Source organism: Amphiprion ocellaris, chromosome 10 (genome assembly GCF_022539595.1).
Source record: "Amphiprion ocellaris isolate individual 3 ecotype Okinawa chromosome 10, ASM2253959v1, whole genome shotgun sequence".
Taxonomy (NCBI): domain Eukaryota; kingdom Metazoa; phylum Chordata; class Actinopteri; family Pomacentridae; genus Amphiprion; species Amphiprion ocellaris.
In genome coordinates, this window is record NC_072775.1 from 2,162,367 (window position 1) to 2,284,262 (window position 121,896).

Below are 121,896 nucleotides of genomic sequence, written 5' to 3' on the forward strand. Positions count from 1 at the left end.
TTAAAACATGACTAAAAATGTTTCCAAAATGACTTTAAAATGTCTTCAAACTATTAAAATTTTCCTTAAAAAGTAGGAATTATTCAGTTACAGTTTTATAAACATTGGTGGTCCTCAGTGGTGGATTTGTAGTAGGATCACAATCATGTGATCATCAGCAGGCAGCTGACGTAGTGTTCACTTGTTGTCATGGTTACAGTGACGCCATGCTGCTATCTGGCAATGATAGAGAAACCTTTAACTAATCCGTGGATCCAGACTATAAGTCGCATCACTGCCAAAATCTAATCACTTGGTCTTTGTGTCATTTCTGACCTTCCCTGAAAATTTCATTCAAATCCATTACTCTCTTTTAGAGTAATGTTGCTGACAGACAGACAAACAAACCAATGCTGATTGTCACATCACTCCGCCAAGGCCCTGCCTCCTTGGTGGAGTAATGATGGTTTTATCATTAATCTAAAGCAGCATCAGAGTCATTTAGAGTCTTATTCTGTAAAAACCTGCTATGAACCCAGAGAAATGAAGGCACTATGTGTGCAGCTTTGGCACTTTGCAGAAGCAGAAACAAAACCTGCAACCAGTGTGGTTTTTTTCTATAAATAGCCAAAAATTGTGCGTCTTTCAGTTGACCAACGGTCTAAAACAGTAAAAAGAAACCTATGTGCAGCTTTGGAGCTTGCAGGAGCAGATTTGAACACAGTGCAGTGATGAAATGAAAATCTAGAGCCAGAAACACATCATCTGTGCATGCTGTACAGAATCACAGGAGTGCCATAATAAAAGAAAAATCTGTTTAAAAATAAGGAAATACATGTGTAAAGAGGAATAAATGAAAAAAATAAATGTTTAAAAATAAGGTAATAAATGTGTAATTATAAAGAGGAAAAACAAAAAGACTTTTTATTTATTTTTTTATTCCTCTTTATATTTACACATTTCCTTATATTTTTATTTAATCTGTTATTCCTTTTTATATTCACACATTTCCTTAATTTTAAAGATTTATTTTTTATTTATTCCTCTTAATATTTACACATTTCCTTATTTTTGTAAGATTTATTTTTTATTTATTCCTCTTTACATTTACACATTTCTTTATTTTTTAAACAGATTTATTTTTTATTTATTCTTTTTTATTTCTCTTTGTATTTACACATTTCCGTATATTTTTTAACAGATTGATTTTTTATTCTTTTTTATTCCTGTTTATACTTAGACAATTTCATTATTTTTGCAACATATTTTTTACAATTTTGTCCTCTTTATATTTACAAATGTCCTAATTTTTTAACAGACAATATTTTATTTCTTCCTCTTTACATTTACACATTTATTTCCTTATCTCGTAACAGATTTATCTTCTATTATGGCACTCCTGTGATTCCAGAGTGCAGCAGCTGCAGTCCTGCTTCTTCCTGCCGTTTTATTGTGAAATCCCACAGTGGGAGTGGAGTTTGCGTGTTGACGGATCAGACTGGATGTTTCTGTCGGTGAGCGGCTGTCTGCTGCTGAAAGCTGAGGACATTCTCAACTTTGCATCTCATATTTCTGCATCAACAGGGAGCCCGTCTTTATTTTTTTTATTGTATGTTTTTTACCATCAGCTTCACAGCTAACCTGCCATGAGGAGCATCGCACAGCTGGAGACCTGAACCCAGCGGGTCTGGAAGAGGAGAAGATGCCTCATGGACCGCTCCATCACCGCCAGTGCGCCACTTCAGGGCATCCCGAGCGCCGAATAACAAAGAAATGCCGCGGTTTAGCGTCAGATGGATGGTGGCGGTGCTGCTGATTGCGGTGGTCGGCGGCGCCTTCTTCTTCTGCGAGTATCTCATCTACTTCCCCACCATCCTCAAGTGCGCCTGGCCGAAGATCAGCCATGCTCGGGGGGGAGAGGGCATCGACGACCGGCCGGCGGACTCCGCGGTCCGCGCCATGGTGCTGTCGGACACGCACCTCCTGGGAGCCGTGGGGGGACACTGGTTCGACAAGCTAAGGAGGTAAGGTCGTGGTTTTTTATTCCATCTTCTCATGATTTCCAGCATTTCATCCGTGCGTCCTCTCTTGTAAACAAAAACAGCCGATAAGCCCAGACTTGTGTCCAAACGCGCAGGGAATGGCAGATGGAGAGGGCTTTCCAGACCGCTCTGTGGCTCCTCAGGCCCGAGGTGGTCTTCATTCTGGGGGACATCTTCGACGAAGGCAAGTGGAGCTCGCAGAAGGTAACGTAGAGCTCCCTGTTTCTGCATTGTCTGCAAAGCCACACAGCTTATGGGGGATGAGGATGATGAGGATGCAAGAACAGGTCACCATCATCATGTTGAGGCATCAGGGCCCGATAAGCTGCAGGTTTTTAAGGAAAAACAGCTGCATCCATCCTCCCAGTCCGTCCATCCATCCATCCATCCTGCTGTAAGGAACAAAACAAAAATCCCCGGGGAATTCTTAGAAATATGCGTCTGGATGGGATCTGTCATGTAAGATGTGCAGAACGAGGGTGAAACGTTGAGCAAAACAAAAGAAAGCCTCATTAAAAGAGGCAGCAGACGGTAAAATCTGCAGTAATGTTCCCCCACTCGCCTTCCTCCTTCGCTTTCACACTCGGCTGGCAACTCTTCTGATTTGTATTCCGTGGACTTTATTCAGGAAATGTCAGAATTTACAGACGGAGGGATGCTCCGATGATTATCTTCCTGACAAATCCATCCATCCTTTGGTTTGTTGTGTCAGAAAGAAGTGAGAAATTCCTGCCTGAGAGCCACGATGGCATCTGGAAATCACTCGTTCCAGTCAGGAAACACAAAGATATCGAATGTAAACAAAGAAACGCTGCAAATCCTCAAATAATAGAAGTGAGAACTGGAAAATATTTTGCTTTTTTGCTTAATCCATGACCGGCTTCAAGTTTATTTCTGATGAATTTGGAGCTTTTAGTTTGCTGATACTAAAAGTAGAGCTGCCAATAAGGACTGTTTTCTTTTTTTGGTTGATTGTTTGAAATAAAATTATCAAAAATTGTGCCTGTTTTGTTCAATCAACAGCCCAAAACCCAAACATCTTGAATTAAAATGGTATAAAACACTGACAAAGAAGTAAATCTTTACATTTTAGAAGCTAAAACCACCAAATCTTTGCCTCATTCATCCTGAAAATCAGCTACGTGGTAAGATGATTGATTGTTTTGGTTTTAGTCTGGAAATTCCTCACATTGGAAAAGCTGAAATGAGCATTTGGCATTTTTGATTGACATTAATGAATTCAGCACTAATCAAAGGCAGCATCGGGTCCTGAAGCAAAACTAAAGCTGTAACCATGAAGTTTTTTCTTTTTTGGTTGATTGTTTGACCTGTAAATGGTCAAAAATTGTGCCCGTTTTATTCAACCAACAGCCCAAAACCCAAATATTTTGAATTAAAATGGTATAACAGACCAAAAAAAGAAGTAAATCTTCACATTTTAGAAGCTAAAACCACTAAATCTTTGCCTCATACATTCTGTAAATCAACAAAGTGGAAAGATGATTCATTGTTTTGGTTTTAGGCTGGAAAATCCTCACTTTGGAGAAGCTAAAATGTGCAATTATTTGGCATTTTTGATTTCAGCATTAATCAAAGGCAACATCAGAGTCATGTAGGCGTCTAGAAACATGCTATAAACTCCCAGAACTCATGGAATTAAAGATCTCCTGTGTGTAGTAGAGCAAAACTAAAGCTGTAACCATTAAGTTTTTCTTTTTTGGTTGATTGTTTGACCTAGAAATAGTCAAAAAATTGTGCCTGTTTTGTTCAACCAACAGCCCAAAACTCAAATATCTTGAATTAAAAAGAAGTAATTCTTCACATTTTAGAAGCTAAAACCACCAAATGTTTGATGAAATGGTAGCAAAACTAAAGCTGCAACCATGGCATCTTTCTTTCTATGGTTAATTGACATGTATAGATCCTTACAGAAGATCTAGACATGTTCAAAAACTGTGGATTAATTGGCCAACAGTCCACCTCAGATCTCTTGGATTATAACATAAAAAGCATATTTGCCCGCTCGTTCATTCTGTCACTCAAATAATTCATTGGATGTTTAATAGTTTTGGTTTTAGGCTGGAAAATTGTCCCAAAGAAACTGAATTTACAACAATTTAAAATGCAAAAAAGTTGCAATTTCTCAAATTCGAGCATCTAAAACGAGCAGTTATCTGGCATTTTTGCTTGATGTTTCACTACAGCCAGGAACAGTTTGTTATGGTTGATTGATCTATTAATGTTAGAAAACTGTGCCTGGTTGAATTACCCAACGGTCCAAAACAATAAAAAAAAACCTCCTGCGTTTAGCTTTGGTGCCTGCAGAAGCACATTTTAATACGTTTTAATTAGCCAACACTCCAAACCCCAAATGATATAATGAATTAAAGCATTCTAAAGCATAAAAAAGAAGCAGACTGGCACATTTTTGACCAAATACTTCCCCATTCATTCATACATTAAAGCAAATAATTGAATAGATGATTAAATGTTTTGGTTTCGGGCTGGAAAATTGCCCAAAGCCAAAAAAAAATTCAATTTACAATGATTTAAAATGCAAAAAGGTCCAGTCTTTTAGCCTTTAGCAATTATCTGGCATTTTTGATGCTTGATGTGTCACTGCAGCTGTGAACGGTTTTTATTTTTGACCGATCTAGAAATGTTCAAAAACTGTGTCTGGTGTAATTGGCCTACACTTCAAAACCCCAAATCTCTTGGATTAAAACACTGAAAAACATTAAAAAGAAGCAAATTTGCACATTTTGGAAGCTAAAACCAGCAAAAGTTTAGCATTTTTGACCAAATACTTCCCCATTCATTGATTCTGCAGATCAACAATTCCATTAGATGATGGAAAACTGTCCCAAACCCACCCAAAAAAATAAATTCACAATGATTTAAAACACAAAAAGGCTCCAAATACTCATATTTGAGAATTTGGAATAAGTAAGTAAATAAATAAGTTCCATAACATATTTATCCTAGGCTACTGGTTCTTATTCCATTTCTTCTACCTCCCGTATTGTAAATATCTGGCCTCCTTTGCACACGTTGGCATTTTTTATATTGTTATACATGTACATTTGATTTTATTATTTAATGTTATTTTATTACTTATTGCTTGTTGTTATGCACCGTCCAGTGGAAGCTATCTATATATTCGTCATACCATATATGATGACAATAAAGCCACTCTAATTCTAATTATCTGGCATTTTTTTCATGTATTATTTCCAAAAAGAGCGCATGTTTTGATTGGCCAATGATCCAAAACACAAATATAGTCAATGAACATGTTATAAAAACATAAAAAATAAGCAAATTTGACACGTTCAGCAGCGAAAACCAGATGTTTAGCATTTTTGACCAAATACTTGCCCATTCATTCATTTTGTAGATGAACAAATTGCTTAGATGATGGAAAATCATCCTAAAACCTAAAAAAAACCATCCATTTAAAATAAAATGTTGGTCGGTGTCGGTTGAGCCGTTTAACAGCTTCAACATTGTTCGAGTCATTTTGAGTCTCGTCATATAAAAAAACATGCTATGAACCCGGAGAATGGAGCTAATTAAAGGTCTCCGGTGTGCAGCTGCAGAAACACGTTTGAATGTGAATCAAAGCCTGGGCCACCCATGGGGGCCGCCGGGCGACCCTCAGAGACCCCATTAACACTTCCTGGGGCAGTTATTCATATTAAAGGCCTGCTTTGTGTTGTTCTCTCTGCAGCACTGGGAGGACGACGTGCGGCGCTTTCACAGGATGTTCAGACACTCCACTGACACAGAACTGGTCGTACTGGTTGGAAATCACGACATCGGTTTCCATTATGAGTAAGAACGCTCTTTACACCTTTTGTTTTCATTGTACGCTTTTCCACCCGCACCGACTAGTCAATCCACTTTTACATGGCCTATGTTGAACCTGTGCAGAGTTCAGCAGACAGTCCTGATACATTAAGGCAGGGGTGTCCAACATGAGGCCCGTGGGCCAAAAGCGGCCCTCCAGAGGGTCCAATCCGGCCCTCAAAGTGGAAAAATTCTGGAGAATACATTAACTGCAGATTGTAAATTAGTAAAATTATAAATTTAAAATCATTTCCAGACCATGACAAGTTGTTTTGATCATGAAGTAAAATACTAGATTGTTCTTTTGTGTCGCGTTTTTGTGATATTTTTTCTTGTTTTTAGCGTTTTGTTTCTCATTTGTCATTTTGTATTTCCTTTTTGTGTCACTTGTGTTGTTTGTCACACTTTTGTCATTTTGTGTTTCGCTTTATTCATTGTTTTGTGTATTGTTTGTGTCATTTTGCATTTTTTGTCTTGCTTATGTTGTCTACTTTTTTTGTCATTTTGTTTCTCACTTTCATCATTTTCTGTCTCATTTTGCGTTTCATATTTGAAATATTTTGCCTTGTTTTTTGTCTTTTTTTTTTGTCTGACTTTTGTCATTTTGATCATAAAGTAAAATCCTCTCTGGTTCAGTTCCAGATGACTAAATGTTGTGTTCCTTTGTAGACACTCTGTGATCTGGAAGTTGAAATGTGGAAATTATATTTATCTGACACTGTCACAATGTACTTTTTTGCACTAAAACAAAGGAACCATTAGGAGTTGTGGTTATTTATCGGCCATTCTGCTGTGGTTTTATTGGTCCGGATCACTTCAGATTAAATTGGGCTGAATGTGGCCCCTGACTCCCCTGCATTAAGGCCTCTGATTTCACTATTTGTCACCAGTTGGACCTCAGATTGCCTCGGTGCAGTGACTCTTATAGTGCAACGGAAATATCTGACTTCTCAAAAAGTTTTCGGCTGCCCAAAATGTCAATAACAGTTTCATATTTCTACAGAGCCAGCAGTCAAAGGGAACAACGCCACTTTGTCCACATTACATAACCATGAAAAAATATTTGACGTGCGAGTCCATTTTATTCGGATAATATGGTGGCTGGATGCAGTAAATGCAGTCAGGACTGACACTGAGGTCGTGGTTCGGTGCCGGGGCTGCAGGGGGGCTTTTAAAGGACAAAGCCAGCAATGTATTTTAATTATTCCCAACAAATCCCATCAAAAGACAAAAGACTTCATAACAATGAACACGGGCACAGTGGTTTATTTGGCGTCCAACCCACATGCACGTCCTGTTAAGTATGTATTAATCCACAGCTGAAAATAGTCCTCAACAAATACACCATTTACTCACACTTGCTAAATGACTGCTGAAAACTGCAGCAGCCCATTTCAGATTACAGAGCTCTGTTTAAATGGTAATTACTGTATTTGTGTGGATGGATTTGCAGATTCACATTTTACATGTTAAAATAAAGACTAATGAACTGCTGGTTTTAGCTTTTCGTGGTATTTGTTGATGTAAAAAATATATATATTGACACGAGCATGTAGTTTAATGACTAGAGTCTACATCAGGAGTGTCAAACTCATCTTAGTCCAGGTTCCACATTCAGCCCAGTTTGATCGCCAGTGGACTGGACCAGTAAAACCACAGCATAATAACCTATAAATAACCACAACTCCTAATGGTTCCTTTGTTTTAGTGCAAAAAATGTACATTCTGAAAATGTTCTCATTTCAGGAATTATCTTTTTACAAACAGCCTGCAATTTCTTCAGAAAATTAAGTTCAATTTCAGCAACATGCAGCCTCAGTTTATCATTTCCACATTACAACTTCCAGATCACCGAGTGTCTACAAAGGAACACAACATTTAGTCATCTGGAACCAAATGATATAGCGTTTTATTTTATGATCAAAATGACAAAAAACAACAAAAACAAGACAAAATATTACAAAAACAAGACAAAATGACAAAAGTGGGAAACAAAATAACAAAAAAATTCGACAAACGATGTGAAACGCAACAAAAAAAGACAAAAAATTTGAGAAAAAGTTAAAGCGACAAAAAAAGGGACAAACGACAAATGAGACAAAAATAGCAGACAAAAAAATACAAAACAAGACAATATATTGCAAAAATGAGACACAAAATGACAAAAATTAAACAAATGATGCGAAACAAGACAAAAAATTAGACAAAATAGTTACAAAGCGACAAAAAATGGACACAAATGAGACAAAAAAGTAACAGAATTACAAAAAATAGACCAAAAAAAATCACAAAACGACCCAAACGATACACAAAACAAATAAAGCAAAACACAAAATGACAAAAATATCACAAAAAAACACGAGCATGACGACAAAAACATGACAAACGACAGAAGTCAGACCAAAAAATTACAAGAAAACAACAAAAAGACAAAATGACAAAAATGAGACAAAATGACAAAAGAACAATGAATAATCTAGTATTTTACTTGATAAACAACTTGACATGGTCTAGAAATTATTTTAGATTTATAATTTGATAAATTTACAATCTGCAGTTAATGTCTTCTCTGGAATTTTTCCACTTTGAGGGACATATTGGACCCTCTGGAGGGCCGCTTTTGGTCTGCATGTTGGACACTCCTGGTCTACATTCTACACTTGCATAAAGACTTCTGATATTTTTGAGACTCAGTATCCTTGAAGTGGAAATTATCAGAATAAATTCAAAGACTGGTGCAGACAGACCATTGTGCAGTCTTTTGGTCTGGCCATCTGAGGCCAATCTCTTCAACAGTCTATGCGTTAAACAATGATAAATTAATTATTAACGGCAAGTAATTGATTAATATTTAATCACCAGTGTCCCTAGTTGCTTGACATTCTATCATAATGCTTCACCTGTGGCTCTGTTGGTTGTCTGAGTGCCTCCACACATAGCTTCCTCCTCACATAGCTTCCTCCTCACATAGCTTCCTCCTCACATAGCTTCCTCCTCTCATAGCTTCCTCCTCACATAGCTTCCTCCTCTCATGTTGGAAGCCATTGTCTACTGAAAGCACCGAAAATAAACATTGCATTATAACAACATGCATTAAATTTTAAGTAACATTACAAGTTGTCATCTCACAAAAAAAGATGACTTGTAACTTCTAAGAAATTCCAATAATTCCTTTTATGTAAAAAAAAAAAAATCCCCAAAATTTGGCAAGAAAATTCTTGTAAATATTTTCAAAAAATGAGTAAAAATCTTCCAAAAAAAATCCTAAAAATATCTAAAGTGGTTCCATATATATCAGTAAAACTTCTAATATTTTCTTTAAGAACATTCACATAAAAATCAACCAAAATCCAATGAAATTTGCTGGATTTCGGTTGATTTTTATGTGAATATTCTTGAGAAACATTTTTAACATTTATTTTTTTCCACCAAAAAATGTTCAAAAACTTCCCAAAAATGTTGAAAATGTGGACATCAGAAGTTTCACTGTGAAAATATATATTTTTTCCTACATTTTCAAACTTTATAGCAGGTCAATTTTGACCCGCAGGACGACACAAGGGTTAAGAAACTGTCTTTCTGTGCAGACCACAGTTCAAAAACCACCACACTTATACCGACCTTTTCTGGACTAGTTTATTTCTGAGAGGCCACATATTCTTTAAAGCGGAGTTTCTGATTTGTAAAACCTATATTCTATTTGTTAAAAAGAATAACAGGGAGAATTTACTGTTTTTTTTCCCCTCATGTAGACCACATTAGCAGGTCCAGGTTAAAAACCACTCTGCTTTGACTGATCAAATCTGGACTAGACTATCCCTGAGATGCTAAATATTCTTTAAAGTACAGTTTCTGATTTGTGAAATCTTAATTCTATGTGTGAAAATGCAAAAATAGAGTTTTAACCACTTTATTCCCCATGCAGACTACATTAGACAATTCCAGATCTAAACCCACGATATATAGATAAGTCAAATTTGGACGAAATTAACTCGAAGGGGCTAATGATTGTTTAAAGCACAGTTTCTACATAATCTAGTCCACAGTTTACCACTATCCATGGAGTGGTTTATGGTCTGAGGATTTAGAGTGGTCCACAGGTGGACAAAAGCAGTGAATACATACATTTTTATTATTTTCACAAATTTGAAAGTGAGTTTCAGATAAAATTAAAATTACCTAAAATGTGTAATATGTCGAAGTGTCTGAAAAAAAGCTAACTTCCAGCTACATCTGCTTATTGACTAAAATTCACCACACCTAGCAGCTTATGTCGTAAAGTATAAAGAAGCTAACGTTAGCTTATTACATATTAGATGCTAATGTGAACACTAGCTTGTTTTAAGCTAATTCTTGCTTAAGCAGCTAACGTTAGCTTCTTTCACAAAGGTGTGTATACGTTAGCGGGTTGGTTGTTGGCTTCCATACGTGATAAGCTAATATTAGCTTCTTTCACAAAGCTCCCTATATGTTTGCCGGCTAATATATACGCAGCTAACGTTAGCTTCTTTCACAAAGCTGGCAATAATTTGCTCAACGTCCTGCGATATTGCCTTATAGTATGCTATACTTTAACCAGTCTCCGTCGGCTAAGTAGCTAGCTGAGAAAGAAGCAGTGAAAACATCCATTTTTAACATTTTCACAAATACACAAAGGTTTAACAAATTTGAAAGTGGGTTTCAGACAGAACTAAAATGACCTAAAATGTCTAATACGTCGAAGTGCTTGGGGGGAAAAACAGCTCAATTCCAGCTACATCTGCTTATTGGCTAAAAGTCATCACGGCTAGTAGCTTATGTTAAGTATGCAGAAGCTAACGTTAGCTTATTACATACTGGATGCTAATGTGAACGCTAGCTTCTTTTAAGCTAACTCCTGCTTAAGCAGCTAACGTTATTGCTCGTTTGTATATGATGTTCAATGTATTCACGGCAGTTGCACGTAAATTATCATTCAGTTCATACATTAAGTTTCCAACAAACCAAAAATACAACCTGAACACATCCACTTGCTTGACACGGCGTTTACGCACGGTCGAAAACTGTTTGGCTTATTCCCCAAACTACACACCTGCGTTCAGTCACTCATTAGCCGGTATATATGCGGTCCGTCCCCTACAGTGGAAAACCCCGTGGCTCCTAAAGCGACACCCACACAGATTCATGTCGACATTCACAATAATCAAAACAGAAATCATATTTTGGCACCAACACGTTAGCTTGCTAGTTGTTTGCTAGCTGACAAGCTTAGCTACCTTCTCAAAATGTTTAATAGACATAAATCATAAACAATTAGTGTTCTCATGAGAAAAAGCTACACTAAATAATCAAGACTATCTTTTTTTTCCTGAATTAATTGAGAATAATTGTGTCACCCTTTATATTCGACTGTTTGGAGGCTGTGAAGAGCTGCTTATTAAGCCTGTTACGTAAGGAGATCACATTGAAACATATTACCAGTGTTTTTTTTCCTTCAGAAGGAGAGCAGATTTAACTCGCAGAGTTTGTGAGACTACAGTGTCATTTTAATCAAAACATGACAGTAAAACTACATGGAAATGCTAAAAAGAATAATGCAGAAACAAACCATAGAAGTTTAGTGAGCTTAATTGAAAACAAAAAATAACAACAACATATAGTTTAATTTTTGCTTCATTAGTGCAGATTGAAAAAGTCACGTAAACAAATCAGTCAGAAAGCGGCTGCAGGCCTTAAAGAAGCACCTGAACAACATTGTCAGATGTCATGTGTTTGGTTTTTAATGAGAGGTCTTGATTCGTCTTCACCGTAATGTCTGAGCCAGTGTTTTTTGCTGTGTTCTTGGAATAGATTGCATATTATTGCAGAGATGTTGCATTTATTGCTGTATGTAACAGCCTTTTTTTGAAGGAGACAGTTTCCCCTTAATTTCTCTGGGGAAGGAACACAATGTGGTGCATAAAATCAGCCCACAGATTAGTATTTGATGATTCAGAAATGTGGGATCACGTCGCAGCTCATATGTGCTTTGATTGAACCTGTTCTGCAGGAAGTGAGGCGGCATCTCTTATGTAAGAAAGAGCACATGACAGACCCAGACGTGACAGACTGAGCAGCAGGTTTTTTATGCTTTTTTTCCTTTTTTTGGTGACAAACATGTTGTGTCCCCCTGCAGGATGGACTGGTTCAAGCTGCAGCGCTTCGAGAAGGTCTTCAATGCTTCCTCCACCAGGATCGTCACCAAGAAGGGAGTCAAGTGAGTGTCGGGAGGATGCAACACGACGCATGAAAACAAAAACATGTGATCCAGCCAGCCGGAAGGTCGTAGGTTTAATCCCCAGAGGCAGCGTGAGCCAAAGGAGAGATTTTAAACAAGAAAGCTGCCAGAAAAACTGTTCTAGAGGTCATACTTCTGTGCTGATGGGCAAGAAATGACAAATTGCGTTCCTGTTTTCACAATGTATGTTGAGAATGTACGGTATTGTCTAAAAATAAGCACATCCTATGGAAATGGGTGACTTTTTCCAACATATATGAACAAGAAAACACTTGACCCTCTTTAAGATATGGTCTACAGGTAGAGGTGATGTCCTCAAACATTTTGCAGAGTAAAAATCAATTAAGAATCATACATTTATTAAATACAGAAGGTCGCAGGTTTCATCCCCAGAGACGATTTTAAACAAGAAACCTGCCAGAAAAACTGTTTGAAAATTGCATTTTCACACGGTGTGCTTGAGAATGTGTAAAAACTAGCACATTGAACGGAAACTGTTGAGTTTTTTAGCATATTTGAACATATTTGTAGTCATATTTAGAGTTTAAATCAATAAAACAATATTTATCATGCCTTGAAATCAATAAAATTAGAATTAGAAGACAATGATAAGACCTCGTCTTATTTAAAGTTCTCACTTTGAGGGTCTGGTCTTCTGTTTGCTTTTTAACCCTCCTGTTGTCCTCATTTACTGGCACCAAAAAATATTGTTTTCTTCTCTGAAAAAAATCCAAATTTCTGAAAATTTGCAAAGCCTTCAGGAAGAAAATTCCAATAATTCCTTAAAAGTTTCCCTTAAAAGTTTTATTTAAAAAAAAAATCCCTCAAATTTGGCAAGAAAATTCTTGTAAATATTTTCAAAAAAATGAGTAAAAATCTTCCAAAAAAATCCTAAAAATATCTAAAGTGATTCCATATAGATCAGTAAAACTTCTAATATTTTCTTTAAGAACATTTTTCACATTTCTTTTTTTCACCAAAAAATGTTCAAAGATTTCCCAAAAATGTTGAAAATGTGGACATCAGAAGTTTCACTGTGAAAATATATTTTTTCCCACATTTTCAAACTTTTGAACGGGTCAATTTCACCCGCAGGACGACACGAGGGTGAAACTTATTTTGAGTTTTCTTGTAAAATACAACTCAAAACAAGATCATTGCAAGATTGTTTGACTCACTAAGATATTTAAGATGCACTGTCTTAAAACACGTCCCTCCATCTGCTGAAATGTCTCTTGTTAAGTGAATTTATCTTAAATCAAGTGGGATGAGACATTTTGACTAAAAATAAGACAAACAGACTTGGTAAGATTTTGAGTTTTTGCAGTGTTGAAGCTCTCAACAAGATAATGATCCTAAAAACACTAAAAAACCCTCTGAGGAGTTGAATCCTGTCGAAACACTGTGGTGGGATTTGAAAGAGACGAGACAAACCTTAAACTTCACACAAGTGAATTCATTTTGCAGGAAGATTTGATGATAAATCAGGAAATTGTTTCTGCTGAAGGGGGTAAAACCAGCTTCTGTTACTTTTATCTATTAATAGTTGTGTTTGAAGTATTGTTGTTTTTCTCTTGTAGTTTTGCTCCAATGTTGGCTTTTCAATGTCAAAAAAGACACAAGTTCTTTAGTTTTTTTTGCAAAAATCTCCTTCGCGTTCAGTTGTTTTTAGTTAAGGTGCCACAGTAGTAAGATTATTTTATGTTTCAAGTATTTTTTTTAGATTCTAGTGCCCTGTTCTTTATTATTTCACCATCAAGTTGTTTATTTTTGAAACAAGAGTTAATTTCCACACAAAACAGATAAAAATAGCAAATTTTTATACTAGTATTCTGAAAAAATACAGTTTGAATGCTCTAAAATACACAAAAACTACTTGAAAATGCAGAACTCTTCAGTGAGATTGATATTATAACAAAAAAAATAGCATGAAAGCTATAATTCTAAACAAATTTCGATAAAACAAAGGCACACAGGTCACCATTTAGTCTGTTTCAGTATTTGCCTTCTATTATGTTGTTTTTAAGGGATTTCTGTAAACTGAAATTTGTGTCAAACTGGTAAAATGAAAACATTTAGGATAGAAATTTTGGGAAAAATAAAGATATAGCTTGAAGTTTGCAGTACTAGTTACTATTTTCCAAAAATATATCTTAAATAAATGGAACAAAACTAAATATAAGATAGATGTAGGGTTTTAAATCCTTATATTTATCATAGAAAAAGTCACATATTTTCATAGAATTGTCCTCAAACATCTGCGATCTATTCATTTAAATATTTAGTAAATCCTAGTTTCCTGCTGCAAGGTTGAAACACATTTCTGCATTTTTTACGATGCATCCATGTGAGACAGACCGATTCTTAATTTTCTTCTAGTGTTCTAGTGTGATTTATTAGAAGATAGGACAGATAGTGCTGTTTGTGCTATTTTCTGCTTTTCCCACCTCTTTTACAGCCCTGATGGACGACACCCACAGAGGTTGGTGCAGCAGTGTTTTCCCTCCATGTAGGCTCGCTTTAAAGCAGCTGGAAGCAATTATTTTATAATAATGTATCAAAGGAAATGTGAAAACAATGTGGCAGTGTGGAAAGGGGAGAATTATCCTCTGTATCTGCAATTCCCTTTGGCTTTACAGGCTCGGTTCATTGCAATTTTACTGCTCTGTTTACTTTTTTTTTGGCGTAAAAGCCCCTAAAACTAAGTGTACACGTCGACCAAATGGCCGACAGGCTCAGTTAGAGGCGAGCTGCTGCACACAGAGCCACATATTTCCCTCAGGAGCTGGTAAAACCCAAAAACAGAGGCTGAATATTGGAGTTGTCAAGTGGCCTAAAACTGCAAATGAATGCAAATGTTGCTGCTGGATGAGCAACTGTTTGCCAAGATGTTCATCGTCTACTTAAAAGCCAGCGAGACGTCGGCGTTGTTTGTCTCTGCTGCAGCTCAAGAGGCTGGAAATCAGTTTCAGGACGTTTAAAGTGAAAAGACAGAATGAACACTCTCAAAACAAGAAAAAAAACTTATTTCAAGGAACTTTTACTTTGAAATAAGTGAAAAAAATCTGCCAGTAGAACAAGTGAAAAATGTCTTGGTAAGATTTCTTGAAATAAGATATGATATTTGGAATATTGAGATCTTAAAATTAGCTGGAAAAACTTATTTTAAGCTCTATTTTACCAGGATTGTCAAGCTTAGATGTCTTAAAATAAGCCAGATATGTTACTTAAAAAAACACAGTTTTTCACTCAAAAATAGATTTTTGCTTTGATTTTTTTGTGAATGTTCTTAAAGAAACATTTTTAAACATTTTTTTCCACCAAAAAATGTTCAAAGATTTCTCAAAAATGTTGAAAATGTGGACATCAGAAGTTTCACTGTGATTTTTTTTTTTTTTTTTTTTCCACATTTTCAAACTTTAAACCGGGTTAATTTGGCCCACAGGACGACACGAGGGTTAAACTTACTTTGAGTTTTCTTGTAAAATTCAACTCAAAACAAGATAATTTCCAGATTGTTTGACTTAACAAGATATTTAAGATGCATTGTCTTAAAACAAGTCCCTCCATCTGCTGAAATGTCTCTTGTTAAGTGATTTTATCTTAAATCAAGTGGGATGAGACATTTAGACTAAAAATAAGACAAATAGTCTTGGTAGGATTTGGAGTTTTTGCAGTGCATTGTGACTGCAGCTCTGCTCCGTGGTTTCAGCTTCCTGCTGGTGAACTCCGTGGCTCTGCACGGCGATGGCTGTCCCATCTGCCAGTCGGTGGAGAAGGAGCTGATCAAACTCTCCAGAGACCTCAACTGCTCTCTTCAGGTGGGAGGAATTCTCTGGAAAGTCACACTTACACACTGTCAGCACCTCCAACACGCTCTGCTGCCGCCTCTCATGAAGTGTGAAGAAATAGATCTCTATTTCAGGCGCTTCGTACCTGCGGCAGGTGTTTTGTTCTTTTTTGCACATGCATGGCACATTAAAAGCTCCGTCTGACAGTTGCTCCGTCTCCCTGCGAACACAAAACCGGTCGGAGCTGAGAGATGAAATGAAGGGAAATGTTGACTGATGTTTGAGGACAAGACGGATGATGAATTCTTTATGCTTTCTGTTCTGCAGAACTCACAGTCCGGCAGCGGAGTGATGGACAGCTGTGAAGGCTCGCAGCTGTATCCTCCTACACCTCCGATCATGTTACAGGTAAACCGTCCATCCATCCATCATCTGTACATCACTTAACCTCATTAGAGTCATGGGGGCTGGAGTCTATCCCAGCTGGACAGGTAACAGTCTATCACAGAGCTACACATAGAGACAAACAATCACACTCACATTCACACCTACGGACAATTTAGAATCACCATTTAACCTCAGCATGTTTTTGGACTGTGGGAGGAAGCTGGAGAACCTGGAGGAAACCCACACATGTACAGGAGAACATGGAGACTCCATGAGGAAGATCCCAGGAAGGCTGGGATGCAAACCAGCCTTCTAGCTGCAAGGTGACAGTGCTAACCACCAAGCCACTGTGCAGCTGAGTTCATTGTGGTGGCAGTATCATGATATAAAGCACGGTGGTGGCGGCATCATGACGTGAAGAACAGTGGTAGCAGCATCATGATGTGAAGCATGGTGGTGGCAGCATCATGCATGATGTAAAGCAAGGTGGTGGCGGCATCATAATGTGAAGCGCGGTGGTGGCGGCATCATGCATGATGTAAAGCATGGTGGTGGCAGCATCATGATGTGAAGCACGGTGGTGGCAGCATCATGATGTGAAGTACGGTGGTGGCGGCATCATGCATGATGTAAAGCATGGTGGTGGCGGCATCATGATGTGAAGCAAGGTGGTGGCACCATCATGATGTGAAGCATGGTGGTGGCAGCATCATGATGTGAAGCATGGTGGTGGCAGCATCATGATGTGAAGCATGGTGGTGGCAGCATCATGATGTGAAGCACGGTGGTGGCGGCATAATGCATGATGTAAAGCATGGTGGTGGCGGCATCATGATGTAAAGCACGGTGGTGGCAGCATCATGATGTGAAGCACGGTGGTGGCAGCATCATGATGAGAAGCACGGTGGTGGCAGCATCATGATGTGAAGCACAGTGGTGGCAGCATCATGCATGATGTGAAGCCAGTGGTGGCGGCATCATGATGTGAAGCATGGTGGTGGCAACATCATGATGTGAAGCACGGTGGTGGCAGCATCATGATGTGAAGCATGGTGGTGGCGGCATCATGACGTGAACCATGGTGGTGGCGGCATCATGATGTGAAGCATGGTGGTGGCAGCATCATGACGTGAAGCATGGTGGTGGCGGCATCATGACGTGAAGCATGGTGGTGGCAGCATCATGATGTACAGCATGGTGGTGGAAGCATCATGATGTACAGCATGGTGGTGGCAGCATCATGACGTGAAGCATGGTGGTGGCAGCATCATGACGTGAAGCATGGTGGTGGCAGCATCATGATGTACAGCATGGTGGTGGCAGCATCATGACATGAAGCATGGTGGTGGCAGCATCATGATGTGAAGCACGGTGGTGGCAGCATCATGACGTGAAGCACGGTGGTGGCGGCATCATGACGTGAAGCATGGTGGTGGCGGCATCATGACGTGAAGCATGGTGGTCGCAGCATCATAATGTACAGCATGGTGGTGGCAGCATCATGATGTAAAGCACGGTGGTGGCAGCATCATGACATGAAGCATGGTGGTGGCAGCATCATGATGTAAAGCACGGTGGTGGCAGCATCATGACGTGAAGCATGGTGGTGGCAGCATCATGATGTGTGTTAATTGAACAAATAATCTAATAAACTAAACTTTTGCTTTTCTTCCTTGTGATTTATGAGTGTGAGTTTCTCTGCTTCTAGTCCTGGTTGTTCTATTTCCACAGAGGTTCAGGACTTTATATCGCAGCGAAAAGTGAGCCCACAGTGAACAAAAAAAAATGTGACAGAAACTGCCTAAGGGTTAATGACTGCGAAAACTTTGGAAAGCCCCGAGTACAAGTGGAAGATGCCATCGCAGGCACTGATGTGGGAGAGGAAGGCGTTTCCAAGTCCTTGCCCTGACTCAGACTAAACATGTTGTCCAACCAAATACACTCAGTTTTATGATGTAAACGCAGAAACGCAGTGTAGTTTCACATTTAAGAAGCTTGAATCGATAAATATTTCATACCTCTCCCTTGATAAATGACCGTGTGACTTGTTTCCAAATGTTAAACTGATAAACTGTTCCAGTGGTCGCATTTAGTTTTTTAAACAGCTGTGGCTGCATGTTTATGGAATCACAGGAATAAAATAATAATAGATAAATCTGGCAAAAAAAATGAGAAAATAAATGTGTAAATATAAAGAGGAATGAAAAAAGAATAAATAAAAAACTGTTAAAAAATAAGGAAATAAATGTGTAAAGAGGAATAAATATTAGAATAAATAAAAATAAATCTGCTCAAATATACAGTAATAAATGTGCAAATATGAAGAAGAATAAAAAAAACAAAAATCTGTTAAAAATAAGGAAACAAATATGTAAATATATAGAGGAATAAATAAAAGAATAAAATAAAAAATAAATCTGATTATAAAAGGAAATAAATGTGTAAATGTAAATTAGAATAAATAAAAGAATAAATAAAAAATGTAAAAAAATAAGGAAATAAATGTACAAAATTTACCTTTATATTTCCATATAAATCTATTTTAATATATTAAATTATTTTTAAAAATGTATTCATCTTAATATTTACACATTTATTTCCTTATTTTTAAGCAATTCATTTAATTTTATTAATTCATCTTTATATTTAAACAATTATTTCCTGATTTTTTTACAGAAATCTGTTATTTATTTTTATTTATTCCTCTTTATATTTACATTTATTTTTTAATTTTTTTAAAAGATGTATTTTTTTATTTGTTCCTCTTCATATTTACACATTTATTTCCATATTTTTGTATAACAGACTTATAATTTTTTAAAAAATTGTCATTTATTATCTTTTATTATGGCTCTCCTGTGACTCCATATGTGTTTGCTTCTGAGAAATTATTTTATCCTCTTTGCTGCCCGCTTCCTCAGCCTGCTTCTATTCCTTCTACTGACAGCAGAAATAACGGATCGTGTTCTTCTTCCTGTCTGTCGGTTCTCCAGCACTATCCTCTGTTCAGAGTGAGCGACGCCGGCTGCAAAGGACAGGACGCTGCGCCGCCTCAAGAGCGCCACCTGCTGTTCAGAGAGAAGTACGACGTCTTGTCCAAGGAGGCCTCTCAGAGAGTGAGTACTCCGCAGTCTCATCACGCTCTGCCTTTCTTTGTTTATTCCTTCTCCTTCCCTCTCAAAGCACCGAGCTCCTCATCCAATTACAATACAGTCGGGCAGCCGGCTGTCAGGAGCAGTCTGGAGTGGAAGCAGCTCATGATGACGGTGGTGATGAAAGCGCTGATGTAAGGCGGCAGCAACCGGCCTCTGATCTGTGTTTGTTTCCTCAGCTGCTGCAGTGGTTTAAGCCCCGCCTCATCCTGAGTGGACACACCCACAGCGGATGCGAGGTTCTCCATGACAACAAGTACCCAGAAGTCAGCGTGCCATCCTTCAGCTGGAGGAACCGCAACAACCCCAGCTTCATCCTGGTGAGTGGAACACAAACACATCTGCAGCCGAGGAAAGTAGGGAAAGGATGGAGCACCATCCACCCATCCGTCCATCCATCCATCCGTCCATCCATCCACCCATCCATCCATCCATCATCTATCCATTAATCCATCCATCCATCCATCATCTATCCATCCATCCATCCATTAATCCATCCATTCATCCATCTTAATCATCATCAGGGTCATGGGGGGCTGGAGTCTATCCCAGCTGACTGAGGGTGAAGGTTCACCTGGACAGGTAACAGTCTATCACAGGTTCACCTGGACAGGTAACAGTCTATCACAGGTTCACCTGGACAGATAACAGTCTATCACAGGTTCACCTGGACAGATAACAGTCTATCACAGGTTCACCTGGACAGATAACAGTCTATCACAGGTTCACCTGGACAGGTAACAGTCTATCACAGGTTCACCTGGACAGGTAACAGTCTATCACAGGTTCACCTGGACAGATAACAGTCTATCACAGGTTCACCTGAACAGGTAACAGTCTATCACAGGGCTACATATAGAGACAAACATTCACATGTACGGACAATTTAGAATCACCAATTCACCTCAGCATGTACAGGAGAACATGGAGACTCCATGCAGAAAGATCCCAGGAAGGCTGGGATGCGAACCGGGGAATCTTCTGGCTGCAAGGTGACGGGAATAACCATTACGCCACTGTGCAGCTAGACAAAGATCCCATTTACAGTCTGAAGTTTGAATACATCCATTTAAAGAAAACAGCTCATTTGGAAATAAGAGGAAACTTTTATTTCAATTTGCAATCATAGATTCTTCTTCTTTGTCCAAAAGGGTTTCACAGAAACCGGTTCTGGACCCAACACTGACTCAACATCAGCTTCAAAGTTGAAATTACAAACTAGCTGCCTGATAGCTGCTTTATTTAGCTCAGTTGAGTTTGTCACCACCCGGGCAGAACTTCAATATTTGCCTTCTTTTAGCTCCGATTTTGGTCTCCACCATCTCCTAAAGGAAATATCTGCCACCTCAGCTGCTAAATGCTCCACTGTGTTCACCAGCTAGCTGCTAACTGGGCTGTTTAGTGCTGAGCATGGATGTTTTATTGGGTGTCTGCCAAATGTGGCCGACTACTGAGCACTGAGAATGAGCCAGAGCAGCTAAAACAATGAGAGGAAACTCGCTAGAAAGAGATTCCTGTTTTATTTCTCAGTGAGTTCATTTGATTTGTTGTCATTATCACCTCAGTCTCTTTTAGTTGTGGTGAGTTTTGATGCATTTTCAGAGAACATCCTCAATGTAGATCACATCAGCAGCTAAAGTGGCAGATATTTCCTCCAGGAGATAGTGGAGACCAAAAACAGAGCAACAAGTGTGTAAATATTGGACTTATATTCACAAGGTGGCTTCAGACACAACTCTAAATGAACGTCAATGTTTCTTCCTAACAGCTGGATATGAAAGTAAAGCTAAAACTACTAGTTTTTTTCAACTTTAATGTTGGTGATACTTATTGTAGGGTCCCTAACTTGTTTCCAGTGCTTCTAAATGGACAAAAAAAATGAGTAATTGCAAGTTTATTTAAACTCCTTCCAAATAAGCTGTTTGTTGAATCATTATTTATGTAAAGACAACGCATGTATCACTAGTGAGACGGATTTATTTGGGAGCCACATAAAGGAAGAAGCCCTGAAATCATCAAGTTTTTGGAACAATTTCCCTCTGATTTGCCTCAGATTTTTTACAGCATGAAATATGGATATTTATAACGATATCTGTGAAATTTTAAAAGATTAATTTTCTTCTAAAAGTTGCCCGTCAACCCACTTCCAGCCCATTTATTCAGTGAAATTAGTCGCCAAGTGTGCAGCTGTGTACGTCCATCTAGAAGTGTTTAAAAAGCTTCCATGGTGACAGAAAACAATGACGACTTTCCCACTCATTACCGTCTCGTTAGAGCTTCCAACACATCAACTACAAAACTAAATGGCTACTTAGTCTGTTTATTGGGCTGCTAAAATAGTTTCTCCAGAATAAATAAAGAATTATTATTGCCAAACTCAGTGGTGTTGATCCCCCAGATGCTATTTGTTATAATTCTATAGTTTATCCTGCATTAAATGTGCATCTTGTCCCAAATGTATAAATTTAAGTTACCATAGTGACCTAAATTCCCACACAGATCCACAGTTACGGTAAAATATGAGCCACATCATTTACTCCTGAACTCAAAAGACATTTGAGGAGCGTTTGACTACATCCCATGATTCCCATCAGCTCCTATCGACTCCATAGAGATTCTGTGATATAAATGAGAGCTCCAGGACATGTTTTAGTTGAAAAAAAAAAGGAAGAAACAAAATTGCATCTTTAAATGGTTAAATTAGGAGAAAGGTATGAAGAAAGAGTTCATATTTTTAATGTTAGGACGCCCCCTAGTGGCTGAAGGGCCCAATGCAGCCAGTATGCACGGCCGATAAACACAGGGTGGGCCATAAGTTTCCAGACAGGAAAATAAACACTTTATCTTGGACAACCGTTTTTATTTATATAATGTGATCTGTAAGATTACCACTGTTTGGAAAACACACATTAATACGTGTTTTCACTGTTGATGAACTTGCACACCGGAAAAAATGCCCCTCTGAAAACAAGAAAAAACAGCTTATTTCAAAGAACTTTTACTTTGAAATAAGTGAAAAAATCTGCCGATAGAACAAGTGAAAAATGTCTTGGTAAGATTTCTTGAAATAAGATATGATATTTAGAATATTAAGATCTTAAAATTAGCTGGGAAAACTTATTTTAAGCTCTATTTTACCAGGATTGTCAAGCTTAGGTGTCTTAAAATAAGCCAGATATGCTAAAAAAAAAAAAAACAAAAACAAAAAAACAAAAAAAAAAAAAACAATAATAATAACAATATTTAAGATGCATTGTCTTAAAACAAGTCCCTCCATCTGCTGAAATGTCACTTGTTAAGTGAATTCATCTTAAATCAAGTGGGATGAGACATTTAGACTAAAAATAAGACAAATAGACTTGGTAAGATTTTGAGTTTTTGTAGTGTTTGACACAAAAGAAGTTTTTTGGGGGGTAATTTCTTGTCAAAAAAGCCAAATTAAATGGACCACGATTCAAGGGAAAACCGTAAACCCTAATTAACCCCTCTAACCGACGGTGTTCCTCCCTGTTCCAGGCGTCGGTGTCGCCCGGCAGCTACAGCCTGTCCAAGTGTTTCCTACCGGAGGAGAGCACGGTGATCGGCGTCTACTGCTCGGCCGGAGCCTGCCTGCTGCTGCTGTTTCTGGCCCACTGCCTGTGGATGAAAGGCCTGCTGCAGTGCCTCAGCCTCTGCCTGCTGGGGAAGCACAAGTCCCTGTGAACTACGTTACCCAGCGTGCACCGCGTTCCAGGACTGAGCCACCGGAGCTGCTAATGTGAAGATTCCCTCCTCCCCGTGAGCGTGCCAAAAACCCCTCGATTTGTTCGTCCAAATGTTCTTGCGGCACTGTGAAGGACACAAATGTGTTTGAGATGTCTTTAACCCTCGTGTCGTCCTGCAGGTCAAAACTGACCCGTTTTAAAGTTTGAAAATGTGGAAAAATATATATTTTCACAGTGAAACTTCTGATGTCCACATTTTCAACATTTTTTTTGGTGGAAAAAAGAAATGTTAAAATGTTTCTGAAGAACATTCACATAAAAATCAACCAAAATCCAGTGAAATTCACTGGATTTTGGTTGATTTTTATGTGAATGTTCTTAAAGAAAATATTAGAAGTTTTACTGATAAATATGTAATCACTTTAGATATTTTTAGGATTTTTTTGGGAAGATTTTTACTCATTTTTTGGAAAATATTTACAAGAATTTTCTTGCCATATTTGGGGGATTTTTTAAATATAAAACTTTTAGGGGAAACTTTTAAGGAATTATTTAAATTTTCTTCCTGAAGGTTTTGCAAATTTTCAGAAATTTGGGGATTTTTTTTGCAGAATTTTTGGATTTTTTTCAGACAAGGAAACAATATTTTTTGGTGCCCGTAAATGAGGACAACAGGAGGGTTAAAGGACTTAAAGTTTATTACTGCTGATACTGACCGTGATGAAAGTGGCTTAGAGCCCGAGACGAGGACCAAAATGTTGTTACGAATCATCAGCAAGGTGTGTTTCTGACTAAACAGGTGGAAAACGAAGCATCAGGAAGTTTTCCAGTGTGACCAAAGCGCACACGAGGACGAATCAAAGCTGTAAATACTAACCCTCTGATCTACAGTGGTGAAGCTAGAGGTCCGTTGGTGCTTTCTGTCTCCCTCTGATGTTAACTGTGACCCGACGTGATCATCTCACTCCCAGCACCGTCCATTTCCTGTCGTTGATGTCACGTCACCCATCCAGGTTCCCGGTCGTTTTTATGACGCATATCGGAAGAAATATTTATCGCTGACTTTCTGTGCCAAATGTTTGTGAGGGTTTTTGCCAAATTGTTGAGATGTTTCTGAAGAACTGTACATAATAAATCAGAATCTTAAGACCCGTTTTTTTTGGAGTTTTTCTGCACAAATTGATCGAATCCAAAGTCGTATCGCTCCATGGATGAGATGTTCTGGGTCTGAAATAAAACTATGAGCAGAAACCATCAGGAGAGTCAGTTCAGAATGCACGTCTGAGTCGTTTTAAAGCTCAAAAAGATCATTTCTCTTCTTCAATCTGCATCTTCTGTCAGATCAGATATAAGGATAAGTTTGTTCTAAAGCCATTAAAGTTATTTCTTTTGATTAAACTGATATTTCTTGTATTTAATATCTAATATTTGTGAAGGAAAAATTACTCACTTTCTCACGACTGGGGTGGATCTAATTTATGACAGCCTAAATGCTGAGTCATCCCAGATGGTCACCCTTGACTCACGGTTCTCCTAGATAGAGGATGCAAACTTGCGTATGCGCTCTCTGTCCCCTAATATGACAGTTCGGTAAAGTTGGCAAGATATTCACAGATTCGGACTTCCGGCATCAATAACTCATGAGACATACGTTGTAAAAACATAAACAATGCCTCTTTCAAATCGCTGTAAGCTAGACAATGTGCTACGAGGCCAGTTTTATCAAAAGTCGCTGTCTTTCAAGTTGATCAGTAGGACCCTTTTGATGGTTGGATGGAGTTTATTTTTTCTGCAGTGTTTAAGAGTAAAGTAAGTGAATTTTATTTACTACAAAAATTCCTTAAAATTCTGATTTTTTATTTAATATCAAACCAAGAGTTGTAGTATGACAATCAGGAGCCAACTGATGGCTCCAGTGAATTTGATGACACTACAGTACATAAGAGTGAAGTTAATGAATTTTATTACCAATAAAAATTATTTTAAATTCAAATTTTGTACTTAATATCAAACCAAGTGTTGTAGTATGACCAGCAGAAGCCAATTGAAGGCTCCAGTGATTTAGGTGACACTACAGTAAACAAGAGTGAAGTTACTGAATTTTATTACTAATAAAATAATAATAAAATAATAAAAATTCCTTAAAATTCAGATTTTTTTTAATTTAGTGTCAAACCAAGAGTTGTAGTATGACCAGCAGGAGACAATTGATGGCTGCAGTAAATTTGGTGACACTACAGTGTATAAAAGTTAATTAATTGAATATTTGTCTCTCTTCGCTGTTGCAGCGGTTTTGCTATTTGCAGACGGTCCCTGTTCACTCGTTGCACAGCCGGCTGCTCATAGACATCAATGTTATTTCTGCAACTTGAAAGACAGCGACTTTTGATAAAACTGGCCTCGTAGCACATTGTCTAGCTTACAGCGATTTGAAAGAGGCATTGTTTATGTTTTTACAACGTATATCTCATGAGTTATTGATGCCGGAAGTCCGAATCTGTGAATATCTTGCCAACTTTACCGAACTTAATAAGACCCTGAGACAGACAGACGCCTGGTAAACATAACAAGGGATAAAAGACAACTATCTGGCTGACGACGTCAGAACAACAAGATTATATTGCTGTGTTCCTGTTCAGATGGATCCTGAACTAACAGTCCTGCCTCCACATTTAGAGTATAACATCAACATGGCACGCCTTCCAAACAGTATAAGTACCCAAGACCAGAGAGACTCCTCAGAACTGATGCTGCCAGTGCTCACGTCACTGTGTTACTCGCTGTATCATTTCTCCTGAATTCAGTAAACCTTATTCTCAACATAAGCCATCTGAGTCTCCAGAGTGTCCCTGAGTTTGCCTCCTGATTCCTCTTTTGACATCGCAGAATTCCCTAACAGATTGGCGTCACGAGAACAGGATCTCCACACAACAAAGACTGGTAAGTGCAAATTTTAACAAATTTTGCAAACTGCATGTCTGAGTTTGGTGAGATTATGTACCTGTTAAAACTTGGTTAAAAAAACTAAACTTTGAAAAATAAGTTCTATGATACTGAATCTGCGATTGTCTGATATTGAATTTGGACATTAAATGCCAGTCGGCTGCCTCAAGAGGCGAGTACGGCGCACTACGCATGTGGGTTTCAGTGTAGAGTCGGCGCTCGTCCACTGCTGGACAGAGGCAGTGTAGAGTACACGGATTGGGTAATGTACCTGGGTCGCCTCTTAAAGGAGGGTGACTCGACCTTAGGGGACAGCCTGTGGGTCCTTCCACCTTTGAGAACGAGGTTCTGGGCAAATTTAAGTGTTTGTCTGTGGAAGGCGAGATGAGCGTCCGCCCTTTGGTTCGGCGGGGTTTTAAGACTCTGTGGAATTTTGTCCCGGAGCTAGGTTATGCGCAAACCTATTGATTCAATACGTTGAATTTGGTACCCAGATCCACCAGACTGAAATCCCACGTTAAATTCGAGGAAACTCCTATTGGATTCTGGCACGAAATTCCCTATAAATTGTGTAAAAACAATTTTGAACTTCATCTAACAGATCAGACTGAAATTTTCCCTGATCACAATTGAAAATTGACACATAAGAGTTCAGATGCAGTTGAGAGTGATGGCTATGCGCCTGCTGTTTGTCTTCATTGCGGTTTTGTTTCTGTGTGTACATGAATGCCTGTTGTTGAGTGAAAGAAATTAACCATGGGTTGTCATCAGTCCAAATCAGGCGAGACTCATTGTTCAAATGTGAAATCAATTAATAATTCTCATAAAGCACAATCTGAATCTAACTCTGATGCATCCACAGCTAAAATTAAATCTGATGCATCTACGCTGGTCAGTGTAGCAGGAATCCAGTCATTAGCCAGAGCTAAGAACACAGATGAGAAACTTAAGATCATTGCTCTTCTTCAGGAAGAATTGACTAAGATAAAGACTAAAAAAGTTGAATCTGGACTCAACACAGAACCCGAGTCAGGATCAGGCTCAGTTTGAGGAAATGGTGATGTAGAAAAAGGACAGAGTAATGATGAGTTGATGAAAAAGGATAAACAGTCTGTACGTTCTTCACCTGTTTTTTCTTCAAAATGATAAGACAGAGGAGTCAGAGCTTTCTGAAACTAATCCAGCTTTCCCTAAATGCATGATCGTTAACACAGCTGTGTGTCAGGCTTGTAGCTCAGCAGAGACCAGAGATATAGTGTTTAGTGCACCAGATCCTTTCACTAGCTGATGAAACATCTTGATTGGTTGTGGGTTACAGCTACATTTTATAATGTTCTAGTTCCAGACATGAAGGTATTGTTGCATTGCACCTATGGCATAGAGTGGTCTGTGGTTGAGGAATCTTTTGATCTACCCCCCACTGAGAATGTCCAGTAACCTGACAACGTAGACATGCTGACATGGTTAACAGAGAAAGCTAAAAAGGCAGTGTTTAAACATGCACGCTGTACTGCTAAACCTTACAAGCTTAATGTTTGTGTGCAGGATGATGATGAGCCCCTGCCGACATTTATTGAACGGTTTGAGGAAATGTGGGAGTCAGCAATGGGTTGTGATATTAATGACAACAATGCAATGGCCCTTGGTATACTTGTAGAGAATGTACATCCTGAGATTCCTTACAGGTATAGAGTCTCAAATCAGTCATGGTGTAGTAGTATGTGGACAGACTCAATGCATGTGTTGATGGAAATGTACAAGGATGGTTGTTTCTCCACTGAATGATCTGCTAAGGTTAAATAAATGGTTCAGGTCACAGATCAGCCCCAGCGTCCTTCTTCTCAGAAGGCTGTTCCCCGAACAGAGCAGAAATGCAGACAATGCTGGAAATGTAGGAGAATGAGACACTGGGCCAGAGACTGCAGAGCACCTAGGAGCTAATCAGTAGAATGGAACGTTTTCAACTCTGTAAACACTAGAGTTTAACATCTAATATGATCAGTAGTAAAAAGGAAAGGGATCAATTCAAAATTATTTTTTAAAATAAAATGGATCTTTTCTCTGATATGACTTCAGCATCTAATGGTTTGGTGTTGCTGTGCTCAATACTGAGAAACTAAAATTCCATGTGTTGTGGATTTAAATTAATTATAATCTTAAAAGTTAACTATATTGAATAAATTAATGCCTCTGTAGCAAATAAAATAGTGTTAAACTTTTAACATCTCTAGTTTAATGAAATTATACAAATAAACTAATTTCTTTCTGGTTCATCATGAGAAAACCAGACTTTTACAGAGTAAATTGAGAGCAGGATAAACAGAACAAGAAGATCAATCAGTAAAATTAGTAAAATATAATACAGGCTGTGCCTATCAATATGTTTTTAAAATATCTTGTAAAATGCAGTGCATCATTATTTAATTAAATTGAAGATATTAATTGATAAAGGAGCTATATTTTCTGCTGTATGTTTCACTGATAATGTTTGCATTCCTAGTTCTAAACTAATCACTGTAGGCATTTCAGGCACCCCATAATTAAATTATTTTTTGAACAAGCTTATGTTTCAGAAGCAGGATCAGATGTGGAACATACTTTCTGATTCTTGCAGGAACACTTTTGAGTCTGATGGGAAGAGACCTTCTTTGTAAATTAAACACTGGTATTAATTGTACCTCAGATTACTTGTTTCTAGAAAATAATAAAATCTGTTCAGTGTTTGCAATCAGCTAATGATTTTCAATATTAGACTGTGGAAAGTTTTAATATGAAGGACATCTTTACTGCTGATCACATAAAAGTATTACAAAAACTTGGCCAGTTTGTGCGTTTGCTGTCTGCTATGAGGTCTGTGTTGCAGTGTTCATGTGTTGCTGCTGATAATCCATCCACTGAGTATCAAATTATAACTGTGACACTTACACTTTTACTTATGACAAAAATGATAAAATAATCTGAAAGGATTTTACTGGTTTATGGTCCAGATTGGGTGCATTTTAGCTATAGAACTAACAGATGCACAATAAGCTCTGTGCAAAGATCAGGTTGTTCTGCCTCACATCAAGGTCGTTGTGTTGACTGGGGCAGAAGTAAAACAACTGAATGTTTTCATAATAAGGTGCATCAGTCAGTGAGAGACTGTCTCCAGTCCACTGATTGCTGCCGCAAAACACTTGGGGATGATATGTCTTTCTTAAAACCTAATAAGATTATCACTCTTCCTTAAAAAAATGTTTGTTTTACAGGAAGCACCCTTTCATATTTTAAATGGACCCCCTCAAATTTATCTGAGGTCCCTAACAAACTATGGGCTAAACAAAAGAATCATGTGGGATGTGTGACAACTGTTTTATCTCATGCTGTTGAAGTTAAATCTAAAAAGTTACACTTAATGCTGTAGTTGCTAAGATTAATCAGTATAAGTTATTTTAAAGGGCAATCGTAGGCATAGAGGGCTTAATTCAGTCTCTCTTGGATCAAGGACTGTTAGTGGAGACCTTTAATAAAAACAGTCCATGTTACACTCACATTTTGCCAGTTCCTAAACATAATCATCCTGATGAATGGGGATTTGTTCAAGATTTGCAAGTAATTTATAACATTGTCGTGCCTTTGGCTCCAAGTTTACCAGACACTAATTCTAGTTTTTAGAATTTGCACCTGGCTGGGGGTAGCACTCCCCTTCTTCTCTTTCCTCCAAAAGAAGTCTGTCACATGGACTCTGTGCTTCTGTTAAAGAAACTGGCTGAAAGAGGTCACATCACCTCACTGTCGAAGCTACAGTACTGCAGTCGGAAGACCACCTATCTGGGTCATGTGTTGTCTGAAGGACAGCAGATGTTTTCTCCTAAAAGACTGACACTGCTCAATAGCATCAAGTTATTGTCATCACTGGATCTGTGATTATGCTGCTATGGACTGTGATGAGCTGCCACACTGCAGGAGGCTCCCCTGTAGTGGAATGGACAGAAAGCATGCATAAGGCCTTTGTGGATGTAAAGACTGCTCTGGTTTCAGCTCCAGCCCAGGGAGTGCCGGACTACATGCAACCTTTCCAGCTGTGCATCAGAGAGAGAGAGAGGGGTTTGCTGGCAGTGTGCTGGTGTGGAAACACTTGTCATACCATCGCTAGGTGGCATATTACTTATCGGGGCTCTGTACAGTAGTGCGTAGCATGCCTGGATGTTTAAGATCTATGGCTGCGGTTGCAGCCCTAGAAGAGAAATCTGCACCTCTGGTTTTATCTCATGACAGCGTTGTATATGTTACACGCTTAGTGATGTACATAATTAATATAGCTGCCATACTGAACATAATTAACCACATGTAGATCAAGTAATGACTCATTTTGTCCAGTCCACACATCATTCTGAAAAGAGCACCTGTTTTAAATTGCAAATTTCCCTGAATTAGAATCTGTTCTAAATTCTGCTATTCTTTCTCCTATTGCAGAATCAAGTGATAATCGAGGCTGTGAGATGGTTATAAGCTGTGGGACACCACCTAGACCTGACCTGACCAGAAGCAGAGAAGGATTCTAAATTGAAGTTTAATTTAATACACAGATGGTTCAACCAGCAGACCCTCTGACGTCACACATCATGCAGGTGATGGTGTAGTCACTGACTAGTAAATAGTGGAAGTGGGTTCTCTCCCCCCTGAGTAGCTCAGTACAGGCAGTTGAACTGTTTGCTGTTATTATCTCCAAGGACAAGGTCTCTATTTAGGGATATTATCGACCTGATATCGGCATAAAAATGTAATATCGGTCAATATCGTTGTCGTTTTTTTTGCCTATCATGAGAACTGATAAACTAATGCTTGGACTTACCGGCATTTACCGACTCAGAGGGAGTATTGTGTCTCGTTTTTGTCATTTGTGTCTGATTTTTGTCATTTTGTCTCGTTTTTGTCATTTAGTGTGTCGTTCTTGTCATTTTGTGTCTAAAACCCATGTTTCCCACCGTTCTCGGCGTTCAGCCACAAATCTGGACACAACTGGACACCAAGATGGAAATAAAGCAAAGTCCTCTAATGTGCCTCTTTATTTAAAGAAAATAAAAATGTCATTTAATCATCCTCCCAGGCCAAACAAGGTTTTTGCACCTCCAGTCAGTTGACTCTCTTTCGGGGATAGACGTGTACTGTAGCAGAAGAAAAGGCTGATGCTGTTTGTACAAGGAGAAGAGCTCATCTTGTTGGGTGCTGCTCACACATTCATAGTGCCTGTGCCATCGGGTATGGCTCCAGAGGACCAAACAATTACTAATATTGCACGCTCTCATTTATTCATCTCCATTCTAAACATGCTTTCCTATGTGTGTATGTATACATATTTACCGTATACATACATAGGTATGTACACCTAGGCACACACATAATTAAACATGTATAATTGTACATATATATTTATATAGACCTATAAATTTACATGTACATACATTTATAAAATTTTACACACAACACACACTTCGCCCTCACACACACACACACACACACACACACACACACACACACACACACACACACACACACACACACACACACACACACACACACACACACACACACACACACACACACACACACAATGCGTCTGTGAGTCTATGTTTGTTTTATGTACACATGCGCACAGGCACGCACGTCAGCACAGACCTCAGACACACTTCATATCGAAAAAAACGTTGGTTCCTATTAAAACAACACCAGGTTGCAATTTGGACACTTTCAATGGATTTCCAATGTTTGTTTAAAGCTGTGAAATTCAAAATAATATTAATATTAATATTAATAATGATAATAATAATAATAATAATAATAATAAAAGGAGGAAAAATAAAACAAAACAAAACCAAAAAAAAGAAAAAAAGGCATGGCGCTGCAACATCTGGTCTTCACTGCAGGTAAGTGGTTAATTTGCATAATGTATACAGGTTTTTACGATTTTTTCCCTATTTTTTATTTTTTACTAAACAGCATTTCCTTTTTTTTATAAACCAGAAAAAACTAAACTCTACAGAGAAAGTCCCCTACCCGCAGTCTTTCGCTGCCGATAGAGTTTGACATCAAGCTGTACAGCGCAGTCGAAAACATACTTACATCTGAGCTCATTTACAGGTACAGCCATAATCAAGGCACAAAGATCTACAAGTAGATTTGTTTTTCTTTCAATTAAGTTGTACAAAATAATATTACATTTTACAGTCTGTACAAGATAATTCAACCTTGCACAGTGTACAAGTTAACAAAAAAAAAGAACAATACGTTTTCTCTCCCTTCCCCCCACCCTCCTCCCCATCGCTTTCTCTACGCTAAAGGATGGTTTGTGTGGAAAAAAAACAAAATTAAACCAAAGCAGGAGGCAGGAGGCAGGTCCGAGTTGGTGGAGGCAGCAGGGCTAAGGTGCAGAGAGCTCAGTCCCTTTTCCTTCATGTAGAATCCGTCGTGTTTCCTGCCCCCCACCCTCGTCTCTCGGCTGCTCTGAAGCTGATGTGGTGGCGGAGTAATAAATATTGTGATGCTACATTGTGTGTTTGCTTCCTCTCAACAACGAAAAAAATAAAATCAAAAGTTGTTAAGGAGCCTGATGCAAAGTGCATTTATCTCTTCATCCACTTGGTTCCCCTCCAGGGTGGAGGCCTGGGGGGGGGGGGCTAAAATAAAGGTGATGGTGGTGAAACCGGCGTTAACCGGCGTCAGACATTCGCTCGCACGGATTCCTCCTCGTCTTCATGCACACTGAAAGCCGCATGTCACGAGATGTGTTTTTTCTGCATGTAAACGAACCGCATCTGAAAATCGTCTGCATGGTAGGTGGTCACTAGAGGTCACTAGAGGTCACTAGAGGTCACTAGAGGTCACATGACCCAGCTTTCAGATTGACCGTCCGGTAGACAGGTCGGATAAACACAGTGGTTCGGGCGCAAACTTTCTTTTTTATTTTGAAAACACTTCAGGGAAAATTATTTCTGAAAGCATTTGAGGCGAGAAATAATCTGGTTTTAGTTCACTGATGGCGAGTTTGTGGACAGTTTCAGGATGTGTCGGCTCTCCACACGCTGAAGTCGAGTCTACCTTACTGGATCACAGATGGAAACGCACCACATGTTGCATGGTGATCCGGCTACAGCGCGTTTCCAGCTGTGATTCGGTGGTTTTACCCGCAGCTCATTTATTTAACCCTCGTGTCGTCCTGCGGGTCAAATTAACCCGTTTTAAAGTTTGAAAATGTGGGGAAAAAAGTATATTTTCACAGTGAAACTTCTGATGTCCACATTTTCTGGGAAACCTTTGAACATTTTTTGGTGGAAAAAAGAAATGTTAAAAATGTTTCTTAAGAACATTTACATATAAATCAACCAAAATCCAGCAAATTTCGTTGGATTTTGGTTGATTTTTATATGAATGTTCTCAAAGAAAATACTAAAAGTTTTACTGATATATATGGAATCACTTTAGATATTTTTAAAATTTTTTTGGGAAGATTTTTACTCATTTTTTTGAAAATACAAGAATTTTCTTGCCAAATTTGTTTAAAAAAAAAAAAAAACTTTTAAGGGAAACTTTTAAGGAATTATTGGAATTTTCTTCCTGAAGGTTCTGCAAATTTTCAGAAATTTGGGGAATTTTTTTTGTGAATTTTTGTAATTTTTTCAGACAAGGAAACAATATTTTTTGGTGCCCATAAATGAGGACAACAGGAGGGTTAAAGTAGACTCGACTTCTACTTTATGCAAATTCCATGCGGCGTGTGGAGATCCGACTCATCATGAAACTTTCCTCAAACATCTAAACTTGCCGTCAGTGAACTAAAACCAGGACAGATTATTTCTCACCTCAAATGCTTTCAGAAATACTTTTCACTTTAGCGTTTTTGAAATAACAGAGAAAGTTTGCGGCCGAACCGCTGTGTTTATCCGTCCCGTCTACTGGACTGTCAATCTGAAAGCTTGGTCAGGTGACCTCTAGTGACCGCCCACCATGCATGTCATTTTCAGATGCAGTTTGTTTACATGCAGGAAAAACAACTAGTGACTCGCAGCGTAACTCGCTGCCTCTCCGCTGAGGTCCTGCGGTGTGTTCGTCTCCAGAGCCGCCAGTCCAGGTCCAATGAAAAGCCAAAAAACAGACGGACACAAAGGGGCAAAAATAAAAACTAAATAAGGAGGTAGCCCAAGGCTTAGTGGAATGACAAAAAAATCAAGGCATTCGAAAGGAAGGATTAAAGTAAAAATAAAGAAGCGGCACGCAACAACTTTGTTCCCCAACCTTCCTTCTACTCGGTGAAATGGGGATGAATCGGTCTCAGAGAGAGAGAGAAAAAAAGAAGTAGAAAAAGCTAAGAAGTTAAAAAGAGGAAGAGGATTTGACACACTTCAGTAGTACTTCATTGTCATGGACAGGAGGAGGTCAGGGGGCTGCTGGAGGTTCTTCTGGGGTGGAGAAGTAAAGGAGGAGGAGGAGGAAGGGTTCGTCGGGATGCAGAATGGTGGAGAAGAACACAGAAGGCCGGCGGTCTCCCATCACAAGAGTTCATACTGCCGCAGGTGCATTCTCTGGATGATGTCCCGGCAGTCGTTGAACACCCGCCGGATGTTCTCTGTGTCCACGGCGCAGGTGAAGTGGGGGTAGCAGTAGTGTCTGCCGTCGCCGCTCGCAGTGCTGATCCGCTGAGGAGGAAACACAGGAGACGTTAAGACAGGCTGGACGGAGACAGACAAGCCGTACAGAGACGTTAGACGGGCTGGACGGACACAGACGAGATGTACAGAGACGTTAGACGGGCTGGATGGAGACAATAGATGAGCCGTACAGAGACATTAGACGGGCTGGACGGAGACAGATGAGCCGTACAGAGATGTTAGACGGGCTGGACGGACACAATAGACAAGCCGTACAGAAACGTCAGATGAGCCGTATGGAGACATTAGACAAGCTGGACGGAGACAGACGAGCTGGACAGAGACATTAGACAAGCTATAAGGAGACAATAGACGAGCCATACGGAGATGTTAGACGAGCCGTATGGAGATGTTAGACGAGCTACACGCAGACGTCAGACAAGCCGGACAGAGACGTCAGGCGAGCTGGAGACGTTAGACCATCTACACCAAGGCCCCTTTTCCACAGGGCCGGTTCCAGTGCTAGTTTGGAGCCAGAGCCTGATTTAGCACCAGTTCTTTGTGTTTCCACCGACTAAACACCGACTCCAGGCTCCAAAAACTGGTGCTTTTCAGGCACCGACTCTTTGCTGGGCCAGAGTTAAGAACCGAGTACGTCTCGGGCTGGGGGCGGGGTTACGGTGACCAACAATCAACGGTGAAAACACAGAACCACCACTTTTAAACAACCGCGCGAATATTAATAATAGTAGTAGTATTATTAGTAGTAGGAGTGTTAGTGTCTTGAAAACTGGTAAATATGGACGCCTGTAGCGTGATCGTGGATGTGCCCAGGAACAGCTGACCTCTGCCTCGCAATTAACCGTAAGATCATCTATAAAGATAAACATAGATATTATCAACTTATTGTGTTTGTTGAACCGCTATGTAATGGATGCAAATGTAGTCGAAGCTAAGTAGCCAAGCTAACGCTAACACACCACTGTTAACCCTTTGATACACAACATGGGTCAAAAGTGACCCAAATCCAATGGAAAATGGGTATCTCCTGACCCACACTGTCCATCAAAGGGTTAAGAATCAAAACATCTCTGACAGTTACCTGTCTTCTCAAACGTAGTCGTCGCTGCCGGTGACTACGATGAAGACAGGTAGCTACTAACAGTGGATTATTTGTTTCTGGATCACCATGTAGACTTACAAAGTCAGGAACAGCACTTCCATGGATACGATGTGCCAACGCTGTTGAACGGCTACACAAGCAGTGACGTACTGACGTTTTACAGTGATGCGATGACGTGGCTGTAACTCGGCTCCTTGCCAATGGAAAAGCAAACCGGTTCTTAGGAGGCCCAACATTAGAACCAGCTAAGCACCAGAACTGAACTAGCACCTGGTTCTTTTTGGTTGAAAAGGACTACCAGACCACCTGACCAGAGGGAGGCACCACCAAGCAAGTTCAACACGGCCAGCTGGACAGAAACTAAAACCTCGGGGCTGCCGGGCTCAACAGGCTGAAGTCCCCACGCACCGGTCATGGGTTCGATTCCCATCCATGGCCCTTAGGTGCATGTCATTCCCCAATTCTTCTCCCAACTTTCCAGTGTTCCTCTCACTACGACTGTCAACTAAAGCTGCAAAAAGGCCCCAAAAAATAGAAAAAACAAACTGAAACCTCAGTGAGAGTTAACGGATATCACGACGGTGCTTCAAACTCTGTTCATTTTCACACAAAAGTGGGACTTTGACTTCCTCCACACAAACTGAAACAATCAGCTGCTTCAGTCATCTGGTTGTTGTTTTAGCCTTTTTCGACATTCTAAAGCTGAATATATTTTAAACTAAAAAAAGAGATATCAGATCAGATATTCAACAGCGGTACAGACATTTAAAAAGCTTCTAAATCAGAAATCGGACATTAAAACGCCTAAAGTCGCTCTTTTCAGTGTTGTTTTTGGTCACACACCTGTCTGCTAGCATCTAGTTGGCATCTAGCTCACTCTGCATGTGAGGCGTTTAGGGGACATCTGTAAATTGGAGCGTCTATCAATAAGGAAATGTTCAGCGACTGATGAGCTAAGTCCAGTGATGTCCGGCGTCCTCCAGAAAAACAGCGGCGACAAAATGATTGTGTTTTCCCATTAAAAGCTTTTATAGATATCAAATGACTGCTGAACGTTCCATCCAGTTTAATTAAAGCCACGCTGCTCCACCAGAATGGGACCAGATCATGTGATGGTTTCCAGACTCAGAAAGTGGGTCACCTCAGTGCCACCAGGGAAGAAGATAACATGGAGCCTTTTGTTGCTGATCTGGAGACAGTTTGTCCTCATGAAAAGGTCGGTCAGACAGACAGACAGACAGACAGACAGACGGATAGATAGATAGATAGATAGATAGATAGATAGATGGATGGACGGACGGACGGACGGACGGACGGACGGACGGACGGACGGACGGACGGACGGACGGACGGACGGACGGACAGACACAGACAGATACTTACAAGAAACTCGTCTCGGATGAAGAACTTTGCTCTCGTCACTCTTGGGTCTTCACCAGGTTCAGGAGTTGCTAAAAAAAAAAAAGCAGATTTTCTTTTAATCCAGACTGAAGTTTAAAACGCCTTGGTTCGTAAACATCACAATTGGATTTCTGGAGCACTAACCTTCATTTGGTATGGTGTAACGAGCATATTCAGGGAAGTAGTCTTCAATTTTGGATTTTCCAGCTAATACTTTCTCAGCCAACATGTCCTGCTTGTTCAGGAACAATATGACTGATATAGTGCGTAACCATCTGGAAGAAAACAACAACCAGCGTCAGGAAGAAGTGCATCAGTGCTACTTGCAGACACATTACAACTACATACAAGGGCTTGATTTATTTCAGATCTTATCTTCTTTTTAACATAAAATACATTTTCATTTCTTCGACAGAACATTGCTCCTGGTCATTTTTATCTTGGAATTAATAAAACAGCTAAACCAAAGTCGTGATGGAGCGACTGGTGCTATTTTCTGTAATGACCTACTTGCAACAGCAATAAACTGATGTGTGGGAATTTATTTATTTACATTCTAAGTATTCAAAACTGTTGCATTACTTTGGAAAGCTGCAGGAAGCTTCTAGCCTCTTTGAGCTTTTTCTTTTCCGATCTCTGCAGGTGAGTTGAGGTACATGTATTGTAGTAAATACAAGAAAAAAGTGAACAGCAATTCAACACTAATCCTCTGTATGGAATCAAAGGAGTGCCATAATAAAAGATAAATCTGTTAAAAGGAAATTCATGTGCAAATGTAAAGTGGAATAAATAAAAAATAAAATAAATTTAAAAATATGGAAATACAAAGGTAAATTTTGTCTTTGCTTTAACCTTTTCCCTTTGTTTTTTAATTTTTTTTCCAGGTATTGACTACTCACCTGGACAGGAAGCCCCACCCAAAGCCATTTGATTGACAGCTCAGTCCATCAAGCAATGACAAATAGGAAACCAAAAGGGAAAAACAAAAGGAAAAAACAAAAGGAACAACAAAATGTACCTATATATTTCCATATTTTTTAAAAATCAATTATTTTTTAAATTTATTCCTCTATATATTTACACATTTAATTCCTTATTTTTAACAGATTTATTTTTATTTATTCTTTTATTTATTCCTCTTTATATTTACATTTATTTTCTTATTTTTTCACAAATTTATTTTTATTTATTCTTTCATTTATTCCTCTTGTATTTACACATTTTCTTATTTTTAATACATTTATTTATTCTTCCTTATATTTACACATTTTCTTATTTTTAAACAAATTTATTGAATCTTTTATTTATTCCTCTTTATATTTACACATTTATTTTCCTATTTTTAACAGATTTTTTAATTTATGCTTTATATTTACATATTTATTTCCTTATTTTTACACAGATTTATTTTTTATTTATTCTTTTATTTATTCCTCTTTATATTTACACATTCATTTTATTTTTTAACAGATTTATTTTTTATTCATTCTTCTATTTATTCCAATTTATATTTAAACATTTATTTCCTTTTTTCTTTTCAAAACAGATTTATCTTTTATTGTGGCACTCCTGTGATTCCATACCTCTGAGCCCCAAAACTGCTCAGCAAAAAGATATTTTACAGATACAGAAATTGGATTTTCAGCTTCAACTTTTGGCTCCGTTGAGAAAAATAATCAAATCAAATTTTAAAATCATGGTATTTCATTCACATCATTTTATTCAATATGTCTTGTTTCAAAACTTGCCGAAAATAAATCAAAAACTATATTCTGGAACTATTCTGCTGAACTGCAGGATTGTTAACACCTGTACGAAATTCAAGCTTCATTCTTTCTTTTTTTGTTGGATTTATGCTGTTGTAATTTTGTTCTACTGCACAAAACCCATCATTGAGTTCTATTCATGGTTGTGCTGTTTCCATAGAGATGCAGGAGTTTGAATTTTGAGGGTTAAAGTGTGTGTTGAGGGGATTTAGATTCAGATCACCACCGCTGGACCTGGATTGGACCGATGGATGATGTAGCAGAGTAAGCGCTGGCTGTGAATCTGCCGTTTCTTCCTCACCTGTTGTTCCAAATACTGCGGAAGAGGTCCAGAGCTTCCCGTAGCCGGTTGGTGTTGTTGTCTTCCCTTATTACCATGTTGTAGCTGCTGCTGGCCACTACGAAGATGATAGCAGTGACGTCTGGAGGGAGAGCACAAACACCACGTCAGCTTTCTGACAGGAATGAAGCAAAAACAAAACCCGTACGGTGCGTTCATCTGAAGGAAAACAGGAAGCGATGGGCTGGAAGTCTCACCATTAAAGCACTGGATCCATTTTCTCCTTTCATCTCTCTGGCCCCCGACATCAAACATGCTGTGGAGGAGAAAATACTGGGTCAGACTCAGAACACCCTCACTGCTGCCCTCTGGTGGCCAAACAGCTCATATCTGTGGTGGGATGGGACCAAGGGCGTCAGGTACATGTACTGCTGCTGACCGGCTGGAGAACATCTGCACAGCTGTTTGATTTTAACGCTTATCCACACAAGGGCAGGTGTTTTTTTTAGATCATCACAAAAGACTTTTTGAGCTGCAAACGCTCCGGATCTCAGGTCTAGATATTAATGTTAGGGATGTCATACTGGCATAAAAATGTAATATCGGTCAATATAGGCATCGTTTTCTTTTTTGTTGTTTTTTTTTTTTGTCGAGCATGAAAAACAATAAAATAATGCCTGGATTTATGTAATAGACTCATAGAGGGAGGGAGAGTGTGAACTGTTGTTTGAGACAAAAAAATTTCATAAATATGTCATTTTTTCCATCAGTTCAGTTGAAGTAGTTTTCGTATTTTGCTCAGACAATGTTTCCATCTGAAAGCCTTGTTGCATCTGAGAATGCATCCAATGGAGCATCACAATAAAATGAGGCATGATGTGTTAATTCCACCACAGGAGATATGTGATGTTACCTAGAATTAGTTGAACAGCCCACAGATATCGGTATCGGTTGATATCGGAATCAGAAATTGAGAGTTGGACAATATCGGCATATCGGCAAAAAAGACGATATCAGACATCCCTAATTAATGGGATAACTGTGGATGCATAAAACGATCAATTAATGAATAAATAATACAAAGAACAGCATTTCCTGTGGAGTCCTGTGGGACCCTGGCTGGATGTTTGGAAGTCATCATACCTGACAACTGAGAACTAATGATCCAGAGCTTCATAATCAATCATTCAGGATGATATAATGGGACACAAAGGCCCGTTTCACTTGGTAGAATAAGACTGTTGTGTCTGTGGTGGCGGAAATGGGTCACCTCATCTGACATCATCAAAGCGGTTATGAAACATTTACTCTAACCTTTATCAGCTGCTCTAATAAGTGGAACCGATGGTAAATAACTCTGAGCGAGCTCGCAAATCACATCAGCCGAGCACAGAGGGTTCGTTTTACATTTCAGCAGCCTAGATGACGCGTTGGTCCACCTTAGCTTCCAGCTGCAGAGCAGACTGAGGTTCAGTGTTCGGCTCAAGGACGCACAGCTGTTAGGAAGAGCAACCTTCTGACATTTCAGGCTCCGAACACGAGACCGAGGTGAGGGGAGGAAGAGCAGGCAACAGGCCGATCTCACCCGGGTTATCGGTACGACTGCGATGCAGAACGGAGGCGCAGTTAATAGTTCAGAACAAAACAACTCACTGGAAAAAAAAAAAGAGTGACAGAGTTCAGAAAAGCTGCTGCATTAGAGGGAATATAACGGCGGATGTGGACTGGAGAAAGGAATACTTGGAAATGTTTTCTATATAAAGGTGTGTGAGACAGAATGAGATGGAGTCATTGTTGGTAGGACAGGAGGTCCTCGGTGTACGACGTCATCGACCTACAGCGTTTCATCATTACGTCAGAACTGGTTACGTGGAACTAGCTGACAAGCAGAGTGGATGAATACGTCATCATGCAGCGCTATCAGACAGCTTTGTTTCCATTCTCTGGTTGTACTCCACCTTGGATTGTGCTACATTCACTAACTTTTTGTCCTTCATTATGGCTCCCAGCGTAAGTCAGACTCTTCTGATGCTTGGAAGAAAAGGAAATTCGTCTCCATGGAAGTGAAATTAGACAGAATAAAACGCTGGGAACAGGAAGAAACACCGACCAACATGGGTCACGTTGTAAAAACAGGTCAACATATTGTAGCGACCCTCTGTGATGAATGAGTGAGACTTTATCTGGTTCTCTGCTGGTTTATTGAACCTTCACACAGGCTAATGTGGACCGTAGCCAACGCCAGAAGAACTAGAAAAACCCCATAACTTAGCTCCAGAATTAGCCGCCGTTCCCAGCTCTCTCTATTGCTGACTCTCAGCCAATCAGAGGTGAACTAACTAAACATGGCACGTTCACTGACATTAGGGAAATCTGGAACTGAACAATAAACATTGAAACCTCAACAAACTCATCCAGGTCCTGGTAATCGTAGGAGCTTCAGGAGAAACCAGCCGGCTGGCTCAAACAACAATGGATGGTGTGATCTAACACTGATGTAGCTTGACCTTGGAGTTCGCCTTTAATGTCTTTAGAGGTTGTTCTGGGCTCTTTTGTTACCATTTGTATTATCCATCTCTTCCATTTGTCATCAGTTTTCCTCCTGAGGCCACGTCCAGGGAGGTTGGCTACAGTCCCATGGATCTTAAATTTCTGAATAATATGTGCAACTGTAGTCACAGGAACATCAAGCTGCTTGGAGATGGTCTTCTAGCCTTTACCTTTAACATGCTTGTCTATAATTTTCTTTCTAATCTCCTGAGACAACTCTCTCCTTGGCTTCCTCTGGTCCATGTTTAGTGTGATACACACCATGTCACCAAACAGCACAGTGACTACTGTAACCCTATAAATAGTCCGACTGACTGATTACAAGTTTGTAGACACCTGTGATGCTAATTAGAGGACACACCTTGATTGAACATGTCCCTATGGTCACATTATTTTCAGTCTTTTCTAGGGGTACCATCATTTTTGTCCAGGCCTGTTTCATGAGTTTATTTTTTAAAATAATTCTGTTGAACCACGGTTCAAAAGCAATGTCTGATTTTCATTGGTTAATTTTCAAAGAATTTTTATTTATTATTACTTTTGTCAGATTCCAATTATTTCTGTGACCATTGTGGGTTTTTCTTTCATTAACCGAGGGTTACTAACAATTTTGTCCACGTGTGTGTGTGTGTGTTTGTGTGTGTGTATATATATATATATATATATATATATATATATATATATATAAAATATATATATATATATTATATATATGTGTGTGTGTGTGTGTGTGTGTGTGTGTGTGTGTGTGTGTGTGTGTGTGTGTGTAACTAAATTAAACAATGAGAATAACATCCTACAAATTATATATAATAATAATAAATTTCATTTGTAAGCGCCTGTCTTGACACCCAGGGTTGCATATAAAATTACTTGACCAGTTGAAATATTAAGGTTCGGAGCCTAAAATGTTTTATGAAACACAAATTTAAGATCAAGGCACTACAAAATTATTAATTACAGAAAATCATCTTCAGGGATTTTGAGTGATTCTGCAGACGGGTTAATTGTGTTAAAATGTTTAATCAGATAAATCATGATACTGCAAGTTGTATTTTTTCCTTCCACATGTATTTGGGTCGTCTTTTTCACAAAATTGTAACTAAAATAACAAAAACAAATGATCAATACACGACGGTACAACCTCAGTGCAGACATGCTGATGATGTGTGTGAAACTTACTGAAAGTTCACTTTATCTACTTGGAACCTCGTCTCAAAAATCCCTGAAGTTAACACTCGGCAGCGTAGCAGGTCCTGTACAAAAAGAGACGGAAAAGATCAACGAGGAGGAACACTCTGGAGGTGATTTACATATTTTATAAGAAGCAGACGAACAGGAGTACCGACCTGGTCCGTTGGTGTGTAGTCGCTCTGCCTTACAGAGTCAATTCTGTCCAGGAAACTGAAACGAGAGAAACACAACAGCCTCAGATTTTGCATTTAGGTCTGTTCATTTCAACAGGCTGCAGAGAAACTCAAATATAGAAGAAATATAACGTCACTGTAGAGCAAAACATGCATCTCAATAAATACAGACTTTTTAAGAAACAAATCAAAAGCGGTGAGCCACATTTCATCTCACTTCACATAAACCCATCCAGTAACTGCTACACATGTTATCCATCTGTTATCTCCTATGAAAACCTCTGCAAACACATATAGTCCATGGACCCAGACCCAACATCTCCAGTATCAGTACCAGTCAAGGTGACCAATTCTTTTTGGTCTTTTTAACTTGCTATATGTCTCTAGTTTACATTTTGACATGATGCCGTTACAGACTCACAGCTTAATAAATGTTATCATTTAATGGACACAATGAAAGAGTCTGAGCCAAAAGTCCCATCAATGCGACAAGACGGAATTCCATAGGATTTTTCCTCATTATGGAAAAATAAGAAACGCCACATGCTGCACATCATCATCTGTATAATAACTTTACAGCACACAACAATACTGTAACAAACCTGAGAAAGATTTTGTTGCTATGGTAACAAGATTGTCTGTGACAAAAACAAGACACAAAATGACAAAGACACAAAACGACAAAACCGAGACACAAAACAACAAAACAAGACTCAAATTGACCAAAACAAATAAGCATGAAAAGAAAGTACAAACAAGAAATGCATTCATCTGGATCTGATGTTTAATTATTAAAAAATATTACCCTTTCTCAAACAGTTTTATCTGATTATTGACTAACATTAGATGTGATCTTTGCATAGGGTGAGATTTAAATGAATTGTGGTGAATGTGATCGTTCCACTAATCAGTGATAAAGCTGCCAGGGTGGAAAGACTCTCACATCCTGATGCACTTGTATTAACCCAACGTACATTTTAGTACCACTTAGGTTTGGTCACTGCAGACGGAACCAATATCTGGTCTGGCCCATGGGCTAACATTCAGATATCTGTGTGAGCCTCCATGTGGCTCCCGGTCGAGGCCTGCAGGCCGGTGTTGAGGCGGCTGCTCGCCACCAGAGGGCAGGCCTGCTCAGTCTGGGCTATTTTGGTCTGTCTCTAGCCAGAGTGATTACATAAGGCGGTTATTGTGGAGGTTCGACAGCTTGCTGTTGCCATCTCTCCACCACCGAGAGCAGCGGCAGCAACAGCTGGGCCTCTCTGCAGCTCAGCAGGCAGGATCAGGACACCGAGGGTGGGGGACGCACGGCCACACCGGCCCCTGGATGGTCTGGATCACACCGAGAAGAGACTCCAACGAGGCCGAGCCGAGGGCAACAATACAAAGTTTTAACCCTCGTGTCGTCCTGCGGGTCAAATTGACCCGTTTTAAAGTTTGAAAATGTGGGAAAAAAATATTTTTTCACAGTGAAACTTCTGATGTCCACATTTTGGAGAAATCTTTGAATATTTTTTGGTGGAAAATAAAAAATATTAAGAATGTTTCTGAAGAACATTCACATAAAAAACAACCAAAATCCAGCAAAATTCGCTGGATTTTGATTGATATTTCTGTGAATGTTCTTAAGAAAATATTAGAAGTTTTACTGATATATATGTGGAATCACTTTAGATATTTTTAGGATTTTTTTGCAAAATTTTTACAAATTTTTACAAGAATTTTCTTGCCAAAATTTTTTTTTTTTTTTTAATGAAACTTTTAAGGGAAACTTTTAAGGAATTATTGGAATTTTCTTCCTGAAGGTTTTGCAAATTTTCAGAAATTTCGGGAATTTTTTTGTTGATTTGTTGGATGTTTTTTCAGACAAGGAAACAATATTTTTGGTGCCTGTAAATGAGGACAACAGGAGGGTTAAAAAAAAGGCCCATTGCTACGCTGCTGTGGAAATACGAACAGTCTCTCCAACATTTAGGAAGTATCTTCATCCCGTTCAGCTCTCTGCTAACTTCAGTGGACCACGGCAGGGTTAGAAATGAACCAACTCTGGGGCCCAAAGCTAAAATGCCCTTGAAGCACCAGAAGTACAAATATGTTTGCCAGCTCAAAAAGACCAAAATACAGATTACAAGTCCCAAAGGAGACATAAACTGCTTCCTCTGTCAATGGATTATTAATTATTTACTCATCAAGAAAGCTTTTTTAAAAACAAAATGACAAACATTTGACTTGAGACTTTATCATAACTGCAGGATTATCTTTCAGAGCTTCTTCTTTCATGAACAAAAAAACAGAAGATCATGAAGGACTCCTGCTTCACTACCACGGCAACATCCAACACATGTACAGTATTCAATACCTTTATGTGCAATACTGCAATTTAAATAATATTCACATTTATTACACTGATTTAACCCTCGTATCGTCCTGTGGGTCAAAATTGACCCGTTTTAAGGTTTGAAAATGTGGAGAAAAAAATATTTTCAGTGAGACTTCCAATGTCCACATTTTCAACATTTTTGGAAAATTTTTGAAAATTTTTTGGTGGAAAAAAAGAAATGGTAAAAAAAAATGTTTGTTAAGAACATTCACATGAAAATTAACCAAAATCCAGCGAATTTTGTTTTTTTAGTGAACGTTCTTAAAGAAAATAATAGAAGTTTTACTCATATCAAGTAATCACTTTCGATATTTTTAGGATTTTTTTGGAAGATTTTTCTTGTCTCGTCTCGTTTTTGTCACTTTGTGTCACATTTCTGTCGTTTTGTGTCTCACTTGTGTCGTCTGTTCTTCTATGAGAGCAGATGAAGGTGTGTCAAGTAGATGTTGAGGAGAAATGTCCCGGTCTCTCTGGTATGTAGGACACAGATGTGGACCAATCACCGTCCTTCATGTTCTACCCAAACCCTTGGAGCTTCAGGACAGCAACACAGCTAAAAAGCCCCAACTAGAATTAAATACCGGAGGATGAATGCTCCATTATGAGCCGTTAGATAACAGATACGCTGCTCATGTGCTCCGACAACAACGTCTTCATCACACACTATTTCTGCCTCATACAGTCTAAAGAAGAAGTGAGGCTATTTCTGAGAGGCTGATCAACTTTCTCATACTAGTTTCATATGAATGTACAGTAAACTCACCTACTGGGTCGCCAGCTGTGACACATAAAAACATAGAGGCATTTAAAGTATGTTTTAGAAGAACACTGCTTGGTTTTGGACCACAGCCTTTATAGAAAAATACAGCACTAAAATCGCCTGTTTGTCTTTTTGTTGTATGTAAGCTGCTGGAGATTTGACTTTCCCCTGGGATTAATAAAGCATCTATCTATCGATCTATCGATCTATCTATCTATCTATCTATCTATAGTCTATCTATGTATAGTCTATCTATAGTCTGTCTGTCTGTATATCTATCTATATCTATCTATCTATAGTGTATAGTTTATCTATCTATCTATAGTCTATCTATAGTCTGTCTGTATATCTATCTATCTATATCTATCTATCTATATCTATCTATCTATCTATCTATCTATCTATCTATCTATCTATCTATCTATCTATCTATCTATCTATCTATCTATCTATCTATCCATAGTCTATCTATCTAGAGTCTATCTATAGTCTATCTATCTAGCTACAGTCTATCGTCTGTCTGTCTGTATATCTATCTATAGTCTATCTATCGATCTATAGTCTATCTATAGTCTGTCTGTCTGTATATCTATATCTATCTATATCTATCTATATCTATCTATAGTCTATCTATCTATCTATAGTCTATCTATCTATAGTCTATCTATCGTCAGTCTGTCTGTCTGTCTATCTAGCTATAGTCTATCTATCTATATCTATCTATCTATGGCTGGACCCGAATATCCTCACATCCAGTCATTATGGCGGTATCTGAATATTAATTTTGAGATCCGAATATTTCTCTTTATTCGTGGTTTTGTGTGTCGTTTTTGTCGTTTTGTGTTTCTTGTCTCGCTTGTGTTGTCTATTTTTTTGTCATTTTGTTTCTTGTCATTTTTTGTCTTGTGTGTGTCATTTGTGTGATTATTTGTCTAGTTTTTGTCCATTTTTTGTCTCTGTAACTTTCTGATCATTTTTTTGGTCTCTTTTTTGTTTGGTTTTGTGTTGTTTGTCTCATTTTGTGTCTCATTTTTGTAATACTTTGCCCTGTTTTTGTCTATTTTTGTGGTTTTGATCCTCCAGTAAAATCCTCTATGGTCCAGCTCCAGATGACTAAATGTTGTGTTCCTTTGTAGTCACTCTGTGATCTGGAAGTTGGAATGTGGAAATGATGAACTGAGGCTGAATGCTGCTGAAACTGAACTTACTATTCTTGATAAATTTCCGGTTGTTCATGATGTTTTGTAGAAAGATAATTCCGTAAATGTGAACATTTTCAGAACGTACTTTTTTGCACTAAAACAAAGCAACTATTTTCCAGTTGTGGTTATTTATAGGTCATCATGCTGTGGTTTTACTGGTCACTGGAGATCAGACTGGGCTGAATGTGGAACCTGGACTAAGATGAGTTGGACTCCCCCGATCTACGCTGTGTATTCATTAACCAGGTCTAATCCGGTCTGTAAAACTCCCACAGTTCCTTTCTGTCTCTCATTTAACAGTTTTTATTGAATTTTACATTAACTTCATTGTAATGCATTTTGTTTGCGGCGTACATTGCAGGTAAGAGAATATAGAACACAGAATTGTTGCCGCAGCATTTCAATTACAATATTTGAAGTTATCCCTCTTCTCCCACTCCACCCACCCCATCCCCTCCCCTTACCCTACCCCACCCCATCTTACCCTACCCCACCCCATCCCAGCCCTCCCTTTAGCCCCAAGGTCCAGGTCCCACACCTATGAATGCATTAAATATAAGTAATTCAAGACTGCAGAGGTGCCAGGCATATACACATCGTGAAGAAACAGTCATTTCCTTTCCTTCCCTGTTAAAAATGTGATTAATACAAGGCAAGGGGAAGAAAACCAAAGCACCGACAGGCAATCAAATAAACAAAAATAAAAATAAATAAAAATAATGAGAGAATATATATATACAAAAAAAGGAGTAAACAACGATTAGAAAAATAAATTAATTAATTAAAAAGAGAAAAGAAAAAGGGGAAGGGGGGAGGGTACAAAAAAAAATTATTTAAAGAGTAGGGGAGGGGAGTGTCATCCATCCTTCTTCTACTTTTCTATTGTTTATTCATCATCTCTATTAAGTGGGATTTGTAAGCTATCGTAGTATTCTAAGAAGGGGGTCCAAGTCTTCCTGAAACTGTGCAAAGAGCCTTTCAGGGTGTATTCTATTTTTCCAAGTTTTAAATAGTGCACGCTGTCTTTGATCCATCTAGTGAAGCTGGGAGGTGCCTGCTCTTTCCAGGAAAGAAGTATGAGACGCCTGGCTATTAAGGAGGTGAATGCTATTATTACCTGAGCATTTTCTTTCAATAAAGAAATCTCCTGGCTATAACCAAATAGGGCACACATAGGATTGGGAGTAATGTCTATTTTCTGTCTCTAACTTACAACCTGAACTTTGGCCCAACTACAAACCTGACTGGACTCGTCCTGAACCACCTTCAGGCTGCATGTTTGTCTGAAAACTGCCACATAAAGCTAAACTGAACAGTATTTATTATGACTAATTCCTGTAGTTTTATGCCTATAGAGGCAAAACTACACAATGATTGACCAGAATGTGTGTTTTCTTACATGAGGATTGAGTTTTTTCTCATTTCTCACCCAAGATATCATCTCATCACCCGGGGTGGGAACCGCTGCTCTGTCAGCGTATTATAACTGATAACTATTTCTGCTGATGACAGACGATGATAACGCGTATAGACGGTTGGTGGGCAATACTTAGAAAAAAAACATTAAAAACAGGACTAGATCAGGTGTGTAGACAATGCAGGTACTGAAAAATGTTTCAGGAATTAGAAAACATTCAAAATGATAAAAGAAAAAAACTTTGCAACGGACATTTTGCTCATTTTCTTGGAGTTGTTTTTTGTTTTTGAGCCGATAGAGTGTCCAAATACAGTAAAAAACATCCATCAAAACCTAAAGATGAAGATTATTTTCACAGAAGAGCAAAAAAAAAGCAAATATTTTTCATTTGTGTCTCGTTTTTGTCATTTTGTTTCTTGTTTTTGTCATTTTATGCCTCGTTTGTCGTTTTTTTTGTCATTTTGTGCTTTTTTGTCTCGTTTTTGTCCATTTTTTTGTCGCTTTGTAACTTTTTGTCTCTGTTTTCTTTTGTGTCGTTTGTAAATTTTTTTTGTCATTTTGTGTCTCGTTTTTGTAATATTTTGTCTTGTTTTTGTTTTTTGTCTGACTTTTGTCATTTGTCTCACGTTTTTGTCATTTTGTGTTTCCTTTTTGTCGTTTTGTGTATCATTTTTGTAATATTTTGCCCGTGTCTTGTTTTTATCACTTTGTGTTTTCTTTTTGTCGTTTTGGGTCGCATTTTTTTCATTTTGTGTCTCGTTTTTGTAATATTTTGTCATGTTTTTGTTGTTTTTGTTGTTTTTTTCTTGCTTGTGTTTCTTGTCTCATTTTTGTCATTTTGTTTCGCTTTAGTCATTCCTTTGTCTTATTTTTGTTGCTTTTTGTCTTTTTTTGTCTCACTCGTGTCTTTTGTCCATTTTTTGACACCGTTCTGCTTCTAGCTGCACACATCCATGCAAAAACTGGATTCAAAAACCTCAGAAAAGAAAAAATCTGCAGCTTTTGCCCCATCACTGCAACAATGTGAGTATTTTTAGTTCCTCACAGAGAGCTAGCGAGGTTATAATTACTGAGCGCTTTGTGACTGCCATGTGACACAAGTACTACTGGTGGAGCTGGAGATCCAAATATAGTCTCTGTACCAGAGAGAAACACAACCAGGGTCCTGGATGCAGGAAAAATGCAGAAAAAGATAACATTGATTAGCGAGCGGCTGTCCTGATAACGTCTCGTCAAAGGTTTGGGTTGTTCTGGTGGAAGCTACAAACAGACGGTTTCCTTCAGTTCTCTGCTGGCATCTTCTGATGTGGTCGCTGGTTTTTGTGTGAAATCCGTAGATTTGAGGGATAAAAGGCCACCAGTTTTTTTAGTGCGGGTTTTTTGTCTTGTTTTTTGTCTGACTTTTGTCGTTTGTCTCATGTTTCTGTCGTTTTGGATCTAATTTTTGTCATTTTTGTCTCGTTTCCGTTGTTTTGGTTTTTTTTGTCGTTTTATGTCTCGTTTTTTTCATTTGTGTCTTATTTTTGTCATTTTGTGTCTCTTTTTTGTTGTTTTATGTTTCTATTTTGTCGCTTTGTGTCTCTTTTGTTGTTTATGTCTCATTTTTGTCGCTTTGTGTCTCGTTTTGTAATATTTTGTCTTGTTTTTGTTTTTTAATCTTTTATTTTTTTTTGTCTGACTTTTGTCATTTTGATCCTCCAGTAAATCCTCTATGGTTCAGTTCCAGATGACTAAATATTGTGTCCCTTTGTAGACACTCTGATCTGGAAGTTGTAATGTGGAAATGATGAACTGAGGCTGAATGTTGCTGAAATCAAACTTATTTTTCTTTCTCTAATGTTTTGTAAAACGACAATTCCTTAAATGTGAACATTTTTGCACTGAAACAAAGGAACCATGAGGAGTTGTGTTTAATTATCAGTTATTCTGCTGTTTTACTGGTTACTGGAGACTAAACTGGGCTGAATGTGGAACTAGAATGAGTTTAACACGGCTGTTCTAGTTCTACTGCAGCTCTACTGTTTGTCTCCAGGGTTGGGTTGTTTCTGTACTTAGCTTAAACTCTCTGTCCTGGTGCTGCGGGCCGCTCTGTTGCTATGTATAGGTTTGTTATGGACAGGATCACTGGACTTGGCCTGGTCTTTCTGTGTTGTTTGCCTCATCTTTCCATAAAACACAGACATGAACACACACACCAGTACGTAGAGGGTCAGTGGATGCTGGAGGGCCTCAGGCTTTCGGCCCCACGTGGTCCGGGTCACATGCTGCTGCCCATTGAGCAGAAAAAAGGGGCAAAGGGAGGACGTGGGTGGCAACAGAGCAGAAGCGGGGGTATCTGTGCTGCCAAAACAAAGGTGTTCTGGAAGTTGCAAGGTGGACCAGTTTTCTAGCACATCTCACATGTGTTTCCAGCTAGAATAGTCAGTTAGCACATTAACTATGTCTAGACTGGACTTATCATTCACTTAATGTTATCTTTACTGGAAAAAACTGCTCTTCTTTCAACAATATGGACATTACTAAGTGACCCCAGACTATTGAACAGTAGTGTAATAAAAAACAGTACAAACACAGAAAAAATGTAGAAAAAATAAAGTACAAATATAGTAATAATACAGTAAAAATGTAGAAAAAAATAAAGTAAAACTATAGCAAAAATACACAAAAAATATCGAAAAATACAGTAGAAATATAGCAAAAATACAATAAAAATATAACAAAAATTGTTAAAATTATAGCAAAATTTTTTTAAAATGTAAAAATACTGTAAAAATATAGAAAAAAATACAGTACAAAAACAGTAAAATGTTGTAAACATATAGTAAAAATACAGTAAAAACATAGCAAAAATATAGTAATAATACAGTAAAAGTATAATAGTAATACAGTAAAAATATAATAGTAAAAATACAAAAAAAAATTGTAAAAATACAGCAAAAACAGTAAAGATACAGAAAAAAATACAGTAAAAATATAGCAATAATCCAGTAAAAATAAAATTAAAAATACAGTAAAAATTAGTAAAAAATATTATAAAAATATTGTTAAAATACAATAAAAATACAGTATAATATAGTAAAAATACAGTGAAAATACAATAAAATTATAACAAAATACATCAAAAATATAATAAAAACTTAAGAACAGTAAAAATACGGTAAAAAAACAATAAAAATACAGTAAAACTATAGAAAAATACAGCAAAACTATAGTAAAAACATAATAAAAATGTAGCAAAAATACGGTAAAAATAAACACTACCATTCAAAAGTGAAACTCTTGAACGCTAGTGTACATTTAACCTCTGAATTCAGGTGAAGATTATTTCAAAGTTTTGAACATCAGCACCAAAACAGGACGCTTTAAAACACCCAACAATAACTCCACGTTTAACAACTTCAGTGAAGGACGACGCATTGTGAGTTCAAGCTAATGAACCAAAATGCAAACAGAGCATCATGCAGGAAGAAAGCAGGTATCTGGGGATTTAAACTGCACGATAAAAAGACGTTAAAAGATGGTAAAAAGTCCCCTTAACCACGCTGGAGTGAAGGCGAGGCAAAGTTCCCTCTAACAGGATGGAAACCTTCACAGCAACCAGCAGCAGCCAGCCTCATGCGCTCATTTGATAATTGGGTTGACTTTTTACAAATAGCGGAGCATCTTTAATTAGCAGAGCAGAGCATCCGATCAATAGTTTCCATATTTTGAGTCACTCAGGCTGGCGTAATGGACTTCCACTGGCAGCGTTTTAAAGCTGACTGCTGGACACGATAGCAGCAGCAGCAGCAGCAGCAGCAGCAGCGTCACACGAGCTGCATTTAAAGGTTTTCAGGACTTTGTCTGTACAACTGCGTCTCAGGTTTGTTCAGATAGAAGAGAACGATCTAAAGAGACGACCAGGACATTTATTTAGAGTAAAATATTGGGAGATCTGACGAGAAACAAATAGATTAAAAAGGAAAAAACTGAACTTTAATGTCAGAAAGTAACATAGTTTTCAAGAGAAAGACAGAACAAAACCAGAAAATAATAAATCTAAAACGATCTGAACCGGGCAAGGAAGTGTTTAGGTTTTAATGCTTGGAATAAATTACAATCTAACCTTCAACCCCAAGCCCTGAATGAGTTTAAAGTTCTGGTGAAATCCTTACAGTCTGCCTGGTCTGTGAGCAAGTTTTAATGTTCATTTTATCAGTTATTTACTGTTTTTAATGTGACTGCAGCCCTCTTGGCCACGTCTGCCTTGTAAAGGAGATCTCTGATTGCAAAGGGAAAAAATACAATAAAAATACACCAAAAATATTGTGAAATTAGAATAAAAACAGAAAAATATAATAAAAACATAGCAAAAAACATAATAAAAATATAGTGAAAATACAGTAAAAATACAATAAAAACGGTGAAAATATCATAAAAATCTCGTAAAAATATAATAAAAATACAGTAAAAATATAGCAAAAATATTATAAAAATATTCTTGCTACTTTCAGAAAAGTAGTAAAAATACAGTAAAAATACAATAAAAACACAGTAAAAATACAGTAAAAATACAGTAAAAATATAATAAAAACCCAGTAAAAATACAATAAAAATATCATAATATAATAAAAATACTGTTGAAATATAGCAAAAAAAATTATAAAATATAGTAAACAATACAGTAAAAATACAGCAAAAATACAGTAAAAATACAGCAAAAATATAGTAAAACTAAAATAAAAATCTACACTACTGTTCAAAAGTTTGGGGTCACTCAGACAATTCCGTGCTTTCCATGAAAACTCCCACTTTTATCCATGTGCTAACATAACTGCACAACGGTTTTCTAATCATCAATGAGCCTTTCACCAACGGGACAAAGCTGGTTAAATAAATGCTAAATGAAAAGAAGAACTGTGAATATTTTAACTTGATGTTTCCTCCATCCTCTCTAACTAAACCAGCAGACGGTCAGAGTTATTGAGCCACGTGGAACTGATCCCGGTCACCTGGTGGAAAGATCCGAGCTCCAGGTTCAGCTCGTCCATCCAAACAGGAACATTGTGCAGTTTAGGGGACGGATCTGAAACTAGACCGATCCATCAGCGGCTCAGTGGGTACTTCCTAAATATAGGAGCGAGAACGGAGACACTCCTGAAAGTCAAACCAGATCTCCTGTAAACAGAAGCGCCTGCTTTATCTCACGGCCGCCTGTTCTCCTTCCAGGCTCGCATCAAGTCGTGGTTCTGAAAGGTGTTGTATAAAAATGTAAAATACACTGCGATGTCCTTTAGTGTCTGCTCAGTGTCCATGTGCACCGTCACATCAGCTCTGTTTAAAACAGCCTACATTACAATGTAAAACATGCTCGGATAAAACCATGAGGGAAAAAATGCAACAAAAATACAGCAAAAATACAGAAAAATTACAATAAAAACACAGTAAAAATATATTAAAAATATAACAAAATAATAATAAAAATATAGCAAAAATATATTAAAAATACAGTAACAATACAGTAAAAACAGTAAAAATATAGCAAAAACATAATAAAAATAATAAAAATATAGCAAAAAACGAATAAAAATATAGTAAAAATATAATAAATATATAGTAAAAATATATTAAAAATAAGATAAACTTTATTGATCCCACAGTGGGTAAAGTTCACTGTTATAGCAGCTCCAAGGAGAAAAAAAATTGTATAAAGGCAGTACAGAATAAATAGAAACACACAGTGCAAAAACGCAGAGAACATTATATACACAGATTTAAAAAAAAAAAAAAAGACTATTTACATGAGGTTGAAACAGTTATTGCATATAAGTGGTATGTATATGTAAGGGAAAAAGTGCAGCAGTAACAGAGGTAGACCAGTTATACGGCGACATTGTAAAGTCTGACTGATGCTGGGGTAAACAACCTGTGGAAACGTTTCTTCTTACACCTAGGGTGAACCAGTCTGTTGCTGAAGGAGCTTCTTAAGGAGTTCACAGTCTGATGCAGAGGCTGGGAGGAGTTTCTGATGATGGAAGACAGTTTATCCAGAGCCCTCCTCTCTCCCACCACCTCCATGGAGTCCATGGATCAGCCACAGACTGAGCTGCTCTTTTTATCAGTCTGTTTAGTCTGTTCTTATCACGCTCAGAGCATCCCCCTCCCCAGCACACCACTGCATAGAAGACCATGGATGCCACCACAGTGTCATAAAAGGTCCTCAGCAGTGACCTGCTCACACCAAATGATGGGAGTTTCCTCAGCAGGTATAGATGACACTGACCCTTCTTATACAGAGAGTCAGTGTGATCTGTCCTGTCCAGTTTGTTATTTAGGTGAACACCCAAATATAGTAAAAATATAATAAAAATATATTAAAAACATAGCAAAAATATAATTAAAATATAGTAAAAAATATAGTAAAATATAATAAAAATATAGTAAAAATATAGCAATAATATAATAAAAATATAGTAAAAATATAGCAATAATATAATAAAAATATAGTTCTCAGTAAAAATATCCACGCTCACATCAAGTCGTGGTTCTGAAAGGTGTTGTATAAAAATGCAAAATACACTGTGATGCCCTTTAGTGTCTCCTCAGCTCTGTTTAAAGAGCCTACACTGGAAAAAATGTTCGGATCAAACCATGACGGTAAAAATCTGTGAACTCTAGAACAGTTTGATGCAGTTTTTATAACACTGACTCACTATAAATAAGTTAATCAGGAGAAAAGTGTGTCTTTTCAGATTAGTTTTTCTCTTGAAGAAATACATTTCTCGACTCCTGCACAGGTTTTAATGGAAAAATGCCGTAACATATGAAACAATACTGTAATTTTTGCATTTAATTCTAGAAAAAGAATACAGTGTTTTCCAGTTAAATGTACATATTGTTGTACTGGTAATTGAAATATGCTGCAGTATTTATGACAAGTAACATGGCGATTTCTGTATTTATTACATGTAAAAATTAGTGGCAAAAAAGACAAAAAAATGACAAAAAAACAATAAAAACTGGACAAAATAGTAGAAAAAATGAGAAACAAAATGACGAAAAAATGAGAGAAAAAACACAAGCGACAAAAAGGAAACACAAAACGACAAAAACATGAGACAAACGACAAGTCAGACAAAAACGCGACAAAAACAAGACAAAATATTTAAAAAACGAGACAGAAAAGGACAAAAGAACAATAAACAGTCTAGTATTTTACTTCTCATGGTCTAGAAATTGTTGTACTGATCAAATTCATGTACTTTTGTGTTAAAAACGGAGATATGCTTTAATATTTATGACAGATTTAACCACAATTTTTTACTAAAAAAATCCACATATTTAATGTTAAATACACAAACTGATACTGGAAAAATGCTGTAATATTTATAATAAGTTACACAAACTTTATTTTATAGGTGTTTTCATGTAAATTTTCTAACTTTTAAAGGTTAAAACGTTCTCTTTTTTTTTACAGTAAAATATGGAATGAAGCATGTTATTTAACCCTAAAATCAGCAACATCTATATGTTTCTTGACCGTAAACATAAAAAATGTTTTACCGTGATTTTATGGCACCGTTCTGGCGACCACAGGAATTTTATGGTTAAAACAACAGATTTTTTTTTACCGTCTATAGAGGGAACATAGGGACTCTGTCAGACCTGAACCGAGCCCCAAACACAGTCCTCACTGTGAAATCGACTTATAGGTTTCTCTAAATAATATTGAAGCCCAACGTCGATACGCTATCTGTCAGCTACCAAATTAGTCTGCGCAAAAAATAGAAAACCAAGTAAAAATAGTCTGATCAACAGTATTGAGCAGGTTTGAATTCTCTCGGCTGTAAACAACAGCAGCCTCCAGGTCGATGCAGTTGTTCCGATTGGAAGTCCCGCTGAAAACGAGCTTCTCCTCTTTCACCCCAAATCAAAAGTCAATAACCAATGACTTCCAGTCCATGAAATTCAAACACGAAATGTAGAATATCTCCTGAAAAAGTGAATCTAGTGAAGCAGCTTTGGTCTACAGACAACTCTTTTCTGCGACAGTAAACTGAAGGTCTTTGGACATTTTTCACCATTTTTTGATCAAAAGACAATTATTCAACAGTGACAGTAATTGTTGGTTCCATCCCTGAAATGAACCATCATCAAATCAAACTCCATTTGAAAAAGCTCAGACTTAAACCCAGACACAGAATGAATCCAGAGTTTGAGCTCCGATTTGGTCGCCTCCAGCAGATTTTTTTCATGAAACAAAACTTTTTCGGGAGAAACAGTCAAAAATTTTTACAATAACTTTCATCAAACCAAACTCCATTTGAAGAATACAGATTGTAAATTAGTGAAACTATAAATTTAAAATAATTTCTAGACCATGACAAGTTGTTTGGATCATAAAGTAAAATATTCCATTGCTCATTTTGTCCTGTTGTGTCTCATTGTTGTAATATTTTCTCATTTTTGTTGCTTTTTCTGTCTGACTTGTCATTTTGTTTCATGCTTTTGTAATTTTTTGTGTTGCTTGTCCATTTGTTTCCACTGTAATTTTTTGTCTAATTTTTTGTCACTTTTTTGTTTTGTTTCGTGTCGTTTGTCAATTTTTGGCCATTTTGCTTCTCGCTTTTGTCGTTTTGTATCTCATTTTTGTAATTTTTTTGTCTTGGTTTTGTTGTTTTTTTGTCTGACTTTCGTCATTTGTCTACTTTTTTGTCGTTTTGTGTTTCTTTTTTGTCTCGCTTGTGTCATTTGTCCATTTTTTGTCATTTTGTAATTTTTTTGTCTTATTTTTTGCTTTGTTTCGTGTCGTGTGTCTTGTGCTTTGTCATTTTTTTCTCACTTTTGTTGTTTTGCATCTCGCCTTTGTCATATTTTGTCGTGTTTTGTTGATTTTTGTCTGGCTATTGTTTGTCTCGTGTTTGCCGTTTTTTGGGTCATGCTTTTGTCATTTTTTGTCTTGTTTGTCCATTTTTTGATGCTTTGTAACATTTTTGTCTAGCTTTTTTCCACTGTTTTTGTTTTGTTTCGTTTGTCTCATTTTTTGTTGCTTTGTGTCTCGTTTTTGTCATTTTGTTTACTTTTTGCCTCACTTGTGTTTTTTTGTCTCATTTCTGTCATTGTGTGTTTTTGTTTATTCATTGTTTTTGTTTTTTTGTTTCACACTTTTGTCATTTTTTGTCTCGTTTGTGTCAATTTTTTTTTGTCATTTTGTCACTTTTATGGCTAATTTTTTGTCTCTTTTTTCATGTCGTTTGTCTCATTTTTGTCTGCAGATTGCAAAAGCATAAACTCATCTGTACGGGCTGAACCACTTGGTGATTAGAGGACGAAATGTTCCAACAAACTCCAGATTTTAAGACGCAGAACATGCAGAATCTCCAGGTGGAACGAAGCCGGAACTGGAGCCTGTTTGCTGTTTGTGTAGTTCCCGATCCGGCCTCGGGGTGGCATCCCATCGCTCCTCTCTTCCACACTGACCCTGCCTGGTTTTAGCAGCTGGGTTCCCATGGCAACCCCAGTCGGTCCATACCACTCCTCTCTCTCTCTCTCTCTCTCTCTCTCTCTCTCTCTCTATCCCCCCGTCTCTTCCTAAGCCAGGCTGCTCTCGTATCCTTCCATTCCCAGACTCTCCCGTACATCAACACAAAGCAGGACCGGGCAACGCAAATTCAGGCTCATGAAGCCGGATTATTTCAGAGGGCCACCGTCTCGAGCATGCGACTAAAAATAAGTCACATTTGCAGCAAAGGGGAGGAATGTAACATGAAGTGTGCAGCGCGTAAAGACCGCTACAGGCTGGGTGATTTTCGGCCATCCCAGATCAAAGATAAGAAAAGCATTCCGAGAGCGCAGTCCTCCTCCAAGGCTGCTCATTCCCCCATCGGGCATTGTCAGAAATGCAGCATATTTTATTGTAGAAATGCAGCATTTTATTATTATTGATGATCAGAAATCACGGCACTATAGAATGTGAACATTTAATATAAATGTACCCACAAACAAAATGACCTGAGCATAGGCGTGTGTTATGCATGTGCATGTTAAATACAGATACCGAATCACATGATCTACATACGTGTAAATTACTCTTATAAAGGTCTGTTGATCAGTTAATCACTTTTTGCAAGGCTTTGTTTTGCTAGTGTTAAAATATCCGTTCCCTCCATGCTTTTATTTTGAAGGTGCGTTATTTTAGTGTTACGGGCTTTTATTTTTGGCACCATTCCCATGGCACAGGTAGTGTTGTCTTGACACGAGGAAGAAGCTGCCGAAAAGTCCGAAAAAATTCATGTAGAGATGGAAGGAAAACTCAGAAACGCCCATTTGTTGTTTGTCTCATGTTTTTGTCGTTCTGTGTCTTATTTTTGTAATATTGTGTCTTGCTTTTGTTGTTTTGTCTTTTTTGTCTGACTTCGGTCATTTGTCTATTTTTCTGTTGTTTTTTTGTCTTATTTTTGTTATTTTGCAACATTTTTGTTTTGTTTCATGTCGTTTTCTCATTTTTTGTCATTTTGTGTCTCATTTTTGTAATATTTTGTCTTGTTTTTGTCGGGTTTTTTATCTGACTTTTGTCATTTGTCTATTTTTTGGTCGTTTTGTGTTTCCTTTTTGTCTTGCTTGTGTTTTTTGTGTCATTTTTGTCATTTTGTGTTTGGCTTTATTTGTAGTTTTGAGCATCGCTTTTGTCATTTTGTGTCTCATTTGTCGTTTGTCTCATTTCTTGTCACTTGGTGTCTCTTTTTTGTAATATTTTGTCTTGTTTTTGCTGCTTTTTTTGTCTGACATTTATTGTTTGTCTTATATTTTTGTCGTTCTGTGTTTCTTTTTTGTCTCACTTGTTTGTCTCATTTTTATCTTTCTGTGTCTCATTTTTGTAATATTTTGTCTTGTTTTGTTGTTTTTGTCTGATTTTTGTCGTTTTGTGTGGACATGGATTTGTCATTTTTCACAGCACTTAAATACACTAAATCTAATGTCAAACACACTGTAATCTCCTGGTTTTGTCTAAACTAACTGCACATTTTGAATATTTGCATTTAAACTTCGGTAATGTCAACCTCAGCAAAAAGGAAAAAAAAGGTTAAGTTCAAGCACGGTTTGTAGTATTTCATAATAAGGTCATCAACTTACTTGTTTTGTCTGACAAACACCCAAAAAAACTAAATATATTCAGTCTTTAGTCACAAAAACACATTAAAAGCATCAATACACTTAATTTAGTAAATCAAATACTTAAGAATCATTTGTGAAATATCTAACATAGTTGCTAATTAATTTTCTGTCCGTGACCTAAACAGTTAAATAACTTTTATCGGCTTATATTCCAGACAAACTAGGAAGTAACACACACATGGAAGCACATTACGCCTTTGTTTAACCTTCTGCAGCTGTAAAAGGACATCAGGTGTTGACTGGGATTACTTTTTTGAATAAATATTGCTTTAGAGTTCAGTATCGCTCCAAAAAAACCATGACGGCACAAGAAGAGGAGTAAGCGGATGTTCTGTCATACAACGAAGCTTTAAAATCCCAGGTGGAGAACGCCGACGACAATAAATCTTTCCACCAAAAACCGCCGAACCAGGAGTCGAGGCGTTGACTTCCGAGAGCGCCCAGCCTCCCGAAGAAACACCCTCCGGCTCAAACCGTCAACAAACCGCCGTGACACAAAAAATTATAAAAGCTTTCTATTAATAGCTCCAGCCCCCCTCTGACCACATTCCAGTGGAGGTGAAAGTTGAAGCTTGTTTGAGTAGCGGCCAAGGTGGAGGGAGACCTTCTGCTGGGGTATGGCTGGACCGAAGCCGGCCCGAGGGCTAATAAACCTGAGCTACAGCAAACACAACCAGAACTAACTCCCACGTGACACAAAACAGGCTAACGTAAACGCTAAACACACGCTGTCATGTGCTCTGTGATGGATTCTGCATGGCGTCCAGTCTGGCTGCTGCTGGGTCACGATTAGACAGCAAAATGTGTTCAGGAGGACTTTTTACATGTTACTTCACAGCCACCAGGGGTGACTGGAAGGTTCACCCTGGAAGACCCAAATATAGAAAATAATGAGCAAAAATAAATTATTATATATAAACCCAAATACAGAAGAAAATGAGAAAAAAAGAATACATATATATATAATAGAACATAACATATTTAAAAAGTAAAACTGATGTTGTGTTTCTGCAACAGTGGGTTTTAAAGGGTTAAAGGTTGAATATTTTACCTCCAGCTATCACAGAACAGTCCACTTCTGTCAGCTTTAACAGACTGTAGAAGACGTGGCTGATCGACAATCAAATGTGTGAATATGGGGGGGTAGACCTGCAGCAAGAGCCGTGAGCTGGAATTAAACCCAGACCTTGTTTATGGGTCACTTGCTCAACCTGTTGAGCTACCTGGGCGCCCTGCTGTACTGTTTTTATACGTCTGTAACGGTGTATGTTTTCCTTTTATGTGTGGCACAACGGATTGAAATCAGCCTTGTGCTAAATCTGGTGTATTTACTGCAACCTGGTGTAAACTATCATGAGATGTACGTTCATTAATATGCACTGTTAAATAAATAAATAAATGAATGTGTCCCTGCTCTGATCAGTCTGCAGCGGTGGAAGGAATGGTGGATCTGAGAGGAGAGTAGGGGGAGACAGCGAGCACACGGCTGCATTCAGACTCTCACCACCATGTGCTTTCTGTCGGGGCGTCACAGAGGAGAAGGGATGGCCGGCCGCCGCTCTCACTAAACCAACAGAGGCATTCTGTGTCTCACCTTCTGCTGCTGACCTTCCCTTTGTTTACAGCGCATTGCCGGGATACTCCCTTTGATTCGGCTCAGCACACGTGACCCCAGCCGGTTTGTGCTCTGCAGTGCTGCTGCTATAAATAGCCTCAGTTTGCCCTGGCTCCACAGCTAGTTTACATAAGCTCTGATGGGGGGGGGGAGTCTCAGCCAGGAGAGAGAGGGGGGGAGAGAGAGAGGGAGAGAGAGGGGGGAGAGAGAGAGAGAGAGAGAGGGGCGGAGAGAGAGAGGGAGAGAGAGAGGGAGAGAGAGGGGGGGAGAGAGAGAGGGAGAGAGAGAGAGAGGGGGGAGAGAGAGAGAGAGGGGAGAGAGAGAGAGGGGAAGAGAGGGAGAGAGAGGGGGAGAGAGAGAGGGAGAGAGAGAGAGAGGGAGAGAGAGGGAGAGGGGGACAGAGAGAGGGGGGAGAGAGAGGGAGAGAGAGGGAGAGGGGGGGAGAGAGAGAGGGGGAGAGAGAGAGAGGGGGAGAGGGAGGGGGGGAGGGAGAGAGAGAGAGGGGGAGAGAGAGGGGGGGGGACAGAGAGAGAGGGGGAGAGACAGAGAGAGAGGGGGAGAGAGAGAGGGGAGTCTATGGACGACCATTCCACAATCTCTGAACAGAAACCTGCAGCTCCACGACCGTCCTCCAGGAGACCAAGGCTGGAGTCCTGGTCAACAGCAAGGAGGGTGTGTGTGTGTGTGTGTGTGTGTGTGTGTGTGTGTGTGTGTGTGTGCGTGCGTGCGTGCGTGCATGCGTGCGTGTGAGTGTGCGTGTGCCTGTCTGGCGTGTGTGTGTCTGTGCGTGTGTGAGGCCAAAAGGCATAGGAAGTCCTTCCTAGCAGCTGCAATCAGACTTAGTAATTCTGAGAAAAATTATATATACATGTATATATATATATACATATATATACATATACATATACATATATATATATACATATACATACGTGTGTGTGTGTGTGTGTGTGTGTGTGTGTGTGTGTGTGTGTGTATATATATATACACGTAAAATTTATGCTCATTTTTTGCAATTTTTTTCTATATGTCAGATATATATATAGATTTAGAATTTTGTATTTTTGCAATAGTGGATTTTATAGGGTTAACCTATAAAACCCACTATTGCTATTTTTTTTCTCTATTTCAGTTACAAATATAGTTTAGGAAAAAAATAAGAAAAAGTGAGCAAAAATTTTTTTTCTTTGTTTAATTTTTTCTATATTTAGATTTTTTTTTGGTTTCATTTTTTGCTCATTTTATTTTCTATATTTGGGTTTCTATATATATATATATATTTACATTTTTGTTTATTTATATTTTACTCATTTTTTTTCAATATTTGGGTCTTACAGGGCTAATTAAGATTTTTTTTTACTTATGCGTATATGCTGTGCAGATGTTTTTAACTTTTTATATACATATATATTTTCCAACTTATATAGATATATGACTATTAGATCAATATTTGGGTCGACTGTGTATCAAACGCTGCTACTACAAATAATTTCATTGGTAGGATCAATCAAGTATATATTCTGTATACGTGTGTGTGTGTGTGTGTATGTGTGTCTGTGTGTGCGTGCGTGGTCAGCACACACACACTCTCGGATATCCCCCATTCACCAGCCTCTCTGTGTCCCTGTCCTTTAAAATGGACGCACATTTTAACCCAAAAATAAAACTCTATTTATAGCGTCGATTCCCCGTCTTTAAGTGGAACATAAACTCTCATTTTTCCTCCCAACAGCGAACACACTGGAGTAACACAGATCCACAAACAGCCCAAACATGAAACAAGTCCAGTTGTCATGCTGTAAATGATTATCTACAGGTCTTCTAATGTGCTTTAGCTCATTGATCAGACTAAACAGAGGCCGTCTCTCTGCTCTCTACAAACAACTTCCAAACACACTGCAGCTAATCTTGTGACATGAAGCTCTTTATGCCGGCCAGCTTCAGGCTCTCTGCACTGTTTTCAAATGCAAGATGAGCTTTTTCTCAGTTTAACATTTTTTAAAATGAACCTAACAGGAAGTAAGACAATTAGCAGCATAGATGTTAGTTACCTGTTGACAGAAGGTGGTGGTATGGACAACCTGAGACGTCCTGTAACATTATAACGTAGAAGAAACCGGAAACACAATCAGAGTTACAATGAAATATCCAGACTAACAAACTAACAGAAGGTTTATTCAGCTAAAACTCAGAGGTACCGTCACAGGAAATGTATTAAAGCAAAGGTCCAGAACATCATAAAGTCTAAGCTGAATTAGTGTGATATATGTTGATGTAACCTGGTAGTTTTATTAGCGCCTGCGTGTCATCAATAACTGACCATCAAATCAAATAAATTGAACATTTATTAACATTTACTAAGAAATAATTTTTGATATAACTGTACATCTGAAAATAAAGTACAGAACTCTAAAAAATAATGACTGAACAACCTGAACCAACTTATATACATCTTCAACAATTCCCAAATCTAAAAAAATTAAACAATTGAACACTTTTACATTTTTCCTGTCTTCTATCCCTCCCCTAAAATCCCTGCTGCTTAACCCTGTAAGAACCAAATCTAAAAAAAAATAGCACGAAAGCAATAACGAAATAATAATAATAGCATATAAACCCAAATATAGAAGAAAATGATCAAAAAAACTAAATAAAACGAAATAATAATAATATATAAACCCAAATATAGAAGAAAGCGCTAAACTACAAATAAACTAAAAAAGAATAGACATATATATGTATGTATATGCACACACACATGTGTATATATGTGTATATATATATATATATATATATACATACATATATATATATATTATATATATATATGTATGTGTGTGTATATATACATATATACACACACACATATATATACTCAAATCTAGAAAAAAATGAACAAACAATATATCAAATCAAACAAAAAATATAAACTATATCTAAAGTATAAATTAAAAAAAGTCAAACAAATATGTAAGTGTATATATGTGTGTGTGTGTGTGTGTGTGTGTGTGTGTGTGTGTGTGTGTGTGTGTGTGTGTGTGTGTGTGTGTGTGTGTGTGTGTGTGTGTGTGTCTTATCTGATTGGATCTCAGTGGTTAATCTACGAGAGAAAAATGGAGAAGTAGGGAAGTGTTCCAGTGTTTTTGAGTGATTGGATCTGGATCTGAGAATTTCAAAATGGTTCACAATGACGCTAAAATGTCCGAAATTACACAAATAGTCTAAAATTTGTCCATAATGACAAAAATCGGACTCAAATTTAATTTTTTTAAAGTTCAAAATTACCTAAAACTGGTCTAATATGATTACATGTTTTCCCCTAAACTGACAGAACCATCACAAATCACACAAATGTCATCCAGAATGACTGACATTTGTGATTAGAGTCCAGACTGTGATGCCTGGATGGATGTAAAATCAGTTGCAGTTTCTAACGGATCACACTGACTGGCTCTGGGGCAAAGAGACTGGATCAGTACTTCCCTATTGGATTTATTATTTAATAGCTGCTGATCTGATTGGATTCCATTTCCTTCATAATACTAAAATACACTCCCAAGCATAGAAGACCAGCTCCCGTGCTAAAACCAGATCATCAATTAAACAGTTATTAACCGATAATGCTTTTATGAAGACGTCCTGCTCAAGCTGAACAAAGGGTTGGTTTAAGTCTGGGCCAACAGTGATCGGTTTAAAAACGCCTTCATGATCCCCAAATAGAATCCCCAACAGAGGAGTCTTCAGGAATTATTCCAAATCAGAAAAATTGGAACTGCATGCGACGACTGAGCGTGTTTTATGCTGTCCGAAGGCGAAGACAACAGGAGAAGCAGAAACAGCTGATCAGTCATGTGAGTTAAATAAAACAGAAAAAGGCGTTTCCACCATCCGCTATCAGCAACCAAGCTTTGTTCACAATGTTTCTGTAGAACGGGGTAAGGACCGGCCCAGTTTTCTAATGCAACATTAAAAAACAGAAATATACGCTACAGCAGGGGTGTCCAACATGTGGCCCGCGGGCCAAAAGCGGCCCTCCAGAGGGTCCAATCCGGCCCTCAAAGTGGAAAAATTACAGAGAAGACATTAACTGCAGATTGTAAATTAGTAAAACTATAAATTTAAAATCATTTCTAGACCATGACAAGTTGTTTGGATCAGAAAGTAAAATACTAGATTGTTCTTCTGTCGTTTTGTCTCATTTTTGTCATATTTTGTCTCGTTTTTGTTGTTTTTTTGTCTTTTTTGTCTGATTTTTGCCATTTCTCTCATGTTTTTGTCATTTTGTTTCTCGTTTTTTTGTTTTGTGTTTCCTTTTTGTCTCGCTTGTGTTTTTGTCTCATTTTTTCATTTTGTTTCACTTTATTTGTTGTTTTTTTGTCTCGTTTTTTTTTTTTTTTTTTTTAAGTTATTTTTTTGGCCTTTTTATTAGATAGGCGTAGTGAGAGAGAGACAGGAAACAGGGGAGAAGAGTCGGGGGAAGACATGCAGCAAAGGGCCGCGAGCGGGAATCGAACCCGGGCCTGCTGCGTCGGGGACCAGCCCCTGTACATGGGTCGCCCGCTCAATGCGATGAGCTATACGGGCGCCCCCTTGTCTCGTTTTTGAGGTTTTGTGTCTTTTTTTGTCTTGCTTGTTTCCTTTGTTCATTTCATTGTCATTTTATGTCTCATTTTTGTAATATTTTGTCAAATTTTTTTGCTTTTGTCTGACTTTTGTTGTTTTGCATCTCATTTTTGTCATTTTGCATCTCATTTTTGTAGTATTTTCTCTTGTTTTTTTGTCTTATTTTCGTCGTTTGTCTCATTTTTTGTCGTTTTGTGTCTACTTTTGTCTGCTTTTTGTCATTTGTCCATTGTTTTGTTGCTTTGTAATTTTTTTGTTTTGTCTTGGTTCAGTTCCAGATGACTAAATGTTGTGTTCCTCTGTAGACACTCTGTGATCTGGAGAAGGTTTTCCACTCTTTGGAAAAGACTTGGCATGTGTTCTCATGTGCTCTGCAACATCCTCTCTGCTTTCTGGCCTCGAGAAAGAGACGAAGACTCATAGTGGGAGAGAAAGACCGGGTCCCAGAGGGGGCTCTAACAACCTTCAGGACAGCCGGAGTCCCACCGAGCATCCAGAAGATCAGACTCTACAGTTCAGCTCAAAACCACTCCTCGCCTTTCCTCAGAAATCACACAACTACACACCCACAGATGCATTCAAACACACTTCCATAGTGCCCCCTTTGATTATTCCCCAGTCAGCTGATGGCAGGGTCATCTGATTTTAACCAGCGACACAAAGGTTTTTGTTAATCTGGATTAAGATCTTTTATAGGAAATATTTAGTTTCTGATATCAGTGCAGCGACAGTTTGAACATCCAAAACTAAACAGGCAGAATTTACTATTAAAAGAAATGTGATAAACTCAACCAAAACCATTTCGTCTGTTTGTTTGCTAAGAACTAGAAAATACAGATTTAAACACTGGTTGACAGAAATGCATTCAAAGAAGAGCGAGAAACAAAACTTTGGCAATCTACGAGAGAAAAAAAAAGACACGAAACAAGACAAAATTAGACAAACAAGACGACAAAAAGTAGACATAAAAATGACAAAAACTCCAGTAAAAATCCATTTTACATCCATCCAGGTGTCTACACTTAGAGAGACTCATCAAACGTTTGAGTAGTTTTGGGTCATTTTTGTGTGATTTTGGACGTTTCCGTCACTTTGAAAACAAAAAAAAGAATAATTCTGGAGTCCTTTTGAACTTATAGTTTATGAGTAATTTTGGACATTTCTGCATCATTGTGAACCACTTTTTAAATAATTCTGAACAGTTTTAGGTCATTTTGAGTCATTTTTGAGTCATTTTGGACAAATTGAGACATTTTGTGTAATTTTGAGCAACTTCTGAAAACACATTTGAGTTATGTCACATCCATCCAGACACTCATCAAAAATATGAGTAGTTTTAGGTGATTTTTGTGTGATTTTGGACGTTTGTGTCATTTTGAAAGTTCAAAAAAGAATAATTTTGGAGTCCTTTTACATTATTTTGAACTTTACAAAAACTGAGTTAGATTTTTGTAATTTTGGATAATTTGTGAGTGATTTCTTTCATTCGTAATATCAGTGCAGTGACAGTTTGAACATCTGTGTTGGGATCATTTACTGTCTGTAAGTAAACAGGCAGAATTTACTATTAAAAGAAATGTGATGAACTCAGCTGAAACCATTTAGGCTAAACAGTTTGTTTACGAAGCACAGATTTAAACAGTCAGAAATGCACGCAGATGTACTTTTCTGAATCCTTCAAAGACAACTGATGTTGTTTCCCAGCGTTTCTGAGGGCTAAATGTTGAGTAAAGACACATTTTTAGCGGCCAAAACTGTACAAAACAACAGTTCAACACAAACATCCAAGTAGAAAATCATATCAGGTAAGTGTTATTCCAGTGAAACATGCAAGAACAGCCAGAGATCAGAGCCACTTCCTCTGGTATTATGGGATGTGCATCAAATCAGATCAGTGAAAACAGAAAGAATTACTGAGAAGCAACTGATTGGTGACACCAAACAGCAGCCGGGGTATAAATATCGCTCTCTCAGGCTCTTCCGTGAACAGAAGAGGCTCCTCATTGATGAGCTGTTTGTGAAGCGTAGCCCCTCTGTTTCTGCTGGCCCTCCAGGGGCCGGGGCCGGCTCACAATGCCCACCATTCTTAGCGCTTTACTGCCCCAGATGACTGTGTCAGCGGCCCCAAGGCTGGTGGCAGAGTCCCGTGACCGGCACTACATCCAGCCCCAGCCAGAGCCAGTGCCCCAGGCCCAGGCCCAGGCCCAGGCCCAGCCAGAGCCCCAGCCAGAGCCCCGGCCCCAGCCACGGACCCAGCCAGAGCCCCAGCTACAGCTACAGCCTGAGCCCTCGTGTTTGTCTTTTTGTCTCTTGTTTGTCGTTTTCTGTCTCGTGTCTGTCGCTTTGTGTCTTATTTTTGTCATTTTTTGTATTATTTTTGTCATTTTGTGTCTTATTTTTGTCATTTTGTGTCTTATTTCCTCACTCCTGCAGCTAAACACACTTCAGCATCTTAACTGGGTCGTGAATCGTGTCGTTTGTGCAGCGCTGCAAACATCAGCCACACAGAGAGAGTGAACAGCAGGAAAGCAAAGCGAGAGGCCTGGGAGTTCAGATTTGCGTGTGAAAAAGAGTTTGATTTTGCCGTTGACACATCCAAGGCATTGTAATGGAACCAGCCTGCCGCGGCCGAAAATAGCTGGCGATCAATCAGCTGGCGGACACATATCTGTGCTCTTAAAACGTATAAATGTGCAATGCAGAGGGCGGATCGATGGGTGACAGGGTTCCAAAAGCATCGATATGGACAAGCTCTCTGGCATAACAAGCGCTCACCATCAGCCCGGACTTATTTCCTGTGGCTCTGTCCGATGGGCCGTCCAGCGCTAGGAAAACATATCTGCCAGAGGAGCAAGGTCTGTGAAGGACAACGCAGATGAGACGGCATCTAAATATGACAAGTAGCTTTATCTAATCAAATTCTGCTCTGGTATGACTGCTTTTTTTCTTAGGCGTTGAGATAATACAGCTATTGTGTTTGACTGTTTGCATATAAGGCTGCTAACTGCAAATCTTTTCCTCCCACAAGCGGCTACATCAGAGGAGTTAAACTCATCTTAGTCCAGGTTCCACATTCAGCCCAGTTTGATCTCCAGTGGACCGGACCAGTAAAACCACAGCAGAATAACCTCTAAATAACTCCAATTTATTCCAGTGTTTTAGTGCAAAAAAGTACCTTCTGAAAATATTCATATTTAGAGAATTATCTTTTTACAAAACATTATGAAAACCTGAAATTTATTAAGAAAAATAAATTCAATTTCAGCAACATTCAGCCTCAGTTCATCATTTCCAAATTCCAACTTCCGGATCACAGAGTGTCTACAAAGGAACACAACATTTAGTCATCTGGACCTGAACCATAGAGGATTTACTGGAGGATCAAAATGACAAAAGTCAGACAAAAAAACAACAAAAACAAGTCAAAATATTACAAAAATGAGACGCACAATGACAAAGCGAGACACAAAAGACAAAAAATGAGACAAAACAATGAAAACACGAGACAAACAACAAAAGTCATGAGAAAAGAGATTAAAAAATTAGACAAAAAAGTTACATAAAGTCAGACAATAAAACAAAAACAAGACAAAATATTTCAAAAATGAGACACAAAATGACAAAAACGAGACAAATGACACAAAACAAGATTAAAAAAAGAGACCAAAAATTTGCCAAAAAAGTTACAAAAACACAAAACAACAAAAGTGAGACAATAAAAACAACAAAAACATGACAAAATACTACAAAAATGCATTCTGTTTCCGTAGTTTCTACGTCTGATAAATGCTGTCATTTTATGGTTCTTTTTGTAGGAATATAATTTTTTTATTTATAAAAAAATATATGTTTTTATAGTTTATGATGAAGTTTATACTGAAGTTATTACAGACAGACAAACCAACACCGATCGTCACATAACTGTGACGAGGAGAAAAAACTATCTGCATTTTTCAGTGCAATTATAGCGATTCAACATTTTTAGACTTTTTGTAAACTCAAGCACTTTCAGTGTCTTCTAAAGTGGTCTATTATGGGATATAAGATTTAAAAAAAAAAAAAAAAAGTGGGGCTGTGGTGGCGCAACGGTTAAGTCTCTGGACTAGTGATCAGAAGGTCAGAGGTTCAAGCCCCGATGCAACCACTGTTGGGCCCTTGAGCAAGGCCCTTAACCCTTCCTGCTCCAGGGGTGCTGTACCGCGGCTGACCCGTCGCTCTGACTCCCCCAGTTGGGGACAGATGCGAAAATCAGAATTTCCCCTCGTGGGATTAATAAGGGATGATAAAAAAAAAAAAAAAAAAAATGGCTACACTGTTAGCCATTAGCCAGTAGCAGGACAGTCGTAGCTAATGTTAGCTCTGATGCTAACAGCAACATGCTTTACATCCAGGTGATTAGTTCACCAAACTTTTTGACATCACCTCCTGTGGATCTTCATCACAGCTGCAAACAAACTTTAGGTTCATTAGCGCCCCCTACCGGGCTGGAGTGTTCATCAGTGTAACCGGTGTGCCAGAAATTAGTAAACGGTGCGATTAAATGCGTTATTTTTTCTGTAATTAATCTAAATTAACATCCCAGCCCTACTAAATCCATTTGCTTGAAGCCGGCCTCTCTCCAACACAACGACCTCTGCTCCTTTCCTTTCAGCCCAGTTGGCTGCTGAAGCCGTCTGCTTCCAGGACAGAGGACAGTTCGTATAGTTTAAGTGTCCGGAACAACAATAGGTACGTGTGGTCTTCTATGTAGGACAGAGTGTCTCCCCATGTCCTTCGTCCACAGGAGTTCATATGGAGGTTAAAACCCAGAGAGGAAGCAAGTGAGAGGCCGCACAGTCTGACAAATTCCAGACTTCAATCAAACAAACCACTCTGACAAAAGACGGCGTATTGTGAAGTAAGATTTCAAAATGAAGAGAACACCTGCAGGCAGGTACTGAGACACCAGGCTTCTTTTTCTACAACTGACTGTTTATTTTATTATCACATCGATCATACAACTGAAGAGCCACTGAACCCTGGAAAACCCCACTGCTGCAAAAATACATCATTTTTATTTATTTTTTATTATTGTTTTCTATTTTATATATATATATATATATATATATATATATATATATATAGAGAGAGAGAGAGAGAGAGAGAGAGAGAGAGATAGATATAGATATACAGATATAGATATGTATATATGTATGTATATATATATATACACACATATGTATTAATTTATTTTTTAGTTTTTTTTTCCAGCACTGTAATCTCTTATTTCTATGCAGCAGCAACTCAAACTTCTTTGCTTAATGATGATTTCTTGAACAAACTGCCAATCAGGAGCAGCGACACAATGGCCAGAGAGGCAGCGATAGGAAGACAGGATGAAGGGCGAGACAGAGAAGAAATCAAACGAGGGGAAAAATTAATAGAAATAGAGGAGAAATGGGATTAAAAAAAAGATCTGGCAGCATTTTGCATCTAAAAGAGTCGATGTGGGACAGAAAAAAAGAGCTGATAAACCAACACACAGCAGGAAAGGCAGCCATGAAGCACTCAATGTAAGCCCTGTATGCTTTTCATTGTCTTCATATTGCTCTGTTAATGTTTACCCGTGTCACAGGACAGCTGGATTAACAGCCTCGGCGAGTCGCAGGCCTCAGTGCTTTCAGTTATTACAATACAGAACATTCTTGCAGATTTCAACACCACAGAGTCGTAACGAGGAAGTTATAAAGATCCGAAATGTTTATGATACCACAGCATTACCAGATGTCACCGTGATGCCGGAAAACCGACTAAAATAAACACAACACGCTTTTTTTTTTAACATATTGTGCTGTCCGACCAAACACAGACTGACTCAGAGCAGCTCCACCTTCAGATTCATGTGACTCTCCAACCATCACCTGACTCACAGGCAGCGACCAGGGAAGACTCGACCCCAAATCAAATTTATGTCGGAGATATTCAGGAAAAGAGTACACAGAGCGTTTGTCTACGTGCTGCAGCAATCAGAGGTGTCCAACATGCAGCCCACGGGCCAAAAGTGGTCCTCCAGAGGGTCCAATCCGGCCCACAAAGTGTAAAAATTCCAGAGAAGGCATTAACTGCAGATTATAAATTAGTGAAACTATAAATTTAACATCATTTCTCGACCATGACAAGTTGTTTTGATCATAAAATAAAATACTAGATTGTTCTTTTGTCATTTTGTGTCTCGTTTTGTAATATTTTGTCTTGTTTTTGTAGTTTTTATTGTTTGAGTTTTGTCGTTTCTCAAATTTTTTTGTCGTTTTGTGTCTCATTTTTGTCATTTTGTGTCTCATTTTTGTCGTTTTGTCTCTCATTTTTGTAATATTTTGTCTTGTTTTTGTTGTTTTTTTGTCTTTTCTGTCTGATCTTTGTCGTTTGTCTCATGTTTTTGGCATTTTCTTTCTAATTTTTGTCGTTTTGTGTCTCATTTTTGGAATATTTTGTTGTTTGTATTATTCTTTGTCTTTTTTTGGTCTGATTTTTGTTGTTTGTCTCATGTTTTTGTCGTTTTGTGTTTTCTTTTTGTCTCGCTTGTTTTTCGTCTTATTTTTGTTATTTTGTGTTTCACTTTGTCATTTTGTTTCTTGCTTATTTTGTTTTGTTTTTATTGTTTTTTGTTTGACTATTGTCATTTGTCTCATGTTTTTGTCATTTTGTGTCTCATTTTTGTAGTATTTTGTCTTGTTTCTCTTGCTTTGGTCTTTTTTAGTCTGACTTGTTTGTCTCATGTTTTTGTCATTTTGTTTCTCATTTTTGTAACATTTAGTCTTGTTTTTGTTGTTTTTTGGTCTTCTCTTGTCTGACTTTTATTATTTGTCTTGTGTTTTTGCTGTTTTGTCTCATTTTTGTCTCGCTTGTGATTTTGTCTTATTTTTGTCGTTTTGTGTTTTACTTTGTTGTTTTGTGTCATTTTTGTTGTTTTGTGCTTTTTTGTCTCGTTTGTGTTGTCTACTTTTTTGTTGAATTTCTAGTCTCTTTTTTGTGTTGTTTCGTGTTGTTATTGTCATTTTTTGCAATTTTGTTTCATGGTTTTGTCATTTTGTGTCTCATTTTTGTCATCGCGTTTTGCTTTATTCCTCGTTTTGTGCATCGTTTTTGTCGCTTTGTGTTATATTGTCTCCCTTGTGTCGTTTTTGTCCATTTTTTGGTCGCTTTGTAACTTTTTTGTCTAATTGTCTCTTGTTTTGTTTTGTGTCGTTTGTCTCATATTTTGTCTTTTTTTTGTCTCGTTTTTGTCATTTTGTGTCTCGTTTTGGTAATATTTTGTGTTGTTTTGGGTGGGGTTCTTTTTTGTCTGACTGTCGTTTTGACCATAAAGTAAAACACTAGATTATTCAGTTCCAGATACCTGTGATTAAAACTTAGAGTTGTGGTTATTTATAGGTTATCATGTTGTGGTTTTACTGGTCACTGGAGATCAAACTGGGCTGGATGTGGGACCTGGACTAAGATGGGTTTGTCACAGCTGTGCTTCACCATCATTAAAACATCTGTACGCTCCACCCATGCAACACGGCCTCACACAGAATCGCTAGCAGCCAGCCTCTATGCCCACTGCTGATAAAGTGTGCCGTTGACCGAACCTGGGAGATAAAGGGAGCCAACCTTTGGGAGGGGACAACGTCAAGCGACTGCACTTCTGAACCTGTCTTCATATTTACATGTAAATCCAGAGGTGAGTCAGAGGGGAAGCAGAAGGAGAGCACTGTAATCACCGAGTCGCTTTGCATATCCAAACTTCCTTCTACAGCAGCGGTGTCAAACTCATCTTAGTCCAGGTTCCACATTCAGCCCAGTTTAATCTCCAGTGACCAGTAAAATCACAGCATCATAACGGATAAACAACCACAACTCCACATCCCACCTTTGTTTTAGTGCAAAAACATACGTTCTGAAAATGTTCACATTTAAGGAATTATCTTTTTACAAATCATCATGAGCAATCTGACATTTAACATTTAAATTCAACAAAATACTCCAAAAATGAGACACAAAATGACAACAAAACAAAAAAGAAACAAAACAGACAAAAAAGTCACAAAGCGGCAAAAAAATGAGACAACACAAAAAAAGGACGCAAAACGACACAAACAGTGCACCAAACAATGAATGAAGTGAAACACAAAAGGACACAAATAAGACAAAAAAAAACAAGTGAGAGAAATGAAACACAAAACGACAAAAACATGAGACAAACGACAAAAGTCAGAGAAAAAAGACAAAATACTAAGAAAATGAGACACAAAATGACAAAACAAAAAATGACACAAACAACATGAAACAAAAGAAAAAAGAGACAAAATATTAGACAAAAAAATGACAAAACGACAAAAACTACACAAAACAATGAATTAAGCAAAACAGAAAAGGACACAAATAAGACAAAAAAACAACAAAAATAAGACAAAATATTACAAAAATTAGACGCAAAATGACAAAACAAAAAAGACAAAAATTTGACAAAAAAGTTAGAAAACAAAAAAAAAATCGAGAAACACCAAAAACGAGAGAAAAAAAATGACACAAATAAGACCACAAATGAAAAAGGCAAGAAACAAAATGACAAAACAGCACACAAACAACAGAAGCAAGACAAAACGACACAAACGATACACAAAACAACAAATAAAGCGAAACACAAAGGACAACAATAAGACAAAAAACACAAGTGAGCGAAAAAGGAAACACAAAATGACAAAAGCATGACAAATGACAGAAATCAGACAAAGAAGACAAAATTTTATGAAAATGAGACACAAAACGACAAAAATAAGGCACAAAACGACGAGCAAGAAACAAAACGACAAAAAATGACACGAACGACATGAAACAAAAGAAAAAACATAAAATATTCGCCAAAAAAGTTACAAAGCGAGACAAAAAAAATGACAAAACGACAAAAACTGTACACAAAACAATGAAAAAAGCAAAACACAAAAGAACATTAATAAGACAAAAAAAACAAAAATAAGATAATATATTACAAAAATGAGATGCAAAATAACAAAAATGAGACACAAAACAAAACAGAGACAAAAACTTGACAAAAAAAGTTCCAAAGCAACAAAAAAAATGGAGAAACGACAAAAACACGAGATAAAAATGACACAAATGACAAAGGCAAGAAACAAAATGACAAAACAGTAGACAAACAACCTAAGCAAGACAAAATGACACAAATGACACACAAAACAACAAATAAAGCAAAACACAAATTGACAAAAGTAAGACAAAAAAAACAAAAGCGAGACAAAAAGGAAAGACAAAACCACAAAAACGTGAGACAAATGACAAAAGTCAGACAAAAGAACAACAAAATCAAGACAAAATATTACAAAAATGAGACAAAACGACAAAAGAACAATGAACAATCTAGTATTTTACTTTAGAATCAAAACAACTTGTCATGGTCTAGAAATAATTTTAAATTTATAGTTTACTAATTTACAATCTGCAGTTAATGTCTTCTCTGGAATTTTTAGACTCTGAGGGCCGGATTGTACCCTCTGGAGGACCGCTTCTGGCCCGCAGGCCGCATGTTTGACACCCCTGATCAACAGGCAACAGAGAGGCCAACCAGCACCCTATGGTGATCCAGGATACTCTTAAGGCCTCTAACACACTGTGGAAACTATCCAAACATGAACCCTACAATCACAGGGAAACTATCCAAACATGAACCCTACAATCACAGGGAAACTAGCCATACATGAACCCTACAATCACAGGGAAACTAGCCATACATGAACCCTACAATCACAGGGAAACTAGCCAAACATGAACCCTACAATCACAGGGAAACTAGCCAAACATGAACCCTACAATCACAGGGAAACTAGCCAAACATGAACCCTACAATCACAGGGAAACTAGCCAAACATGAACCCTACAATCACAGGGAAACTAGCCAAACATGAACCCTACAATCACAGGGAAACTAGCCATACATGAACCCTACAATCACAGGGAAACTAGCCAAACATGAACCCTACAATCACAGGGAAACTAGCCAAACATGAACCCTACAATCACAGGGAAACTAGCCAAACATGAACCCTACAATCTAGGGCTGGGCGATAAATCGATTTTATCGATTAATTCGAGTGTGTACTTAATGTCGATTTTGTTTTTATGAAAATCGATTTTCTCATCAACATCCGCCACCAACGCCTTCCCGCTGGCCTCCCGTAGTTCAGAGTGCGCCCCCCTCCCCCCCGCGCTTGATATACAAACAACATGGCGGCGAGCGGTGCAGATCTAAAGGCACGTGTCCACTAGATGATATTTTCCCGCACGGCAACGCACCACATCTGAAAATGGCACGGACGGCGGTCACTAGCGAACCACAACATGGTCACATAACAGCGCTGAGCAACAGCAGGACGCTACGTGGTCACGTCACCGAGCTTTCAGCTGGACAGTCCTGCAGACAAGTCGGCTAAACACAGCGGCTCGGCCGCAAATTTTCCCTTTTATTTTAAAAAACACGTCAGCGAAAAGTATTTCTGAAAGCACTTGAGGCAGAAATAATCTGCAGCAGCTAAATCTGTCCTCGTTTTAGGTCACCGACGCCTAGTTTAGAAGTTTGAGGACAGTTTCACGATGCGTGGAATCTCTGCACGTCACATCCAATTTGCATAAAGTAGAATTCCAGTCTACTTTATGCAAATGAGCTGCAGCCCTCTCCAGGTAAACACACCGGATCGCAGCGGGAAATGCACCGCAACCGGACCAGCATGCCACATGCGGCGCATTTCCAGCTGTGATCCGGTGTGTTTACCTGGAGAGGGCTGCAGCTTATTTGCATTAAGTAGACTGGACTCCGGCGTGCAGAGATTAGGTAGGGGGTTAAAAAAAAAAAAAAATCGGATAAATCGTAAATCATGATTTTTTGTGAAAAAATCTGAGATTTTTTTTTTAGGCCATATCGCCCAGCCCTACTACAATCACAGGGAAACTAGCCAAATATGAACCATACAATCACAGGGAAACTAGCCAAACATGAACCCTACAATCAAAGGGAAACTAGCCATACATGAACCCGACAATCACAGGGAAACTAGCCAAACATGAACCCTACAATCACAGGGAAACTAGCCAAACATGAACCCTACAATCACAGGGAAACTAGCCACACATGAACCCTACAATCACAGGGAAACTAGCCATACATGAACCCTACAATCACAGGGAAACTAGCCATACATGAACCCTACAATCACAGGGAAACTAGCCAAACATGAACCCTACAATCACAGGGAAACTAGCCAAACATGGACGGAGCCCTACAATCACAGGGAAACTAGCCAAACGTGAACAGAGCTCCTACAATCACAGGGAAACTAGCCAAACGTGAACAGAGCTCCTACAATCACAGGGAAACTAGCCAAACATGAACCCTACAATCAAAAAGGAAACTAGCCAAACATGAACGGAGCCCTACAATGACAGGGAAACTAGCCAAACATGAACAGAGCTCCTACAATCACAGGGAAACTAGCCAAACATGAACCCTACAATCAAAAAGGAAACTAGCCAAACATGAACAGAGCCCTACAATCACAGGGAAACTAGCCAAACATGAACGCATCATTTAATAACATACTAAGAGCCGTGGCCACTATCTACAGCGGTGTGTGTGTTTGCTAGCCGCTAATGTTAGCTTACTAACCTGGGAGCAGCTATATCCTTCGATGCTTCATCCTTTCTTGTCCGGTTGTGGTCCGAGCTGGAGGACACGTCTAAAAGACTTCTGCTGCCACAACTCTACTAGGCTGTCTTCTTTGTTTAAATCCCACATAAGTGTTTTGATGCGTTTTGTCGCCGTAAATCATCTATTTGGGTTTATTGATCAGTATGTCATTTCATCCTGCATTTCTATTGGTTAGTTAGTTAGTTGTAGGTCCAGCAGCATCACACTGTGAGATGATCACCCCAGATTTCTGACAGGATTTTATGACAGCTCGTCTTTGGCCGCCATGACAATGACTGTCCTTGAACCTGTCTCTCAGTGCGACGTAGGACCACCGATTTAGAGCCACAACCAAAGATATCACCACCATTCTCTCACCATTGTTATCTTTGGTCTGGGTTAGTGTGTCGGGGCCTTTAGAGCCTTCCAAACACACTACATCTTGCCACACAGCAGTTATCAGCATTACCCAATGACAGCATTCAAAAGTACAATTGTGTTAAGAAAACCTCTACCTAGACTAGGAGTGTCCAACATGCGGCCCACAGGCCAAAAGCGGTCCTCCAGAGGGTCCAATCCGGTCCTCCAGAGGGTCCAATCTGGCTCTCAAAGTGTAAAAATTCCAGAGAAGACATTAACTGCAGATTGTAAATTAGTAAAACTATAAATTTAAAATTATTTCCAGACCATGACAAGTTGTTTTGATCATAAAGTAAAATACTAGATTGTTCATTGTTCTTTTGTCATTTTGTGCTTCGTTTTTGTCATATTTTCCCTTTTTTTTTTGTCTCACTTTCGTCTCATGTTTTTGTCGTTTTGTTTCTGGTTTTGGTTTTGTGTTTCCTTTTCGTCTCGCTGGTGTTTTTTGTCTTATTTTTGTCATTTTGTGTTTTGCTTTATTCGTTGTTTTGTGTGTCGTGTGTATTTGTCGAATTTTTGTCGTTTACCCATTTTTTGTTGCTTTGTAACTTGTTTGTCTAATTTTTTGTCTCTTTTTGTTTTGTTTTGTGTTGCTTGTCAAATTTTTTTGCAGTTTTGTGTCACATTTTTGCAATATTTTGTCTTGTTTTTGATGTATTTTGTCTGACTTTTGTTGTTCGTCTCATGTTTTTGTCGTTTTGTTTCTCGTTGTCATTTTCGCGTTTCCTTCCCGTCTCGCTTGTGGTTTTTGTCTTAGTTTTATCTTTTTGTGTTTTGCTTTATTCATTGTTCTGAGAGCCGTTTTTTGTGGTTTTGTGTTTTTTTGCCTTGTTTTTGTCGTGTATCCATTTCTTTTGCTGCTTTGCAACTTGTTTAATTTTTTGTCTCTTTTTGTTTCATTTTGTGTTGTCTCATTTTTGCAATATTTTGTCTTCTTTTTGTTGTTTTTTGTCTTTTTTTTATCTGACTTTTGAGATCAAACTGGGCTGAATGTGGCTCCTGAACTAAAACGAGTTTGACACCCCTGATCTAGATGAGAGTCAAACTCAAATCCTGACCCACAGAGGTTGTCTAGCCACAGAGACACTAAAATGTAATCCACATTATCACCTCCAACAGAGAAATGGAAAGCTTTAATTAACATTATAAGCACTACAACAGCATCAATAAAGTAGTAAAAGCATTTCAAGCGATACAACACAGTTCCAATAAATTAAACAGGTCAGACTGAGCTTTGCATATCTCCATGGAGAAACGTCAAATACGCTGACGTGATGAGATATACGTATAATTTTCCAAAGGACAACTGCAATTGTTGCTTGACTAGACACACCCAGAGTAAACATATCTCAGCCGTGTTCATATATGACATGACACCAGCATACACCGCAGAGCTTCCACCTCTGACACGACACAAAGAGGACGGATGATACTCCACAGCTCACTTATCCTGCTCCGAGGAGCTTATAGCTGCACAAACAACACAGCACACAAAGCATGGACTGGCGGAGGGAACTTTTTGTACACCCAAAAGCATCCGCAGCTCGAAATCATCGCACAATATGTATGTCAAAGTTGGGACTCACTATTGTGCGCAGTCGATGAGCTGGTATTCGTTGGACCTCTCGAAGCACGCCTTCACTCCTTCGTCGTCCCACAGCTTCTTTGCGTGATCAAAGAACTCCTGAGGAAGAAGAAAAAGAAAAGATTAAGAAACAAACAACAGGCAATAATATACAGATTAGTACATCTCGTGTGATCTTGTCAGGACTATACAGGGATCTACTGTACCTATAGTCAACCCATGCATGGAGATCATCTTTCAACCGGTGACACAAAACTGCTAGCACGCTAAATTATGAAACTGATGATCACCAATATCCTGGTCCTTTAGTTTAGTGTCGATAAAAATAACATTAACAGGTTTCAGATGATGACAAGACACAAAACGACAAAAACGAGACACGAAACGACAAAAACGAGACACAAAACGACAGAAACGAGACAAAAATGACAGAAACGAGACAGAAAATGACAAAAATGAGACAAGAAACGAGACAAAACAACAAAAACAAGAAACAAAACAACAAAAACATGACACAAAACGACAGAAATGAAATACAAAATGACAAAAATGAGACATAAAATGACAAAAACAAGACTGAAAACGACAAAAACGAGGCACAAACGACAAAAACGAGACATAAAACGACAGAAACGAGACACAATGACAAAAACGAGACAAAACAAAGAAAGGAGACACAAAACGACAAAAACAAGACAATAATAAAGAACTCCTGAGGAAGAAGAAAAAGAAAAGACTCAGAAACAAACAACAGTCGATAATATACAGATTAGTAGATCTTGTGTGCTTGAACTTACAACTAAACTGCTTTCCACTAAAATCTACAGAAATGCAGAAATCCAGAACATGTCCTCGGTCACTAGTGGGCCACAGCATTCAATCTGGTCCTGGTTTAGCTCACTGACGGCTAGTTTAGGCTGCACAGGGGCTCAGCGGTTAGCTCTGTCTCCTTGCAGCTACAAGATCCCCAGTTCGTGTGGGATCTTTCTGCATGGAGTTTCCATGTTCTCTCTGTACATGTGTGGGTTTCCTCCCACAGTCCAAAAATATGCTGAGGTTAATCGATTGCTCTAAATTTGCCCGTAGGTGAGCGTGATTGTTTGTCCTGTCATAAGTTACTGGATTGTTTTTAGGTTATTTTCTTGTTTTGTTTTGTTTTTTTTACTGTGAAGGACTTTGGTCACCTTTGGGCTGTTGTTAAGGGCTATAGAAATAAACTTTGATTGATTGATAGATAGATTAGATGTTTGATGAAAGTTTTGTAATGCGTCGGATCTCTGCATGCTGCATCAAATTTGCATAAAGTACAAGTCAAGTCTTCTTTATGTAAATCCGGGTAAACACACCGGATCACACCTGGAAACACATCGCATGTGGCATGCTGGTCTGGCTGCGGTGCATTTCCAGCTGCGATCCGGTGTGTTTACCCAGATTTGCATAAAGTAGACTCGACTTCTACTTTATGCAAATTTGATGCGGCATGCAGAGATCCAACTCATCATGAAACTTTCCTCACACGTCTAAACTCTCTTATTTTGAACACAAATCCACCTTTCTGTCCTTCCCTCCTTTCTTCAGGAAACACCATCAGAGCTTGTCTCCATTCCAGCTGCTTCTAAGTTCAGACACATCCTTTACTAGACAGCAACAGCTGGAACTGTTTTCTTTCATCTTTACGGGAATTTTAGGACTTTTCAGCAGCGTCTTCATCATGTCAAGACACCATTTCTTAGATAAACACTTCCTGTGCCTCTGGAATGATGACAAAATAAAAGCCTGTAACATTAAATAATATGCCTTCAAAATAAAAGCATGGACGGAACGGTTATTTTAACACTAGCAAAAGAAAGGTTTGCCAAAACTGATGAACTAATCAACAGACCTTTATAAGAGTAATTTACACGCAATTTGGTATTCATACATAACATGCACATGCATAACACATGCTTGTGCTCAGTGCAAGGTCATTTTTTATTAAAGATTTCATCCATCGGAAATGATACGTCAACTGAGCAGCCTTGGAGGAGTACTGCGTTCTCTGAGCACTTTTCTAGTTTTGAAGTTGACAGTTGTCACTTCCTGTCCACTATTTTGATGTTTAGTTTTTCTGGATGTACGGCTCTACTTTGTAAATGTTGTCAGTAATTAACTTCATCTTTGGGCTGACTGGTTCAGTTTAAAGGATTTATTTACTCATATTTATGTTGCTTTATTCAGTTTTTGTTGCAGTTTTCAGTCTGTAATGTGCATCAAGAGCCACAGTTAAGAGTTTGCTACGACTCACGATTCATTTTGCAAGCACGAGTTTAACTTGTTGGATGGAGACGGATTTCCTTTTCTTCTAAGCATCAGAAGTCTGACTTACGCTGGGAGCCATAATGAAGATAAAAAGTTAGTGAATGTAGCACAATCCAATGTGGCGTCCAACCGGAGAATGTAAACGATGAAACGCCGTAGGTCGAGGACGTCGTAAACCGAGGACCTCCTGTGATTGTAAACTGTTTATTTTGGGCTTTTGGACCAAATATTTTGATCTCTCACTGCTATATGGTATTAAGATTTGCTAACAAGACCTCAAAAGACATCCCAAAATGTCGAGATCTTGTGGAAAAAAATGCTCTTTTTTTTCATCCTCAGGTCTAATCTTTACAATCACAGACTGTACATAGGGCTGGGCGATAAATCAATTTTATCGATTAATTTGACTTTGTACTTAAGGTCGATTTGTTTTAATGAAAATCGATTTTCTCATCAACATCCGCCACCAACGCCTTCCCGCTGGGCTCCCGTAGTTCAGATTGCACCCCCCCCTCCCTCCCGCGCTTGATACACAAACAACATGGCGGCGAGCGGTGCAGATCTAAAGGCGCGTGTCCACTAGATGCGACTTTCCTGCACGGCAACGCACCACATCTGAAAATCGCACGGACGGCGGGTGGTCACTAGCGGACCACAACATGGTCACATGACAGCACTGAGCAACAGCAGCCGCTACGTGGTCACGTCACCGAGCTTTCAGCTGGACAGTCCTGCAGACAAGTCGGATAAACACAGCGGCTCGGCCGCAAACTTTCCCTTTTATTTCAAAAAACCCGTCAGCGAAAAGTATTTCTGAAAGCATCTGAAGCGAGAAATAATCTGCAGCAGCTAAATCTGTCCTTGTTTTAGGTCACTGACGCCTGGTTTAGAAGTTTGAGGACGGTTTCATGATGCGTGGAATCTCTGCAGGCTGCATGCAATTTGCATAAAGTAGAAGTCAGTCTACTTTATGCAAATGAGCTGCAGCCCTCTCCAGGTAAACACACCGGATCGCAGCGGGAAATGCACCGCAACCGGACCAGCATGCCACATGCAGCGCATTTCCAGCTGTGATCCGGTGTGTTTACCTGGAGAGGGCTGCAGCTCATTTGCATTAAGTAGACTGGACACCGGGGTGCAGAGATTAGGTAGGGGGTAAAAAAAAAAAATAATCGGATAAATCGTGAATCAGGATTTTTTGTGAAAAAATCTGAGATTTGCTTTTTAGGCCATATTGCCCAGCCCTAACTGCTACTCCTACAGTTGTGCTTTGTCCTTGCATTGCCACTTTACATCTTAGCACGATGTTTCCTAGCTTCCCTCTCGCAACTTTATTTAATGCTAAAAAAATGAGACACAAAAGGACAAAAAAGAGACACAAAACGACAAAAAGGAGGCACAAACAACAGAAATGAGACAGAAAATGACAAAAACGAGACACAAAACAAGAGAAACAAGACACAAAATGACAGAAACAAGACACAAAACGACAAAGATGCAAAATGACAGAAACAAGACACAAAATGACAAAAACGAGACACAAATTGACAGAAACAAGACACAAAACAACAAAAACAAGACACAAAATGACAGAAACGAGACACAAAAACAAGACACAAATTGACAGAAACGAGACACAAAACAACAAAAACAAGACACAAAATGACAGAAACGAGACACAAAACGACAAAAACGAGACAAAAAACTAGTTGGCTCCACTTGCCAAATAGTTCCAGATAACAATGAAACGCCGTAGGTCGATGACGTCACAATCCAAGGACTTCCTGCGTTTATTGTGGTCACAGTGGGAATGCATGCAAACCAGTCCACATTCGTCAACTTTTCACAGCTGCTTTATACGGTAAGAAAACTTCTTCCTTCAGTTCATTAAATTCTGCAGCCGCTCAAACGTGCTGATAGACGTGCAGCCTCTGAATGCAGAAGTGCTGCACCACCACCGTCCATCGTGATTACCTCCAGTAAATCACCTAAAAATGACACCAGGCTGCCACAAAATGACACTGAGCACATACAACCATCTACTGCCTCACGGTAGCACCAGAACCAGCAGCAGCAGAAGAAGAAGGACAGCACAGAACTCAGCAAACTCCCAAACACCTAGCAGGCATACGGATAACGCACAGCTTCCCAGGGTTTGTCAGATCATTTCAGGCCTATACAGGGATCAACTGTACCTATAGTGTACCCATGCACGGAGATCATCTCCCAACCGGTGACACAAAACTGCTACCATCCCAAATTATTAAACTGACGATCACCAATATCCTGGTCTGTTAGTTTAGTGTCGATATGAATAACTTTAACAGGTTTCAGATGATGACAAGACAGAAAACAACAAAAATGAGACACAAAATGACAGAAACAAGACATAAAATGACAAAAAAACAGACAGAAATGACAAAAACGAGACAAAACGACAAAAACAAGGCAGAAAACGACAGAAATGAGACACAAAATGACAAAAACAAGACAAAAAAAGACAAAAATAAAACAAAACGACAAACGAGACACAAAATGAAAAAAATTAGGCAGAAAACAACAAAAACATCAACTATCAGGATCAACTATGCCATATTTCAAAAAAGCAGGATAAAATGTAGTCAAATGCTGCATACAGTAACAGGAATGCTTCACGTTAGCTCATTTAAACCTCTCTTGGTGCTATCAGAGTGAGGTGATTTGAGTTTCTCCCAATACAAACTCATAACTTCCTGGTCACAAGCTCAGTGCTCTGAAGTTAAACGCGCAAAAAAGTGGACGCTACAGCTTAACTACGATCCGATTCAGATGATCCTACAGAGACAAATCTGAACAACGCCTAAAAAAAACCACAAATGCAACCTGCACTGTGCTGAGATGAGCCTAACTCATCTCATTAATGACTCTGAGACGTTTCCCAGGACTCTCCCAAACACAGACGATTGGGCTAATAACCGAGGTCGCCTCCTGCACATGTCCTTCCAACGGGCTCCTCCTCCGGCCTGGAACCACCACATGACTTCTCTGCACTCGGCACCAACCGGGGAGAGGCTGGAAGTAGCCCCGAACCAAGAGGGAGAAGGAGGCTGATAAACGATCACATGCTTCGGGAGATCTCCTCTCGGCAGATCCGGTGATTAAGTTCAACGTGGAGAAAATCCACCGATCCAGTCCTTACAAGTCTCGCAGAGAGACAGAGGCTTTAATATTCACTTTTTTGTTTTTGCTACAGATGTGTAAACATTTTGATGCTATTATAGCAAACTATGCTTCATGAACACGACACAACCATGTCAGCGTAGCATTAACCTGCTACGACAAAGTCTTGATTCAAAAAAAAGAAAGAAAATGGGACCATATTTGCTTTCTCGCCTGCATTTACTTCCACTTGAGTCAAACTTTAACACCCACCTCAACTGAACGACAAAAGTGAGACACAAAATGAAGAATACAAGACAGAAAACGACAAAAACATGACACAAAACAACAAAAATGAGACACAAAACGGCAGAAACAAGACAGGAAAAAACAAAAATGAGAGAAAACGACAGAAAACGACAAAAACTAAACACAAAATGAATAAAATGAGACACAAAACAGAAAGGAGACAGAAAATGACAAAAAAAACAAAACAAAAATGAGACACAAAACAACAGAAAATGACAAAAACAAGACAAAACGACAGAAACAAGACAGAAACAACAAAAACAAGAAACAATACAACAAAAACGAGATACAAAACAACAAAAACAACATAACAGAAACAAGACACAAAACAACAAAAACGAGAAAAAATGACAAAAAGGAGACAAAACAACAAAAATGAGAAACAAAATGACAAAAACAAGACAGAAAATGACAAAATGAGACAGAAAACAAAAACGAGACACGAAAGGATAGAAACAAGACATAAAATGACAAAAATGAGACACAAAATGACAGAAAACAACAAAAATGAGAAACTAAACGACAAAAACGAGAAACAAAACGACAAAACCGATAAACAAAACGACAAAAACAAGACACAAAACAACAAAAACAAGACTCAAAATGACACAAAAATGACAAAAACGAGACACAAAGGAATAGAAATGAGACATAAAATATCAAAAACGAGACACAAAACAACAAAAATGAGAAACAAAATGACAAAAATGAGACACAAAACGACAAAAACGAGAAACAAAACGACAAAAACGAGACACAAAACAACAAAAACGATCCATGACACAACCACGGTCACAACCCGCTACGCTAAACTCTTGATTAACGAAGAAAATGGGGCCATATTTGCTCTCGTCTGTATTTACTTCCACTGGAGTCAAACTTTAACGCCCACCTGGACTAATATCTGAAAAATTCAACTCACTAAATGTTTTTAACACAAGCAAACGTGGAGGGGTTTGAATCCCCAAAGAAGGGCTGGAGCGCCGGGGAGCGTCAGGGCTTCATGGAGGGAAGAAGGATTAAAAAAAGGCAGAGTCTGGTCCTCAGGGCTCGTTTCCACAGAGGCGTGTGACACTGGGCCTTTCAATAAATGCAGTGTGTGCTGCAGTGCCCTACAGAGGAACTGATAACACACAAAGACACCAGGAGGGAATCTGCTTCAACACAAGTTTTTTTTAACTCTTTCCTGTGATCTTCCCACCGTCACCAGCCATGAGGTGTGTGTTCAACCCTTTGTTAATAAAGTTTGTCATGGTACAGAAACGAGACAGAAAACGACAAAAATGAGACAGAAAACGACAAAAACGAGACAGAAAACGACAAATGAGAAACAAAATGACAAAAATGACAAAAATAAGACAGGAAACGGCAAAAGCGTGACGCAAATGGACAAAAACGAGACAAAACGACAAAAATGAGATACAAAATGACAGAAATGAGACAGAAAATACCAAAAATGAGACATAAATCGACAAAAACAAGACATAAAATGACAGTAATGAGATACAAAATGACAGAAATGAGACAGAAAATACCAAATACAAGACACCAATCAACAAAAACAAGACACAAAACAACAGAAACAAGACAAAAAAATGACAAAAACAAGACAAAAAACGACAGAAACAAGACACTAAACGACACTAAATGACAAAAACAAGACATAAAACGACAGAAACAAGACAAAAAATGACAGAAATGGGACACAAAACGACAAAAACAAGACATAAAACGACAGAAATGAGACATAAAACGACAAAAATGAGACAGAAAATGACAAACAAAACACAAAACAACAAAAACAGATACAAAACGACAAAAAGACACAAACAACAAAAACAAGACACAAAACGACAAAAACGAGACGGGAAACAACAAACAAAACACAAAACAACAAAAACAAATACAAAATGAAAAAAAAGACACAAAAGACAAAAATAATACACAAAACGACAACCAAGACATAAAATGACATATAATGAAATCAGAGTGTTGCGTGTAGTTTTCAACACGCCTGACAGAAAGAACACGGTGAAAACGGGCCGAGGCTCATTTGAATTGGCTTCCCTTCAGTGGACAGACAGTCGGGTGCTAACGTCGCTACGGCAGCAGGATTTGGTTGTATTTGCATCGATGACCGTTTTTCCATCAGTCCACTGTTACATCCTCAGATACTGCAGGAAACAGTCTGTTCAGAATAAAGATGCTTTTATTCTGAAGGAATCACAACAGCTAGAACAACTTGGACAGCTGGGACAACTAGGACAACTCTTTTTTGTCATTTGTCATGTTTTTGTTGCTTTTGTGTCTCGTCATTTTGTGTCTCGTTTCTGTCATTTTCTTGTCTTGCTGTCATTTTGTGTATTATTTTTGTCATTTTGTCTAGTTTTAGTCATTTTTTTGTCTTGTTTCTGTCGTTTTGTTTTTCGTTTGTCGTTTCGAGTCTCGTTTTTGTCATTTTGTGTCTTGTTTTGTCATTTTCTGTCAAGTTTCTGTCGCTTTATCTTGTCATTTTGTGTCTTGTCATTTCGTCTCGTTTTTGTTGCTTTGTCTTGTCATTTTGTGCTTCGTTTTTTTCATTTTCTGTCTTGTCATTTTGTGCCTTATTTTTGTCATTTTGTCTAGTTTTAGTCATTTTTTGTCATTTCTGTCGTTTTGTTTCTCGTTTCTGTCGTTTCGAGTCTCGTTTTTGTCATTTTGTGTCTTGTTATGTCATTTTCTGTCATGTTTCTTTCGTTTTATCTTGTTTGTCATTTTGTGTCTTGTCATTTCGTCTTGTTTTTGTTGCTTTGTCTCGTCATTTTGTGCTTCGCTTTTGTCATTTTCTGTCTTGTCATCTTTTTGTCTCATTTTTGTCGTTTCGTGCTTCGTTTTTGTTGTTTTCTGTCTCGTTTTTGTCATTTTGTGTCTTATTTTTGTCATTTTCTGTGTCGTTTCTGTTGTTTTGTGTATCTGTGTTTCTTTTTCCATGAGTCTACTGTTACATAAAAAGTTTTTTCCATCTGTAGAGCATAAAGGTGCTTTTATTATGAAGGAATCACAACAACTAGGACAACTAGAACAAGGGCAAAGTGTGTCTCACTAAATTCACAGTCATAAATAAACTAGTTTTTAATAATCTAATCTAAAAATCCATCCAAATTCTCAGTAAAAACAGTTTATCTTTAGGGTTATTTGGTAGCATGTTCTTATTTCTGAACCGTCTGTAGCTGAACTAACCAACATTTGCTGCTTTTCCATGTTTAACATCGATGCAAACACACCACACTGGGAAACATTTACAGTCATGACTTATTACAAAACTGAACACAAAACAACAATCAGCAGATTAAGTAGGAGTAAAAATAGCCGCCATGGTTTGCAGCCCGAGAGAAAATTCCATTTTGGTACATGGCGATCTGTTAGCATCACTAACCGTCTCCTGACACCTTATCCAGCTTCTTGTCTTTTAACACCGTATCACTAAACATGACATCATCCGTCCAGGTGAGACAGGCCTCGGCGTTTACAGGTGAGAGCCACAGGTTGCTGATTGACCGTGTTGTTGGCCATCACTCCTGGTGGCACTGAGTTACACAGCCGGAGACCGATGACGAGCACAGACGCTCCGAACAGAGCCGTGTTGTTCCCGTTCTCTGGCCTGGCCGGGCTGGGAACGCCGACGTTCCGCTCAGACGGACTGCTGCTGCCCTGATAGAGCTTTCACTGGCAGGAAACTAACATCCCAACGGCTTCAGTGGACGTTCCTGTGATGCAGCGTTAAATAAAGCTGCCAAGAGGGAAGCTACGAAACATCGTTTGTCGTTTTGGGTGTCATTTTGGTCATAATGTCTCTAATTTTTGTCGTTTTGTCTAGTTTTTGCTGTTTTCTCTCGTTTCTATCGTTTTGTATGTTGTTTTTGTTGTTTTGTGTCTCGTTCCTGTCATCTCTTGTCTTGTTTTTGTTGTTTTGTGTCTCATTCCTGCCATCTCGTGTCTTGTTTTTGTCGTTTTGTTTTAATTTTGTCGTTTTGTTTCTTGTTTTGTGTCTTTTTTGTCAGTGTCGTGTTTTTGTCGTTTTGTGTCTCTTTTCTGTCATTTTGTGTCTCGTTTTTGTCATTTCTTTTGTGTCTTGTCATTTTGTGTCTTGTTTGTCGTTTTGTGTCTCATTTATATAATTTTGTGTCTTGTTTTTGTTGTCTCTCGTTTTTGTTATGTGTCTCGTTTCTGTCATTTTGTGTCGAGTTTTTGTCGTTTCGCGTCTTGTTTATGTCGTTTTCTGTCATTTTGTGTCTCGTTTTTGTCGTGTTGTGTCTCGTTTCTGTCGCGTTGTGTCTAGGTTTTGTCGTTTTGTGTCTTGTTATCCGAATAGTTGGATATACGGGTCCAGCGCTTGCGCTCACTTCCGCTTTAGATCGAATTTTTAGTCGATTCATCGATAGTTGCAGCCCTAAAAAACAGGTCAACATATTGTAGCGACCCTCTGTGATGAATGAGTGAGACTTTATCTGGTTCTCTGCTGGTTTATTGAACCTTCACACAGGCTAATGTGGACCATAGCCAACGCCAGAAGAACTAGAAAAACCCCATAACTTAGCTCCAGAATTAGCTGCTGTTCCCAGCTCTCTCTACTGCTGACTCTCAGCCAATCAGAGGTGAGCTAACTAAACATGGCACGTTCACTGACATCAGGTAAATCTGGAACTGAACAATAAACACTGAAACCTCAACATCAACAACAATGTCAGTCCGTTTACAATATTATGTTATCTTCTAGTAAAATGATTCATACATGCATGAAAGTCGTTGGTATTCATGACTTTTATGAAGACCTGATCGATATCGTGATGCACGGAACGGATTTGGTTACATTTTCACCGAAATTCCGACTTGAGGCAATCCGTAGGAACAGAAGTCTGGAGTTCCCCCTAAAATGCAATTTTCCTCTTGTCCCACCCCCCGATGACCAAACTAATCTAATTTCAATTAAATCAAATGTTTTGGTTTTATTTTTTCATTCATGTCTCTGTAATTGTGAGAACACTTTTTAAATCAACATAATATTTAAAATAATAATTATTATGGATGGAACGTGTCCCACAACATGTTGGCATAACCTGTTGACGTTTTTGTCATTTTCTGTCTCGTTTTTGTCGTTTTCTGTCTCATTTCTGTCGTTTGGTCTCATTTTTGTCATTTTATGTCACATTTTTGTCATTCTGTGTCTCATTTGTGTCATTTTATGTCTCATTTTTGTCATTCTGTGTCTCATTTGTGTCATTTTGTGTGTCATTTTTGTCATCTTGTGTCTCGTTTTTGTCATTTTCTGTCTCATTTCTATTGTTTGGTGTCTCGTTTTTCTCATTTTCTGTCTCATTTTCTCTCATTTCTGTCGTTTTGTGTCTCATATTTGTCAGTTTGTGTCTTGCTTCTGTCATTTTTTCTCATTTTGTGTCTCATTTTTTGTCATCAACATCATCCAACAGTTGTCCTATAGAATGGGTAGAGCAAAGCTATGTCCTCTCTTCTATTTTTCTTTTCATCCCATCATCAGCCTTGATTGAATGTCTCACTCTATCTCATATTATCAGGATCAGACTCATTCTTTTGACTGTTTTCCATCAGTCAGTTTGTCCTCTTGGTCAGCAGTAACAGCTAGCTAAATATCTAGCTTCTGCTGCTGAGAAAAAGCTAACAGCATGGATTAGCAGCCCTGTTACTGTGATTAGAGTAGGGTTAGTAAACAACAAATAAAACATGGAATAAAAATGTACCATTGATGTGGAAGCTGAGCCAATCACTATCTATTATTGATCAATATGGAGCAGAAAACTGGAAAACAGAGGGGTTATTTTTAACATTTTGCAGCCCAAATGTCCTCTAGATCTGGAATAATCCACACCAGAAGACAAAAAAAGCACACAAGTAACATACGGGCAAATCCAACTTCACACAGTAGCTTTATAACGGTTTTACCTGTGAGTAGTCGAAGTCAGAGAGTGGTGCTATGCTTTTGATGTATTCGATTCTGAATTGGTCCTCTGGGTTGGCTAGCGGGACTGGGGGTATTAAAGTGCTCATCGCAGACACTATAGTCTACAAAGCAGAAGGAGAAAAAGACGAAACAAACATTAAGCAGGATGAATACATGGAGGAAAAGTAAAATAGTAATCAGTAAAATGGGACTGCAGCAGGTTTAACAGGGTCAATATATAACTGCAAGACTTTTTGTATCATAGTCGACGTTTTTCCTGTTTTCAGGACTAAAATCAACATAACCGCCTATAACCAAACACCACATGGCATTTTAGAGAAAGATTCTTCTAAATATTATATGAATCAGTTCATTTTATTATTGTTTAGCTAATTAGAAGGTGATTGGTATTAAATTCAGACAGTTATTTAGTTGACATTTTAGTGATATCCTGTCATTTTTTATTATTTAATTAAGTGATTGTTTCCATAATAAATAATTATAGAATTTGTAAAGACATGATCATAATGAACATAAAAACATTTTTTTTTCTTTTAATAAAAACAGATGCCAGATATATCCCATGGACTTCAAAAGTCCCTCAGTTATAGATTGATCCAGACAATTTTCATGTCATTCTGGACAAATTTTCTGTAATTCTGGATCATTTTCGTCATTTTGGACAGTTTTCTTGTCATTTTCAACAAGTTTTATGTCAGTTTGGATCTTTTCTTGTCATTTTGGATCAGATCATTTTCGTGTCTTTGAGATCATTTTCAAGTCATTTAGGACAAATTAAAATAAAAAAAACATGAGTTTGTTTTTTTTTTTTTTTTAATTTTAATAAAAATGTATACAAGATATATCCCATGGACTTCAAAAGTCCCTCAATTATAGATTGACCCGGACAATTTTTGAGTCATCTTGGACAAATTTTGAGTAACTTTGGACAATTTCCAAGTCATTTTCAACAAGTTTATGTCAGTTTGGATCTTTTCTCATCATCTTGGATCATTTTTGTTTCTTTGGGATAATTTTCAAGTCATTTAGGACAAATTTCATGTCATTCTGGACTAATTTTCCGTAATTATGGATAATTTTCTAGTCATTCTGGACGGGTCAATATATAATTACGGGATTTTTTGTAACATAGTTGACATTTTAGTGATATCCAGTCATTTTTTATTAATAAGTGATTGTTTCCATAATAAATAATTATAGAATTTGTAAAGACATGATCATAATGAACATGAAAAACATTAGTTTTTTTTACTTTTAATAAAAATGGATGCAAGATATATCCCATGGACTTCAAAAGTCATTTCAAGTCATTTAGGACAAATTTCATGTCATTATGGACCAATTTTCAGTAATTAAGGATCATTTTCAAGTCATTCTGGACGGGTCAATGTATAATTAGTTTTTTTACTTTTAATAAAAATGTATGTAAGACATATCCCATGGACTTCAGAAGTCCCTCAGTTATAGATTGACCCAACAACAGAGACACTGAGCACATCTGGGGAGGTGATATAGATGAAACTCACCACTATGGCATCCTTCACGTTTTTCCGAATATCTTGGATTTTCTGTTTCTTTTCTCTGTATGGTGAGGAGAGGACACGTGTGAGAGGCATCGAAAACACAATCAAACCAAAAGGTTTATCTTAAAAGGTAGTTATGAGCGAGACAGACGGTTACAGCTGGGTTAGGCTGTAGTTTAGCACAATTAAAGGCACAGTACAGGTGTCGAGGCTGGAGAAAAGCAGGTAAATGTAAAATTAAGGCAGACATTTTCTCATTTTTTAATCTTAAAACTGCAAGATCGTGCGTCTAATGACCTCCACCTCACACCAGCTGCTGTGGCTTCAAACAAAAAAACAAGAATTTTTTAAGAAATTGGATGTTATTGAATGTGCCTTTCTGTATTTTTGTGCATAGTAAGTTCATCCATGGGCTTTAAACATTGCTGGTTTAGAACAAAGGTTAGGTGCTGTATCTGGTCCAGATCTGGAATGAAGATGGGGCTGTGAACGCTCACAGGGTCTAAGGATCAGACTAATTCCTGGGCAGGTTTTCTGTGGGTCAGACGAGGAAGAATCTGGGGTGCTGATGAAATGACAATGTGAGGGATAACCTCCTTAAACAATGTTTGGTCCATATTTGTGCAATATTTCTGTCACTGGAATAGGAAATGCTCTTTTAAGATGCACTTTTACATTGAATTATTTGCACAAAGTTACTTTTTCAATGTTGAATGCTATCTCTATATTTTTTCCCCTTATGGTTATTGTCTTTACCGAAGGATCCATGCTTATGGATCCTTAAGGTTTAGCTGTGAACGGCTTCTTTTCTTTCAGAAAGTGGACGTTTCTGCAGATTTACCTCAATACGAACATGTAGGCAATATCATACAAATGAGCGTCACGTTGGCTGAAATGTTTCTTTTTAACTTGGGGTGTCACTATTTATTTATTTATTTATTATCTTTAACTATGATTCATAATCTATCGGCTTTAAACGGTGCAGGTTTAGAACACAGGTTAGGTGCTGTATCAGGTCCACATCTGGAATGAAGATGGGGTTGTAAACGCTCACCATGGCCGCTTTTCGACCAAAAAGAACCAGGTGCTAGTTCAGTTCTGGTGCTTAGCTGGTTCTAATGTTGGGCCTCCTAAGAACCGGTTTGCTTTTCCATTGGCAAGGAGCCGAGTTACAGCCACGTCATCGCATCACCGTAAAACGTCAGTACGTCACTGCTTGTGTAGCCATTCAACAACATTGGCACATTGTATCCATGGAAGTGCTGTTCCTGACTTTGTAAGTCTACATGGCGATCCAGAAACAAACAATCCACTGTTAGTAGCTACCTGTCTTCATCGTAGTCACCGGCAGCGACGACTATGTTTGAGAAGACAGGTAACTGTCAGAGATGTTTTGATTCTTAACAGTGGTGTTTTAGCATTAGCTTGGCTACTTAGCTTCGACTACATTTGCATCCATTACATAGCGGTTCAACAAACACAATAAGTTGATGATAATATCTATGTTTATCTTTGTAGATAATCTTATGGTTAATTGCGAGGCAGAGGTCAGCTGTTCCTGGGCACATCCACGATCACGCTACAGGCGTCCATATTTACCAGTTTTCAAGACACTAACACTCCTACTACTAATAATACTACTACTATTATTAATATTCGCGCGGTTGTTTAAAAGTGGTGGTTCTGTGTTTTCACCGTTGATTGTTGGTCACCGTAACCCCGCCCCCAGCCCGAGACGTACTCGGTTCTTAACTCTGGCCCAGCAAAGAGTCGGTGCCTGAAAAGCACCAGTTTTTGGAGCCTGGAGTCGGTGTTTAGTCAGTGGAAACACAAAGAACTGGTGTTAAATCAGGCTCTGGCTCTAAACTAGCACTGGAACCGGCCTGGTGGAAAAGGGGCCACAGGGTCTAAGAATCAGACTAATTCCTGGGTAGGTTTTCTGTGGGCCAAATGAGGAAGAATTTTGGGTGCCGATGAAAGCCCAGTGTGAGGGAAAACCTCCTTAAATCATTTCTGACAGTTCGGTCAATATTTGTGCAACACTTCTGTCCCTGAAATAGGAAATGCTCCGATAAGATGCATTTCTACATTCAAAGTTAGTTTTTTAATATTGAATATAATCTTTTTAAATTATTCCCCCTTATGGGTATTGTCTGTAACGCACACTTTGAACAACAAGAGGATTTTCATACAGTTCCACGACTCGGACGTGTTTAAAATAGACCACTGTTAAGATCAATGCCATGCAAGGCCTTGCAGCAAAACAAATCATCAATAGGCCTGTGTCGATGACAACCTTTCACCCTCTCACATGAAGCAGGAGACAGGGAATTATTTCAGATCCTCACATATGTATGATTAAACAAAACAGGAGATACAGGAGAGAAATAAAGCAAAGTGAGGGAGGGGGAGAGGATATATTAGCTACTTTGCATGGGATACAGGGCCCAACAGGCGCTGCAGTGCCTGGGGAAAATCCATTCACGGGCTCGACAGCGTTAGGAGGGCAAAATAAACATTAATGGCATTTCATTTTTTATATTTTGAGCCGTTATTTAACACAGAATAACAGCACTCACTCCGCGTTGAAGCCGTTGACGTGTAGGATCCTCATCTGCTTCACAATGGTGCTTTTTCCGGACTCTCCCGCACCTTCGAGAAAAAAAAATTAAATATCACCAAAAATGACCACAAACAGACACATCCTGGCCTACAGTAGGACACAGAATTTTTTTACAATTTTTTTGGATACGAATCCAGCTAATTGTGGGCTCTGGAAAAAAAAACGGCTTCCATCAATATCCACCCCCATGACATATTATTGCTGTCAAACGGGGCTACGTGTTCGGGATTACGGTTAGCTTACATTTCACGCAGAAAAACCCAGCCTTACCCAGTAGTAAGAGCCTGTGTGTGGCTTTATACGCCTGTCTTTCCTTCTGCAGCTGCTTTTCTATCTTTTTATTAGCCTCTCGTTGTGCCTTTTCGTCGATGCGTTGATCTTCAGTCTTGCTGTTACCCAAACAACCCATCTTCCGTCGCCCTAACCCTTCCTTTAGTGGACGAATGTACGAACGTTAAAAAAAAAATTTTAAAAATTAAAATAAAATTTTAAAAACCCCAACAACCCGGGGGGTATTGTAAAAAAAAACAGAATGCTGTGAAATAAAAATTAAAAAATAAAAAAAAGGAGGGGGAAGAAGAAAATCTGTGCGAGGCTTCTCTCCGTCGGAGGGAGGAATACGTTCCCAGTAACAATTCCGCTTTTAGCCGCAGTCCGCCGTCATCCAAAAACCGTCTGCTAGCGAACAAACCGACGAAGAATAGCATAAAAAAACGCATAAATAAGAAGGGAGGGGGGGTTCAATTTCTGGGAATCCAGTCAACTGTTCCTATCGCGTCTCCTGCCCCTCTCTTCTGTTTTTTTTTCTATCAGTATTTCTGTCTCTTTAACTCAGCACTGCCTCTCTCTGTGGCACCAGGAAGTAGCCGCGGACCGAAAACAGACCTGCGTTAAACGGCAACACCGAAACGACAACAAGCATTTTACGGAGTCGTGCTGAGGCGGAGGCACGGCAGCCGTTCCCCAGTTTGTAGTCCGTCCGTCGCCGTCCCGCTATCGAACCAGTCGGCAGTGTGGGGTGGAAACCCGGACGCCTCTGTGCTGCTCTCACCGAGGGGCTGGGTCTCTGCTAGCTGGCCCTGACCCAACCTGGCAACCCGCGTACACCGCGCGCGCGCGTGTGTGTGCGTGTGAGACACAGCGCTTGGCTCCAACTGTGTCTTTAACACACAGGTCTGGCAACACAACTGAAGAGTATTCAGATACCGAAGTAAAAGTAGTAGTACAACGATTTCGAAATACCCTGTTACAGTCAAAGTACTATATTACGGATTTTACACTTCCTGGTGTTAGCAGCAGCATGTTGTAGTCACTGAAGTACTCAGATACATCAGTAAAAGTGGTAGTAGTAGTACCCTGAAGTACTCAGATACATTAGTAAAAGTAGCAGTATAACTATTGAAAATAGTCTCCTACATGTCAAAGTACCATATTACAGATTTTACACTTGCTAGTGTTAGCAACATGTTGTAGTCTCTGAAATATTCTGAAGTACTCAGATACTTAACTAAAAGTAGGAGTAGTAGTAGTACTCTGAAGTACTCAGATACTGAACTAAAAGTAGGAGTAGTAGTAGTAGTACTCTGAAGTACTCAGATACCTAATTAAAAGTAGTAGGACAACTATTTTAAAAATACTCTGTTACATGTAAAAGTACTATATTATGGATGTTAAACTTCCTAGTGTTAGCAACAACATGTTATCACTGAAGTACCCTGAAGTACTCAGATACATAAATAAAAGTAGTAGTGCCCTGAAGTACCCATATACTGAACTAAAAGTAGCAGTACAACTATTTAGAAATACCTTGTTAGATGCAAAAGTACTACATTATGGACTTTATACTTGTTAGTATGAGCATGAAGTCTTATATTAAAGATTTTACAACAGCAAAAGCAACAACGTGCTTCTGTAGTCACTGTGCAAAGGTATGTTATCATACATTTAGCAGTTGATTAATCGTATTGCTAAGTAAGAGTAGAAATTATGTGAACTACATTAAGATTTTTTTTGAAATATTATGTAACCCGGGCGATAAAACCCTAGTTAGAAATATAAATAAATAAGTATATCCTCCATTCCCGTCTCCAAAACTGTCCTGTCAAATGCGTAATGACGTCATATGTCACGCTGTGCGTCCCGTCACGTGACGGTGCGCGGCCAATCGGGTTGTTTTATATCCGGAAGTCACTCGCGGGCCGCGAGCTTCGAGAGGGGGACACGTTGGGAAGATTTGCTGCAAGGTACGGTGCTATTTTCGCTTAATTTCTTAACATTAACTTTTAAAACTAAAGCAACACGTCTCAAACTATAGGAGCCAACTACCGGAGCCGCCAGGCGTCGTGTGGAGTCGCGGGTGTTGATTAAAGAAGGAATTGGTGAGTGCGTTAGCATTAGCATTCTTCTCATTCATTTCCTATAGGGTTCAACTAGCCACGCCACCATATTAATTTGAATGGGGCTGGTTAGCATTCATCTTTCATGCCCGGTTCTCAGAATATACTTAATTAAATGAAACGAAATCACTGTGGTTTACTTATTGAAATGTGTGTTACCTATTTATGACTTTTAAATGCATAGAGTGCCATTTTTAGGCCAAAGTTTGATGTGTTTATTGGTCCTATGTATCTCCATGCACTTTAAACCCAGTCCACTTAGTCAGTGTGACTGATTATGCACTTTAGCTTTGGATGCTTAGGATTTTTGACACTTCGATTGTAATGAATATTTTAATATGACAAATATTATATTATTTATTAAATTGGGATTTATATTTTGAATTGAACTTTGATTATTTATATATTGTACAATATAAGAATTGACACTGCTATTTATAATTAATATTTAGCACTGGTCTTTTTGAATGTATTTTGATCTATTTTGTGCACACTGGAAACTTAATTAGTCCTGTCCTTTATATAGGCCAGGTGATGGCGAGCTAGACCCAAAGAATTCTAGGCCCACACCGCCTGAAGAACCCTGGAGCTCGAACTGAAGTGAACTGAACTGGACCTCCTGCACCTTCTCCACCTGGTTGGGCTAGTGGGAGGCTCCTTTAAGGCAGCCGCCCCTCTCTTTTACTTTTTGCCTCTCGCAACAACTCATTCTTGGCCCAAACCCATTCACCACTCGCTCAACACTCCCTTTCCCTGGACACTGCCCTTTCCCTCTGGACGATTTGGGCCACTGAACTGTTGCGTGTGTTCTATCTCGGGTGAACTTCAGAACTCTTTCGCGCGTCCAATGGATCGTTTCTCGCGTGTTAATGGATCCATCGAATAATGTTTTTTTTGTGAAATAATTGTGACTTAATTCTGCACTTCTCATGAATGGCCATTCACTTTAAATGTTAAATTTTGTTTGTCTATGTCAAAATATAATATAATTGGTACCACCTAAAACTTACATCATTGTGTTCAGTCTCCTTTCCTCCACTCCTAGAGCCGAACTTAGATCTGTCTGATCTCTAGCCCAATTCAACCAATACTCTAACTGCAAACTAGTATCAATACAGCGCTAATAGTAGCGGCATATAGGCTACAATTAGGACAAAAGTGTCAAAACTTTACTACCATACAAAGTACTTGTTATGCACAGTGGCCCATGTATATTTTATCACTGGATTATAAAGCCCGCTACATGTAAAAGTCCGATATCAGTGGTGGACCAAGAACTCAGATATTTTTTATTTATTATTTATAAAATAATGTATTTATTACTTTATTTATACTTATCATCAATTATCCTTTCAACAACAAAACTATATTAAAAAAAACATAGTAAAAATACAATAAAAATATAGAAAAAAATATGGTAAAAATGTCAAAAAATTGAGCAAAAATATAGTAAAAATACAGTAAATGTATAGAAAAAATAAAGCAAAAATACAGAAAAAAATATAGTAAAAACAGAGAAATAAATATGGTAAAAATATTTAAAAATATATAGTAAAAATACAGTAAAAATATAGAAAAAAACAGTAAAAAAAATATTAAAATATAGTAAAAATACACAAAAAATATACACTACCGTTCAACTGTCTGGGGTCACTCGGACAAGTCCATATTTTCCATGAAAACTCCCACTTTTATTCATGTTCAAACATAACTGCACAAGGGTTTTCTAGTCATCAATGATCCTTTCAATAACAAAACTATATTAAAAAAATCGAGAAAAAAACATAGTAAAAATACAATAAAAATATAGAAAAATATGGTAAAAAACAAAAAATATAGCAAAATATATTGTAAAAATACAGTAAAAATATAGAAAAATATGGTAAAAATATAAAAAAATAGTAAAATACAGTAAAAATATAGAAAAAATATAGCAAAAATGCAGTAAAAGTCTAGAAAAAATATAGTAAAAATACAGCAAAAATATATTTAAAACGTGGTCACACTATTATCATACATGTTATTTGGTTAATATTATCGATGCATCAGTGATGGAAGAAGTACTCATCTTTAAGTATAAGTAAAAATACAACAGAGTAGAAATACTCTGTCCTACTTTACCACATTAAGATTTTTCCAAAAATATTAGGACAGAAGTATTAGCATTAGTAGCAAAACTACTATTGAAAAAAATACCCTGTTCCATGTTAAATTAAACAGTACTCATCTTTAAGTAAAAGTAAAAATACAACAGAGTAGAAATATTGCTACTATGAATACATTAGGATTTACTCTTAAATATTAGTTATTAGTTCACTTTTTGTACATAAAGTAGGTGTTATGCAAACATTTAGTTGTTTTTGTGTAAAAATATTTCATAATATTGATGCATCTGTGGTGGATTAAGTACTCAGACTTCTATATTAAGGTTTTACACTGGTTAGTACAAGCAAGAAATACTTTTTCTTAAATATTAGTACAAAAGTATTAACAGTTAAAGTTCAGTATTTAAGGTATTTATTATACAGGATGGCCCATTTCAGAATGTGTTTTATAATTCAATATTTAGCTTGTTGCATGTAAAAGTCTGACATTAAATAAAAAACAAAATAAAGTATTTGCATAAGTACTCAGACACTTAGGTAAAATAAAAGCAGCCGTATCACCAGTGACACATAAAAGGACTACATTAATGATTTTACACTTTGCTCATACTATATTATAATTTATACATTATTTGATTATTGTTAACACATCAGCACTGGAATAAGTACAAGAAATACAACAGAATAGAAATATTACAAGTCCTGCATTCAAAAATATAAAAGTACTACCACCAAAACACTAGTACCTAAAGTACTTGAGCTGCAGAATTGAAAATAAAGCACATTTTATCATTGGCTTACACAAAAATTTTACAGTGCTACAAGCAACATTTTGTAGTCAAAGCACACAATTATCAAAGTATAGTAGTAATATTTTACTACAGATATATCATTTCATTAATATTCTTGACCTATCAGTGGTACAAGTGCTCGAACGTTGAAGTAAAAGTAGAAATACAACAGATCCAAATTTTCAGAATAATGTTAATTTTATCTCTGGATTACACAGTCTGCTTTATACAGAAGTGCATTATTGAGGATTTTACAATAGTATAACCAATAATATGCCCTTTTTTTTAGTCACTGTGTAAAATTTGCTAAACTATGTCATGATAGATACATATTTTTTCTTAACCCTGTAAAACCCACTGTTGCAGAAATACATCAGTTTATTTATATATATAGTTTTTATTTTTTGCTATTTTCTTCTATATTTGGGTTGATATATATAATTCTTTTCTGTTTATTTTATTTACCTTTTTGCTCATTTTTTTCTCTATTTGGGTCTTACAAGGTGAAAAATCATTACGAAAACTTTAGCCTCAAACCTTAGTGCTTAAAATCCTTCTGAAAATGTCCAATTTCAGAAAAATGTATATTTTGTCACCAACTAATACAGCCTGTTACAAGTCCTTGATTAAAGATTTTACAATAACAAAACTGATCAATAACTATTCAAATATTACTGACACAGCAGTAGAGCATCTCCGATATAGAAGTAAAAGTGAGAGAAATACTCTGGTACAAGCCTTGCATTCACATTTATTTTTGTATGTTGTCATGCTGTCAGACTGATCCATTTCAGAAAAATGTATATTTTATCACTGGGTTGTGCTTGTTGAGGAATTAATATATAAATTATTTTAATGTTGTTGCTTCGTAATCGAAATCCTCCAAGCAGCTGAAGTAATCAAGTAGCCTGAATATAGTAGAAAAGTACACCAGTAATATAGCAGAAAATGTGGGCCTAAAAACTCTCAAAATGTACCTAGCGCGTGTACTTCCCAGCAACTACTATGAAATTTGCATTTTTAATGTGTATTATTGACAATGCCTCAATTAAGCAGTAACTATCCTCCAGTGAAGTATGCTGTGTCTTAAAACTGAACTTAAGGAACTGTACTTTATATAAAAATATATATTACATGACTAGGTATGTCTGATATTGTCTTTTTTGCCGATAACCGATATGCTGATATTGTCCAACTCTCAATTTCCGATTCCGATATCAACCGATTCCGATATCTGTGGGCTGTTTAACTAATTCTAGGTAACATCACATATCTCCTGTGGTGGAATTAACACATCATGCCTCATTTTATTGTGATGCTCCATTGGATGCATTCTCAGATGCAACAAGGATTTCAGATGGAAACATTGTAAACTAAGAAAACTACTTCAACTGAACTTATGGAAAAAATTACATATTTATGTCGTTTTTTTATTTTTAATTGACTCAAACAACAGTTCACACTCTCCCTCCCTCTATGAATCGGTTAATGCCGGTAAATCCAGGAATTATTTTATTGGTTTTCATGATGGGCCAAAAAAACGATAACGACATTGATCAACATTATGTTTTTATGCCGATATCAGACATCCCTATGCATGACTGTAAAAACCTGTGTATAGAAAATCAGTAAAGTCAACATACTTACTTATTGCAATTCAGTGCTTCTACTTTACTTAAGTTTCTCCATTTCATGCTAATTTGTACTTTCACTCCACTACATTTCAGAAATATTACACTTTTTACTCCACCGTGTTTACTTAACAACTACATCTACTTCTCACTTTTACTCCACCACTGAGTAAAAACACCAGTACCATTCAGTAAATATACTGCGTCAGTATTCAGTAGTACCATTATCAATGGTAAAACTACCCTTTTGGGCAGAACTGTCTCTTTTTGTGTTCGTCTAAACATGACTCTACAGAAACATGATGTTCAACAACATAAACAGCATCTTATGAGGCTAATTTACGACTTTATACTCTGTGGGAAAGTTTAATTTAAAGCTCTGGATCATGTGTGTCTGTAAACTAACCAGCAGTGGTGAATATAGTGAAGTAAAATGTACGTTTTCCTTTTAAATGTAAAGGAGCACAAGTAAAAAGAACTAAAACTCACGTAAAAGTACTTTAAAAACCTTGTTCATGTGCCGTACTTGAGTGAATGTATTTTACACCACGGAGGCAAATCATGTAAAAGAGTCAGTTTTAGCCAAAATCAATATTCTGACTGATTTTAACAGAACATTATAAACTTTTTTAAAAAACACTACATTATGGATGATGCAGAGGTTAAACGAAACAGTAAATACTGTACTGTAGTACAGTTTTGAAGGGTTTTACCTGAATATTTTTGATTTAAACCTATTTAATGCTGATATTTAACAACTCTAAAGTATGTAAACTAATTTAAATCAACAATTTAAGGGGTTTGGTGACATTTTTAAGCCTTTTTATTTATTTCTCAGATTTTCCTCAAATTTTGACATTTTAGCAAACAATTTTTTGATAATTTTAGCTTTTTAGGCCTCAAACAAATCCGTCTGAGCAGCAACGATCATATCTAGGTCAAATGTACTCAAACTGAAACTAGTTTTGTGTGTTAAGGAGTCACAAGACAAAGACGGTTGTGGAGCAGCACTATAGGCATCATGCAGCCCCAAAGATATGGAATCACAGGAGTGCCATAATAGAAGATAAATCTGTTTTGTTTTTTGTTTTTTTTTAAAAGAAAGAAATGTGTAAATATAAAGAGGAATAAATAAAAGAATGAATAAACAAATTAAATAATATGGAAATATAAAGGTATATTTTGTCTTTGCTTTTCCCTTTTCAATATTATTTTTTGAACATTTATATTTTATTTATTCTTTTACTTATTCCTCTTTATATTTACACATTTATTTCCTTATTTTTATATTTATTATTTTATTTATTCCTCTTCATATTTACACATTTATTTATGTTTATTTATTAATTGATTTATTCCTCTTTATATTTACACATTTAATTCCTTATTTTTAAGAGATTTATTTTTTATTTATTTTATTTTTTCTTCTATATTTGCACATTTATTTCCTTATTTTTTAAAAGATTTTTTAATTTATTATTTTCTTTATTCCTCTTTAGATTTACACATTTATTTCCTTATTTTTGAACAGATTTATTTGTTCTTTTATTTATTCCTCTTTATATTTACACATTTATTTCCTTTTTTTTTTTTAAAAACAGATTTACCTTTTTTTTATGGCACTCCTGTGATTCCATACTCTGGCAGCTGAAGGCGATAAGACGGAACAGAAAAAGCGTCTCTGATGTGAAGATTGTCTGACATTTAAACTCTCTGTGGCTTCCTCTCAAGCTAAAAACGAGGCGTGGGTTTGTTGAGGTTGGACCTTTCACACCACGACTGTGTGAGTTAAACTCAACAGGCCTGCCCAGGCTAATGCTAAGTTAACTAACAAAACCACACGTATGTAACTGTACACGTGTATCAAAGTCCTGTGTGTGATTATTTGTGTTACACACAACAAGGAATCTGCTGTTTTCATGCAAACACAATCAAATGTTAGTTTCCTGGAGTGAAATTGGTCCGGTAAAGTTCTGCATCATGCAAATAAAAACCCCTCAGTGACAGCAGTGCAACCTCCAGAGACACAGAAACATCTAGTCAGAAAGCAAGGTCACGACAAGCCCCTGGCCCACAGCGCTCTCTAGTGGCGACAGGCGGCGCTGCAGTGAGGCGACTGTCAGTGAATGAACACTGGAAAAAATGCCCCTCTCAAAACAAGAAAAAAAAATACTTATTTCAAGGAACTTTTACTTTGACATAAGTGAAAAAATCTGCCAATAGAACAAGTGAAAAATGTCTTGGTAAGATTTCTTGAAATAAGATATGATATTTAGAATATTGAGATCTTAGAATTAGCTGGAAAAACTTATTTTAAGCTCTATTTTACCAGGATTGTCAAGCTTAGGTGTCTTAAAATAAGCCAGATATGCTTTTAAAAAAAAAAAAAAAAAATAGCAGTTTTTCACTCTAAAATAGATTTTTGCTTTCATGTAACCTCCTAATTTGAGATGTATTAACCCTCCTGTTGTCCTCATTTATGGGCACCAAAAATATTGTTTCCTTGTCTGAAAAAAATCCAAAAAATCAGCAAAAAAAATCCCCAAATTTCTGAAAATTTGCAAAACTTTCAGGAAGAAAATTCCAATAATTCCTTAAAAGTTTCCCTTAAAAGTCTTAAAAGTTTTATTTTAAAAAAATCCCCAAATGTGGCAAGAAAATTCTTGAAATATTTTCAAAAAATGAGTAAAAATCTTTCAAAAAAATCCTAAAAATATCTAAAGTGATTCCATATATATCAGTAAAACTTCTAATATTTTCACTCATAAAAATCCAGCAAAATTCACTGGATTTTGGTTGATTTTTTTGTGAATGTTCTTAAGAAACATTTTTTAACATTTCTTTTTTCCACCAAAAAATGTTCAAAGATTTCTCAAAAATGTTGAAAATGTGGACATCAGAAGTTTCACTGTGAAATTTTTTAAAAAAATTTTTCCACATTTTCAAACTTTAAAACGAGTCAATCTTGACTTGCAGGACGACATGGAGGTTAACAGAAGTGTGTGCACATGTAGTAAAAAATGACTCCTGCGGGATGCAGGAGACGTCAGCTGAATTTTAGGAATAAAAGAAGCTCTACTGAATGACCGTCCTTTAATAAATAGACTTCAGTCAGTCAGTTTGATTTATTTTTTTTTTTTTTTATCTGGAAGCTGAAGAGAACTTTACAGCTCTCTCTGTAGGGACTCTTGATAAAGCATAAATTATCCACTAAGCAAAACCTGGAGAACAAGAACAGTCCAATGTCCTTTAAATGTTGATGGAGCTGATAGGAGGATCAACTCACACCGCTATCAGGATCATAAATATGACAAAAATTCATATTCCACCACCTCCTGCTGGTTATTACACTGAAGCATGAATTGTATAAACGAGTCATCCAAATAATATGGAGCTAAAATTAACCTCCTGAAGCTGGAAAGCATTTCACGTCTGTCTCTGTAGGGACGGAGGGTTACGATAAAACACAAATTTAAGTTTCTTGTAGCCTAAAAATGTGATTTAACTGCAGTTTGCTTGATTAATGAATTTAAAATCATCCTTCGCTGTGTGAAAGCGGAAAAAAATGAAGTAGCTGAATAAATTTCTCACATATATGATGGTTCCAGACAGAGTTTTAGTTTCATTTAACATCGACTGAATTCAGCATTAACATGTCCTGGTTAACTGTTAGGACTATTATGAAAAGAAACAATCAAAACTGAATTCAATAAAAGAACCACAGCAGGTTTTCACCATGTCTGTTTTCTCAAAACGGGAAAAAAAAGTCTCAGGGGAGTTTTAATTCTCTGACAATACATAATTTCCCTCACAGAGTTGAATGAACTCTTAGTTGTTCATTCATTCAAGTCAAAATGTTGAGTTAAAATGGCTCAAGTTGCAAGAACTCGTGTTTTTCAAGTTCGAAAGTGGTCTAAAAATAAAGTTTAACTAGAAATGAAATCTCATATATTTTTATGAAGGAAACTAAAAAAGTTGAGTTGATTTGACTAAATTTCTTTACAACGTTGTAAAATATTAAGTTAAATCAACGAAAAAAGTCTCTTCGGAGTTTGAAATCTCTAAGAATACATAATTTAGTATCAACTGAATTTAATGAGTTGATTGAACTCCTAGTTGTTTTTTCATCTGACTCAACTGATTATTTTAGGTTATAAGAAATGACTAAGAATATGAGTTAAATGTATTTTGGTTGATTAATTGGTTCAAAGTCATCTTAAACTAAATGGAGACTTGAGAAAACAAGCTGAATAAACTTAAGATATTGAATTGAATAATGAATAATGATTGAGTTGAATCAACAAAAAAAGGTCTCTGGGGAGTTTTAACTCTTCTACACTTCATTTCCGATAAACCTAATTTATTGAGTTGAGTGAACTCCTAGTTGTTCATTCATTCAACTTATTATTTGAAATAAAGTTCAGTAAATTGGCTCAATTGATAAGAAATGTTTTTTAAGTTTGGAAGTGGTCTAAAAATATAGTTTAACTATCTCAGACAATTACGTTAATTAAACTAATAAAGATAAGTTGATTTAACTAAATTCCTTTACGATGTTGTGTAGTATGCAGAACTTGGAGAACAATCCCAGTCCAATGTCCCTTAACTGTGGCGTTTTTTACTTGGATTGAACCGATACGAGGACCAAGACGCCTCATATTGCCGCTATCAGCGTCATAAACATGACAATGCTTCAAACTCCACTACCTGCTGTTGGTTGTGACATAAACCGGGAACTAAGTGCAGCAAGAAGCAAAGTTCAGCAATGGTCAATGATAAAACCCTTCAGACAGAAGCAAAGTTCACCTGAGAGAGCTAACAGGGCTGTAAATATGGAATCACAAGAGTGCCATAAAAAAAGATATATCTGTTTTTAAAAATAAGGAAATAAATGTGTAGATATAAAGAGGAATAAATAAAAGAATTAATCTGTTCAAAAATAAGGAAAAAAATGTGTAAATTAATAGAGGAATAAATTAAAAAATAAATCTGTTAAAAAATAAAGAAATAAATGTGTAAATTTAAACAGGAATAAATAAAAATAAATAAATCTGCTAAAAATAAGGAAATAAATGTGTAAATATACAGAGGAATACATTTTTTAAAAATAAATTTGTTAAAAAATATGGAAATAAATGTGCCATAAAATAAGGAAATAAATGTGTAAATATAAAGAGGAATAAATGAAATAAAAAATAAATCTGTTAAAATATAAGGAAATAAAAATAATAACAATAAATTTTAAACAATATGGAAATTTTAAGTTAAATTTTGTCTTTGCTTTTCCCTTTTCCCTTTGTTTTTCCATTTTTTGTTTTTTTCAGGTATTGACTACTCACCTTTAACAGATTAAATTTTTTTATTCTTTCATTTATTGCTCTTTATATTTACACATTTCCTTATTTTTTTAGATTTATTTTTATTTATTTTTTATATTTACACATTTCCTTATTTTTTTAATAGATTAAGTTATTTATTTATTTTGTATTTACACGTTTATTTTCTTATTTTGTTAATAGATTTATTTATTTATTTTAGATTTACACATTTGTTTCCTTATTTTTTTAACAGGCTTATTTTTTATTCCTCTTTATATTTACACATTTATTTCCTTATTTTTAACACATTTATTTTTTTATTTATTCCTCTTTATATTTAGACATTTCCTTATTTTTTAACAGATTTATTTTTTTATTTATTCTTTTATTAATTCCTCTTTATATTTACACATTTATGTTCTTACTTTTTAAGAAAATCTTTTTTTATTCATTCCTCTTTATATTTACATTTATTTCCTTTTTTTCACAAATTTATTTATTTATTATGGCACTCCTGTGACTCCATACTACTGTGGATCTAGGAAGTGGTTTTACATGCAGGATAGCAGCTCAAACAAACAAACAAAAACAACGTGCCAGTCAGCGGTGAACCCAACAGGCCTTTCACCGCCTCGTTCCAGAGATCATTTCGACATTGCTAGCCGCCTGTTGTTCAGCCCAGCAGAGGCGATAAGGCCGAGATATGAAACAGCCGGTTAAGGACATCTAGGAACAGATATTATCATGGGCCTGAGCAGAATCTGATCCAAGAGACCAAACAATAAAGCAACTTCCTCTCCAAGACTTTAGAGGAACTAGTCTTCCAGTTCCCATCACGTATCCCTGTGCTGCACTAGAAACTCTATTTAAGGCTTTTCTGACGTGTCCTCTGCTTCAGGCACATTTTAAAAAGGAGTGGAGTGTTAGTTAGGCAGCTTTGGGCTCATTTTCTATTGACACTGTGTTTCCAGAAGTCTATATAATTAGATGGTGATTCACGATTTAGATTTTAACACACACAAAAAGTGTAATTCATAATTAAATTCCTTTACAATGATGTCAAATATTTATTTGAATCAACAAAGAAAAGAAAGTCAACTCTTTCACAATATTTAATTTCCTATAAACCCAATTTATTGAGTTGAGTGAACATCTAGTTATTCATTCATTCAACTTATTATTTGAAGAAATTTCAGTAAAATGGCTTTACTGATAAGAATTCATGTTTTTTAAGTTTGACAGTGGTCTGAACATAAAGTTTAATTAACTATCTCAGATAGCTACGTAAACTAATAAAGATAAGTTGATCTAACTAAATTCCTTTGCAATATTATGTATTATGTATTTTTGTTGTCATTTTGTCCCTTTTTGTTTTCATTTTGTGTATTTTTGTTGCCATTTTGTGTATTTTGTTGTCATTTTGTGCATTCTGTTGTCATTTTGTGCATTTTTGCTGCCATTTTGTGTATTTTTGTTGTCATTTTGTGTATTTTTGTTGTCATTTGGTGCCGTTTTGTTAGTTTTTTTGTCATTTTGTCCCTTTTGTTTTCATTTTGTGTATTTTTGCTGTCATTTTGTGTTGTTTTGTACCTTTTTGTTGTCATTTTGTACATTTTGTTGTCACTTTGTGCAGTTTTCTGTCATTTCGTCATTGATTTGTGTTGTTTTGTGTCATCCTGTCTTTTTGTTGTCATTTTGTACCGTTTTGTGTATTTTTGTTGTCCTTAGGTATTATTCTGTTTATTTTTCCTGTCATTTTGTTTCTATATTTGAAAAAAAGCAAAAACCATAAATATGAGTAAAAGCAGCTCAAAGCGAACGCCGCGGTCCTTTGGGGATCAGCAGCTGCTCCTTGCGTCTATCCTTATTTAACTAAATACCTGCTGCAAATACAAACAGATAAAGTGACCCAGATTAGCTCGCATACGTCACCTTGAAATGCAACACTATTTGAAAGGTGTCCACTTTCAGAGGAACACAAACCACCTCCGTCCTCTGGCATGCAACAGGAGTCCAGCCGGCTTCAGGAAACAGAGTCCTGAAGCTGCAAACGGGACGCTGAGAAACGCCAAAAACCATAAAGACACGCCAGTCAAACACGCCGAGAAGCTTTCCGTACGACACTTCATCAGGACGAGCCGTTTCTTACTGTGTGTGATTAGCCAGAGCTGTTTACTCAGGAAATTAAACTGGCAGATGTTTATTATGAGCAGAAAAGAAGCAAAGTAAAGCAAATACGTGTGACAGTGTGAGCGTTCCTCTGTTGGACGGTTTTCTGAAGTCTTCAGGTGGTATTTATTGTAAAGACTGAGTCCAGAATCTTGGTGTTCTCTTTGATCAAACTCTTTGGCTGGAGTTCCACGTTAAAGACCAGAGCTGCCTGTTTTCACCTCAGAAACATCGGCAAGATTTCAGGATGCTGAGGTCCTAATTCATGCTTTTAGATGACTGTAATGTCCTTTTAACAGGAGTGCCAAAGAAGGGCCTTTATACGGAATCACAGGAGTGCCACAATAAAAGATAAATCTGTAAAAAATAAGGAAGTAAATGTGTAAATATGAGGAGGAATAAATAAAATAATAAATAAAAAATAAATGTTAAAAAGTAAGGAAACAAATGTGTAAATACAAAGAGGAATAAACAAAAAAATAAATCTGTTAAAAAATAAGGAAACAAATGTGCAAATATAAAGAGGAATAAATAAAAACAATTAAATCTGTTAAAAAATAAGGAAATAAATGTATAAATATAAAGAACAATAAATAAAAAACAAATGAAAAAATCTGTTAAAAAATAAGGAAATAAATGTGCAAATATAGAGGAATAAATAAAATAATAAATAAAAAGTAAATCTATTTAAAAAGGAAACAAATGTGTAAATATAAAGAGGAATAAATAAAAAATGTCAAAAAATAAGGAAATAAATGTGTAAATACAAAGAGGAATAAATAAAAGAATAATGAATTAAAAATATGGAAATATAAAAGTACATTTTGTCTTTGCTTTTCCCTTTTTTTTCCCTTTTTTTTTGTTTTTTTTTTCAGGTATTGAATACTCACCTGGACAGCAAGCCCCACCCAAAACCATTTGATTGACAGCTCAGTCCATCAAGTAAAAGCAATAACAAAAAGGAAAAAACTAAAGGAAAAAACAAAGGGAAAAGCAAAGACAACATTTACCTTTTTATTTCCGTATTTTTTATATATTTATTCCTCTTTATATTTACACATTTATTTCTTAATTTTTTAACATTTATTTTCTTATTTATTCTTTTATTTATATTGACACATTTATTTCTTTATTTTTAAACAGATTTATCTTTGATTATGGCACTCCTGTGATTCCATACAAAGGCTGTAGAAGAGTACAAACTCCCCAGAGTTTTTTTCCCGTTGATTCAACTTAATATTTTACAACGTTGTAAAGGAATTTAGGTAAATCAACTCAACTTTTCTAATTTCCTTGACGAAAACATAAGAGTCATTTTGCACATTTTTGTCGTCATTTTGTGCAGTTTTCTGCCATTTTGTGAAATTTTGTTTTTCCTGTCATGTTGACACATTTTGTTGTCATTTTGTGCAGTTTTCTATCATTTTGTTGTTGATATGTGTCATTTCGTGTTTGTTTTTGTTGTCATTTGGTTGCACTACTGTTCCTTTAGTTGACATTTTGTGTATTTTTGTTGTCATTTTGTGCCGTTCTGTTTGTTTCTCTTGTCAATTTGTAGCTTTTGTTGTCATTTTGTGTATTTTTGTCGTCATTTTGTGCAGTTTTCTGCAATTTTGTTGATTTCGTGTATTTTTGTGTCATTTTGTGTATTTTTGTTGTCATTTTGTGTATTTTTGTTGTCATTTTGTGTATTTAATTTCTAGTTAATTCAACTTTATTTTCAGAACATTTCTGAACTTAAAAAACACGAGTTCTTACAACTTGAGCCATTTTAACTTAACATTTTGAGTTGAATGAATGAACAACTAAGAGTTCACTGAACTCAATAAATTAGGTTTATAGGAAATTAAGTGTTGTCGGAGATGTAAAACTCCCCAGAGACCTGTTTTTTTATTGATTCAACTTAATATCTTAAGTTTATTCAACTTGTTTTCTAAAGTGGAATTTTCTAGTTTCCTTAATCAAAGTTTATGAGATTTCATTCCAGTAAATCAAACTTTATTTTCAGACCACTTTCAAACTTAAAAAACACGAGTTCTTACAACTTGAGCCATTTTAACTCAACATTTTGAGTTGAATGAATGAACAACTAAGAGTTCACTGAACTCAATAAATTAGGTTTATAGGAAATTAAGTGTTGTAGAAGAGTTAAAACTCCCCAGAGACTTGTTCTATGTTAAATTAAGTTCTGGTTGTTTCTTGTCATTTTAAGTCAAACTATTTTAATCAAGTAGTTCGTAAAAAAATGACTATAAGTTATTAAAATTAAAATGTACAAACTCTGTTTGTGTGACTCGTTGACTTAATATTTTTGTCAAAAAGTGACTTAGGCCATTATTATTGTTTGTTTTCAGTTTGTTTGGATATGTTTGTGGATTTTATCTCTATGTACAGCACTTTGACTGAAAGCCCTTTATAAATAAATGTATTATCATTATTATTATTGTTATTATATCATTATTATTACTATTATTATTATTATCTTATGTAAGGCTGCCTAAATCGTTTTAAACGTTTTTTTCTCATCATGATGCTTCAGCTTCTATTTCTGCTCACGACTTTCTACAATGAAAGCTGAGCACTGATCTTTTTTGGAAAACTAGCAGATAAAACGAGTCCTAACCTACTTTTGGGCAACAGTGAGACTCACAAAACACCATCTGAACACAGTCGGACTGATATATATATATATATATATATAATCCAGCAAACATTATCAAAGTGATGATCAGAACTGGAATCACAGACAAACTGTGGATCAATCCATCATTTCAGCACTAAAACCAACAACAGTTATTCTACAGCCTTATTCTGTACAACTATGACTTTTTAAAATCTATTCTATTACTGGTCTCTTGATTATACTTGCTATTAATGTGATTTTTACCACTTGCTTCTTAGTTGTACTGTTATGCACTAAAACAGAGTCAAATTATTCGCATGTAAAAAACAAACAAAAAACTACTTGGCAATTAAAAAAAACTGTTTCCAATTTCTAATTCCTGTGCTCTACTGTCTCACTATATGGAATCACAGGAGTGCCATAATAAAAAAATAAATATAACAATGAATAAAAAAAAATACATCTGTTAAAAAATAAGGAAATAAATGTACAAAATGTACCTGTATGTTTCCATATTTTTTAAATAATTTTTTTATTATTTATTCATCTTTATATTTACACATTTATTTCCTTATTTTTTTTAACAGATTTTTTTTATTTATTTCTCTTTATATTGACATTTTTTTCTTTATTTATTTAAATTTTTTATTATGGCACTCATGTGTGTAAATACTACAAAGCACCAATTCACACTCTCCTCCACAACAATGCACATTTATTTATCAGAGAACATTCATCTAAATTGTGTAACCGTTAGGAAAAAAGTAAATTTTTTCATGCTGCTGGAAAAGACAACTCTATAGTATATAAAACAATTCAAGATGATTAAAAATACACTATATAATATAATCCATAGTAGATGTACTGAGCCTGTTACATTAATCTACAATGATATACTGCAAATGGGGTTAAGTAAACTCAATAAATCACACATTATGGTATAAAAAAAAACTGATCTTCCACTACAGGTCACTTCACTGCACTCGAAACTGCTATACAAGATATTTATGTATTTAAAAGTAAGTAAAAAGGCCATTTTTAGTAAATAAAAAACCCCTTTATGGATCCACAAAAGTAGAATTTACAGTTAACATGTGGTCTCCACACATCTTTACATAGTACTACTATGAACCTGTACTACTGTGCTCCACTATGCATGTACATACTGAAGTACCTGACTGGGAATATACAACAACTACTCAAAAGGCTATTTTTCACGTATTATAATACACTATACTACTCCATGAGGGTTTTTAGAGCGAGTACGGCCCTATAGCTGGAAGCAAAGCGCTCTCTTTAAACTACGTTTGTATAATGGAGCCTTTTAAACTATACTCCACTCCGCCGCACAACGTAGTACGTTTATTTATTAAATAAAACCTTACTGTAAATGTGCAACAGTTACTCAATGGGCTATTTTTGTTTCTGTTGTCCCTGAACAAATGTCACACTACACCAAAGGACACTGTACTCAAACAAAGCTCCATATACAGTGCACCACCGCGGCACATTCAAGCTACAGTAACACAACTACTGCACTACGGGTTCATTTAGTCAAAAATAATCACTGAAAATGTGCAACAGACAGCAAAAAGTCTATTTAATTGTTGTCTCTGGACATACATTTACACGACTGAAGTATACTTTATACTACACTGTACAGCATTACTACACTACAGGCCTCTTTTCTCCCACACCAGATGTTTATTTATTGCAAAAATAACAGATTTTAAATGTGTCACAATGCAAACATCACCCAACGGCCAAAGCTAAGTGATCTCTATGTATTTTTATTTGTGGTTTATTCTGCAAAGAGATCAATTAGCTTGGATTTTTGGTCTCGTTTCTAGCGTCCATCCATTTGAAGTCTGTTGTTTTTGCAATAAATAAACATATAGTGTGGCACTAACTGATCTCTTTGTATTTTTATACCCTAAACCTACCAAACTCTACTTTATATGACACTTTACTACCAATCTACTACACTATCCTCTCCAACGAAATTATTGTTTTCATTCAGTCAATCAATACATTGATAGTTTGGCCTCTAAAATCTAAGAATATGGTTCTAAATGTTCATTAAAGCCAAAGATAATGTCTTCAAACTGTTATTTTTTCTGATTCACGGTCCAAAACACAAACATATTCAGTTTACTAACAATGACGAGGAAGAAATGTATGAAATATTCAGATTTAAACGCTGGAACCAGCAACGTTTTGGCATTTTTGCTTGAACAGGACTCCTATCGTTTATATTTCTTGTGCCTATTGGACCCCTAAGTTACACCTTATCTCACACAATAATCAAAAAATCTTAGTGTAATTTCTTGATCTCAACTCAAACCAAACCAGCTCTCAGTCAGTCCCCTTCATGTTGAACCATTTCATTTCTAATTCTTCAATCCAACAAGTTTACCACACCAAATCTGAAATAAAACAGATTATATTTGTCCATAAATTGGAAAAAAAAAATCACTGAATAACTCCACTTTAACAAATTCTGGTATATTTCTCAAACATCGAGGAATAGTTTTTAGTCATTAACTATTGAAACGTCTGCAGCTAAACCTACTAAACTCTTTATACAACACAGAACTAGCCCTCTACTATATAATACTCCAATATGTACTTAAAAAATGACCACAGAACACTATGCTGAGCTCAAACACAGACCAGTAGCCCAAAGCTAAATGCTGTATATACAGTACACACTACCATGACCTAAAACTACTGAAGTGAAGCGAACAAACACCAGCACTCCATACTACATTATACTCTTCAATGTTTAAAGAAAAACACCGTAAATGTGCAACAATCAGTTGTTGTCACTGGACATACGCGTACACAATAACCTTTATATTAAACTGTAGCTTACTGCATTAGAGCCTCTTTTCTAATATATTATATGTTTATTTATTGCAAAAATATCTGATTTTAATGTGGCACAGTCCCAGCAAAAGCTGGACAGGCAGATTAAACCGACTAAACCGTACTCTATTATATTACAGTCTTCTATATGTTGAAAATGTACTGTAAATGTGCAAAAATCTATTGCTGTCACTGGACATATATGCACACAATGACCTGGCAAACTGTACTTTATATTACACTGTAGCTTACTGCATTATAGGCCTCTTTTCTAACACATTATGCACATTTATTGTAAATAAATAAACAATGTTTTTTGGATTGTTTATTTATTGTAAAAAAAATAACTTAGCAGGCTGTAGCGTACGTTTATGTTCAGGAGACAACATTAAAATAGGTTTTTGTCCAACTGTTGCACATTTACAGTATTTGTTCCAACATATAGGAGAGGATAGTGTAGTAGATTGCTCGTGAAATGTCATATAAAGTAGAGTTTGGGTGGTTTAATCTGTAGAGAGACCACTTAGCTTGGATCTCTGGCCTCGTTTCTAGAGTCTTAAATGTGCTACAGTCCAAACAAAACCTGTACAGATACGACAAACATGAACCAAAAGCCCATCTAAGTGCTCTCTATATGTCTTCATGCCCTGAGCAGACTAACCTGCACTCTGTGTGACACTAAACGATATTATACTCTGCCATATGTAGAAAAAAAAAACACCTAAGGACATGAAACTGTACTCAAGCATGGACCAACAGCACTGTGACTATACTTACAGTACATACCACTGTATTATGATTCATGTATTTACACTAAAACCTGGACATGTACTTAAACTGTTGACTCAAGTTATTTTTATATTACACTATCAACATTACTACATTACAGCCTCTTTTCTACCACAATAGATGTTTATTTATGGCAAAAATAACAGACTTTAAATGAAAAACATGACCAAAAAGCCAAGCTACGTAGTCTTTACTGATACTATATGACACCACACTGGCACTCTAGTAAATTATACAATATGTTAAAATAATACTGTAAAAGAACAACAGTTTGGCAAATTATACTTGATATTACACTATACATTATAGAACACTACACTGGGGTCAAACATGGGACAGTAGCCAAACACTAAATGGTGTATATACAGTATACACTACTATACTGTGGATAAAATTACTGATAAATAAAATAGCCACATGTATTTACACTACAGGCCTCTACTCTACCACACTGTATTGCAAAAACAGCAGATTTTAAATTGACAGATGCTAGAAACAGTACCAAAAATCCAAGCTAAGTGGTCTCTTTACAGAATAAACCACCTAAACTCTACTTTATATGACACTTCACTACCAATCTACTACACTATACTCTCCTATGTGTTGGAAAAAAACACTGTAAACGTGCAAAAGCTGGACAAAAATCTATTTTAATGTTGTTTCCTGAACATGAACTTACACTACGGCCTGCTAAGCTATAGTTTCTATTACACTACAGGCCTCTTTTCTACCACACTATACGTTTATTTATTGCAAAAATAACTGACTTCAAATCGACAGATGCTAGAAATGAGACCAAAAATCCAAGCTAAGTGGCTCTCTAAATCTTTATACACTAAATTCTACTTTATATGACATTTCTCTAGCAATCTACTACACTATCCTCTCCTATATGTCGGGAAAAAAACACTGTAAATGTGCAACAGTTGAACAAAAATCTATTTTAATGTTGTCTCCTGAACATAAACATAAAAAGCTAAGCTAAGTAGTCTTGACTTTTACTACCCCGTACTCTATATGACACTACACTGACACACATATGTTAAAATAATGCTGTAGTAATGCAACAATGCAATCACAATAAGTAAGGAAATTATACTTTATATTACACTATACATTACAGTGGTCAAACATGGACCAGTAACCAAACACTAAATGGTGTATCTACAGTACACACTACTATACTATGGATAAAATTACTGACAAAAATGTATTTACACTAAAGCCTGATGATACAGCACGTTACTGACTATAGACCTCTACTCCACTATTCTATATAATGAGAAAAAAACATGTAAATGTGCCAGTTAGTCAAAGATGTTTGGGTTATATGGTTCATATGTTGCATCTGGACAGATGCTACTGTCTTATATACCATACTGTACAATACAACTGTGGTTTTCAGGGCAAATATAGCCCAATAACCAGCTAAATTCTATACAGTATATGGTTGTATACTAAAGTTATAGTACACACTACTGTACTATGGATTCATTTTTGGGGACAAAAAAACACTATCGATGTGCAAGATACCAGTTAGCTTTGGTTATGCTTGTCGTGTGAACAGCATTCAAAATATAAATAGTTTTATAGGCTAGAATGTAAGTGTATATATATATATAGAGAGAGAGAGAGAGAGAGAGAGAGAGAGAGAGAGAGAGAGAGAGAGAGAGAGAGAGAGAGAGAGAGAGAGAGAGAGAGAGAGAGAGAGAGAGAGAGAGAGAGAGAGAGAGAGAGAGAGAGAGAGAGAGAGAGAGAGAGAGAGACCCTGTACTCTATGTGACACTGCAGTAGTACTCTACTATATTCTACTTCTTAATATGTTAACAAAAAATACAGTGAATGTGTCAGTTAGTCTAAAATTATTAGGTTCATTTGGTGTCTTTCACTTATATACACTATAATGGATTATTCTGGTTTTCAGGGTAAATATATAATACTACTTGCATCTTTTCTACCACACTATATGTTTATTTAATGTCCAAAACACCAGAGTGTAAATGGGCCACGCTAAAAACACGACCTAATAGCCAAAGCCTAGTGATCTCTGGATACTTTAACGCCTTAAACATAATAAACTAAACCAAATGTGACACTATACATGCACTCTTCCATATTATACTCTTGTATAGGTTGAAAAAAAATACTGTGAATGTGCCAGTTAGCCAACGATGTTTGGGTTATATGGTTCATCTGTTGTCCCTGGACAGATGTCACACTCTTGTACATCATATTTTATTATATTCCTCAGGTTTTCAGAACAAATGTGACCCAGTAGCCAAAAACTAAATGGTCTCTATGCTATGTATGACTTCATTTACAAAAAACAAATGCTGTAAATGCACAATATTCAGCCCAAAAATCTATTTACCTCTTACGTCCTAAACGTAAACTGCACTGTATTAATGTAGGCCTCTTTTCTGTCACATTCTATGTTTATTTATTGCAAAAATAACTGACTTTAAAGGGGCAGACGCAACAAACATGACCCAATATCCAAAGCTGAGTGGTCTCTATGTACTGATATGCATTAAACCTACTAACATTTACTCTACATGACAATCCACTCTACTGTAATTTACTCTTCTATATATTGGAAAAAATATTATAACTGTGTCAGTTAAATCTGTATTATTAGGTTTACATGGTTCATCTGTTGTCCCTGGACAGATGTCACTCTTTTATATACTAGATTATAGTATATTATTTTGGGTTTCAGGGCCCAGTAGCCAAAATCAAGTTAACTCTGTATACTTTTATACATTAAACCTACCAAAATCTGTGACACTACAGTAGTATTCTATTATATTATAGTCTTCTATATGGTAAAAAAAAAATACAGTGAATGTGTCAATTAGATCTACAGTATTAGGTTTACATGGTTCATCTGTTGTCCCTGGACGATGCCACTGCACTATGTTATCCTGGTTTTCATGGTAAATGTGGCCCAGTAGCCAAAAGCTAAGAGATCTCTATATATTTTATGCATTAAACCTACTAACATGCAGCCTATGGGATACTACAGCAGCACTCTACTATGTAGTACTCTATATACTGACATAAATACTATGAATGTGTCAGTTAGTCAAAAATATTTGGGGTCATCTGTTGTCCTTGGATAGATGTCACCTTTTTATATACTATACTAGTCTTTAAAACAAAATGACCAAATATCCAAAGCTAAGTGATCTCTTTATATCTTTATACACTAAAGATACTAACATGTACCCTGCAGTAGCACTGTACTATATTATACCCTTCTATGTATTGCCATAGACACTGTGGAAGTGTCTGTTCGTCTAAAATATTTGGTTTATTTGGTGCATCTGTTGTCCCTGGACAGACATGAACTATATCGTTCTGATTTTCAGGGAAAGTATGGCCCAGTAGTCAAAGCTAAGTCATATCTCTATATGATTTTATGCACTAAACCTGCTAAAATCTACACAATGTGACACTACAGTATTACTCTACTATATTCTACTCTTTGATATATTATACAGCAAATGTGTCTAAAATATTAGGTTTACATGGTTCATCTGTTGTTCCTGGACAGATGCCACTCACTTCTACACTATATTTTACTATATTATTCTGGTTTTCAGGGTAAATGTGGTGCAGTAGCCAAAGTCAAATTAACTCTGTATACTTTTATGCATTAAACCTTCCAAAATATGTGACACTACAGTTGTACTCTATGATCTTACAGTACTCTATGTATTGACATAAATGCAGTAAATGTGTCTAAAATGTTAGCTTTTTATGGCTCATCTGTTGTCCCTGGACAGATGTGACTCTCTCATACACTATATTTGACTATATTATTCTGGTTTTCAGAGTGAATGTGGCCCAGTATCCAGGCTAAGAGGTGGTTCCTGTTAAATATTCCCTACATTAGTTAGTCCTACATGTCTGAGGACAGCAGGCCCCACATCTCCATCATTTGTCCCCGACAGCCGCAGGCGGTCGTGTTCAGAGCCGACAGATGTGTTGGAGGCCTCGACAGTGACATAATAACCGGCCCGGTTCTAATAAAGGTCTGGACCTACCGAGCAGCAGCAGCCGGTGCGTCTGCTTGTACTCCCGCTTCAGCTCCTTCAGCGCCCGGTCGATGTTCTTACTGACTTTCTTCGCCTCCTTCTCGGCCTCCTTCTCCTCCACCAGCAGTTTGTCCCAGTTTTTCTGCTTTTGGGTGCTGGTCTTTTGCAGCAGCTGTAAGCGTCGGCCGCGGTCCTTCCCGGTCCCCTTCCCGCTGCCTCCTCCTCCACCTCCGCCGCCTCCGTTCTGTATGAGCACACCGTCGGTGCCGGTGTCTCCGCGGCGGTGCTCCCCGGCCGGGAGCCTGGCAGCAGGGTCCCCGGGGCGCACCAGGCCGCCGCCGCCTCCACCGCCGCCGCGCAGCGACGACGTCTCCCCGCATCCCCCAGTGTCCTCCTGTCGAGGTCCCCCGGCGCGGGTCGGCACGGCGGTGTCCGGAGGCTGGTCCGAGTCCGAGGTAGCGTTTGAGATAGAGCCGCTCAGGTCCCCAAAGAGCCGGGGACGCAGACTGTAGCACAGCCCCATGTTGAAACCAATATTTGTCTGTGAATGTGATTTCTCATAAATTAAAATATGGAAAAAGATCGCCGTTGCGCCGCCGACCACCTAGCGAGCCATCGTCACACCGGAGCTCCAGCGGTGCGAGTTAGGTCCGAATCTGAGCCCAAAATGTGAATGAATTATGCTCCGACATTTGCTATATGTCATTTTGCATTTTCCCCAGTCAGCCTTCGCTTCGTAGTTAGTGGATCACCTGATCCTTCAGTGGACACTGCGGGTCCACCTTACCGTAAGTCAACGAAAGCACAACCGTGGAGGAAACAAGCGGCTGTCGGCGGCGCAGACAGAAAACGATCCTCCTGCGCAGCTTTTAGGTGTAATGCGCGGCACGTCACGTTACTACAGTAGGGCCATTTCGAGAATGCTGGTCATGATTTTCATTCCTCACATTTCATGCCTGCATGTCTGAAGCAGTAGGAGTCTCCTGCAGACAGCTGATATGGAGTCACGGGAGTGCCATAATAAAAGATAAATCTGTTCAAAAAAAGGAAATAAATGCATAAATATAAAGAGGATTCAATTTTTTAAAAATCTGTTTTAAAAAAGGAAATAAATGTAAAAATATTTAGAGGATTTTTAAAAAAAATCTGTTTAAAATAAGTAATTAAATGTGTAAATATGAAGAGGAATAAATAAAAGAATAAATAAATAAA

At 37.3% G+C, this 121,896-nt stretch overlaps 2 protein-coding genes and 1 long non-coding RNA gene across 4 annotated transcripts; 2 read left to right on the forward strand and 1 right to left on the reverse strand.

Annotated features, from left to right (window-relative positions):
- The first annotated feature begins 1,465 nt into the window (after nucleotides 1-1,465).
- mppe1 (metallophosphoesterase 1) lies at nucleotides 1,466-24,307 on the forward strand. The gene is made up of 9 exons (XM_023295827.3): nucleotides 1,466-2,003; nucleotides 2,117-2,225; nucleotides 5,752-5,855; nucleotides 12,025-12,105; nucleotides 15,839-15,947; nucleotides 16,245-16,325; nucleotides 19,298-19,420; nucleotides 19,636-19,776; nucleotides 22,973-24,307. Exons 1-9 carry the CDS (start codon nucleotides 1,753-1,755, stop codon nucleotides 23,156-23,158), a joined length of 1,185 nt encoding a protein of 394 aa, XP_023151595.1. The 5' UTR covers nucleotides 1,466-1,752; the 3' UTR covers nucleotides 23,159-24,307.
- Nucleotides 24,308-31,133: 6,826 nt separating this feature from the next.
- LOC111586146 (guanine nucleotide binding protein (G protein), alpha activating activity polypeptide, olfactory type) lies at nucleotides 31,134-121,436 on the reverse strand. Of its 2 annotated transcripts, none has more exons than XM_023295825.3 (12): nucleotides 120,694-121,436; nucleotides 95,911-95,983; nucleotides 93,335-93,389; nucleotides 91,790-91,909; nucleotides 80,091-80,188; nucleotides 43,197-43,251; nucleotides 43,030-43,103; nucleotides 39,555-39,613; nucleotides 39,319-39,439; nucleotides 37,396-37,526; nucleotides 37,234-37,301; nucleotides 31,134-34,775 (listed from the first exon to the last, which is right to left on the reverse strand). In XM_023295825.3, exons 1-12 carry the CDS (start codon nucleotides 121,205-121,207, stop codon nucleotides 34,629-34,631), a joined length of 1,515 nt encoding a protein of 504 aa, XP_023151593.1. In that variant the 5' UTR covers nucleotides 121,208-121,436; the 3' UTR covers nucleotides 31,134-34,628. The 2 variants fall into 2 exon arrangements, with proteins under 2 accessions (XP_023151593.1, XP_023151594.1); XM_023295826.3 differs by lacking the exon at nucleotides 120,694-121,436 and adding an exon at nucleotides 96,225-97,020.
- LOC111586147 (uncharacterized) lies at nucleotides 97,541-99,359 on the forward strand. The gene is made up of 3 exons (XR_002747950.3): nucleotides 97,541-98,197; nucleotides 98,269-98,332; nucleotides 98,877-99,359. It is a non-coding gene; the product is annotated as an uncharacterized LOC111586147 (long non-coding RNA).
- Nucleotides 121,437-121,896: the final 460 nt, after the last annotated feature.

Bases quoted from the DNA above. Each gene is read 5' to 3' on its own strand.
- LOC111586146 (XM_023295825.3), bottom strand. From the start codon at position 121,207: ATGGGGCTGTGCTACAGTCTGCGTCCCCGGCTCTTTGGGGACCTGAGC. The intron at 95,984-120,693 runs GTAGGTCCAGAC...TTTTTCTCGAAG, and splicing joins GCACCGGCTGCTGCTGCTCG to GTGCGGGAGAGTCCGGAAAA. The intron at 39,614-43,029 runs GTAAGTTTCACA...TCTCCTCCACAG, and splicing joins GTAGATAAAGTGAACTTTCA to CATGTTTGATGTCGGGGGCC.
- mppe1 (XM_023295827.3), top strand. From the start codon at position 1,753: ATGCCGCGGTTTAGCGTCAGATGGATGGTGGCGGTGCTGCTGATTGCG. The intron at 5,856-12,024 runs GTAAGAACGCTC...GTCCCCCTGCAG, and splicing joins GACATCGGTTTCCATTATGA to GATGGACTGGTTCAAGCTGC. The intron at 19,777-22,972 runs GTGAGTGGAACA...TCCCTGTTCCAG, and splicing joins ACAACCCCAGCTTCATCCTG to GCGTCGGTGTCGCCCGGCAG.